At 36.8% G+C, this 144179-nt stretch overlaps 1 pseudogene; it reads left to right on the top strand.

Annotated features, from left to right (window-relative positions):
• Positions 1-45668: 45668 nt before the first annotated feature.
• Positions 45669-96225, top strand: LOC121324062 (annotated as a pseudogene).
• Positions 96226-144179: the final 47954 nt, after the last annotated feature.

Below are 144179 nucleotides of genomic sequence, written 5' to 3'. Positions count from 1 at the left end.
TACGATTATACTGTAAATTCAACTGGCACAGATGCTAAGCAAAACTCCCTCCATAACTAAGCATATCCTCAAACACACATCTTTTATTCAAGAGAATGTTTTATTTTTAAAATATCACTGGCTTCAAATTTACATGATTTCAAAGGAGACTGTACGTCTCCATTGTAAGTGAATCATACTCTAATCCATCTGTCAGGTGTATTATTAACTGAATTATGTAGACTTTTACATAAAATATATATATATATATATATATATATATATATATATGGACTATATATATATATATATATATATATATATATATATATATATATATATATATATATATATATAATGGCTCTCAAAAGTATTCACCTCTCTTGGACTTTTCCTCATTTTATTGTGTTACAACATGGAATCAAAATGGATTTAATTAGAAGTTTTTGCCACTGATCAACACAAAAAAGTTTATAATGTCAAAGTGAAAAATAAAATCTACAAATTGTTCTAAATTAATTACAAATATAAAACAGAAAGTAATTAATTGCATAAGTATTCACCCCTTTTGCGATGACGCAACCAATTGTCTTTAATTAGTTGAATGGGGTCCACCTGTGTGCAATTAAGGAGTTTCACATGATTTCAGGTTAAATACACCTGTATCTGGGAGGCCCCACAGTTGGTTAGTACATTTCCTAACAAAAACTACATCATGAAGACAAAGGAACATTCAAAGCAAATCCGGAATAAGGTTCTTCAAAAGCACCAATCAGGGGTAGGATATAAGAAAATTTCCAAGGTATTGAATATCCCCCGGAACACAATAAAGTCCATTATCAAGAAATTGAGAGAATATGTGAATCTGTCTAGACTAGGCTGTCCTCAAAAACTAAGTACATGGGTGAGAAGGGCACTATTTATGGAGGCCAGCAAGAGGCCTATGGCAACTCTAAAGGAGTTACAGTCTTCCACGGCTGAGATGGGAGACACTGTGCATAAGGCAACAATAGCCTGGGTGCTTCACAAAACTGGTTTTATGGGAGAGTGGCAAAAAAAAAAGCCATTGTTGAAAAAAGCTCACATCAAATCTCAACTAGAGTTTGCCAGAAGGCATGTGGGAGACTCTGAGACCAAGTGGAAGAAGATTCTATGGTCTGATGAGACCAAAATAGAGCTTTTTGGCCTCAACACTAAGCGCTATGTTTGGCGCAAGCCTAACACCGCACATCATCCTGAGACCACCATCCCTACCGTGAAGCATGGTGGTGGCAGCATCATGTTATGGGGATGCTTCTCTGCGTCGGGGCCTGGAAAGCTCATGAAGATAGAGGGCAAAATGGATGCAGCAAAGTACAGAGAAATCCTGGAGGAAAACCTGCTGAAGTCTACAAGAAACCTGGAACTTGGGAGAAGATTCATTTTCCAGCAGGACAATGACCCCATACATACAGCCAAAGCCACACTGGAGTGGCTTTAAAACAAAAAGGTCAATGTCCTGGAGTGGCCCAGTCAAAGCCTGGACCTCAATCCAATTGAGAATAGGTGGAAAGAGTTGAAAATTGCTGTTTACCAAAGGTCCCCATCCAACTTGACTGAGCTTGAGCGATTTTGCAAAGAAGAATGGGCAAAAATTGTAGTGTTCAGATGTGCAAAGCTGGTAGAGACTTACCCAAATAGACTCATAGCTGTAATTGCTACCAAAGGTGACTCGACCAAATGTTGACTCAAGGGGCTGAAAACTTATACAATCAATTATTTTCTGTTTTGTATTTGTAATTAATTTAGAAAAATTTGTAGATTTTATTTTTCCCTTTGACATTATGGACTTTTTCTGTGTTGATCAGTGGCAAAAACTCCTACTTAATTCCATTATGATTCCATGTTGTAACACAATAAAATGTGGAAAAGTCCAATGGGGGTGAATACTTTTGAGAGCCAGTGTGTGTGTGTGTGTGTGTGTGTGTGTGTGTGTGTGTGTGTGTGTGTGTATACAGTGGCTTGCAAAAGTATTCAGACCCCTGACCAATTCTCTCATATTACTGAATTACAAATGGTACATTGAAATTTCGTTCTGTTTGATATTTTATTTTTAAACACTAAAACTCAGAATCAATTATTGTAAGGTGACATTGGTTTTATGTTGGGAAATATTTTTAAGAAAAATAAAAAACGGAAATATCTTGTTTGCATAAGTATTCAACCCCTGTGCTGTGGAAGCTCCCAGTTTGCACCGATGAAAGAAATTGCCCAAACGAGGACACAATTACCTTACCATTGGCCTCCACCTGTGAACCATTAAAATTTCTGTCACATTTTCTGGATAAAAACCCCACTGTAGAAGGATCATTGGTAAGGCTGTGAATCTGAAGGAAAATAAAAACCAAAGAGCATGCTACAGAAGTTAGAGATAAAGTAATACAAATGCATAGATTAGGGAAAGGGTACAAAATAATATCCAAGTGTTTGGATATCCCAGTGAGCACAGTTGGATCAATAATCAGGAAGTGGAAGCTGCATCACACCACCCAGGCACTGCCAAGAAAAGGCCGTCCCTCAAAACTCAGCGCTCAAACAAGAAGGAGACTTGTGAGAAGCCACAGAGAGGCCAACAATCACTTTGAAGGAGCTACAGAGTTCAGTGGCTGGGAGTGGAGTAATGGTGCACCAGTCAACCATATCAAGAGCTCTGCATAACACTGGCCTGTATGGGAGGGTGGCAAGAAAGAAGCTGTTACTCAAAAAGTAACATCTGAAAGCATGTCTGGAGTTTGCCAGAAAGTATGAGAGTGACCCAGCTGCGATGTGGGAAAAGGTTTTGTGGTCAGATGAGACCAAGAGAGAGCTTTTTGGCCAAAACTCAAAGCGCTATGTGTGGCGCAAACCTAACACTGCCCATGCCTCAAGACACACCATCCCTACAGTGAAGTATGGTGGTGGCAGCATCATGCTGTGGGGATGCTTCTCATCAGCAGGGACTGGGCATCTTGTTACAATTGAAGGAAGAATGGATGGAGCAAAATACAGGAAAATACTGCAAGAGAATCTGCTTCAGTCTGCTAAAAAACTGAAGCTTGGGAGGAAATTCACCTTTCAGCAGGACAATGATCCCAAGCACAAGGCCAAAGCAACACTGGAATGGCTCAAGAACAAAAAGGTGAATGTCCTACAGTGGCCCAGTCAAAGTCCTGATCTCAATCCCATTGAGAATCTGTGGCACTATTTGAAAATTGCGGTCCACAAGCGTCGTCCAACCAACCTGAACAACCTGGAGCAAATCTGCCAAGAAGAATGGGCCAAAATCACTCCGACACTGTGTGCAAAGCTGGTACATACTTACCCCAAAAGACTTAAAGCTGTTATTGCAGCGAAAGGTGGCTCTACCAAATATTAATATGTGGGGGTTGAATACTTATGCAAGCAAGATATTTCAGTTTTTTATTTTTCTTAAAAATATTTCCCAACATAAAACCAATGTCACCTTACAATAATTGATTTTGAGTTTAAGTGTTTTAAAATAAAATATCGAACAGAACGAAATTTCAATGTACCATTTGTAATTCAGTAATATGAGAGAATTGGTCAGGGGTCTGAATACTTTTGCAAGCCACAGTGTGTGTATATATATATATATATAATATTATATATATATATATATATATATATATATATATATATATATATACACACACACACACACACACACACACACACACACACACACACACACACACACACACACACACACACACACACAAAAAACACCGAACTGAATTAAAACCTGCTTTATGATTTGCAGCATCTTGCAAGAACTTGCAGTACCTAAAGATGTGCAGGGCTATAAATCTGTATGACGTTATCCATGAAACAGAATCTTAAACCTAACAGGAAGCCAGGTGTTATACATAATGCTATAAAAAGACACAAACATGTATCTGTCTTACTGTCTGTTTCTCTCTCTACCTCTCCATGCTTTAATCTAAATCTAGGCTTGTACAACCGCTATTGTTGCAAATTGTTTGGAGAAAAAAAAAAGTCTGTCTGCATGTTCCTTTATCAGGTTTTTATTCATGTTGTCCCTGAAAGAATTGTTTCAAGTAAAACCAAACCAGACCCAAAACTATATGTTCCTTTTGATTAAAATAGGCTCCAGAGCCTGTGCTCAGCCAGACAAGCTTGAAAGAGTTGCTTCAAGAAGGAGCTTGGAAAGCTTGGCTCTGACTTTAAAACAAGGATGGAAAGATTATAAAAACACTTTGAAGAGAAAGATCGTCTGTTGAAAACTAATGCCATGATTCTGTGAATTGGCTTTAACCTGACCTGATCCTTTACAGGTTGTACAGGTATAGTGTATGCTGCTGCTATTGAGGCAAGCAGATGTATTCAATGCTCACCTTCGCTGAATTTGACTAACATATAAGAAATTATCAGTATGCCTTGTAGTTGAGCTTCATATGGCATATGGTTCCGACAGTCTTCATTTGTAAAGATGTATGTGGCGATAAAGAAATACATATTCAAATATGGTTCTTCCATATGGGAATTTACAAGAAGCATTCTTATGAATGTATTCTGTTTCTAGATCTTAACTGGTTACCTTTCATTATAAAACAAATGTACTTTAGGCTTGTCTATAACTATTAGGATCAGGCAGTTCACATTTCAGATGAAAACATGACACAAACCCAGGTAGAATTAAATTAAATAAATCAATGGCAATGAACTTCTACATTGAGTGATTTAAAAGCCTTTTGGAAGGACATTTTCCTTTCACTTGGGGAGCTGACATTTTTACTGTCGTACTGCCAGGTGGTGCCATAATCTTACACAAAGCATGTTGTGAAACAAATACATACCACTGATTTTTTGTGTGTACATCTGACCTTTCTTTATCCTTTGCTTACAGAATAAGCGGAGGCTTGATGATACAGTGGTTAAAGAAACAGGCTTGATGCTAGGAGATTCTTGGTTCAAATCCCAGCTCAGCCACTGCCCCACTATGTGTGACCTTGAGCAAGTCACTTAACCTTCTTGTGGTCTGTCCTTTGGGTGAGATGTAAGACCAAGGTCCTATTGTAAGTGCCTCTGCAGAAGCAATTGTTGATGCATAGTTCAACCCCTAGTCTCTGTAAGTCACTTTGGATAAAAGCATCTGCTAATTGACTAAATAATAATAATAAAGTAGCAGGGCTCTGGAAAATATAGGAAAAGTATGTACCCACATGTTGCTACAACTGTTTAAATAGCATACCTGTAATTTTTCTTTTTATTGTTAACATCCTGTCAACTTTTTACACTCACAATTTTAAAGTCTGTTTCAACAGTCTTTTCAAGATGGCTGCTGGGGGAGTGAAGAGGGTGTGGTTTCAACTGAGAGACTGCTGTGATTGGATACAAACTGAGAGGCTGCGAGCTTACAGTGATTGGGGGTGGAGTATTGAAGCATGGAATAAGTGAGAGAGTAGACAGAACATCTAACAAATAATATATAATTATACAAATACTAGTTAATTTTTACCTCAGAATCTTTGAGCCCATTATCTACTGCTTTGTCTCTTGTGATATGCATTTGCTTGTTGAGTACAATCAGAGGTTAAGCCTTAACATGGACTGCAATCCCACTATTCACTGCTGAGATGATGTGTTTTTTACAGACAAGAGCAAAGTAAAAATCCAGAAGTGAAATCAAAATAATGTTTTTATCAACCAGATACAAGACAGGTAAGACAGACACTCACAGGTAAAATATGAATGATTTTAGCTATATTCTATATTAAACCACACTGTCATATTGTTATTGATTGGTATTGAAATATGTTTAGACAAGGGTAAATGATGGTACACTTTGTTTTGTGTTCTGTAATTGACACATCCTAAGCTTTTTTCCACATGCCTAACAACTAAAAACATTTAACGGGAATTACACAGTAAATCTGAATATCCGCACAGCTCTAATAGGAACCTTTACGGTCCCACATAGTCCCTCATGTGCAGCTTAGCAGGTAATTGTAAGACTAAGGTGGTGGGATCTTAGCCTGCAAGGAAGTGAGTTTATAGCAGGATGGCAGTGATTTATTTTATTCACTTGCCTTGAAGTGATACAATTTTAAAATGAAAAAAGATAGCACACCAACAATATACCTGTGAGGATTTTGTTAGGTTAATGAGAGCTATCTCATCATACCATTCATCCGTCTACTTGTGAAAGTTCCATCCTGATTAGCATGGTTGATTCTGACGCAGAAACGTCCCCTAGGGAGCCATGCTAAAAAGGGTTACAATTGAAATGTGTTTTTGCTTTTTGCCAATGTTCCATGTACTATTGTTGTGAAGCAACATTCAATATTCTTCCTCACTCTCTCCCCAGCACATGATTAGTTACAATGGCATTACTTTATTATGGTTAAAAATAATTGATCATTTGTCGATATGTTATGCTCTTCCTGTTACTCTGATTGGCCCTCAGTTTTGTGTTTTGTATGGGGAAAATTATTTTTAAAATCTGGATTTTTAATTACAGACAAGGATTTGAAGAAAAGGTGGGGGGTGTATAAAATAATGATTAAGACAGGCAATATTCTTAAATGACTCACCAGATTGAGAGCAGTATTGGCAGAAAATTTAGCATTGCAGGTTTTTTTTTTTTGGCCTTCTGGGAATTTAGCCTAAACCACTCTGTCTGAATTTTTATGAGGACTGTGAAACATTATGTGTGAGAATTTATTTATTTATCCCTCACAGTCCAACCTTAACCTAGTGGAGTTCTTTGGCGGCACAAACACTGCTGCAACACTGGCTAACCTGTAAGAAGGAATGAAAGATTATGTGACCAAAGTTGGGGACTTCTTTCTACACCAGACAGTGGTCCAGCTGGACTCTGTTATGGTACTGAAATATGAATTTGCAAGGCAGGGTGATATTTAATCTCCCTGAAATCCTGTTATACCCTAGTATTTGATTTATTTGTATTGACTTTTACTTTACTTGTATACATTATGTATAACATATATAAAGAAAACTAAATATATGTGAAAACAGGTGGAGGTAAACATTTAAAGACCCATTTTAGTCAACTTACTAATTTTAGTGGGGCCCTCATTGAATTCAGCTATTTATTTAATTTGTTTTTCAATAGGTTTTTCTAGAAACCACATAATATGGTTTCAAAGTAAGTTTCAACTCAGTTAGGATCATGTCCCATACTATGCTTGCCAGCAGTTCCACTTACTAATGTGCATCATAATTACATGCACAAATCAAGCTAGAATTAAAATGAAATGTTTGTTCTATTAACCAGCATTCTTCAATTGGCGGGATTTGGCCTGAGAGAGCCTTCTGTCTGGCCTGTCGGATGTCAGCTGCAGTGCTGCCGACTGGGTGGTTTTTCTGCGAAATATGGCTGTTTTTAATTACGCTTTGTGAGAAAATCACTTTAATTTATGTGGTTTTAATGTGAAACAATTAAATAGGCTTTTAAATCGTCCAGGCCTTTACTTTCTCATTAAACACAGAAAGAAGAACGCTAAAACGTGAGCACATTTTAATAAATGACTAGTCTGTATTAATGTTGATACAATTATGAATGTTGATTGTAATAAAGTGTGTCTTGCATTTATTCTTTTTTAAATTATAGATTAATCGCTTATTAAAATGTTGCACCCTCATTTGCATGCAGTTTCTTTGTTCTGCACGCACCAAAACACGTACATTAAACCAATTTTACTACTCAATGGCTAACAGGGTAAAATCAAGTTCTTAAAGGGGAAGAAAACATTGGGGAAAAACAACAATCCTAAATAAAAATATATTATTCAAGTTATATTTACTAACCCCTGAAAAGGAAATATTTAATATATTAGAAAGCTACTTGTTCACAATTAATACAAAAAATGACCACATAAAACTAGCGTTTCTATTGGCAAATCACACTGCCATTCCCACTGTGGATCATCAAAGACATTGTAAATGATACAAACAGCACCGATCTCAAAGACATTCCGCTGCACAGGACTTCGTGCACAGCAGTGATAAATTCAGTCCTGGAGCCATGCTTTTTAATTTTTTATTTTTTTATGATTCCTTTTGGGAAGAAGTAGGCAGGTTTTTGTAAAAGTAGTTAATTACAAAAGCTAGTTGCAGATACACACGTTTGAAAGATATTTGTGTTCCCTAACAAGCAATATTTTTTGACAACGTGCCATAATACAGGAACAAATGATTACTGCACTTCAATAAACTTTAGTTTAGCCACACACTCGGTATGCACATTCATTCCCATTCGTGTCAGTACACTCCCTAACTTAGTGAATATTATTTTTTTGACAGTTTACTATTACTACTTTTGAACTTTTTCACATAATGACTCCTCTCCTGTAACTTCTATCTTTCCTGAAGGTTGCTGTTTAAATGCTTGCTGTTCACCCTGGTCCACTTCTGACAATGAAAATTATTTGAATGTACTTTATGCATGCCCTCACAAAGTGGGGTGTAGCCCACTCAATTTTTTGTTCTGCCCCCCCCTTCCACCTCATCATGGAAAGTCTGGCACCGCTGTCATGACAAATTTTCCATGCCACTGTCACTGACTGACATGCTTTCATTACTTAACTTGCATGTTGTTGCACAGTCATTTTTCAAAAACAACGACGATGCTAGTGTCAGTTTTAGACAAAAGGAATTTAGATGTCCATTTTAATTTAATAGTTTTAACAAAATCAACATTTTCTAGCATGCAGTTTTAATAGCATCACAGTGATAAATATTTGCTTTGTATTATTCAATGGCAATCATAAATCGTATCATTGTAAGTGGGTACCCCACCATAGACACTACCCAAAAAAGTCAAACCACAACATGTTACTGGATTACCCAGTGCAGCCGAAGCCAAAGCTAGCATCTGTAACACAATTGCAGTAGGCGTCTTGTGCTGGCATGGGCCCTGCAACCACAAAAAGCTGCTCTTGCCTCAGCTGGCTTGGTGGTTTGGCAGTGATTGACCATCAGATCTTCTTTCCCCTCAGGTGCCATGGCAAAGCTACCGGCACACCCATGCAAGATGCCTCCTTAACCACAGAGAGTTCTGGCAGCACTACCGTACATTATTAATACATCCTTGATTTAATTACATGTAAAGCACTATATGAGTAAGGCTTTATGTTTCTGCAAAGCTGTAACTTCTTTATGTGGGAGTGATTCATCAAATAGGATTTTTTGATAATGAGCTGGTGCATATAAAAGTGTTTTATGCTTTCCAAGAGAAGGATTATATATATATATATATATATATATATATATATATATATATATATATCGGTGTAAGGTGGCACGGGGGAGGGTCAGATTCCTCCCTGCCTAAAAAAATGTGAAAATGCACGTTTTGTTTGAATTAATTGCTTTTGTTTAATTTGTTTGTTTGTGTTTATTGTTTTATTGTTAATTATCCCATGCACCTGGCTATCATTGTAAATTAGAGCCAGGTGCAGGGTATTTAAGAAAAACAGCCAGTGTGGTTAATGCTGTTGCTCCTGTGGAGTAAAGAGCCCAACTGGAAGTCGTAAGGTCTGTGGAAAACCTAAGTTGGGTTTTATATAAATTTGTAGTAGTGTTTTGTTGTGTTATATGTCAGGTAAACAGCTTAGCTGTCCTGTGTATTAGTCAGGGACCTGCATATGTTTAGTTAGTGCTCAGTGAGAGCTAGGTGTCTGTTTGTTTGATTTATTTTTTAATAAAAGTGCATGAAAGTGCTTTAAAAATCAAAGTTTTATTTTTGGGTCACATTCTTAAAGGGGCATGAACCCAATCTATGGCCAATCTGTTTACTATAATATATCTTGAAATCCGTTGTGCATAAGTAGGTTGTACTGAATGGTACCAACACTTTCAGTGCTGCAGAAGAAGCAGTGCTGTATTCATCAGAGCACTCACACCATTTCACTGAACTAGGTTCTGAGGGAACTAGCATTTCACTGACCTAGGTTCTGAGGGAGCTAGCATTTCACTGACCTAGGTTCTGAGGGAGCTAGCATTTCACTGACCTAGGTTCTGAGGGAGCTAGCATTTCACTGACCTAGGTTCTGAGGGAGCTAGCATTTCACTGACCTAGGTTCTGAGGGAGCTAACATTTCACTGACATAGGTTCTGAGGGAGCTGTCTGATGAAATGTCAATGAGCTCTTCTAACAGCTTTGATGGGACAAGAATTTAACCCATTGAGGCCTGTATTTAATTTACAAGGGTGTCCTGTCAACAAACATATACCATAAAACAACATGATAGCATGTGTGGTACTGTCTTAATCATTTTAGGAGTCATAAGCAAAAGACATTCAACCGAACATGTAGGGATCCTTAATCGGGATCAAAACATTTACATGAAGATCATTTTTAAAACACTTAAAAGAGAAACTATCAAACGTACTCCTTATATCATGGTTAAAAGTTTTTGGAAGCCAACAGGCAAAGGACATTTTACCCAAACATGTGCCAACCCATAGAATGACCAGGTTGGCAGAATCACAGGAACGCTAACTATAGTTGGTATCAAACCTATTAACCAGAGCAGTTAAACAACAAGGCAACAATCCTTTAAGAAACTTAAACACAAAACAGTACCAATGATAAAGCCTTTGGTCTGTAAGTGAAAGCCAGCCTTAATGATGATTCAAGGTGGGTCATTCTAATACAAATCTGCAGCATGAGTTGCAAAATACATCTAGTTTATGTAAAGACTGAGTAGAAGTGAACTGGTAAATGTAATCAAGAACAGGGAGAATAGTCGTAGTCTCCAATTTTGATTTGCTAGACTGAGAAAAGATATTTTCTATTTCTAAAAAGGCAGCCTAACTTAGATCTTATGTCTTAGGTCAATAGTCAAAGATGGATTTTTATACTGCTTCCGTTGTAAGTTCAGGAAAGTAAGTATTACATTTGTTGAGTAGACCAGACAGATGCGCTTGCCAGCTGCGGTTTGATTAAATCAAAGTCAATGTTTTGTTCCTCAATTTAGAATGTAAGAGCTCAAGTAGTCCCTCCACAGATACAAATTTTCCAGAATTAGTAGTAGTAGAAGTAGTTTCCTTTTGAATGCGTCAATTATTTCACGCTGGGCAATAAAATGAGTGATCCCACCTTGCATAGTTTTATTCAGCTTATTTATTTCACACACCTTGTCCTGCACACGATCGACATGGGGGACGCAGTGTCGAGAAATATGCAACCCCGCCGGGTGCTGCTGGCTCACCAGCCTAAGGAGAATAAAATCTTGTGGGAAATACTGGAGGTGGGACTAGTGGAGCCTTCCTAGAGACCATGGACAGCCCCTGTAGTCATGGTGCTTAAGAAGAACGGAGAGTGGGGATTCTGCGTTTACTACCGCAGTTGTACAGGATGGCTCGGAAGGATTTATACCCTCTTCCCTGCATAGATGAGTCCCTGGACCTGGTGGCCAGGTCATCATGGTTGTCCTCTCTGGACTTAAGAAGTTGCTACTGGCAGGTAGCTCTCACTCCTGAAGCCCGGCCCAAAGACAGCCTTTTTGACTGGACAGGGCCTGTGGCAGTTCTGGGTGATGTTTGGACTCTGCAATGCTCCGACAATGTTTGAGTGGTTGATGGAGTGAGCCCCAGCCAGTGTCCCCCAACAGTGCTCTCTGGTCTACCTGGATGACCTGATGGTGCATGGCCCCAGTTTCGAAGAAGCCCTCACATCCCTCCAACAGGTGCTGCAATGCCTGGAGGCAGCGGGACTGAAGCTCAACCCGGATAAGTGTTACTTCATGAGGATGAAGATCACCTTCCTCGGACACCGGGTTGGGGGTGAAGGCATCTGCATGGAGCCTGACAAGATCAACGCCATGAGGGACTGGCCCACTCCCGCCAACCAGCGGGGCTAGTGAGGGCGTTTCTGGGGTTGGCCTCATATTACTGTCGACTCATGACCAACTTGCATACAAGGCAACCCCCTGAACCACCTCCTGAGTCCTGAGTCATGGAGAGTTGTGCAGCCGGCTGGGGATCCTCAAGACCAGGACCACTCCACTCCACCCCCAAAGTGATGGGTTGGTGTACTTTTTCACCGAGCAAGGTTACCCGCAGTTAGGTTGGGGCCCTGACCCCTCCCTTTTAGAACGTTCTATGGAACCCTGAGCTTGGGAATTCTCCCTACACCTGCCAGCCTGGGACCATCAAGGCTGGGACTTTCCGGCCTGGGACTTTCCAGCCAGGTGAGGCATCTAGCTCTGGATTGGCTGGAGCGAGCACTGCCTCCCTCCAGCTCCCCTATAAAAGGCAGTGGGAGCTGGATACCAGGGACGAATTGAAAAGAAGCAGCAGCTGTGAACATGAGTAGAATATGACTTGTTAAAGAAATAAAAATTAATTTAGCCCTTCTGAACTTGCCTTGTGTTTTACTTCTTGATATCGCTATAATAATATAATAAATAATAATAATAATAATAATATAATAATAATAATAATAATAATAATAATAATAAACAACTACCCGACTCTGTCCATTTAAAAAAATTTAAAAATCTGCAATCAACTTTTTTTTTTGTTTTCATTCGACTTCTCATTGTATTATATTTACCAGAACTGATCCTGGTGACAGTGTTACATTGGTTTTTGTTCTATTCACCCCAAGGTTTTTTCTATTTTTTTATTAGCATTTTAATGTTATAATACTCACACTGAGTTTCTTTGTTAACCAACTTTTTTTTTTTTTTTTTTAAATGTTCGTTCTTGTGCAGTTATAGCCTACTATACATCACTGTGCCAGTCGGGTATGAGGATGCTGACACTGCATGGTGCTGACACAAGCCAGGGCACAGTATGGATTTTTACAAGAATCATGGAAACAATGTGGCATGCTTTCATTACAGTGAAGGAACAATGCAGCACAATGCTGCACATCCTGGAAATGAGGTAACTGCCAAGTGTGTGTTTTCTTTCAAACTTGCAGATTATTATTATTATTATTATTATTATTATTATTATTATTATTATTATTATTATTATTATTATTACTACTACTAGAGATTCAGCAACTTTGAGTGTTTTTAAATATAGCTAAAAAACATACTTTGGTATTTTTATGATTCCTTTCCCTTGTTTTTGTTTCTGCATGTTATTGTTCTTGTTGAATTTATCTTTGTTTGCTTTTAAGGACACTATATAAAATAAAGATTATTATTATTATTACTATGACTACTAGTCATAGTTGCATGTAATACATTCACTGATATTAAAACAAAACAGTATTTTATTTTTTTACTGCCCTGGCTGTCTTCGGCTGCCTTTTCACATGTTACCACCTTGTTTCCGCACCTTCAAAAGGTCACAAATACCGGCTAGGGTTTGGTCAACAGCTGTTCTCATGTTGCTTTCGATGGTCACTCCTACTCCTGTGAAAATTCTCTTCGCCCCCTTCATGGATTGGAAATGACTAGTTTTGGTTTCGGGATAAAGAAGATGCAATATCGAAACTGGTCATATTATCGCATAAACACTCTTTCACAAGAGCAATCAGGGATTGATTTGGTCTGGCCCTAAAATCAGGTCAACAGGTACTTTTGGTTTTCGCATTACAAAAGCATTTCTTGACACCACACCCCATCAAACTAAAACGTCACAAATACATCATTCATATTATGTCCAAAATACACATAGGTGCTTGTGGCAGTGTGCCCCGCCCCTGTGCGTATTTTTGTGTTTCGTGTTGTCTGTTATATGTGGATATATTGTAGTGGTGCACGGGATATAAATAGGTCTGTGTAGCACGAGTGATTTAAAATATATAGTTGTATTTAGGCATGGGGATTGCACAAATTAATTCACATGCTGGGATTCATGTGACTGATTAATTAATAATTGAATCCTGGCATAACAGTATATACAGATGCAAGAGCCACTCACTTGGGGTTGTGTGTTCAGAGTGGAGATTGGAAATTAAAATAACAGATAACTGCTATACATATTGGCTTTCAACCAGTACAATGCATGTTTGTCTGTTTGTCCAGCCTGTTTTGTCTGTCTATGTTTGTTTGGCCATTGTGCCCTTTATTCTGAGTTTTGTTTTGTTCAACCTTTTTATTTTCTGTTTATTCATTATAAAAGCACTGCAGCACATTCATTACACCAATCTGCTGTGGATGTCCATTCCTTTCACCCCCAGTACTGTGTGTTGTTCCAGGTCTGACGTCACCACTACAGCCAACCTGTTCACAGTGCTGTATTTACAAGTTATGTTTAGAATTTAATAAACACTTTAGATTAATGGGCTATTAGATTCAATAATGCATTTCTGCATGAGTGTATAAAACAGTCTAACCAAAGATGCTGGAGACAATCCCAATGAATCTATATAAGACAAGCACATCATGTAGGCTACACGACTCCAAGTGGGGAGCAAACTGCAGTCTCTTTTTCAGTTTTATACAGGACATCAGCTGTATAATAATAATAATAGACATTTTAATAGAATACAATGGCACAATTCATAACTAGTCTTCTAGTTATAGATCACAAATGTAAAATTTCATTCTGGGCCACCACAATTTAAAATATCATCCACTCAGGATTCAGCACAGCTTGTTAATAGTGATCCCATGAACAATACTACCATTCAATTAAGTTCATGAACTGTGCATCCACATTGTCATCAGTGGGGCTGTTTACAGCATCATGGACCTTTTACAAGCTGATAAAAGCGGTTTCATTTTGTTTTTCATTTTTAATAATGTTTTGTCAAACAGGACGTGAATCTATGAAGTCTTCAAATTATTTTGAAATAGTTTAACTAAAATCAACACAGATCTTGTACAGGATGCATATCCTGTCTGTATACTTTGGTTTTATTGGACTACAGAGGTTATAAAAGACAGTTTAAACAAGCAAAAGCCCCTTGTTTGGTGAGGTTGTTTTTTGTTTCTGAGCAGATAGATCTATTAAAATATTCAAAGATGATTTGAAAATGGCCAGTTTGGGAAAAAAAAAAAACTTTTTTCATTTGAAAGTGTTACATCACACCTTTGGTGTTTACAACAAGCAAGTCATCGCCAAGTGCCATAAAGGGTCCGTTTGACTTTCATTCATGTCGCTTCTTTTGTTTTGGCCTCAGTAATGCGCGGTGAGGCTGAAATGAGAGACTACCTTCTTGAAGCCTGGAGGAAGGGCTACCCTCAGCCATGAATTCCCTGAGGTTTCCCCCCACCATCAAAACATCAAAAAAGTAAAATAAAACTTCAAACAATTGCTGGGTCTCAAATAATCGCCTGTCTCAATATGCGCTGAGTCTGCTGACAAGTATTGTAAATAAACGCTGGGTCTTCAATGTCATTGCTATTGAAGCTGAGGAAGATGAGGAGGCGCTTGAGCATAATAACTGCTAATAAGTGACAGCTATGAAAGTGACTCTCAGGATTAATAACTAATAATAATAGAAAACTCAATTTAAGGTAGGCCTACATGTAATGCATATTTGTTTAATGCAGTTATTACGTTATTAAAAGTTTTGAGCATGTTGAAAGGCCAGATACAATCCTTTTGGTGTATTTTAATGTGTTTTGTTGTATTAACGATGTACAAGTTTGAGATTTAACAGTAAATAGTTTTTGATAATAATACTTATTGCTTTTATTGTTCATTTAAAAAAAACATTTTAGAAGTTTGTATTATTATTAATAATAATAATAATAATAATAATAATAATAATAATAATAATAATAATAAATAATAAATAATGTATTAATAAATTAATATTGTATACTAGCAAATATTGTAAATAAATGCCAGAGGTGTTTAACTGAAGTTTTATGGTAATGTGAGTTGGGGGGGCGGGGGGTTTTCCTTACCTGAGTGCTGAGTGGTTTGTATTTAGTTCTGCAGGGTGCGTGGTCAGGCTGGAGAGGCTGGGCTCTTTTCTCAGAGCAATCTGAGAAAGCTCGGGGTGGGCGGACTGTGTCTCACAGTGTCACTGTGTCTGCTTCACTTTCATTCATCTTTTTCCATATTTTTTTGGGGAGGCAGTGCGCCACTGCGGCTTGTTGTGTTAATCATCAATTATTATTTTATACATTGATGGTTTGGCGGCCTCATCTTTTGGGGAGAGGTGGCTCTGAGTGTCATTTCCTATCTGCAGCTCTAGGACGCATGATATAATTCGTGTTTTCCTAGTCGGCCTCGTGTAGGTAGCTGTCGAGTACCCATGGTCTCCGGCCAAATTCATCATTCATCATTAAAACATCTGTTCAATTGCAAATCATTAAATCATCACACTGCGGATTCTCCATTCTGAATTATATAATTCAACTCCAGTTAGGGCATCCTGGAATGTCATTTTTTTCAAAATGTGGAATAACACTGGTGCCTTGCTGGGCCTGTGCATAACAAAGCAGCTTGGCACATCTGACTGTTCAAATCTGTAATACGTTAGTTTCATTTGCACTTTGAAGAATAGCATCCCCTCAAAATGATAACTAATTACTTTGATACAATTTGCAGCCAGAATAAAAGAAAGGAGAAAACTAGAAACCCTTTACACCAGATATGCAGGGGGATTTCAAAGCAGGCATATGTGATAAAGCGATAATAGTCTCTGGTTTCACAGGATACAAGTCCCAATATGACAGAGTGAAGGCTGTACTGTTCATAGAAGGTAATATAGCCAGTCACATTCCAGATTAAATTAAACAGGATCTGTTTCTGAAATTTAGGTCCTGTTCAAATTAAATGCATCAACTGTCTGTGAAAAGGGAGTGTCCTCATATCTGAAAGAGTTCTACCTGTCTAGTAGCTTAACAAGGAACAATGCTCTTACCATATGAAATAACATTGTATTTGTGCTCAAATAAAATGTTAGTCTTAGTGTGTCCTCTTTTAGACCAGGTGTGGTCATTCGTGACCCAAATCTGCATTGCTCAAAGTAGTACAAGATTCCCCCCTCCCTCCCTTATACATGAGGTGAGCTTCCATATGGAGGCGGATTTCCATCTGCTGACTTCTTTTACGAGATGCAGCAGAAGGTGTTTCTAATGAGACTTGATTGCCAGCACCACCTGCCACTAATTTGGAGCACCCTTCAAGGTATAATCATTGGTTAGTTTTACTGGCGTACAAGAGAATCTGAACCTGGGGAATTCATTAAAGAGTATGGAATCTGTGACAAATGCTGTTATCTGTCTATGGATTGTAGTGTGTGGCGTTCGAATGTTCATGTTGATTGTAGTGTGGTGTTCAGAAGTAAAAAAAAAAAAAAAGTTTTCGGACAAAGATAGTTAAAATGTTTGACAATTCCGACATCTCTTTTTGTTTTGACTGGCAGTGTTTACTGAAAGGATACTCTCATTAAATGTCTGCCTAGTAATGTCACATTTGAAAGTATTGTATTAAAGCACCACGTGTAAGCATAGGCAAGATATATACATGATAATGGAAAGTATAAGTAAATACATTAGTATATACATTTACAAATGCAACTTAAATACCAAACACTTGCTATTTTTTATGTTTACCATCATTCAGTTCAGTTTCTCTAATATTATTTATTTTTTCTCCATTTGCAACTGGTTGTCATATTACTTATAGGCATGGGGGGTGGGATGGGGTTGTCAATGTTTTTGTTTTTTCTTTTTTCCTGGATATGAGAAATCATATTATATTGTAACTTTTCAACTCTGACACCACTTGCTTCATGCAACCAGTTACACCTTTGGTTCATGGAATCATAGGCTTAGGAAGCAGTGATGATTTTGTCTAGATATTCATACATATTGGATAAGCCTAGGGCAAGAGTGAGAAGGGATAAGGGATCTAATTCTGTAACAAATGTAGACTTCCATCAGAACAGCCCAGATCACAGGAACTTTCAACACTGGATAATTCACAGTGGTTATCATTCAGACACTGTGCCAATGGGCTATGTGATCCAACACACTATTAAGGGCATTGTGTATTTTTTTGACAAGTCACTGTTCAATTGTGTCCATTAAATTATGCACTATAAGAGCATTCCCAGTTTCAATGTGCTTGAAGTGTGTCAATTAACAAAAATGCATAACAGCTCCCTAAAAGCTGTCAGAGCATTTTCTAAATCTGCTCTAGTTGACGTTCTTCTGTTTCAGAATAATTCAAAGGGATTTTGTATGGAACTTTTACGTTTTACAGTTGGGGGGGGGGGGGGGGGGGGGGGTAGTACAGAAATTGCACTGGAGCAAAAGGTTGGAGTAATTATTGCCATAAGTCTTATAACTTACATTCTATAGTAATGAAATGAACCAAACGGCATCCTGTGATGTGAACATGATAAAACATATATTAAATAATTTCCAGCAGCCTACATTCTGTAATTTGTTTTGTCATCAGCAGACAGGAGGGGAGTGTACAGATACAAAGCAGATCTGCCATGTGAACTCGTGTAAGAGTCAGCTTGATTTACACTGCCCTCTATTGACCAATGTAAGTACTGCAGATGCTTCTCAGCAAAACATCTGTTACAAAGACCTCTGGGAATTATCATTTTTACCTGGTCAAGGACAAAAATTACATATGACTTGATCCACTAGATGTTCTGTGAAGGTAGTGGGAAGTCTTCTAATTGTAAACTAAACTACAGGATAAATTATGTAAATAATACACTATGATTCAGATTGCATATAAAAAAAAAAAAAAACTAGATAAATTATCAATATTATTTTCAAAATAATAAGCAAACTAAAATTAAATGGGAAACTTGGAAGTCTCATTCAGATCATATTTACCTTACCTGAATTCTCCTCCCCTGTTTAACTCGTCATATTGGGCCATATTCATAATGCATATTTATCTTTTAGATGCATGTAAACATTTTTGCTGCGCTTAAATCCTGTGGTTATTTTTAATCACTTATTCATAAAGCATGTTTGCATCTCTGCACGCACAAAATGTTAGAATACAATAGAATTTATTCACGGGACAGGAGCAAAGGCTAAGTAGACGGTAGCCTGGGAATTAAAATAGGAGAGAAGTGCTTGTACCTAGAAAATAGGACAGGGTTTCCTCTCAGCTGCCCTCATGGAGGTTTTATTGTATTATTTCTTTCTTAGCAGAGGCCCTTATTCAGGGCGATTTACAATTGTTACAATACTACAGTACAAAGTATGACATTACAAAATATCACATTGTAAAGTATCACATTTCAGAATATCACATTACAGATAAGAGCAGTTGCAAAGTACAATAAAATCAGTAGCAAAAGATCAAAATCAAATATGAGCAAAAAATAGAGAATACAGTAAATAATTACATGTAAGAGCGAGTTTGACTAAGAGTAGTTAACTTATAATAAAACTATTTGCTTATATGAATAAAATGCAGTATGAGCAGATAGGAAGTATGATGAATGGATGAGAATGATTTCAAACAAAATCAATTACAAAAAACTTGAGTACAGTTACCTATAAGAGTAAAGTCAAATACAAAACACAGGAAGTAGTTATAATTAAGAGCAGTAGTTTTTTTCCACAGAACGCGGACAAAAAGAAAAAAAAAACATGTTCCCCACATCACTAATGCAAAGAAGAAGAAATCGACAAGAAACAGAGGTTAGAGATTTTTTTTTTATGGGGAAATCAAGACTAATCTCCCTGGTCATGGAGAGAATCAACCTCTGGCAGAATACTAGCAATATTCTCTAGGGCCAAATAGATATCAGGGAGAGAAGAATGAATGTAAGACCACTGCAATGGTAACCATTTTTGTGTGCTGGTTAACTAACTGGCCACAGAGAGTGATGTACCTATATAGAATAAATTGTGGATATAGAATTGGGGTGCAGAGCAGCTTTAGAATTGAGAGAGGAAATATGACTAGGGGATCAGAGGGGTTAAGGAGTTGCTTCAGGAAAGATAACGAGACAAAGGGGAATAAGGGCAAAGAGGAGAGTTAAGTTTACAGATCTGCATGAATTGACCTTGGTAGAGCTCATCCGTTTTGGAGATGCATAGGAAGTGGGGATAATGTGAGTCAAGATGAGAGAGATTGCAGGAAGAAATGCCCAGGGAGGGAAAATTGGACGCAAAGGGATTCCATGACTTGATCATCAAAAGGGGAGAAACAACCTCAGCTGAAGATTGTGATAAGGTGGAAGAGAATATCAACAGAAATGGGGAGATGGGAGGGAGAAGAAGGGAGACTCTTTGTCATCCCCCGAAGGAGAAGGCTAACAGAGGAGATGGACGAGAAATATAGAATAGCAATAGTGGTATTAACTGTTAGCTAGGTCAGTTTTGAGAGTTTCCACGGAGAGGTGTAGATTACTTTTTGTACATACAGGGAAAAATAGAATTAAATCGTGGGTGAAGGGGAGATTTGATTTTGCTTTCAGAAGGTCATGAAGGCAGACCAGCTGGTTGCAGCGGCCATGTAATCTTGAGCAGAAGCGAGAAAATTGCAAAGGGATGACTTTAGTTGAATATCAGACTGCTGAACTGAGGAACAGGCAGGGAGAAATGATAAGCTGAGGGCACAAGCCGTCTGACCCTCGAGACCTGAAATGTTCCTAGTGGCATCACCAATTGGGTTGATTCAGAATTATGGGAATAGAAACAATAAGGAGGGCTGATTGTCATTAAGGAGGCTGTGTGGTCGGTCTGGGGGTTAAAGAAAAGGGCTTGTAAATAAGATGTCCCGGTTGAAATCCCGGCTCAGTCACTAACCTTGAGCAAATCACTTAACCTCTTGGTGCTCCATCTTTTGGGTGAGACGTTGTATGTGACTCTGCAGCTGATGCAGTCCACATACCCTAGTCACTAAATCACCTTGGATTAAGGCATCTGCTAAGTAAGCTAATAATAATAGATGCAAGCGAGCAGATATAACGGCACTGTTTGACTGAGCAGAAGGAAGAATCAGAATTATTGCATGTAAGTTGAATTTCATTACATTTACATTCAACACTGTTTTTACATTTTACTCTTGCATTTCAGCAGTGTCAATCAAACTGAACTGAGTGGGAATTTACCCTTTATACTACTGGCTAATCCACCACTACAGATGCAATCAATTACACTTGACTGCAAGCATAGCCTACTTGTATCTGCATTGCAAAAACATAGCTAACCAGTGCCTGTCTCACATTTACACACAATCAGCTTATGTGTCTTAAAATTATGTTGAAATCATTTTTTTTGAACACTAGTTGAAGCCCTTTTAGCCAGACATGCTTAACAAGTCTAAATTTAAATGCTTGGTATTTTCTATCTTGGAATTTGATCACTTTTTAAGAGTCCTGGGCACTAAATGTGCATAACACATTCTGTACCTCAAACCAGTAGCAGTCACTGGCTGAATAAGATTCACTTTTTAGTTTCCTGCAACTGTGAAATGTAAAAATAATGGTTTGTCACATAGGGTATATTGTCTAAATTTCTGAGAAGGGAATTAAATGAAAGTGAACGAGTCGGTTTGGTCACAGTTCAACTATCACAGAGATTCCAGGAACAAAAGATGTGTTTCCTACTCAATCTTCCTGATTTTTCTGCACTGCAACATGATTTTGGGTGCAGTCAGAACATTCAAAAAGCTATAACAAGAACAGGCAAGCACAGATTTCACATATTTTGTTTGCAAAACTGTAACTTTAAATTTATTTTTCCATAAAATGTTACTGCCCATAATTTCATGTCCAAAAAGATAAAACATGTTTTCAGGCCAATGTTTACAGGATTAAAGTGTTGATATTTGACATTGTAATTATCTGCAGCCCGCAAAGCGAGGAGTGGATACTAAAACGATGCTCCCCGTCGGTCTATCCGTATGTCGGTCCATGCTTCTGTCTTTCACACTCCAAAACTCACAAAGTAAGTAAGGAAGGAAGTTATGGAGGTCATTGTCACACAAATAGACTAAAGCATATACAAGGATTGTGGAAAACCTTATACATACAGTATATTGGATAGGAACAGGAGCGTCATTTGCTATGGGGCAGTTGCCCCTCCCAGACCTTGGTTTGCCCCCCTACCCCCCAAGACTTTTCATGGGTCTATATGCTCCATCATGTTCTCCACTGCTGTAGTGTCTTCCCCAAGACACTGTAGGATATAATATAATAACATACAACATTATCAAAGTTTTCTTCACAAACAAATGAAATACATTTTTCAAACATCATTCTTTTCTAATCTAACCCAGATCCTAGAAGTCGCGATGGTTGCTATGAGATGTAATTGTTTGTGTTTAAGTCTCAAGGTGTCAGCTGACATTCATTGATTTTTGATAGATAGTTCATCATTGTCCAGTGACTATATTGACATCACAGGATTACATTGCAGTTATTATTTCTATAATAATTGAATATTATTGCTATCATGACGAGTCAAAGGAAAATTTCAGATTGCCACAGCAGGTGGAAAATGGAAGAAACGACAGCTAGACAGCAAGGAGGGATTCACATACAGAAGAAACTATTAATATTGCTTATGCCCAGGTAATATTGAGAGGAATGATAATTCCTCGCTCCAAGTTATCAGCGAATCACGAGAACTGCTAGAATCTCTATACAGCAAGGATAGTTTGCATGTTTTCAGGGTATTGGCATAGCAAAAGTAAATCAGCCAAAAGCACAATTTCACTTTTAATTTGTAGTTCCTAACACTCTTAGGTGAAATGTAGAAAAAAAGTCAATACCTGTGTGATAGTCAGCGAATTAATTCTCTTCAACAGTCTTCCTCCCAACCTGTAAGGGCGCGGTATAACAGGAACAGTGTGCCCCGGACTGGATGGTTTGGCAGTTTATTCCAGGGTCAGTTTGAAGTCACCCATTCAGGAAGGGGGCGGTCACAATGTGAGAAGTCATTGTCCTTATGCAGTACGCAATGTGTCAGTCATGGATTGGAGGATACGTGATTGAACTAGCTATTGAAGGGGACGTGACTAAAGGTATTTCAGGTGATGTGTCGATGCAATATGTTCCTTTGTTTTGTTTCCAAGCGAACGGACCGAAAAAGTATAACCGTGAGTGCTGTATTTTGTTGTTTGTCTAATCTGTTTATTTATAATTATTAGCTGACTAAACACCCAGGAGCTGTCACTGTCAAGCCAGCATTAACCCCGGATTACAACTACTGCACCAGTCACTATTCACTGTTTATTCATCACCAGCACGGGAGCACCGCAAAGGATGTGGAGCCGCGCCGGGACATTGCCTTAGTATATTATTATTTTGGGACTGAAACCCAGTATTATTTCTCTAAGCAAACTACACATTGGTGTGTAGCTGCCAGTGCTATTATTGAACGGTGCCAAACTGTGAATCAGAAAATAAAAGAACTCCTTGCACCGTTAATTCTGTTTGTGTTATTATTAGAGCATTGCATCACCTCTACACCTGTGCACTACTAACCACTTTGACACAACCTGTCATACAGTAAGATAAATAAGCACCAAAGTAAGGTAAAAATGTCCTCCTTTTTCTCCCAACATATATATATTTTTTGCAGACCCCAGACACTTTTTATCCACGCATATGTATATTACAGGACATCCAAGTTTAATGACAATTAACTTGTTTTGTCAATATGGAAATATACTAGGGAACACAATTATTATGACGTCTATATCATTTACATGAAATGATTTATTTCTGTTTTAAAAAGAAACATTTGCCTGCAAAAAAAAAAAAAAAAAATCTTTATATAAATAAGAAAAAAGCTGGTATACATGGAGTTTGACCCATAATCTTCAGCTTGTAAGCGCTTTGTGTTACTGTCAGTGCTACACAATTAATTGAGACAAAAGGTTTTTTGAAAATTGAAGTCAGCCAGCTGAAAATTCTTGGGACTAATATTTTTGAGTCTTCATTCATCTTTATCATTGTCATTATCGTCATTCTCGGTTTCTGATCTTGAGCTCTGAAAACTGTTGGTTTCCTGTCATTATGGTCCCTATTGGCTCAATGAAGTACAGTTTACTCTCGATGCTGGTTGATGAGAGTAACACTATTTGTAGTCCCCACTGGACATGCTTTCATATATTTTTACTTTCAAATTAAAAGATATATTGTAATGACCCGGACAAGTTCTTTGTTGTAGGACTTGTTGTCTGTTCAGTTTGTCTTGTCTGTCTTTTATATGTTACATGTATTGTAAGGGGAACTAAATAAAGGTCAACATCCCAAGCATGTCTCTCAATTACTCATACTTTATTAATTAAAACAAGGTAAAGACAGGTATGCTGACTTGTTTCGACATATTGTCTTCATAAGAGTGTATTAAAAGCAGGATTCATTAGAGCTATTAAATGCACCCGGTATTCACTGTCATTTAACACCATTATCCGATTACTAGAAATAGTAATCTAGCAATAAATACACACACACACACACACACACACACACACACACACGCATACACACACACACACACACACATATATATATATATATATATAGATATAATAAACATTGTTGTTGATTCAACATCATGCAATTGTCATGTTACACTAATCCTCCTGGAAGATCTATTGTTGCAGGTAAAGGTTCAATTATTGAACCACTATGTTAACGTATAGACTTATATTTACAACCCTTTGTCTGTAAACTCCCTTCATTTGTTTCTGATACATGTGATGTTCTTAACCGTATTAATGAAGTCAGGGTGGTCCCTGATAATATTCTTGTGTCACTTGATGTCACTAGTTTATACAACATCCCACATACACGAGGCATTGATGCTCTAACTTTCTATTTACATTCCAGACCCACTGAGATTATTCCACCTTCTCAATTAATTATAGATGCACTTGATTTGTGCTTAAATTGTAATTATTTTGTGTTTGAAGGTCAATTATGTCAATTATTTTTTTTCCCAGATAAAGGGTACAGCAATGGGTGCAGCATTTGCTCCCAATTATGCCAGTTTGTATATATGATTTTGGGAGGACAAATTCACCTACAATAATGATTACATACTTTTTCAATTTATCTCTCTATGGTTTATGTACATGGATGATGTCTTATTAATATGGTCAGGATCAAAGACTCAACTTGATCATTGTGTAGATTATATTAATTCTGCAAATAGTAATTTAAAATTGAAATATACTGTATATCTGAACAAGATAGAATACATTTTTTAGACTTAGAAATATTTAAGGTAAGAACAGTACCTTACAAACTACTATATTCAATAAACCAACGGATCGGAATTCGTTACTGGCAACAGAGCTAAAGATTGTGATTGAGAGATACTTCTAAAAAAACTGTAAAAGTGATCTAAATACGTGTTTTACCTCTGAATTTAATTATTTGTCTAACAATATAAAGGGAATAATTTTCAACCAGATGGTCATTTTAAATGTGGCCATTGTGTCCATTGCTCAAATACTGTAAATACTAAAACTATCAATCACCCATGATAGGGTAAAACGATACAAATTCAAGGTTTCATTACCTGTAATACCACAAGAGTAATTTATATGTTAACTTGTCCATGCAGACTGGTTTACGCAGGTCAAATAAAAAGAGCCTTAGAAATAAGGGTCTCTGAACATAAATCAGCAATTACGAATCAAAATAAAGAATAAGCAATAGCCAAACACTCATTATCACACTCATAATCATTTCCACACTCGTTACGATTTGTGGGGGTGGACTCAAACAATCAACAAACCTATCTGCTCAGTATTTAAAAAGCAAATAAAAATATGTATGTTCCCAATTAGCTATTGGTGTAAAACTTAGACTATTTTCATTGTGCATCTGTGTGTGTGTGTGTATATATATATATATATATATATATATATATATATATATATATATATATATATATATATATATATATATATACATATCATCTTCATCATCTTCAGCCTTTTTTCAATCCACTGCTGGATGAAGGCCTCCCCAAGACTCTTCTACAATAGCCTGTCTGCTGCATCCCTCATCCATGTTGCTCCACTATGACCAACACACACTGCCAACTTGAACATGTTGCTAATTATAGCCTACTGTACCTGCTGCTCATGTGCATTTGAAAAAAACAAAACAAAACATTATTAATTAGATTAATCTACTTGTTTCAGACTCGGTACAATAACATACTTGTATAGTAGAATACAATTTTATTCAGTATGTATACAATGGATGTTCATAGTAACGACTCATACTGCCAACCTATTGACTGGTTATTAAAGTATTGTTTTTGCAGGGACTGGGTTGCACTTGATCGTACCTTGAGGAATGATGCATGATGAGTAACTGCCAGGTGTGGAAAGACATGGTTAAGGCTGTGGTTCTGTTCTACACTGTTCTGTTCTGTGACACACCAACAGTACTGCACTAGGCTTGTGATAATAAAAAGAAAGACGTAGCTCTTCGTACTTGTGAGTGTCATCATCATCGGTGCTTTGTGCAATTACCAGCATAACTCTGGACTAAATCTTCATCCTTTGATAACATTCTTATCAATGCTATGTGGTCAATAAGATCCTTGCAGACTTCTATAATCCCATTTTACCGTTTAATCTTCCTTTATTTTTTTTTAAGTCCCATTCCTAGGCTATCGTTCTGTGACATGTCTCCAGTCCATCTGTTTTCTGATCCCCAGGCAAACTGCATTGCTTAACGCTGCTTACTCTCTTTGATTTTCTCCCCAGTATCCATGACTCCTTTGATTTCAGATTCATTAATGAGCCCTCTTTCTCTTTGAGTAGTCGCTTAAAGTGAGGGGTGTGGGAAAAAAAAGTGAAAGAGTGTGAATGAGCACATAATGCTGTTATCTCAGTGACCTCCAACCCTCTGGTGTATATTTCCACAGGCACTTTGCAGTATTCATGTTTGGCCTTTTAGTTTAAGCTATGTTAATATAACCTTGTTATCTTATATTAAGGTTTTATTAATTAATGCCAAACTCAGATTTAAATATGAATTCAGGGAATTGGAGACTTTTTCATAAAATGTAACATTTTCAAATAAATAGAAATGAAGTTGTCCTGATAAAGTAGCATGGCATTACAAGGGATAGCTAATGGCTATTGGTTCATAATAATATTGTTCTATCATTGTAGTGCCAATTTTTTAAAGGCTTTGCCATCATTTTGGCATATTTTACCAGCGCTTAGAAATTCATTACACACACACACACACACACACACACACACACACACACACACACACACACACACACACAAAGTGTGACAGCTGTTTTGCCACAGGGTGCTGCTAATAGGCATTGGGCTTTTTTTTTTTTTTTGATCTGTAGATACTCATGTAAATAAAAAAAATGCAGTATTATCTGGCCTGTTCTAGTTATCTGTATTGTTAATACATAGGAAGCATTTGGGAAATACATAGAAACAGATCGACAGGAGGTGTCCGAATGGGAGAAAATCCCAGTATGTTCATTGGTAAAAAGAACAAAGCCAGATGGTACAAACTGGCATCTTTAGGAATCATGTAACATAAGGCAATAGGCACTGTGCAAAAGCATTAGGGGCCAGCACTTGGTGTGTTCTCCTCAGAGACATTTCTTCCACCTCTTTGAACAACAGTAGCTTCTTACTAACACTGAGTGATTTTTCTTCAACCATTTGAGGTGCTACTTTTCCTCAACTCTGAACATATGCTTTTATAGACTATGAACATAAGTAATAATCTGTCCAGTTGAAATATAATATAGCAGTCTGTTGATGTCTGAGGTTTATACTGGATTTTCTAGTATGTATTAATATGTATTAATATTGTTGTTTTCACATTAATAAAATCTCCATTTGCAACTTGACCTTACCAGAATTTTTTTATTTAAAATATATAGTAAACGCAACTCAATCTCATGCACAGGAGCATTTTGGCATTCTCTTTATTTTGCAGACTGAACCTAGATTCCTTGCCAGAGTTCTTTGCAGTCTGTGTACACAATGTCTTGTAATGTGGCACTTTAAAGTACAAGCAGAAATAAAGGCTGCTTTTATACTAAAAATGTAAATTGGATTGCTTACAGAACTATGTGTTTTCAAGCTATGTGTATACTGTATATATGTACCAATGTTTTCTACCATCTAAATCTGCTGTACCACTTTTCATTTTGTTTAGTACAATGTCCTTACTGTATATGTTGTTATCTGTGTTGAATGAAAAGCAAGTTACACTAAATGATAAAATGTACATCTTCATTTGTATACTTACTGTGTTTTTACTGTGTAATTAGATGCAAATAAGAGACAAAGTATTAGCTCATTTTTCTTTTTAATAATAATTACTGTTTTCATTTTGATCACTGTCAACATCTTCATGGTCACCAAGTGAAAGATCAGCATTATTAACAACTTATTGATACCACGGTATAAAAAGGTGTTGGGAAAAGACATATGTGGCTAGTGTAACAGAATGTTATTACTTGGATACTGTACTGTACAAAAAAACATCATTTGTTAATCTTATGTTATGATGTGTTGGCCTACATTCCTTAACACACAGATCTTTTTTTTTTTTTTTTTTTTTTGAAGCAGGAATAAAAAAGGATTTGCTAACAAAACAAAGGAAAGAGCAGCTATATTATTGTTCTGAGTAGCTTCTTGCAAATGTTATTCTGTTGAAATGTATTCCAAACTTAACATTTTAGGTAAAGCAAATGTCTCTTATAAGCTTTAACATAATTTTTGGGATGTCACAACAAATTACAGTAAATCCTGCCTTGCATTTTTTTGTGATGGCTTAAAATGTTTTTTTTTTTTGTTATGATGGAATAAAAGTCACTATTCATGCTATCTGTTAAAGAATCAGAGGAAAACTGAAGGGGATAGCGAGAGGGAAAACTGCTGGAAGCTGAACCAGTCCCCAGCTGCATCAACATGACAGGGAGAGGAGAAAAGAATGGCTTTTCTGATGAAAAACAAAACAAAAAAGTATTTATATTCCTGTAAATACCAGCTGCAACAACTAAAAAGATATAGAGAAAGTCTAATTGTGTCACTTGTGAGGCAAAAACAAGTCTCTTCTGGGGGCAGGGGCAGTGTAGAGAGACCTGCTCTTTAACCTTTGCAAGGGCACAAGTGGAACAAGTTTAAAGGGCCAAGGACCAACTGCCGTCTAAGCCCCATCGGGTGGGAAATGAACTTGAGACAGGGGCTGCTTAAATTGCAGGGGCTGCCAATTAGCAGCCGTTGCTGAGGTGACAGCACGAGGATTAGCTGGAATGCTAGGGAAGCATATCACTCTTTCAAGACCCACTGGATGAAGCAGAAGGGATGCCTTTCTCTCTCTCCCTCTCGCTCTCCCCCCTCTTTATTATTCACCAGGCTTGACGCAGGGATTAGACAGACGGGTTGCCTAGCGACAGCACAGAGGAGGTCCCTGGCACACCTGCACCAAATGAGACACCCAACCCGAACTTGTCAAGTCCTGGAGGCATTCTGCTGTGGGAAAAAAAAAGACATAATGCTCGCTCAGTCTGCCAGTGAAGCTGGCTGTAAAAGTGCTGTTTGTCCTCTTTGACTTAAAGGCAGCAGCTCTCCCTGTGAAAACAGACTTTTATGAGATCGGTAATTAGCGTTCACCTTCTAATATTCGATAGTAAAGTGTGTTCTGGGCCATGTAAAATCATCTCATTAGTGCAACATATTGTTCCTCCAGTTTATTTTCTTATCATTCTTTAATATGTCGTTCTGTATTAATCCTGTCTCAAGATCAGTATATAGTGGTGCTTGATGGGTAGGGCTATATTCAGCAAATTAAGAGCATCCTGACATTCTGGTAGCATTCTTGCACACACCCTTTAGACTAGTCAGCTTGTAATACCAGATTACCAAAGTACTGAGCAGCAGGAATTAAAAGGGTGAATAAACTCAGGATTATTGTATTGTTAAAGCTACGTTTAAATAGGGAAGGTTCTTCTAACTAAAACAATAACCTCGGACCCTGCTCGACAATCTGAAGATGTATATCAGCTAGGCACATTTGCTGCCACAATGGCTTACACAACTATGGATTATACAAATGCAGTTATTTGCAATGTACAGAAAGAGGCAGGAAGGCACATTCTGGTTTTAAATATCTGGCCTAATTTGTGTGAAAGAAAAACTTGCACAACAGATAAATGTGTATTTTTTTTTAGACATCATGCCATACATTCCAATTATGAAATTTAAATAAATAATGTGTATGTGAGCTTTGCTGATTCTGTAAAATGGTTGTGGATTTGATATTGTAAGCTTGTTTGTTCTTGAGCTATACTACACTATATAGCTCCAAAGGGATGCTAAATTCTCTTGTTGGCCTTGGACATTTCTATCAGACACACGTAGATTATAACATGTGGAGAACTACTCAGAGGAGACAACAGGTAAACAATGCTAAAAAAAAAAAAAAGACCAAGTTCTCCTTTACAACTGATCTGAATTGAGAATTTATACCATTCTGATTATTACATTTGCATTTATTATTATTATTATTATTATTATTAGTAGTAGCAGTATTATTATTAACACAATGCTATTATTTATGAGTTAACACAAGCTATAGTTGGTATTTTATCTCACTTATATTTGAGATTTTAAATTTTGCCATGGTATGGTTGATTTTATAGGATAATAAATTATATACAGTAAACCGCCGCATATCTGACTGCAATGGGACCAGAGGGCGGATATTGGCAAATCGTTGGATGAATGAATCCTGTTTTAAATACCATTATACACAGCTGTAACAATTACTATATTCACACAATTATTATTTTGAGATTCAGGTTTTATTATGGAGCACCCCTAAATCCCTTGTTTAGAGAAATACAGGGTGTTAATGCTTGAGGGAGAGTAGTCGTCTGCCATGTGGATGCGTGCATTCGAGTGACAGACAGGAGATCGAGACGGAGGTTGAAGTTAATATGCCTCACAGGCTAACAAGATTTATTGACATATCAAGTCAACACACTGAATAGCTCAGGTGACACTACCAGGGCAATGGTAGCGCACAGAGCACATACAGCACAGTGTACGAAAACTTTGGTGGACCTACAATCTCTGAGCTGATCTTCTCTATTCAATAATAAACTGCTGAAGTTGCTGAAGAGATTGATCATGGCGGATGAATGGTTAGGGCAGCTATGTGACGGGGGGATACACGCTGGATTAGTCTACAAAATATAATTTAAATGCCAGTTTACATTAACTAGCTTTTGTTCTATTGTGTGTTCCAATACCTGTCATTAATTTTTCAAAAGTGAATCATAATGTATTCATGTTTAGTTTTGTTTATTAAATGTGACACTAGGGCTACCAGCAACGATAGCCCTAGTGTCACATTTAATAAACAAAACTAAACTAAACAAAGCTAAAAAATAACACACAAGTCGAGCACTAGTCCCACTAAAAGGAACGTCCCGCTCCAGGAACCTACTACACTACGCAGATCCTTTCTATCTGTTTGGGATCAATATCCTATAAACGGACCTACTTCTGGGCTTCTGGAGTCCCGGCATCCTCATGGTGACTCTGGCCTCTTCAAATGCCATCGGCTGGGCAATACCTTCATGATCATCGTCTTGCAGGGGAAGGGTTTCATGTAGCAGTGTAGTAGTTCTCTCCTCCTCGATGTCATCACAGCAAGCTTTTGCTCAGCGCCTATCTGTATATTGCCTTTGAGCTCCATGCAGCCTACCTGGGCATGCCCCCTCCCCCAGCCAATCTGGACCTCCCGATCAGCTCAGCGCCGGGCGAGCCTAACGGCTCGATTGGTTGCCAAAGAACCCGTATCCTGTTCCATGACCCAGCTTCACACATCCACTCAAGAACCAGCGACAGGGCTCTCCCTGTCACAATCCATAATAGACCCGTTTCACGAAGCTTTACCTTATGAGTTATTAAAAAGCAGTTTTTAAAAGTCTATTTTAATTTATTAACGTGAATATGTTTCTCTATAATCGTTTCAGAAATAGAAAGCTTTAATCACCTTTGTGATAGATCCCCAACATATCAGGGGGACAATACAATTGAAAGATTTTTATTTTTGTAACATAGCTACATTTAATTATCTTCTTTGGATTGCAGTACCTGCTTTGTGCAAATTCACCAACTTTTTTATGTCTATACTCAATGATGACTACTCATGATAAACCCAGACTCCTCCACTAATACGTCACAGTAAACAAACTTTGAGTAACTGTCGAGCAGGTTATGAACAGAAGTCATACAGTCATGCAAACTGCACCAGCGTAAAGTTAATCTGACCAAAATTGGGAATATTTATTCTATTCTATTCTATTCATACGGGCTGAACAAAAAGGGTTCAACGCTGTGTAAAAAATAGCATTATACGGCTTCTTAGTGATGAGACAAAAGGAGGTCCTGAAGGCAAGCACTCTGCTTTGGAATGTCTTGGCACACCTCCAGCTCGCTAATGAAGTAGTCAGGACTAGTCAGCACGTCACAGCGGGCCGGGGAAACAGTGCTGGCTCACGCACATTGATGTTCTGAAAGATCCAGGCTCTGCTGCCACTCCTGTTTTCCAAGAGCATGAGGTGAAAGTCAGCCTTTAACAGGGGCGTTCATGAATGCAGCCTGCTGATGCTGTGAAGATTTCACACAGATTATCTAGCTATTTATTCAGATGGCTCACCACAGTACAGGGACTCAGCCGCCTCTCACATGGTGAGTTTCGGTGGGCTTCTGCTGCTAGTGACACCTGTGTCCCAGTTGTGGGACTGATAAGCTAACCCTGGTCCCCGTTCATTTTCTTTTTCTCTTTTCCTATGCTGACATACTTTTCTTTACAGAAGTGTACTATTGCACATTTCCATGGTTATTATGAAACTTACCACAATTTCAATTTTTACTTAGCTGTGCTTTTTCCATGGCATACTATGGGATTTCTGCTTTTTTCAGAATCAACATCAGACATATTGCCTATGTACATAATACTAAAAATAGAGAGGTGTGCTGCAAATAACCTGACCTTTATCACTGATGAATTAACAAAGAAAATATTTATTTGACCTCACATAACTGCCTACATATATAGTACAGTATTACAAACACACACACAATTATAATAATTCTAGTTATGGTAACAAGAGGTACCACTTATTGTCTGTGTCTGTTCAACATACAACTATATGTTTAAAATGTTCAGAAATGTAAATAAGTGTGGCAGGACTGATGTACCCTGTAAGAAACAAGTGTGTGCTCAGGGTCATATGATGGGCTTGTCACTGGGGTTGTCTTCATTAATGGTCTGCTGCAGAGATGCTGAGAACAGAAACAGGATTGCAGCAACATAGCTCCGCAGTACCAACAACATCTGCGAAAATACCTCTTCATATAAATCAGTTTGGAACAACACATCGGATTTGAAGAAAGTGTGGTCACTGCTTCTCTTGTATTTTATTTTCATTTGATATTATATTGAAAAATATTTTTCTTGATTATATGTGTTGTTATTTATTTATTTTTGCATCCATTCTATTTATTAAAAGGTGTTTCATAATGCTACTATTTGGCCAAAGTGTCTCTAATACAATTGCCTATTCGCACCTCTTTGTATGATGCCTATTTGCACATTTCTTGTCTGTCTTTCAACCTGTTTTAATAAAAGCCAGTTTGGCAGTTTATAGGATATCTTTGTCTCTGAACCACTAAATTCTTGGAATCTTTTTTATCAGATACTGTACCTATTAGCAGTGATCATGCTACTACACGCATCACATTTACCTAAATCCGTTACCATATAATACCATCATTTTACCAAATCCAAAGCAAAGGAAAGACTAGAGAAACTGTTGACTTATTGCTTTACCTACCAGTAGTACTTTGCAACTATTGAATAAAAAAACAACGATACAGAGAGGTGACTTGTTAAGGAAGGTTCAGTGTTAAAAAGGTTTTTCTGCTTCACAATTTTCAGTTTGATGAATTCCATATTCTTTAACTCAGGAGTTACTCGGATGAGGTTTGTTAACTGTTTTTAAGGAACATTTTTTTGAATATAGCCCGATATTACAGTACAAGGGTCATTAGTATCTCAATTACGGAGATGTTCTTTCATTTAAATTACCGCTAGCTTGCTAAATACACAGAAATTCTTAATCTTAAACCCATAACCCTAGCCCTACCCTAAAGCCAACTTGCATATCCATCTGCAAGACTGTGAAAGCCTATTCCTCTATCAATAAACAAAGTGTAAAATAAAAAACAACAAAACATTAATTTTATTCAAAAATATGTATATAAAAAAAAACAGTTGCAAAATCAAGACAAACAATGGAGGTTAGCTGCTAATAATCCATTAGAACGCAAGAGAAAAATAACAATAACACAATTCTATAAGTGAAAAAGTATAGAATATGTAAACACAAAGCAACAATAGAGGCTTTCTCCTTCATGCATGTGTACATAATATTCTTATTAGTATTGAAAGATTTACAAAGAAGAAAAAGGGGCAAGAACAGAACAAGTTTATAAACAAACGCTAAAAAAAATAACCAGGGTTATACTTGTCAGCATTCGGTGTAATGTATTGACATCTCAGCCCATTGAATTCATTGGAATGACAAACCACAAACCATGCAGTTAAAAGAAGAATATCTTACCATTCAACTAAAGATCAATCATTGTAGTGGCTAGGTAAGTACATGTCTGATGTCAGTATTATTAACTCATCAGCGGCTAGGAGGAGATCTATTACAGATCCCAGCACTAAACATCTAACAAACTGGATAACTTGCTCTCCACAATGCCAGTGGAAGATCAGAGGGGTCTCCAAATAAACACATGTGAACATACGCTTACCGATTTACAAACAAACCACAATGTAGAACTCTTGATTTACTCATCAACTGCTTTTATTGTAGGCAATTACTTTATAATGTACCTATAATTTAAAACATTTCCAGAACTCATGTATGCTCACAATACAAGCATATTTATATGACCATAGTGCTACAGAAGCTTTTTGACTTAGGTCTTGGCAGCCTCGTTGCACAAGTTGCACAAGCTGAGGCTAAGAACTCTCCCACTGATCCTCCACAAATAGTAGTAGCTCAGCTGTCTAACCACTGAGCTACTTTACTTAATTTGTTTGCTTACAACATTTGTGAGCAGCAACATCGGGGTAATTCAGTGATTTAGAAACATTCATCAAATGATCTCAGGTTCAGCTACCATATGGATTTCACCTTTCCTCCCAGCGTACCTGTTCTCATGATGATTTGACCTGCCTTTTGTGGTACTTTGGCAAGGTAATCATTTTAAAGATATTCTTTGAAAAAAAGGTGATGTTACTTAAAATTTGGGGTAAATTAAATAATACATTTTCTTTGGTAGAAGAAAGAATACATATTTTAGAACTTATTGCATAGGAATGTACCGTACAGTATATGCTTATCTATTTTTATGCACCTTGCACTAATATAGATGGCTTTTTCTACATTGTGTAACTTTTGTTACAAAAATGTAAAGAAACATATGCAGGATGGTCTCCTTTCAGACAACAGTAATACACGAAAGGCTGGAGTAAACACTGGAAATATGACCCAGAACGTCTAACAGGTCCATAATGACAGATATCAGAAACCACATTAGTTTAGGGCTGTATCTGGACAAAATGAGAATACCAACTGTTGCAACAGGCAACAGTAACAAAAGAACAAATGAAAAGAAGGATATACTGTACTCATGCGTGTAAGGTTTCATTTACCGACAAGAGCAGCTTGGGGATATATTATTAAACAAATACACTGCGCCTGTGGTGAGGGAGCGCCTAGCAAGTTCCCACAGAGTCTTGGATTCCTTTGTGTTCTTCAAAATTGTCAGATCATGCATATAATATAATTTTTAGAAAGTAAAGAAAGATTACAGATGGACTATTATATGGCTGATTTCACAGACCCAGATTAGCACTAATCTTGGTTTACCTTACTTAAATTGACATTGGGGAGTCCAGGACTAGTACTAATCAGGGTCTGTGAAACCAGCCAGTTGTCTTACTGACCACTTTAACTTTCCAGGAACATTCTACATTCAATGCATTGCAGGTTTTGAACAGTTGTTAGCCTTCCTAAAGCAGAATATTTAAGTTCTTTCAGAATGAGTGCAAATTTTTTTTTTACAGGTAACTGTACAGACACTGAGGTCGATTCTCTAGAAACAGTGATCAGTTTAAACACTGCTACAATTTAGATATTTAAAATAGGGCCCTTTGTGTAACAAGGTTATATAAAGCAGGATATCTAACATGTGCATGCAAGTCTCTGCTATTTAGATCAATCAAACAGACTCTGCTGTTCACAACGATAACAATTATACCATGTTAGAATATTGGCAGGTATACACCATATTCCATTATTTCTATGTTTTTTCTCTATATTACCAGTACAAATAATAGATTGAAAGTGGATGCTTATTTGATGCTATTTACTGAAAGGAGACTAGCCATAATCCCCTTCATGTCTGTTGGATGCAGTTTTAGATAATAAGTCTATTCAGTAACAAAAATTGTGTTAAAATAACGTTAAGGTTGCAGTTCAAAATCACAAAAGTCAGGAAATGAGACGTTAAGGCACACAACCTTAACTCGCCCCTATTATGCGTCACATGATGTAATACATGACATCTGTAATGAAATCGTCAATTACATAAATGTTGGCATATCTAATCACAAGACAAATGCTCTACCAAGACTACCCAGAAGAACATTACACTTGGAAACAATTTGTCTGTGCTGGACTGTAGCTATCATGCTTCATAAGAAAATCACTCTGCCAACATAGACACAATCATAGACAGAACAAGACACTTTCATTGTGCTCACTGTCACTCAGGTCACTTTGCAGTACTGTCTATAGATGTGATATAGGTGTTCAATCCATCAATCAATCAATCTTTATTTTAAATAGCGCATTTCATAGTGGTTCACCACCACAAATTTCTTTACAAGATGCAATAACAACAAGATAATCCATAATACTTCAAATAGAGAAATGCATAACACATGATATACAGTTAAAAAAATTAAAATAAATTAAAATAAATGCATGATACATTAAAGACAGTCGAAAATGGTTAATACATAAATAGTACATTAAATACAGTGGTAAGTGCATAATACATGATAGTAACATAATATGTGAAATAGTATCAGCAACACAGCAGCGAATAGCAGATGTCAGGCTTAAAGAGCATGGAAAAGGGAACAGGTGGGTCTTGAGAGTTAAAGTGAGCGACGGTGGGAGCATCACGCACCAATTACTGCATAATTACTGCTGTACTGCATAATTACAAATACTGAACTGCAATATGGCATTGCAACGTTTATCCAAGACCATTGGTTTCCAAAATGCATTTCAATATGTATCTCACTCAGTAAAAGGATAGTTTTTTTTTTTTTTTTTCTAGAACAGTGCCATGGAGAATGAGGACCAAACTGTGCTGTTTTGTGTCGTTACTGTCCTAAGTTCAGCTGACTGCACAATATTCTTGGTGGAGTATTTGTCATGTGATTGGTCATTGCTGATGTCATTTCTGATGTCATGTATGTCATCATCTGATGTGACGCATAAGCATAATAGGGGCGAATTAAGGTTGTGTGCCTTAGCGTCCTATTTCCCGACTATTGTAATTTTCAACTGCAACCTTAATGTTATTTTAACAAAGTTTTTGTTACTGAATTTATATATATATATATATATATATATATATATATATATATATATATATATATATATATATATATTTTTTTTTTTTTACCTGAATCTACTACAGTATCAATCTCTAAAGTCCTACACCTGTGGAAGGAAATATATTGTACAGCAACCCATGAACTGGAGACACACAAAAAAAGGCAACCAGCCTGGAAACAGGACTGTTAGAAGAGATCTAAGTAAAACACTGCATCCCAACACATTTTTTGGTTTTTCACCCATGGTCAGGGACATAAAAATGTGAGATCCCTATGCACATGACTTTATTATACACTACAGCAATCCAGTAATGGGACCAGCTTTGTTTTTGTATGTGTGAAAGTGTGGTTTGCAGTACGCAGGTGGTCCAGACAAGTGATAATAGTTATCCTCTATTAGTGAAATATATGTAATACTCCATACAGCATACCACGTATACAGTATCATGAACATGAGACATAAATGTAGCCTATAAAAATTAAAATTGAGTGCAAATGTTAAACTTATTTAAGCATTTGAACCCGAAGGAGCGTTATTAGAATATGGATCCATTAAAAAAGAAAAAAAGAAATAGTTTTTATCCTGATTTTATGAAGAACTAGTTTGTGTTGCTAAGCGTTTACCTCAGTATTCCATGAGTACGCCTGGCTTTTGTGGTTACATGGGTGAGTGTTTTGGGGTTTTTGTAAGCCTAATGTAATGTAAACAATCTTTTTTGGCCTATTTGAAATGTTTCGCCATTATTTACAGCTGCTCTGGTCTCTCAGCCTAACTACATGTAGGTTTTAAATACCCATTCACCTTCTATCACTGACTGACATGGTTTTATTTACCTACTCTGTACAGTACAATATGATGCTTTGTTATGCTTGTGAAAAGCTTGAAATGTCAGCTACGATCAGCTGTTCAATGTGCATTCTGGGAGCTGTAGTTCAAACTGGAGAGCATTCCTAAGTGATTGTATTGTTACAGGTCCGGTCAGAACTACACAAAAACGGTTACCAAATCGTACAATTGCACATGCGTAGCATTCGTTTTTAAAAGTACTTTTTTTGTATTAAAATACACATTTTCAAAGCTCCCCACCCATAAAAGACACTAAAGACTACTTAGATGCAGTAATTTCAAATTTCAGTAGTAACTGTGCAGTAGTTTTTTTTTTTTTTTTTTACCTACAGGTGAATAATAAAAAACTCTCTCCTGGCATCCAAACTTACATGAAAAACCACTAATTTGTGAAGTGGTGTAACTCAAAAATGACTGGACAGAATAACACAAAACTCTGAAAAGCACCATGTGTGTAAATATATGGTGCACATAAACTACAAGGAAAGATAAAATAAAATGTATATACAATACCATTGCAGAATGTGATTCTATCAGACACTCACAAGTCTTGTATTAAAATGAATTACTGATAACAGTAATGGTGGTAATGTCACTATAATTTTATAATAATTATATAATTATATATATATATATATATATATATATATATATATATATATATATATATATATATATATATATATATATATATATTACTTGCTGGGGATGTCCATTGAAATAAAAATTTTAATGAACTATCAGGCATTATTTTATAACAATTGTTGCCATGGTAACCTACAGTAAACTTAGACAATAATTGCCCATTGTGTCTGTAAGACATTAATGAGTTTGAGTGATAAATTTAATTGTATGTTTTTTGTAACAAAGGATATTTATTTATCCATATTTTTGTTTTGTTTTTTGTTAACCAAAATATCCGTCCTACTTATGGGATGTGGTCGGTTGATTTGTTGAGATATGTTACCTTAACAATAATGTAGTGTTTGTATACTTTAATGGAGGGAAATCCTGGAAGCGCTTGTTTGTTTGGCCAGTGATATATTTTAGGATTTGCTATTGCAAGAAAGCTTATTCTGCTTATTTTGAAAATAAAATAAAATACAACTGGATGTGCTGTAAAATGTTTTTCTGTCACTGATTTAAAATGACCAGACTTTGTTTTAACACTGATTGGTCATTACATTTTTTATTAAGTATTTTTAGTAAGCATTTTAGTACAGCATCTTATAATGTTAAAATTATTAACCCAATTCACCTGTTGCTATTTAATTTGCTCATTTTTGATTTTCTTTTCAAAAAGCATAGCTATCACAATTTACAAAATAATAAAAAAAATGTTTCAAACTATCTTCTTTAGCTTTCTGTTTCTTCTTTAGCTTTCTTGAGATGTGAAACGTTTATTTTTAAATGTAGAACAGTGACAATGGAGTACAACAAAGGTCATTATTGCTAAGAGTGAAATATAATGTGTACTTTATAACAGGACTTATACAATCAGAACATTTTCTGAATAAATTCTGCACAGGCATTCATTGGTTTACTCACCGAAGATAAACCAAGTACTTTCTAAGGCAATATTGTTCAGAAAATGAATGTCATTTTGTTGCTTATTTAGTTTTTCTATGGATGGTTAATTTCAAATGACTCAGTCTCCACTCAGAGACCAAGACCCTACATATCATAACAGCTTTGCTCTGAGGAGCTTGTTAACTCTGCAATTTGTTTTATTTGGCTTTCAATACATTCAAATTACATAATTCTAACTTTAAGAAAATGTCACAGGAATACAAAAATATGTATTTGAAAATAGGAAAATTATACACAGTTAATGTAGTAGGCAAAAGATGACTGCAGGGTGTTTATGCACCTGCTATCGCAGCTGTTTGGGGGTTTGATGTGCATCGTTATGGAAGAGTAGAGAAAGATTTCTCCCAGGATAGCTGTGTCCAGTATGGGAAATGGGTGGCACTGCTCACACATGTGTATTAGAACTCATGGAAAACACAAACTTTGAGATACATATTTTATGTGGCTTCTAAGCTGTTCAGGTTTAATGTGATGATAAAATAAAATGTATTTTAATACTTGTTTGTTCCATGACTGTTTTGCCACTGTGCCGTTTTGTTTTGGAGTTCAGTGTTTGTTCCTGTTTTGTGCAAACCTTTTATTTTTGATAAATAAAGAAACGAGCGCATTTGCATCACAATTTCTATTACCAATAATAATGGCAAATGTCAGACAAAGAATAAAACACTAAGGATAAATGATAAACTATAAAATAAAATAAAGCAGTACTATAATGCTTATTATTAACGTCAACTTATTTCTTTTTTCACCTGTAATTTTAAATCAGCAAATCAGTTTTTTTTTTTTTTGTTTGTTTTGTTTTCATGTTACATTAGGATGGGAAACCAGTGAATATACACATTCACACTGAATACATCACTTATTTTCATAACAACTGCTTGTAACCCTTAGTACAGAGCCATTGCATTGCCATTATATTAAATGGATCACAACTGCAAAATAGTTATGGGCTCTTGCACTCTTGCATTCCCTCCGATCCAACATAGTTTCTGTAAAGTATGTTTGTGCATCTTAATACTTTACTGTTAAATATTAAAATCAATACATTAAAAATAAACCCAAAATTGAAAGCGATACATTTTAGAGATGAAGGACAAACAGTATAACTGTTGTATTACACATTTTGCTCAGTTTTCATTTTAAGTCAGCTAATAAATGGACATACTGAAATAAACAAAATTGTATGGAATGCAAATTATAATCTACTAGTAGGTGTAAATGTATATTGCCAAGATAAGTATGTTACTACATTGTGAGAATCACTAATGCTGCACCTGGTTTAAGGTAGTGATGAATTCAGGGCCAGGACCCCAGGGTCAAAGCCGAGTTCAAGGCAGACAGCCTCTAAGTAGAGCTAAACATCAAGAACTTTAATAAGACAAAATTAACATTTGGTTCAGAATTTAGTGCTCTTTACAACAGGAATCCAGAAATCAGTGAAACAGAGGATGTCTGCAAGATTTCCATTACATGAGAGTAGATGTTAAAACTTCATGCTGATTTGAACTTGGCTCTCGCCAAGTTAAGCACCAACTAAGAAGTAGCTTTACAGTAATGTGATCCATCTGCGTCTCCATCCATTTGCGTTTCCTTCCATCTGATGATGTAGATATCCTTCTGCCTGGTGTTGACGGCTGAAATGATGTGTATAATTATTATAAATACAATAAATTATTACCCTATGTGCCTCTACCTCTTCTATTAATATAGCAACCTCCTGTGCCATGAAGCGTGGTTTATGTATTCTCTCAACGACAGACCTACCACTTGCTGTTCTGGCTTGCGCTGGTTGTTCTTGCTCTGTACTGCTGCTGCTCAACATGCTCACCACTTCTACATTCAAAATCGCCGTGACGCAAGCGCATTCTGTCTCGGTGCCTGGCTCTGATTGGATAGCAGATTCCCCAGCCTACTCAGCATTGATTATCTGGGTGCTGTCAGTGCACTACTAAACACGCTTGCTCTGGGTTTTTAATTATATCAGAATCAAAGAAAATCATTGGAGAAGCCACCACTGCAGGGCAGACATGATTGACTTTAACCACTGTGTTTGCAATTGCACTAATTTCATCAGAATAGGGCCCTACAAGTTATTTTTTTCCCCAATAATTTAAGCTCCACATTTGTGCTCACAATCTAAGCCTGTATTTTTTAATTCTGGCATGCTTGCAGTTTTCTGGAAATATAGCGATAAAGTTGTGGGTCTGGGAGTAGCTTACCATCTAATTTTAACACTGAGAGAGTAAAATTTATTTTCAGGGGGTAAAATGCAACATTACCCTGAAGCCATGAGTAATCTCAATAAATACTGTACAATTTTTAATGATAATGGGGTAGGCATTAAAAAAGAGCCTTCCATTTTAATTGCAATGTTACTTTGAACTACTCTACAACCACACATATGTTCTGCAAGGTTCTTTATCAGCTCAGCCCATTTTTTTCAAGGTATCACACTGACTGCAAATTAATTATGTTACTTATATTTTAACGTGAAATTCTTAAACTCAGTGAACATGTTAAAACTTCAATATAAAACCATACAGAAATGCATTAGTAAGTTATAAAACAGTTTGTTTATTATTATAGGCACCTTTTTTTAGTAGTTGTCTCTGATGATGGTTCCAGTTGGATTTATAGCTGGACTGGGGTGTTTACACTTCAACTGGTGTAGCTTGCTGGCAAATTTTTCATATTCTTACTCTGATTGGCTGCAAAGATAACAGGACTAGCCAAAGATTGGATATTTGTTGGGTTGAGTTTTCTTGTGTACAGTTTCCTAGTAACTGAAGACATTGTATTCTGGGAGATGTAGTTGTTAGTAGAAATTTTAGGGGAGGCAGACAAGCTGTGCAGCAAAATTGCTATGCATATTTTTATGCATCCAATTTAAATTTAGTGAGTATTTCTGATTTTTTTTATGTGTAAAAACAGCAGGTACACAGCTTGTCTGGACCACTGGCTACAGGTGTTGTGATCTGTATGTGATGAAAACTCGCAAATGGCAACATGGCACACCCTTTCTGTTAGAAAAGATTTAAACAAAGGCTGGGACCAAGCCAAAACTGACAACCCACTAATCGCACTTAACAAAACTGTATATAATAGTGTTTTCTTTTTATGAGTAGAAGAAATAAGAAATAATACTTACCAAAAAATAAATTAATAAATAACGCTATTAAATACAGTTTTGTTAAGTGCGATTAACGGGTTGTCAAAGTTTAGATTGGGTCCCAGCCAAAGTAGTTGTTGTTCGCTGCTAAATAATGAAATGGCTGCCAGAATTAAATGCAGCACTGCTGTCACTATAGAGGACAAATATGTTTTCATTGGTTTTATCTTGTTAAGTAAAGAGTTTGAAGGAAAATGGTAGGTGGGGGCAATCAGAATTGAACACTATAGAGCTAAGTTTGTAGAGAGGTCTGCCATCTTACAATATGACATACAATATGTATCCTTTCAACTAGATACAACTTAATACCTGTATCTGAGTACTGTGTACATGAAAAACGTGGTTCTTTTAAGTTAAATGCAAGGATTCTGCATCTTCTGAAATTACTCTTGATAAGTTGATGAGTTTGGCTAACACCCAAGTTAATACTTATTTTGCAAAACATGGATCTCCATCAGGCTTGGTACCAAAACTATGTGAATATAATTGGTGCTGGCACAGCTATTCAGACAGATTTGGAACAATAATTCCATATGGAGTCCACCTGCAGATCAATCCCATTTGCAGAGTGTTGGGTAGACAATTGAAACTGATTGATCTTTTGTTACCATAGAAACAACGGAAGTTGGAAGAAACTCTGGCAGTTGCAGGCTTTACATCTGCAGAGGATTCTGCAATGTTGCCAAAATAATGAATCACCAAAAAGCATCAAAGTGGCTAATATTTCAAAGAAAGAGAAACAGACGGTTCCCCATGTGATGTAGGTACATTTAGTCTTCTGAAAAATAGGCGAAAAAAGCAATTTAACATTCTGATGCCAGTTAAGTACTCTTGTCTTAAACTTTTTCTTCTGCAAAGAAATATCCAAGTGCTAAGTTAATCACATCCCCCTGTGGCCTCTACTGACATATATTCACTTCCCATTAACCTCCTGAAGATCATTCTATATGGTTTGGAACAATTGTGTCTTGACAAATGACCCTTTAGAAAATCTGATAAAAATCTGCCTAAAGCGACCTCACTGTTTTTTTTTTTTTTTTTTTTTATAGATGTAACTCCATATGAAAAATTACATTGATGCTGCCAAATATTTTATTTGAACTTTAAATGACGGATGATTTTTACTCAGTGGAGCCACAGTGCATTTGGCAGTAATACACAGTAGTGTAATGTTTTTTTTGTTGTTTTGTTTTTTTTTAATTTGTTCATATGAGACATTACATTTCAAGGTTTTACTGCTAATACTTCAGAATTTCAATTCAAGTCAATTTACAAAGTTCTTTAAATAGCTTTAAGAATTTCTATTGATTTTCATTTTCTAAAGAAATCTAGATAAATGGCATGTCATTGATAGCTGTACAAACAACAAGATAGCTTTATATACTCGCTTCATACTACAGGAGGTTTGTGCAGGGTTTTGCCACCATTGCTGCCCCCCTGAACAGCCTCCTGAAGAAGGGCAAGCCCTTTGTAAGGATCACCGAGTACCAGCAGACATTCAATGCATTGAAGAGAGCCCTGTGTCAGTCCCCCCGACATCCAACTCTCTTTCCTGCTGGACACCGACGCCAGTGATGAGGGGGTCAGAGCCATCCTGTTGCAGGCTGGACTCAATGGTGAGAGGGTGGTCGCCTACTACCGCTCAACCTTTTACAAAGCAGAGCGCAAGTACTGTGTCACTAGACGGGAGCTGGTGGTGGTGGTGGAGTTGATTAGCCACTTTTGCATTACCTCTGTGACATCCCTTCACTATCCGGACTGACCATTCTGCCATGCAGTGGTTGATGACCTTCTGACAGGACAAGTCACCTGCTGGATTGAGCAGCTCCAGGCTTTCCAGTAGACAGTGAAGCATTGTCCAGGCGACAGGCATGGCAATGCAGATGCCTTGTCCCACCGGCCCTGCGCCAGGGGGGGCTACACCCACTGCCACAAACGAGCAGAGGGAGGCGAAGCTGACCAACCGGGGAGAGGTGCAGTGTCGGGTAGTGGTGCTGGCCATTCAAGATGGGGTCTTGCAGCGCCGAGCAATTGGAGAGGCAAGGTGGAAGGTCGTCATCCCTTTGCCGAGAGCTGCTCAACTTCCATCATGGGGCCCCAGGAGCTGGACACTTTGGGGTCACAGAAATGCTGAGACGGCTCCGCCAATCCTTCTACTGGGGGCAGTAGGGGAGCCCAGGGCCGGTCATCCCCCTCCCTCCAGTAGTACCAGATCAGTGGGCCTATGGAAAGGGACGCCATGGACGTACTAGGCCCCTTTCGCCACTTGGAGAGGGGGAACCGATTCATCCTGGTGGCCCTTGATTACAAAGTGACCAGAGGTGTACGCCCTACCTGACCAAGAGACGGAGACAGTGGCTGAAGCCCTGCTGGAGGGGTTCTTCAGTTCGGTTGGGGTCCCACAGGAGCTTCATTCTGACCAGGGGCGGAATTTAGAATCCTAGGACTTCTCATAGATGTGCCAGTGCCTGGGGATCTCGAAGACTAGGACCCCACCTTATGTGGGACATGAGTTATGCACCTCAGTGGAGACGATGTACGGTCGGCCACACGACACCCCCAGAGTGCCCCAGGGTCCAGAGAATGCCACTGGATTGGATCATGTGAGATCCTGGAGTGGGTTGGAGAGGTGGTTTACTAGGTCCAGCTGCCACCTTGATGTCGGAACCAGCGGCCCCTGCCGGCCATACCCAGTCACTTTGTCTATCTTTACCTCCTCCTCATAGCCCCCTGGCCGGGAGCCCTCATTGGTAGCGACCCGGTCAGTTCAGGTCAGCAGGACATTAGTTTTGTCTTGTTTGTTTATCTGATTTGTATGGTCCTGTTTTATCTGTATTGTTCAGGGGAGGGACCATACCACTAGTTTCTGTAGTGTGGGTGTGTGTGTATATAAGCTGCTGTTTGATGTGGACCATGTCATCTAGAGCCCTTGCTGCCCCCCTGCCCCCATGAAAGTAGTGGTCCGCTATCTTCTCTCTGTGTGATGTGACTGGAGCCAGTGCCTGTGTGTGGAATAGAGCAAGCGAGAAAGTGAATGAGATTTTAGGATAGAGACAGGAGGAAGGATTTACTGTTTTTGGGTGTGGTCCTGACACAAACACGGATCCTGTTTACTTAATAAAGTAGTTTTGTTATCCCCTGAAATCGGTATATATATATATATATATATATATATATATATATATATATATATATATACATACACACACACACACACACACACACACACACACACACACACACACACACACACACACGTTTGTGGATAAGGAAAAATGTTGTAAAATAGATGTCTACAATTATTTATATCAGCAATTCTTTTGCAAAACTCCAAAAATGCTAAATCTAGATACTTTTTTATATCATTTTTTTTTTTTTTTTTTTTTTTTAAGTTTTGAACCAGGGATGTTCCACAAATCACCACCACTTCCATCCAGCAATAGGAGGAATTAGACCCAGATTTCCAGGAATTAGAAGTGTGGCCAATGGATTCATCCACAAGTTACCCAGGCTCTGGAACAGGTCTAACTGAAAGTTCAGGTTTGTCAAACTGAAAATAGCAAAGATTTTGCTATTTGTTTTAGTCCTGATCTCAATATCAGACAGAGGCATCATCCCATCATTGGATGAATGCTGGTAGTTGGTTACAGATCAGTATTTTATGCACAGTACAGCAGACCTTGCACTATATACACCAGAAGCTCTTGAATTGTCCAAAACTTCTGTTTCTATTAAAAACTACCTCTAGCCTAATAATTTTTTTAAATTCAGCCTGAATTTGTATAAGTCCCCTGAGGTGGTAAATAGTGAAATATTGTGGTTTTCAAATGAGCATGCCTTGTAGGTTTCATAATGCAATGGCCATCATCCAATGGCTGACTACCAGCAGTTGAGCTGCTATTTGCTGTTTGCTCTGCTGTGCAGCACCTGGAAGACCTGGGGCCAATTAATTATTGAACTGAAACTCAGACTCTCAGTTGCATAAAAGATTCAAATATCATTATAACGCTTCAAGGCTTTAATTACTAGGACAAGATCCCAGGCATCATTGTTTTAACCATACAGTTCTTTTCAGTATAATTGTAATACTTATTTTATAAATGCTTGTATTTGTCTATCTGTCATTTACAGCTTTTGTGTCTGAAAAATAGTGTTCTTAATAAAACAGCAAGGATGCTGTAAATGTCTGCTCATATATTGTCAATGTATCAATTCATTATTTGTAGCATTCGTTTTATGTCCGGTTCTAAAATTAAATCCATTATCTACCAAATATCTCACGCTGTCTTAGAAGATGAACTGCTTTGAAGGTACATTACTTGAATCAGGATGAAACAAAAAAGCTAGTATGAATATTAATTGCTAAAGCCCAGTAGCTGTCTTACTCAAGCAACCCATATTGCCTGTGTGATCAGTAGGAAGTTATAATTGTCCCTCCCCTGCCATACTCACAGTCTCTTTCCAAAGTGCTTGGTAGGTATTCAAGTAAGGCTGGCTTCTAACTAGGCACCTATTAGTAGGGCCTGGATAATTTCACATTATATTTTATAAAAAAAAAAAAAAAAAAAAAAAAAAAAAAAACTTTAAGGGATCCACTTAAACTGATCGAAATACAAATTAGGTTATTAGCACTTTACCAATTAGCTAATGAGTAATTATGGCCATAGAAATCAAGGTGATTAAATGATAAGCGTGCATTCAGTTTTTTGTCTGTGACAGATTGTTTACCATACATTAGTACCCACCTGGTTACAGTATATACACTGATGGCACGACGCACCAAGATGTCTGTAAGATATGTCGTACTGCACACCCTGCTGTGGGTTATTGTTTATCTGCTGTTATTTACACCACTATATCACAAACATTGCAACATTTGATGTGCAAATTGGTTTCTATTATATGGGTTTTTGTCCGATAGTATTGCAACTTGTACCAAGAAGACAGTGTGGACAATGGTTAAAGAAATGGGCTTCTAACCAGGTCCCCGCTTCAAATCCCAGTTCACTCACTGTGTGACCCTGAGCAAGTCACTTGTGCTCTGTCATTCGGGTGAGATGGTGTTGTAAGTGACTCTGCAGCTGATGCATAGTTCAAAGGCATCTGCTAAATAAAAAGTTAAAATAAATCATAAAAGTATGTTCTGGAAAGTGCCAGTAATTTTCTCTACAATAATGTTTCCCCAGAAATGATAGTTAACATGTTTAGGGCAGCTTTTATCAGTTAAGGAAATGGATAATACACTAAAACGGAAGTGTTAAAAGGGGATCCACAGTAATTGTACAATACCACTCAATGGAGATTTAACCTCCACTTTATTCAACCAGATAATTTGGCCTTGACCAAAAACTTTTTAATAAATCAAATAATAATACTAATGACAAACATTTAAACATAACAACTATCCAAAGATGCTTAAATGAAATACCATAATGCAATTCAGTAGAACTGAGTGGTTTATGAAATAGGTAACTATTTTCTGACTTGACATCAGATATATAAAATCCCAGACAGGGTTTTCAGCACACAGATTCATTTAAATGTATAGATGTATAAATGTATACATGTATAGATGGCATAGGCTGCGCTGCCAAAGAATGAGCACACCCCTGTGGTCACCAATAGAATCTTGTTGTGACACCTCCTGCAGCTACAACAGCTTGGACACACTTGGGCTCGAGTTTAAAATATGTTGGAAGGTCCCTTGGGTACTGGGAACCATTAATCTTACAAAGCCATAAAGATAATCTGCAGTGTTGCAGGTTGGGGTTGTCTTGCTTGGAGACGACAGTCAAGTTTATCCCATAGGGCCTCATTTGGACAAAGATCATACAATTTGGCAGGCCAAGGCTAGATGGCAGTCTTACCTGATGCAATTCTGCCTAAGGGGGATGGGTATTACCAAGATGACAGTGACCCTATCCATTGATCTAGAGAGGATTGGAACTGAATTTTGAAGAGCACAGTTGAGAATTCATACTGCCTTTCACTTGCCCAATTCCTAGAACAGGTGTGGCTTAATGTTTCAGTGCAACTTAATTCAGACAAATGTGCATTATATGTTGAAATGGCTGCCTCCGCTTTCCTCAGTGATTCCTGTTATGTAGAGATGAATCCTGCCAGGCTCTCCTGTTTTGTTCTGCTTTTTTTTTTGTCTGTTCTTTCTTTGCTAACAGTCTACTACACAGAATTATTTTTTGAAGTGACATGGTTTACATGCAAAAATAGAAATAAACCTCATCTTTTCGTCACGCTATTTTGGTAGTGCCTTTTGGGTAATTTGGGTTTACATGTAGTTTTCTTTTAGAGACACAAATTGTTCTTCCAAATGATAATAAATATTAAATGTTAATAATAAATGTTTTTGGCATATTAAATGTTTTCGTCTGTGTTCCAATTTGGTGACTACTAATATTGTGTAGCTTTCATAAACTGGGTTTACAAGAAGCTTTTTAGTTTGCGTTGAAGAACCACAAATGCAGCCTGCCTCATTTGGCCACCAAAAAACCAAATTTGTTTTGTTTTTAAACAAAACAAAAACCCAGACAAAATATATCCCAACACCACCACCCCCCCCCCCCCCCCCCTCCAACCCCCACCCCCAAACAATAAATAAAAATACATCAGACCATGAGATAAAGCTTTGCACTATCCACACATTATTTGCTATACACATACATATATAATATATACAAGGTTTCCTACAATAGAATAGCTTCAGCAATTTTAATCTATATAATAGTCTACGAACAGAGCTAATATACAGCACTTTACTTTAGGTTAGCGTTATATAAAAATATCCAGTCAAAATGTTTAGTACAGTATATTTTTCACAATACAATACTGGTAGTAAATCTACAATAGGCTACCCTACTCGCCCACATTCCCCACATAATAATAATAATAATAATAATAATAATAATAATAATAATAATAATAATAATAATAATAATAATAATAATGCCTGAATCCAGATTCCATGGGGACAGTGCAAGGTTTTGTTATATTTTTTGTTATATATATTCTATACGAGTTTAACAAATTCCTCAGTAGATGCTAATCCATCTAAGAATTTTTGTAACTTTCTTGAACTTTGTTCTTTTAACACCATATCTGTCATTTTGAAAGAATATGTTGAATCAACCAAACTTTTTAATTCATGTTTTCATTCTTCTGAAATGAATCTTGTTCTATGAATTAGGTTTAAGAGATTTTACTTAAACTCTGTACACGGTCGCTAAAGCCTGATGCTAAGGTCAGTAGCCCGCAGCAATAATATAGGAGACCATTGATAGGCATTCCCAGCTATGCTAATTTAATACATTTTGGTGTCAGATAAAAATAAAAAAAAATACTGAATAAAGAGGTCTCGAAACCCCCCGTACTGTATTTTGTTTCTATTTAGTCAAAGAAGCTGGCCAGGGTTACTTTTTTCAGATCCCAGTTGTTAATAAAGATTTCCTTGATACTGCCATTAGTTATGCAAAAAAAAATTGCTGCTTTTTATTGTAAGGAGGCAGTTTTCCCACCATTTTAAGTAGTACCATGAAGGCTGATCGGTTCGGTCTCACCTCCTTGAGGGCGGCTCACCGGAAGCCAAGGGGAAACCCTGTACTCCTTCCTAAGTCACAAATAACTTCTCTCCTATTCTCAATTGCTGAGGTTCTTCCTCCGCAGTCCTTCAATCCTTGCTCCTGTCTCTACTTTATTCATGACGTGTGAGGTTATTTTTCAGTGTCTCTTAAATACATTTTTTTCAATGGCATGTCTGAGTAGAACGTTTAGTGGCAAGGTTCTAAAGAGTTTATTAAGCAGAACAAGGATCCTGGAATATTTGATGACAATAACAAAAGACTTTATCCTTTTTATCTTGAATAAAATTGCAGATACATACCATTGCTTATTTAATGTATGTCTATAAATGCTCTTGAGGAGCCATATATCTTTTTCAATAACCCTTCTAGCCTACTTCCTGGAATCCGTTCTGGAATCTGCAAAATAAACACCAGCCTCAGGCTATGGTTAACCCCTTACACAGTGGTTAAGCTAGCCGTACTGTTTTGTAGTTACACTAACTTTACTATTTAGCAGGTTTCACATAGAAACAGAATTAATCCTAGATACCAATGTCTACTCACCTAGTAAAATAATAACTACACAAATGAATGAATAATAACCATGATAACTAAGTATTGCTGTAGTATTATTTTCAATTATCTTTAAACTAAATGTGAAATCTGGATTCATGCACAGCCCTAACAGCACTCACACCCTTCTAAAATTATGATACAAATGAAGGTTATCCAGGAAAAACGTGATGGTCCACAGTCTCATTTTCTGTAGATTACCTTCTGCTCTTTATTAAAAAACAAATACAACTTTCTGAAAACTGAATTGTTTGGTTATCCTGTTCTTCTACCACATCTTTTTTTTTTTTTAAACCAATATTGAGCAAAATGAGGGTGAAGTGAAATTGTGAGTTATTCTTTTTCCAGGACACCCCTCAATTTCAACAGATAAGCAAATGTTGCAAGTTGCAGGTTTTTTAATTTTTTTTTTTTACAGTGGTACCAATAAGTATTACTGCCCTCTATATTCAAGTCAATTTTATCTTTTGAATCCATTTCTGTTGAATAGATTGGTGAAAAGAATACTGTCTTCAAGTACGGAGCAGCTGATACATTTCTGTTGAGAAAAAAGGCAAAAGATATTCTACAGATGTGTGCAGAAATTGTACATATGGTCTAAAGCTGTAATACACCTACAGTCATATGAAATTTGAAAAAAGAATAATGTTCTTACTTATGATATAGGACTTTTCTTTAGGACTCGTAATGTGAAAATATGTACAGTATTGTAGTGAAAACTAAGGAAGCACTTAATCAACTCAAAAAATCATGCAGGCAGTGAAATGACTGAGTATCTGAAATCACACGTGTTAATATTAGCAGTCAACACTGTAGTCTTATAATTCACTAAAAGGCTCATCCACTTTTAGGTGAGACAGGCAAATGTTTTTCTCTCACAACAAAGTCCAACAGCCCCCTCTAGTGTAGGTAAATGATTTTTTCAGTTTTGTCAATTTTTCCCCCCTAAAATACTGTACGAGATACTTCATGTTTGTTTACTTATTTGTAGACTTTGTCTCCAAAAGCTACACTGAGAAATTAAAAAACATCCAGTTAAGTAACTGAAGTTCCAATTAATACATAAATCTTGTAATCAAACTGATAAAATTGTTACTTTATCAGCTGTGTAATAATGAAACATACGCTCTGTATCCTGGTTTTGGCCAGTGTAGTTAGGCTTTTCCATTATTTATACTGTGTAAATATACAGTGCTCCCTCTTTATAAGGCGGCCCTTTATACTGTGGAGCAGGTTATAAGGCGGTACGGCTCCCAATTGCCACATAATGCCATTACACTAACACTAGTATTCTATTTATATATATATATATATAATGAAAAAAATTGTTGAATTTCAGTAGTGTATCTCAGTGACTCTGTATGGGTTTATGTGTCTGTTTAAATGTACTGTATTAATAAACCGTGAATATTTTTCCAGTACATCTATAACTAAAGCACTTTTAGCCAAGAATATACAGGCTTTTATTTTCATATGTTGTCGTAAAAGATATTCATTCAACTTGTCTGGTTGTCTTAAAAGATATTCAGTACTAAGCACTATTAAAAGGGTTTGGATAAAATGGTATAGATTTCTGTGAAAATAATAAATCAAAAGACACCAGTATGGTTTCTCCTTAAAAGATGCAATTATGTCAAAAGAACAACCTTTTTTAGTCAAAAGAATAAATGACAGGTAATGCAACTGAAGGTCAGAGTTTGTCAATATCAATGTTTATTTATGCCTTTACAACCTATACATTACTAGAAATGGAAAAATCCTGTGACAACTGTTTACATTACATTTGATAGAAGATCTTGTAAGCTCCCATTCTTAAAACAAAACTGACTGGTGTTTGACTGATTTAGAAACAAAGGGTATGATTTAGTAAGCTTTTAATCCAGCATATAATTTGGATATTTTTTTCTGAAAGGAATGTTTTAAAACTATTAAGAAACAGTTTAATAGAACCTCAATGACCAACTTTTGTATGGAGATAATGTGAATTGGGTTGTTGACTGCCTATCACTACCATATATACAGCATACATAACGCACACACTATATATATATATATATATATATATATATATATATATATATATATATATATATATATGTATACCTGTATAAAGAGAGGGAGTCTGACTGTGTATCGCAAGACAAAAAGTTAATATAATAATCAAGCATTAAGTGTTAAAATCTATAGTATTTATGTTTGGTTCGTCATCATTTTTAGATTCAAATAGTACGTCAGAAACATTCCTCAAAATGACAGAAATTAAGGCAACAAGATTCTTTTGCAGTGACATTACCATACACACCTGAAGAGACCCAGATGCGATACCTCTGCATTGTACAACTGCTGTTTGACATCAATAAAGCATTACATACAGTACACTGAAAAAAATGCTTTCTTAACTGAAATAATGCATTTCATCAACATGCAAGTGGTGCGTGAAGCACACTAAAAATGTTAGATTTTAATTCAACACATTAGCTAGAAAGCAAACATATAAAAGGCAACATGGTTTATATTTGAGCAGGATAGCGCCGTCTTCTTCATGTTGTAATTTTGAAGGGTTAGAGCTGGCGCTGGCTGAATTCCATTGGTGCGGAACATGAAAAAAAAGTGAGTCAAATGCCTCTAGCAAATCAACTGACATTCCCTTTAAGAAAACAACAGCCCTAACGATTGCCTTGATGAAAAACAAAGTTGCTCTTTATTGCCATGGCACCATTTGTTACGGAGACAGTATTATGTACATATACAGTTACAATACCTGTAAGATGTATTGGACCTTGCTGTGCTGTTCCCTGTCTTCCCAGATCACCCCTGAGTTGTCATCTCATGCCCTTTTGTGCCCATCTCATGCTCTGTCATTCCAGCATCTTGCGCAGGATATTTATTGTTACTGTATTAATAGAAAACTTATAAACACATTTGAATTATTAACATATCTGAAATAACACAGTTTTCAAACACACATTATTTACAGATTACTCCCATCCCCTTCCCCAGTCCATAATCAGGTCCATTCCCACATTGTCTTGTAAATCAGCTGCCCCAACGCTATATTGCCCCCTCAAACACTTCCCGACCAGGGCAGGACTGACCAGGTTCCAAAAGCACAGGGGCAGTTGAATCCAACGACGGGGTATCCCCGATTGCAAGAATTGGTTGGTCAGAGACGAGAACAGGGGTTGATGATGCAGGTGGAGACGTATGGTGGTGCAGTCTCCTATGTGGTCATGGTCAATTAAACGAAGGAGGGGAATCAGGCAGTAACTCACCTGGTCTGCGGTCACTTTGATAAGGAGATAATCGATCATGGTGAAGGACTATGTAGCGACCAGAAGGGTGTAGCCTCATCCTGTAAATCAACAATTTTGCAAGGTCACAGCTAGGGGCTGTCCAGCTTCAGGCAGTGTCCTTTACTCCTCTTGGACCCATATACCCAGACAAGCTCTCCGGCTTGAAAATGCCTCCCCTTCTCCCGCACATTGCAGTTACGCTTCTGAAGGACTCTTACAGCTTGGAAACGGCCTCTGGAGAACTGATGGGCCTTGTCCAGTTGGTCTTGTAGGCAGCGGGCATATTCAAGTCTGGGGGGAGTTGCATTAAAATAATAAATCTATGAGATGTGTTCATCCTGATGAACAAAAAATATTAGGCAGAGAGCATTATATACCCTCCCCCCACCCCACCCCCTCCGATCAATGCTGGGAGTGAGGTGGTGGTGGTTGGGGAGGTGGTAATTTGAAAGCATTGCAGAACTGAGTTTGTGAAGTAGGTTTATATACCTTATAGACTGATTGGAACTTGCTTTTAGATTGATCAATGAATGTGCTAGGCATTTGTATTAATGATACTATAAAGTTCTTGCCTGAAAACCTTGCAAACTTAATATTAACTACTCAAACTCAAACTGTACAATCTCATTTTATTTCTGACTAATAATAATGTGTATTATTGCATAATTATATTGCATAAACATAATACAATACAAAAAAAGCATACACATAAAACTACTTTTGTCAATTATATGTTAAGGTAATGTTATATATTACTGTGCATCATGCAAAAAGAATCTGAAAATTACACAGGACACTTCAAAAGCAAAATTCGATATTTGAAGTTTAGAGCCTAAGGCTCTTGTTCTGATTACTAACACTAAATATAAAGAAATAAAAAAAACAAAACACATATATATATATATATATATATATATATATATATATATATATATATATATATATATATATATATATATAGTGCATACACATTTCAAAATTTTCACTTTTTGTTGCCTTATAGCCTGGAATTTATATAAATAGTTTTTTTTTTTCATTTATTTACACATCCTACACCACAACTTCCAAGTGAAAAAAATATTCTAGAAATTTGTCAAGCCAAGTACAAGGTTGTCCTGGAAGAAAACTTGCTTCCTTCTGCTCTGACAATGTTCCCCAACTCTGAGGATTGGTTTTTCCAGTAGGACAATGCTCCACGCCACACAGCCAGGTCAATCAAGGTGTGGATGGAGGACCACCAGATCAAGACCCTGTCATGGCCAGCCCAATCTCCAGACCTGAACCCCATTGAAAACCTCTGGAATGTGATCAAGAGGAAGATGGATGGTCACAAGCCATCAAACAAAGCCAAGCTGCTTGAATTTTTGCGCCAGGAGTGGCATAAAGTCACCCAACATCAATGTGAAAGACTGGTGGAGAGCATGCCAAGACGCATGAAAGCTGTGCTTGAAAATCAGAGTTATTCCACCAAATATTGATTTCTGAACTCTTCCTAAGTTAAAACATTAGTATTGTGTTGTCTAAAAATGAATCTGAACTTATTTTCTTTGCATTATTCGAGGTCTGACAACATTGCATCTTTTTTGTTATTTTGACCAGTTGTCATTTTCTGCAAATAAATGCTCTAAATGACAATATTTTTATTTGGAATTTGGGAGAAATGTTGTCAGTAGTTTATAGAATAAAACAAAAATGTTAATTTTACCCAAATACATACCTATAAATAGTAAAACCAGAGAAACTGATAATTTTGCAGTGATCTCTTAATTTTTTCCAGAGCTATATATATATATATATATATATATATATATATATATATATATATATAATATATATATATATATATATAACAGTATTAAAATAGGTCAAATGAATACAGAACAGAATGCATTGTATAGATGACATTTACATTTAACAAAAATAATGTTATTTTGATTCTTGCATGTATAGACGTTATCCTTTGGGCACCCTCTGCTGCAACAAACCACAACTCAGCTCCCACTATTTATTTGAACAATGTCACATGACTCTCAATATATGCTAGAGAGCTCGCTAAGAAGACGCAACACATATTTAAATTAGTGTATTCCGGCTCTTTTCATTAACATATTTTCTCTTAATACATACAACAAAATGTATACTTTGCAAATTGTTGTAACAAAAATGCATACTGTGGTTGTCTGTGACTGGTCTATCTTAGTACATCTACCCCTAAATGTTACAGTACCACATTGTCTTAACCACTGGTCAATCAATGCTACATATAAAATGACTGCTTACTAATAAATGACTGCTTCCTAACACAATTTGTCAAGGCACCGACTAGAGGGGAGGCATGCCTTGATTTAGTCTTTTCAAATAACGAAGACAGAATAACTAAAACAGAGGTCAGAGAACCACTAGCAAACTCAGACCACAACATGGTCTCATTTGAAGTGTTTTTTAAAACCCCAAAAGTAAAGACTAAAGCTAAGGTTTACAATTTTAGAAAAGCAAACTATGAAGGTATGAAACAGAGACTAACAGAAGTAGATTGGAGTAAAATAGAGAAAACACCCACAGAAGAAGGATGGTTGTTCTTCAAAAATGTAGATCTAGAGGCGCAAAACAATTACTTAGACAAATCTAAATGTAAAACTAAATTGCCAAAATGGTTTAATAGATCAATTAAAAAAAATATTCAGCGAAAAAAGGCACTTTACAGAGCATTAAAAAAGGACCAAAAAGAAAGTACGCAGAAAGAGTACACAGAACTGCAAACGCAAGTCAAAAAGGAAGTTAGAAAGGCCAAGAGAGAAATAGAAATAAACATTGCTAAGGGAGCTAAAACCAATTCCAAAATGTTTTTCCAATATTACAACAGCAAGAGAACATTCAAAGAGGAGATTAAATGTTTAAGAGATACAAATGGCAAAATCGTAGATGAAGAAAAAAAATAGCAAATATATTAAATGATTACTTTTCACAAGTTTTTACAAAGGAAGATACTGACAACATGCCCCACATGTCATCCAGTTCCTATCCAGTTTTAAATAACTTTAGCATAACTGAGGCAGAAGTGTTAAAGGGACTAGGAGCTCTTAAAATAAACAAATCCCCTGTGCCGGATGAGATCCTCCCAGTAGTACTCAAAGAAATGAAAGAAGTAATTTACAAACCGCTAACCAAGATCATGCAGCAGTCTCTTGACACAGGGGTGGTACCGACAGACTGGAAAATTGCAAACGTAATACCGATCCACAAAAAGGGAAACAAAACTGAACCAGGTAACTACAGAAAAGTAAGCCTGACTTCTATTATATGCAAACTTATGGAAACTATAATAAGATCCAAAATGGAAAATTACCTTTATGGTAACAGGGTCCTGGGAGACAGTCAACATGGTTTTAGGAAAGGGAGATCGTGTCTAACTAACTTGCTTGATTTTTTTGAGGATGCAACATCGATAATGGATAATTGCAAAGCATATGACATGGTTTATTTAGATTTCCAGAAAGCTTTTGACAAAGTCCAGCACAAAAGATTAATTCTCAAACTGAACGCAGTTGGGATTCAAGGAAACACATGTACATGGATTAGGGAGTGGTTAACATGTAGAAAACAGAAAGTACTGATTAGAGGAAAAACCTCAGAATGGAGTGTGGTAACCAGTGGTGTACCACAGGGATCAGTATTAGGTCCTCTGCTATTCCTAATCTACATTAATGATTTAGATTCTGGTATAGTAAGCAAACTTGTTAAATTTGCAGACGACACAAAAGTAGGAGGAGTGGCAAACACTGTTGCAGCAGCAAAGGTCATTCAAAATGATCTAGACAAGATTCAGAACTGGGCAGACACATGGCAAATGACATTTAATAGAGAAAAGTGTAAGGTACTGCACGCAGGAAATAAAAATGTGCATTATAAATATCATATGGGAGATACTGAAATTGAAGAAGGAATCTATGAAAAAGACCTAGGACTCAGAAATGTCTTCATCTAGACAATGTGGGGAAGCTATAAAAAAGGCTAACAAGATGCTCGGATACATTGTGAAAAGTGTTGAATTTAAATCAAGGGAAGTAATGTTAAAACTGTACAATGCACTAGTAAGATCTCATCTTGAATATTGTGTGCAGTTCTGGTCACCTCGCTATAAAGAAGATATTGCTGCTCTAGAAAGAGTGCAAAGAAGAGCGACCAGAATTATTCCGGGCTTAAAAGGCATGTCATATGCAGACAGGCTAAAAGAATTGAATCTGTTCAGTCTTGAACAAAGAAGACTACGTGGCGACCTAATTCAAGCATTCAAAATTCTAAAAGGTATTGACAGTGTCGACCCAAGGGACTTTTTCAGCCTGAAAAAAGAAACAAGGGCCAGGGGTCACAAATGGAGATTAGGCAAAGGGGCATTCAGAACAGAAAATAGGAGACACTTTTTTACACAGAGAATTGTGAGGGTCTGGAATCAACTCCCCAGTAATGTTGTTGAAGCAGACACCCTGGGATCCTTCAAGAAGCTGCTTGATGAGATTTTGGGATCAATAAGCTACTAACAACCAAACGAGCAAGATGGGCCGAATGGCCTCCTCTCATTTGTAAACTTTCTTATGTCCTTATGTTCTTATATATTTTTTCACATATCCAAAGTATTCCTTCCGAGATGCCATTCGCTGTACATTACTCCTTCATGGATGTTTGTTCTTTTTGTTCAGAAAATCTCATTACATTTACATTTTTGCTTACTGTACAACAGTATGGATATCTCCCATTTCAAGTGACACAACTCCTGATCTTATTACCAGCAATGCATTAAATCAATCATATCTGCAGATACCCAGGGTGCACTGCAGGCACTGGACCGTCTTCAGACCAAATTAAAGTAATGTGGCGACGCACTGAATGAGGATAAGCTGAGTTTGTTAATGACAGTGCTGCACAGCCTGCTCTTTCATCAGATTCTCAACCTGCAGAGCTCTGTCCAGCAACTTAAAGACCAGGTAGGATTAAAAAGCGTATTTATCACATACGATTTAAAACTGTGGCGTGGCATGCCAATCTACAGGATGGATGTAATTCATTCTAGATAATCTCAAATAGAGCCTCATATACTCCATTCACACTTATTGAGTCGGCCTTGGGCCGCCTCTGAACCGCCTCTGAACCGCCTCTGAACCGCCTCAAAATTTCCGTTCACAGTTGAGGTTTTTGGGGGCCTAAGTGCATTCACATGTGTGGCTGAAAAGGATGCCTAAATTGTGGCAGAGTGCTTGTCGGGAATGTAAACAGTGACGTAAACATCGCATCCCCTGAAGTCAACATAAGAGATTCAGCTGGGAAATTTGCAGTATGCAAATATGGCAATCTTATTTTTTGCAACACTGTTGGTACTGTACTTATTGCACAAGATACGATAAAGACGTGTGTTGACAGTGCAGTCGGTTACTGTGGAAAGAAACGATTGTGTTGGATCATGCATAAATGCATCAAACAAGGACGTCACAATACAGATTATTATATTAATGGTGACTGAATATGCAACGTCGTATGCATTATTTATCAATATTGAGATTTACAATCTTAGCTACAATCTGAAATGTATATACACACACACACAGAGCGCGAGAGAGTGCAAGTTTTAGCATTTTAATGAAAGCTGTACAATTAAGAAATACTTACCATTCATGACTGACCCAGCATCATCATCATCAAAAGTGTTGGTGTATTCAGTGCATTCCCCATTGCTATTTAACGGGCTGGAGATTGCCGTAGGTCCATAAAATCCAAGGTCCGTGGTGGGTTTATTTCTGGCCTGCTGCTCAGTATTTCTGAGAGTTCTCGGACAAACTTGCAGGTTTTCACCAAAGAGATAACACGGACATAAAGGAGATAGCTGCTTCTGCATCCAGCGCTCAAAGAATATCACGGCCATTTGCAAAGATTTTTGAGATGTTATAGTAATAAAATAATGACTTGGATCTCATTATTGAGTTTGGTGATAAAACGAGTGATCAGGAGAGTATCTACGTCTATAAAGAGGTATGCGAGAAATACAGCGAACAAGGGGTGGGGCTTGGCTGGAGATGCAGGACTGTCCTTTTGCGATTCAATACATTTTAAACCTGTTTCACTCTGGAAAAGAATATATTTAAAACAGCACGTGTGAAAATAATTTGGACCTGACGAGCCTGACAAGCATTGAATAAATGGACCTCTAAGTGTTCATTTCTGCATCGTCCCAGGTGCTACCCCTTAAAACTGATATTGTTTTGATCTACTACGCTCACCGCACTGACGCGTTAAGGTCGGTCCAGGGCCTGCGTTGGGTTCACACATGCAGATAGGCCGGCCCTGAGGCGGCATTGGTACTTTAGGCCGTATCAAAAAGCTGGTCTAAATTTCACCCGGCCCAGCGCCTCCTTTTCATTTTTCGAGCGTTCACTCATGAGATAAGGCGGCCCTGGGCTGGCCTAAACCGCTAATGTGAATGGGGTGTTAGATAATTCAGTTTCTTCCTTTTAAGTAGCAATCACTGTACAACCACTAGCCCCCCTTTTCTTGCTTCTGTTTTATTTCTTAATTTGGAAAATGCATAAATGTTGCTTCCTGTCTACTTGCAATCAGACGATGAGACCAACAGGAAATACTAATATGCAGCGGTTTCATCTAGTATATGCATGCCCTAAAGATTATCAGCAGTAACAATGTTAATAAAACTTAAGAGGCTATTTGATTTTGGTTAGTACTTATTTTAACATAGCTGAACTACAAAGATTGACCACCAGTTAGCACAAAGCTCCAATGTAAAATCTTACCAAAATAAAAAATAAACATAACAGCTACAGAATGAAGTAAGTTTAACCACACAACTATTTTAGTGACCCCCTCTTTATTACAGAAGTGTACAGAAGTGTTTCAAAACACCCTTAATAAAATATGGTAATTTAATTTAAATTACAGTACAATACCAACTAGTAAACATATAGTAAACAAGCTTTTCATCCACCATTTTTAATCCTTTCTGGTATCTTGCTGCACAGACTGCGAGCAGTCTTAAGAGTTTATGACCAAGATTGCTGAGAGCACAACCAGCTGTGCAGTTAGTTTGGGAACATTCTTAAAGCAGGTCAGCAGTGATCTCTGTGCTCTCTATTCCTTTTAAGCTACCTGTTATTCAACCTCGTTTTAAAAAGAACACATCATTTAATATGTAATTCAACTGGAATTACAGCTATCAGATGCTGTGTGTTCTACAAAAAATATTGTTAAATATTGTTATAGACCTTCATCTGAAGAAGAGATCTTTGAGGTCTTGAAAGCTCATGAATAATTATTATTTAGTTAGTCCAATAAAAGGTATCACATCTCCTTCTCTTTGTCTAAAGTGGTTACAGATTGTCAGTTTTAATTTAAAATTAATCTGCTTTTAAATGCTGCGATACAGTGAAATTTTAAAGAAGATACTTGCTGTTTTGCATGTTGGTTTGACATTGTGAATTTAGAATGAGACTGATACATTATATAAGGAAACAAAAATAAAACGTTAAAGATGGGGTTTGTATTTTATTTACAGTAGTCTGCTTAGGAAGCATTCTGTTTACAGTACATGGGCCAATTCACCAAATTCAAATTGTCATGGCAACATGCTTCAGAAGGTTGGGAAGTCTGTGTGCAGTGGAGCAGAAATAATTCACTAATGCGCAACGCAGAAGCACTTTCTGTAATCCGCTTAAACCCAAGCTGACTAATACAACTTTTGCAGGTGACAAACCTTAAGTACTATATTTCACTCTTTATCTGCTTGACATTGCTGTCTTCTCTTATCACCACAGTTGTAGTGTGAAGCCTTATAAAAAGTAAATAAATGGATTTGCCATGCAAACTAAGCTCCGGGACCACATGCGCTTTGTAAGGTAAGTGTCATAAAAGTGTCATTGATTTTTATGCTGGTACTTTTTTAAATGTTGGTGACCTGGGATTGATCCTAAAGAATGCTTGTTTATTTGAAGGAACCCATCTCAGGCTTTTAATATTAGGTTGAGAGATTAGCCAGCCATAAGCACCAAAAGAACACAATTAAGTTATTTGGCTAATGAGTTGCCTTGAGGAATGTAGCACTTAAGTTTTTTTTTTTTTTTTTTTTTCTCTAGTTGGGCCAGTATTTACCTTTACATCATTTTTTTTTCTGTATAGAATATGACTTGTAGTTCATAGGAACACAATTACAAAACAGACTCTATTCAAACCTGTTTGTCATATTTAGATTTTTGAATGAAAAACTGAGATTCGGGAGAAGGGACAAACCTCAAAACACATCGCTAACCTGATAATCAGGAAGTTTAGCAAGTTTAACAAAACAAATTCTTATGCATTTCTTCAATGGGGAAAAAAATAAAAAATAAAAAAAATTGTTTAGGATCCTGTCCTAACTCGCTGAAATTTTCATAAATACATTTCACTGAAAAGCTGGTGTCACTCATTCCATGTGTAAAGAATTCTTTTTTTTTTTCACCTACACATTTTTTATTTAACATCATGTAATCAAATAAACTATAAAATTATACCTTGAAAGTCTACCGTAAGCCGTAGTCATGGTACAGTATTTCATGTTAGATTTCAGAAAGTCACAGCTCTGTCAGCTTTTCATTAAGTACAGTAGAGAGTCAATTATCTGAACTAATTGGGACCGATACTAGTTTGCTTAATCGATTTGTATGGATAATCGAGCAGGCATTAATAACAATTACTGTACCTTTAAGAATATATAGAATAACATTAACACACATGCACTTAGTACACAAGGTCACGCAAATTGTGAATATGAGAATAAGTTTGAAATGGATGTAAAAACACTTTTGGTTTGGCACTTCCTGCATTTCCTTTAAAAAATACAGTATGCCTTGCATTGAAAGTGCAAATCTGTGAGTATCTGTAAGTTGTTTGGTTGTGTACACAAATCATTTACATTTAGCTATGTAAGTCAGCGAATGAGATAGCTGAGCGAGCAATCGTGTAAATCGGTGACAGTGAGTGAGCTGTTTTTTAGAAAGACAGAAGAGCAAATGCATTGGAGAACAAAAGACTTACAGAGGCTTTCTTTACAACATGCTGTTTGTTTCAGAATCATGGAAAAATCTATTAAAGCCTGGTTCATAAAACACATCTGTTGCAGATGGATGCAATACATCAGGCTCAGACAGTTAAGCTGTGCATCTTCAGTATTTTCTGTAGGGGACACATCGTATCACAGCTCTTTTGACTGCGCAAAGTGGTTGCAGTTATTGTTAATACTGTAGCGAACCTCAGTTTCCTCAGGCAGGCGCATCACACAGGGCAATCCACGCACAGGTGGAGGGCGGGCGCGAACCTGGGACCTCTTGCACTCCAGCATAGCACCGATACCGATGTACAAAAGAGATGGCTTCTTTGCAAGGAGCGTATATCGGGCTTATGTATATGTATGTGATTACGTCACCTACCAGCCCTGCTGCTGTCTTCCCCCCCCCCCGTGCACGCTACACTCTCCCCTGCCAGCCTCAAGTCCGCCCCCGACTTGCTCACCAGGTTATAGTCCGGCGAGTGTGTCCTAGGGTACCTGAGTCTACTTCTGACACCAATGTAGCGAAATAGGTTAACTCGGGCACCCCGGCACACACTCGTCAGACTGTAGCCTGGTGACCAAGTCTGGGGCGATAGTGAATACTGTTTCAACTAATTTATCTTACGACTCATTAATTAAAAATAAACTTGGAGGTATAAAATGAAACTGACCAACAGGTATTGCAGATCACCGTAGCTGAAAACCGGCGATATGTGTGTATGTGTGTATATATATATATATATATATATATATTTCATTCAGGCAAAACAGCCTGCTGTGTGTACTACCCTGGCTTTGATTTAGAAACCCTACCGTCCAGATGGATGACCGCTGCTGAGGAAGCATTTAACACCACACCTGGGCAAATACTACAGGTAGTGGACACTTGAAAGGGGCAGTGTGGCAAAGTGGTAATTAGTAGCAGGTGTATAGCAGGTGCAGTAATCCCAAGAACAAACAGACAACAAAGTGCAGATGAAATGGTTTTCTTAATTGTTATTAATCCAAAGGTCTGATGATCAACCAGCAAATAATAATGAGCTGGCGATACACAACAATGTGTATTGCACAGTAGTGAAAAGGGTTGCAGTCCTGTAAACAATAAACTCAGTACTAAACACACATAATTTGACACACACACGATGAGTGAGTGCTCTCAGTGCTTGTGGTGAAGTACAATATAATACATGCTATATTTGTGAACAAGTGGTGATAACAATGTTTACCGTGACTAGTGCAGTATTGATCCGGTTTTGTGCTGGCCCGTGGCGACAGCTCCGGGTTCGTTACTAACAACAAGAAATACAAACACTCACAAAATACTCTTACAACGCTTTCTCTGCGTCTCACACGGTCCTTCCAGTTTCTCAATATAAACCAAGTGAAGGAAAAGATTTATGATTCTCCGTCCCCTTTATGTTATCATGCATGACTTTGGTAAGCGATTGCAGCTGTCTCTATTGCTTACAGCTGCTACCTCGTTTAGGTTCGTACAACGGAGTCTCGCCTTCTTCCGGGTTGACAGACTTCCCGACCCAGGAAATGAACTGTCAGGCCAGCCCGTCCAAAGACTTCCCATTCCAATTCTGCTTATTATAAGCGGACTCAGCAACTATGAAGGTTACCTCAGCTGCCAGTTTCAATTGGACAGGATTGATCTGAGGAGTCTCTTGCTGTCAGAGATTCTCTCCTTTCTTTTAAGTTGTGTTGGATTTGTTGTTATGTTAAATATTGATGATGCAAACAGTCAGTTCTGAGAGAGCATCAACAACTTGTTGGATGTTGTTGCACTGTTTTGGACGATTGAGCTGGCTTGTGACATCCAGTTCACCAACTATATTTATTAACGTGGAGGGCAGACACTCGTTGTCTTTGGACAGCTGGGATTTAAAAAAAGGATGGGAGTTAATTTAGTTAGACATTTAAGCAGCAAGGGTATTCTCAAACAGCTGGATTAATACTATAACAAGGGTATAACGCAGTTCATCGTAAGTGGTTTTATACAGAACTGTAAACCCACAAGAGATATACAACATGACAGATCAGACACAGCAAAAATCAATAACAAAAAAAAAAAAAAAAAACGCCTGCATTATCATTAAGGTGAACTACACCACTGCTAACCATAAAATCACCCATCAGCCATTGCTTTCTGCCATCTTGGAATCCACAGTAACAACTGATCTGCTCCCTTGCAATATTTATAGTTAAGAATAAACATGCTTATTAACATTTACATGTGAAATGTGGGTTTCCATGCGAAACTGGGCTTGGATTTTCCTACGTGTTTTGACATTTACACTAGTAAATGAGATTTACCCTATCCCAGTCTTTATCCATTTTTTTTTTTTTGTGGCCACAAACCTAATTTAACCAAGTAATTCTCCCAAACGTGCACGTGCATCACCATTTCACATGTAAATTGACCTGCATGGAAACACCATGATTGTAGCTTTACTGATGATATATAGTTAGTAACCTATTCTGTCACATTAAGCATACACAAATTACAAAGCTTTACAAATCATTAAATTAATGCAATTCAGTAAAATTTTAACACCTACAGTTAAGTTAATAAAATACTGTAATTAAACGTAAGGGGCCTAAAATATAGCAAACTTTGAAAATCATCAAAGAATACAACTTTGACACATTACGGAACTTTTCGAATCATAAACTTCAAAAATGCAGTAAAATGTTTCTATACTTGGATACTTGCTGTTAAGGCATTGTAATAACGTGCAATTGAAATGAGTAAAATAAAAGTTCTTGTTTGCTCAATAAAATAGACATGATCTTCAGGCCTTACTGACGAAGAAAAATCGAGAATAAGGTGGCTGTTTTAATTTGCTTCACTGCAACAATTTAAAGCACACAGTGCTCCATCTAAGGTTTTTGTGGTCTTAATAATTCTGTAATTTTCATTTGCCTCAGTCTGCTGGTCCTTTTTTTGGCGGCTAAATCTTGTAGCCGTTTTAGCAGCAGAAGCTTTGTGTGTAGTACACCACACGTAATTGATCACGTGATTACAGGTGCGTTCAGTTGATTAGACAGTATGGTTGATCAAAGATCAGATAATTGACTTGAGTATATATATATATATATATATAATATATATATATTATAATATATTATATATATATTTTGCCCGGTACCAGTTATGATAAAAGTTGTTAAGCGGTATGATATTGTGAGTATCAGAATTTGAGGGTATAGAGAGGTATCTGCCAATCTGTCTATAACTTTTTCTGTTTTAACATGTGACATATAAAAGACTGTTGTGAAATGTTTAACTTTTGAACAGATCAGATATTATTTTGGCGGAATGGTTAAGACACTTGTATATACAGTATACCCTCACTATAACGCCCTTCATTATAACAAACCTTCAACTATAATGACCCCCCCCCCCCCCCCCCCAAATAAAAAAAAAGATAATATTGTAACGAATATGAGGTCTTTGAAGTCCTCGAACTCTTATAGTAGGAGGAGCAGCTGGTGATTGGCCATGGAGTGGGGCAAGGCGGGACTAACTGGAGCTAAAGACCAGTGACAGGGTGAGTGTTTGTTTTGTGAGAAGCAGAGAGAGAAGCGAGTAAACAAAGACAGGATTGTTCCACCCTGAGATTCCTTTTAAAAATGAATTTGTTTTAGCGGTGTAGATCGTGGCCCACAGTGACCTGTTAATTGTTAGTTAACAGTTGGCAGATTGTCTTTGTTTATTTATTAGTATCATAAATATCTAGTCTGACATTGAATCAACTGAAGGCTCATGCTTATAGTATTAAGGATTGTTGTTACAATATACACACACTGTCAACATCCCGGTGTGTACGCACGAGATGCCACCTCACTGTGAAGTCTACACTTTTTTTCTTAATAAGAAGCTCACTGTGTAACTGCCTCCAAAACCAAAATCATTTTATGTTGCAACAAAGCTAGAAACTATATTAATCTTTTGAAAAAAGTAGTAACGCAGGCATGTAATGAATATAGGTTGTCAAAAAGCAAAACTGATTAAAGAAAAAAAATACCTGAGGATCTGAAACTTTTCATGTCAAAATTTTCATGTCTGGTTGATTTGGAATAAAAGATGAGTTTGGTATTCTTGCATGTTGGATTACGATTTGGTGCACTTTGAAACGATTCATGTCAATTTGATTTTGAATAAAAGTTTAGCTTCAATTCGGGATTTTTGCTTTTTGTACTGCGTTTTAATTATTTAAAAAACTGGATAAAGCAAAGGCAGAAAACTGCATACATGAGATAAACAGGTACATGTAATTCTACTTATTCACAATCTCATCTCATTAACTTACTCCAACAGTGTATCGTTCATTTTGATTGTCCTTATGCTATAACAAACCGTCGATATAACGAACAAAAGGCTTGGACCCCAACAGGTTTGTTATAGTGAGGGTGTATATTATACAGTGGCTCTCAAAAGTATTCAACCCCCTTGGACTTTTCCACTTGTTATTTTGTTACAACATGGAATCAAAATGAATTTAATTAGGAGTTTTTGCCACTGATCAACACAAAAAATGTCCATAATGTGTGAGGGAAAAATAAAATCTACAAATTGTTCTAAATTAATGACAAATACAAAACAGAAAATAATTGATTGCATAAGTATTCACCCCCTATATTTGGTACAGGTACATTTGCCAGCAATTACAGCCATGAGTCTATTTGGATAAGTATCTACCAGCTTTGCACATCTGAACACTGCAATTTTTGCCCATTCTTCGTTGCAAATTTGCTCAAGCTCAGTCAAGTTGGATGGGGACCTTTGGTGAATAGCAATTTTCAACCCTTTCCACATATTCTCAACTGGATTGAGGTCTAGGCTTTGACTGGGCCACTCCAGGACATTGACCTTTTTGTTTTTAAGCCACTCCAGTGTGGCTTTGGCTGTGTTTGGGGTCATTGTCCTGCTGGAAGATAAACCTTCACCCAAGTCCCAGGTCTCTTGCAGACTTCAGCAGGTTTTCCTCCAGGATTTTTCTGTACTTTGCTGTATCCATTTTGCCCTTTATTTTCACAAGCTTTCCAGGCCCTGATGCAGAGAAGCATCCCCATAGCATGATGCTGCCACCACCATGCTTTACTGTAGGGATGGTGGTCTCAGGATGATGTGCGATGTTAGGCTTGAGCCAAACATAACGTTTCGCGTTGAGCTCTATTTTGGTCTCATCAGATCATAGAATATTCTTCAACTTGGTCTCAGAGTCTCCCACATGCCTTCTGGCAAACTCTAGCCGAGATTTGATGTGAGTTTGTTTTTCAACAATGGCTTTCTTTTTGCCACTCTCCCATAAAGGTCAGTTTTCGGAAGCACCCAGGCTATTGTTGCCTTATGCACAGTGTCAGTTACAAGACTGTAACTCCTTTACAGTTGCCATAGGTAGCCTCCCTGACTAGTGCCCTTTTCGCCCAGATACTCAGTTTTTGAGGACGGCCTGTTCTAGACAGACTCACAGTTGTGCCATATTCTCTCCATTTCTTAAGAATGGACTTTATTGTGCACCGGGGGATATTCAATGCCTTGGAAATGTTCTTATATCCTACCCCTGATTGGTGCTTTTGAAGAACCTTATTCCGGATTTGCTTTGAATGTTCCTTCGCCTTCATGATGTACTTTTTGTTAGGAAATGTACTAACCAACTGTGGGACCTCCCAGAGACAGGTGTATTTAACCTGAAATCATGTGAAACACCTTAATTACACACAGGTGGACTCCATTCAACTAAGACAAAGTCCAAGGGGGGGTGAATACTTTGAGAGCCACTGTGTGTGTGTGTGTGTGTGTATTATATATATATATATATATATATATATATATATATATATATATATATATATATATACACACACACACACACACACACACACACACAGTATCAGTGAAACGTTTGAGTACACTTGCTGGAAACTAGGTTTTTTTCAGAATTGACAATGTTTACGTTTATGTAAATACTTGAAAATGAAAACACATGCTACAATATACAAAACAAAACATCAAGAGTATCAAAGCAATGTTGAAGAAAATTGAAAATTGTCTCTAAATCTTCGATTTCTCAAAATAGCCACCCTTTGCCTTACAAACACGAGGCATTTGGTTAATAAGTTACAGCAGGAAATCACCCGACATGTCTTCCCAGCTCTTCTGCAGCAATTCCCAGAGATGTATGGCACTTGTACATAGCTTTGCTTTGACTCTTCTGTCCAGTTTGTCCCATACAAGTTCTATGGGTTTGAGGTCTGGAGACTGGGCAGGCCAGGTCATTAGATTGAGTTGTCTTTCACTTTCCTTCTTCGCCAGATAGTCATTGCACAACTTTGCACAATTTTCGGGTCATTATCTTGCTGAAGAGTGAAGGACTGCCCAACTAGCCATAATCCTGATGGAATGGCATGCCTCTGAAGTATGCTATGATAGCCATGCTGGTTGAGCTTGCCATGGACTTAAAGATCACCAACTCTGTCACCAGCAAAGCAACACCAGACCATGACACTGCCTCCTCTATGTTTGACAGTGCGAATCACACATGCAGAACTCATGCACTCACCCTCTCTGCGTCTTACAAATACTCAGCAGTTGGACCCAAATATTTCAAATTTTGACTCATCGGTCCATAAGACCGACTTCCACTCCTCAAACGTCCAGTTTCTGTGTTTTTTGGCCCAGGCAAGTCTCTTCCTCTTATTCTGCACTCTTAACAATGGTTTCTTTGCAGTAATTCTTCCAGTTAGGCCAACTTCGCACAATGTCCTCTCAACAGTTGATGTTGAAACATCTGTACTTCTAGTAGCATTTAGCTGAGCTTGTATTTCAGGGGCAGTTAATCGTCGGTTTCACAGACTTGTGAACTTGTTCTCTGATTCTGAGGTCACCCTTGGCCTGCCTGATCTTATTCGGTCGTCATGAGTGCCAATTTCTTCAAATCGTTTGCTGGTCTTGGCCACAGCAGTTACAGAAACCTTCAAAGTTCTTGTGATTTGTCTTAAAGATTGACCTTCATTTCTTAAAGTAATTAGTCTTTTTTCTCTGTTTAACTGAGCGAATTTTGTCATTTTCTGCTCCCTTACATTCAGGAATGACAAACTTGTGCCTATGCTACCTGTATAGTTTACAGTTTAAACATACAGCACATGATCTTGGACTACCTTACCTAATTGGGGTCTGTGAAACCAGCCGCAAATGTTAAAGAATTTAGTTTGGTTACATTTTACAAGTCAGCAATCATAGATGTGGATGTCAACTGTCTAATCCCTTATAAACATTTACCATCGTAAAAGCATAGTAAAGAAGAATGTGTTCATTTTTCCTAGTCCCTTGAACAACCGTACAATATAATGAGACTAATACACTGTAAATAGCACACTGTTGATCCTGTCGCTTAGTTAAGAACTCTTTTTGACCCGAGAAACACTGGATAATGTTCTATAAAGTGGTGTGGGATTCCTGAATTACTAAGATATGATATCATATTGTTTTCCTCTTTCTAATCGCCTGCTGGTTATATATACCCTTGGCAGGGGAGATAGGCAGACATATGTTTTGCATCTATCAGTCCAATTGTGATACAGTTTGCTAAGGACCTTCTTTGGCTATAATAATAATTAAAAAAAAAAAAAAAATGTGTTCCTCAGGTTTTATTTTTTAGTGTCAGTTTAAACATACAGCACATGATCTTGGACTACCTTAACTAACTGGGGTCTGTGAAACCAGCCGCAAATGTTAAATAACTTAAATGGTAAAAGCACCTGCACTCATAGGTGTGTTTACCATAGTAAAAGCATAGTAAAGGGTAATAAAGCATATTGAATGCATGATAAAGTACAGGTACGCATGGTAAAGCCCAGAGAACTAAGGCAATGCATTTTCTGTATTTTTTTGTAAGTAGAACTGCTTGCTTAGTCTTTTGTAAACATCATTGTTTACTACTTTTTAAAGAGATAGAGCAGACATGTATAATGTAAAGATGGCTTTCTCGTATTCCCGTTATCCCTACAGGGCAAAAATCTGGAGTACATTGAGCTGGTAAAGCCATACAGTGGAAGTCTGGGCTTCAGTGTGGTTGGTCTGAAGAGCGAAAACAAAGGAGAACTGGGGATCTTTGTGCAGGAAATTCAGGAGGGCAGTGCAGCACATCGGTAAAAAATTAAAAACTAAAATTGTATAGACACTGGGTTTTGAGGTTTTTTGTAAGCTAAATAAAGTGTGATTCTATTAGCTGTTTTACTTTTTGTCTGTGGCATTATTTTTACAGTGCCGGAAAGCTGAAAGAGGCAGATCAAATCTTAGACATCAATAGACAAGCACTTAATCAGACCATCACTCATCAGCAAGCAGTCAGCATCCTCCAGAAAGACTCTGAGAAGGTCCAGCTAGTCATAGTGAGGGGTCCCATCCCTCAGCTCGTCAGTCCTATGGTCTCCCGAACACCATCTGCAGCAAACACAGTCTCTGCTCACTCCAGCACTGTAAGTTCTCAAAAGTGATTTGTTTAATCATGCCTAACTGTTCTTTCATTGGAGAACATGTATCTAGCAACACATAAGCAATATAGTTGTCAATACATACAGTACTTTTAGGCCTGGATTCACACAGTTCATCCGCAAGTTTCGTGTTCCAGTAAAGGCTATTAATGACAGCTTCTTTCCGTCTAATTCATAAAGCCAGATATATATGCTCTTTTAGTGACTTTAAAGTTGAGAGCCCTAATATGTCCCCCTCCAGATTAGCATACATACTGGCTGATTCATAAAGGTGTAATGTGCCACTAATTTGCTGCAATGTGCTCTTAAAGTACTGTCTCCTAACTTATGCTAGTGGCACAAAATGCAATAAGAGAGAACATTGTTTTTTATTTATGCTTTAATGGCCCTTTCCAACCAGCAGATGGCAGCACAAGTATGCCTAACACTAAATGAGGAGAATGTAGGTGCAGTAGAACCTCATTTATCCACACCGCATTCATCCACGACTTCAATTATCCACGGCTCCCTGATGAGTTGTATCTTCTTGGCTATTAATGGGGAGCCAGCCACTAACCTCACTAATGCACAGGCCCGTGCTATGTTGAGAAGACACTCTCTTATTGGGCCTGACATAAGGTAAGGAGTTGGGAAACATGAGGGAGAATTCAATTAACGTTTTATCTGGGGGAAAAGTGCGATCAACAGAGCAAATAAACAAAAGATGAACAATTGTTAATGCTATCTTAATCAAAAAAATATTACAATAAATAAACAAGAATCTTGGATACTGAAACCCACTGATAAAGAATGATGTACTGATATGTGTGAATTTATTATTATATAGTGCGTATACAATGGTGTTGAAACCTGAGTTTTGGCAGCTTTCAACATTGATTTAATTTCTCATTAATATTTCTTGGCCAACTGTCTTGTGATATTTGTTTACTGAATGAGTGATAATGTATGTCAGCTACTATATGTACGGCCCACTACATTTACAAGAAGAGGAATGCACACTAATATTTAGCTCAGTAGTCTGACCTGTGAATTGCCTTCCTTAGTTTGAGCTCTTCAAACTAGCAGCAGAATGTGCACTAAGTAGTCTGAAATCCATGCACCTCAGTGATGCTATAAACTTACTTATCTGCCATTACTGGGCCAACAGTGTGCCTCACACATTTTATTTTCCTAATTTTGTGGTCCTACCATATATTCTTTTGGGTTAACAGACTCTTGCATCTGTGCATGGCACATACAAATAGCTGTGGATGCAGACAGTTATGGGCATTGAATTAATCACTATCTAACTTTTATTGTCTTATCAAAATACTTATTTAGGATAACATACAGTAGTGTTCAAATGTTTACCCAACAGTTCTCTGATTGGTGTCCATCCATCCATCAACAGTCCAAAGCACCTTTGACCATTGTACCATAGTCCAATTTCTGTGTTCTTGTGTGTATTTTAGCCTTTTAGTCTTGTTCCCCTTTCTTACTGAAACACATCCTTTAAGTCCTGATTTCAAGAGTGACCTTCGTACTGTTGATTTGATGGACAACGACACCAGTGCCTTCTGCCAGTTCTGTTGTCAATTCAACGCTTGTCTTCTTTCTATTCCTTAAGGACTTTATCTTCAAGTATTGTGCATCCTTGTTAGGCAGCTTTTTGGGTCTTCCAGTCCTGGGTTTGTCAATTACAGATTATGTTTCTCTGTACTTGTTGATTATGCTTCGGATACCACACCTTGAAAATCAAGTGATGTGAGCTATTTCATTCAATGTTTTTCCTTCTTTATGCAAGTCAAGGTTGTTATAATAGTAGAAAACACTAGTGGAGGCTTTGATGTATTATGAGCTTCATGAATTTACTAAAAGTAGAAAAATGCCACATGTTTAAGACTTTTACACAGCAGCTTGTGTGTGTGTGTGTGCGTGTGTGTGTGTGTGTGTGTGTATATATATATATATATATATATATATATATATATATATATATATATATATATATATATTGTAATAAGGTGTGTGTAATGGTGTTGGAAAATAGGTATGTCAGCTTGAGAATGAAGAGGGTGCTGTTCCCGGAGACCGCTTGATCATAACTATTGGAAAATAACGGTTATGTTCAGAATGGCCACTAGGGGGATGTGGGCCAGTTCTCTCCCCCAAATGCTTAACTAGCTGATTAATAGGAGCAACTGGGAACAAGCTGGGTCCAATTAGCTAATCATGCAAGAGATATAAGCTGCCTCTTTTTCTGTGCTGGGTGATTGCAAGTGGAGAGAGTCTGGAAGACAAAAGGCAAGTGAAAAAACCTATTTCTGGGGAAAAAGGGACAAGACCTTAGCAAAGAAAATAACCCTGTGGTTGTTTACTATTTGGATCACTGGTTTGTTTGTTGGATAAGCGGCTTAGCCGTTCCAGCCGTAGTTAGGGAAGTTTGTGTTCAGTTAGAGCTCTGTGCAGAGATAGGCTTTTTCTTTTGTGTCCTGTGATGCGACGTTTTTGTGTTTTGTTTGAAATCTGAAACTAATAAACGGTCCTGTTGAAGACTACCTTCAACCCCCCCAGTGTTGTCCTTGATTTCAGTCACTGTGTTACAAATATATATATAATATATTAAAAATCCTTCATTATATATATATATATATATATATATATATATATATTATAATATTATTATGGGACAAAGACCTATATCACGAAAAAAACCATATATATATATTAGTGCTGGGACAAATATCCGAATATTTGAACAAATATTTTTTGATATGTATTCGGATACAAAATTCAGATGTATTTGCTAGAAATTACAAAAATTCCTTGCACTTATTTACCAACTCGCTAGAAGTTGCGTGACAGTTTAAACAATGACAAATTAAAAAGATCTCTGTGTTAAATGTGAGATTAAAATAATACACAGGATCCACATATCAGCTCTTGAGCTTCTATTTAAAAGTTCTAGACAGCTAAAGTAAACAAGCAAAGATTATGCACATGCACGCATAGAGATCAATATGGAAGGCCATTTTATTCAAAGTGTTGTGCTGCTTTATAGCGAGTCAGAAATTCATGGGACAGGAAAAAGGCAAGCATGTTATTCTGAAATGCCTTGTTTAAACAATGCCCAACTTGCTGGAAATGTGTAGTTATTTTTGCATAGATCTTATATTTGTATATTTTTTTCTTGCGACTTTCTGTTATGTGGAATGTAATAAGAGAACCAAAACGGTGAGTTTTTTGCCATTTCCATGTTTGTTTTATTTGAAGTGTTTAAAGTTGCATTTCAGTTTTTGTTTGCTTGTTCAGCTACAAAAAGGAAAGAAAAGAAAGAAATATGCTCATTAAATGTTTAATAGTCTCATAAATCATATGAATGGGTGAACTACCACTTTTTAGAAAACAGGTTTTCCAGACCACAATCAGCACCTAAACAAACACAGATTGAGCAGCATCTTCAGAATCTGTTCTGGAGCTGTTTGCTCAATTTGCCCAAAGACCGAAATAACCTTTAATTTAGTTATTTGATCATTTGTAAATGCTCAAGTCAGGAAATAGTTATTTTTATCAGCGATTGATCGAATCCTGATTCTGAATGTATATATACAGTGCTGTGAAAAAGTACTTATTTTATTTATTAAAGAAACTTATGCACACCCAATGCCCCCGTGTGAAAAAGTAATCGCCCCCTTAGACTCAGTAACTGGTTACGCCACTTTTAGCAGCAATAACTGCAACCAAACGCTTCCTGTAGTTATTGATCAGTCTCTCAAGCACTGTAGAGGAATTATGGCCCACTCTTTCATGCAGGTCTGCTTCAACTCAATGTCATTTGTGGGTTTTCGAGCATAAACTGCTCGTTTCAGGTCCTGCCGCAATATCTCAATGGGGTTTAGGTCTGGACTTTGACTAGGCCATTCCAAAGCTTTCAATTTCTTGTTCTACAACCATTCTGATGTAGACTTGCATGTGTGTTTCGGATCATTGTTTTGCTGTATGACCCAGCTGCACTTCAGCTTCAGCTCACCGATGGATGGCCTGATGTTCTCCTGTAGCATTCTCTGATACAGAGCAGAATTCATGGTTCCTTCAATGGTGGCAAGTAACCCATGTTCTGATTTATCAAAGCATCCACAAATCATGACACTACCACCACCATGCTTGACTGTTGGTATGAGGTTCTTACTGTGGAATGCAGTGTTTTGTTGTTGCCAGACATAACTGGGCCCACGTTGGCCAAAAAGTTCCACTTTTGACTCATATGTCCATAGAATATTGTTCCAGAACTCTTGAGGATCATCCACGTCTTTTCCACAAAGTTGAAATGAGCATTCATGTTCCTCTTAGTGAGCGGTGGTTTCCGCCTTGCTACTCTGCCATGAATCCCATTTTTGCCCAATGTCTTTCTGATGGTGGAGTCATTAACACTGACTTTAGCAGAGGCAAGAGAGGCCTGCAGATCCCTGGATGTTGTTCTAGGGTTCTTTGTGACTTCCTGGACGATTTTACGCCTTGCTCTTGGAGAGATTTTGGCAGGATGGCCACTCCTGGGAAGATTCACTACTGTCCCAAACTTTCTCCATTTGGACAATATGGCTCTGACTGTGGTTTTGTGGAGCCCCAGAGCCTTAGAAGTGGGTTTGTAACCTTTTCCAGACTGATAGGCATCAACAACTTTTTTCCGGAGGTCTTCGGGAATTTCTTTCGATCGTGGCATGATGTGCTTCTAGAACCTGTGTGCTGACAACTTCACTCTGATGGTAAGGGCCAAAGTTAGTCAGATTTATATTGGACAGGGCTGGCCCAAATCAGTTGATTGTATTCAAACAGCTGACCCTAATTATCCCTTTAATTGGGTTAAGTTGGGTTAAATGTGCAAAAATGCAGAAAATCAGATGGGGGTAAATACTTTTTCACCGTACTGTATATATTATTTTTTAAAGGCTGTTTTAATGAATATAACAAAAAGTTTATTGTTCTTAAAACTGTTCTAGGCTATTGTTAAAAAAAAAAAAAAAAAAGCCTAGTCTAGTTTTGTTCTGATAAAAAAAAAAAAAAAAAAAAAAAAAACCCTCTTTATCCAAACTGCTCCGGGAACGGGAATATATAAGGTGGTGTTTATGCCCACCAGAATTGATACTGATGAAACAAACCTGTTTCTCTGAAAATAATTATTTGAGGAAGACCTCTATATCATGCAGCTGACAGAGATATTTAGTAAGGTCTTTACAACAAGCATTTTTGTGAAAAAAAAAATAAAATGAATATGTTTCACTTTTTTTTTTATCCTTGAGAAACATAAGGGCAATGTTTGGTTTCTGCTGATGAACGCTGCATCTCACTCTCAGTACGAAACATGTCTGTTTCAAAACGCCAGTAGAAAAGTTGCTGCGTCATATGCTTTTCACATTCTAGGTCTTCTTGCATACCTGCTGATGACCAGTCGCTCTTTTATGTGTGAGTATTGGTAGTTGAAAAACAGTGTTGTTGTTGGGTTTGACTACTTTGTCATATGTGTCCATATATACACAAAGGCATGTGTAATTAATGGTGTCTTAGACTGGAGAGGCTTTATCCAGATAACAAAACAAATGTACACATGAATGACCATTGCATGTACCAACCTTTACATTATAACAAGAAAATATTATTTTGAAATACATAAGAAATTAAATTAGTGCTTTACATAAAATGGATACATCCCCTACAACACTAACCAAAACTCCTGTCATTTTCAATTAACAAGATTTCTGTGTTTCTTTGTGTGAAGGTGATGGTTTTTGTGGTAGTAAAATGAATAAATCTTGCACTCACCACTGCATTTTTAATGTACTTAATACATATGGGTGTTATATGGTGAAGCATGTTGTTCGTTAACTACAGTGTTGATTTATTCTGTGAGTTAATAACTGCACACACAATAATATTAAATTGAGGTTGTGGAGTATTTTTTTTTTAATTTTTCAGCCATTAGATCTGTCATGATCATCTGATTCAATGAACAACATTTTAGTCTGACCTTTCTCTTGAGCTTCTCATTTTCTTTCAACTGCTGGTATTCCTTTAGTCAGCAGTGAAAAAAAAAATATATCACCATGTTTGTACATTGTGTATAATTAGAAACTGCATGGCTCACGGCCTGCTGCCTTTGGGACTATGATTTATAATGAATTCCATAACTGTATGACCCCACTCTGACCTTTCCCATGAGGCTATTCCATCAACAAGTTCATGAGATATTGCAAGCCAAAAAGAAACATACATTACTTTGTATCCCCTTTGTTCTCCCAGTATTCTCAGTCACACTTCTTGTAAAGCGTTACATAAAAAATGCTTTTAGGAATTTGAATGATTTAAGTGTCCACTTTCCTTTCTTGATTTTGCTCTTCCTCGCTTTCTTACTAAGTTTTATACAATGTGTGATTATCTTCTGTCAGCTCTGCTTTCTCTCACAAACACTACAGAACCTGACCCAAAACTGACCATAGAACCTTTTAATTCTTATGTTACTGTCATCTGGAGTGTAGGAGAAAAACACATCACTAATAAACTCAAAATATTAGATTAGGCTTTACAAGTTATTTCAGAATATATATATATTTATTAGTGCCTTGCAAAAGTATTCAGACCCCTAACCAATTCTCTCATATTACTGAATTACTTTGAAATTTCATTCTGTTCAATATTTTTTTTTAAAACACTTAAACTCAAAATTGGTTTTATGAAGGTGACATTGGTTTTATGTTGGGGAATATGTTTAAGAAAAATAAAAAAACTGAAATATCTTGCTTGCATAAGTATTCAACCCCCACACATTAATATTTGGCAGAGCCACCTTTCGCTGCAATAACAGCTTTAAGTCTTTTGGGATAAGCATGTACCAGCTTTGCACACAGTGTCGGAGTAATTTTGGCCCATTCTTCTTGGCAGATTTGCTCCAGGTTGTTCAGGTTGGTTGGACAACGCTTGTGGACCGCAATTTTCAAATTGTGCCACAGATTCTCAATGGGATTGAGATCAGGACTTTGACTGGGCCACTGTAGGACATTCACCTTTTTGTTCTTGAGCCACTCCAATGTTGCTTTGACCTTGCGCTTGGGATAATTGTCCTGCTGAAAGGTGAATTTCCTCCCAAGTTTCAGTTTTTTAGAGAACTGAAGCAGATTCTCTTGCAGTATTTTCCTGTATTTTGCTCCATCCATTCTTCCTTCAATTGTAACAAGATGCCCAGTCCCTGCTGATGAGAAGCATCCCCACAGCATGATGCTGCCACAACCATACTTCACTGTAGGGATGGTGTGTCTTGAGGCATGGGCAGTGTTAGGTTTGCGCCACACATAGCGCTTTGAGTTTTGGCCAAAAAGCTCTCTCTTGGTCTCATCTGACCACAAAACCTGTTCCCACATCGCAGCTGGGTCACTCTCATGCTTTCTGGCAAACTCCAGACGTGCTTTCAGATGGTACTTTTTCAGTAATGGCTTCTTATGCAGTGTTATGCAGAGCTCTTGATATGGTTGACTGGTGCACCATTACTCCACTCCCAGCCACTGAACTCTGTAGCTCCTTCAAAGTGATTGTTGGCCTCTCTGTGGCTTCTCTCACAAGTCTCCTTCTTGTTTGAGTGCTGAGTTTTGAGGGATGGCCTTTTCTTGGCAGTGCCTGGGTGGTGTGATGCAATTTCCACTTCCTGATTATTGATCCAACTGTGCTCACTGGGATATCAAAACACTTGGATATTATTTGGTACCCTTTTCCTAATCTATGCATTTGTATTACTTTATCTCTAACTTCTGTAGAATGCTCTGTGGTCTTCATTTTCCTTCAGATTCACAGCCTTACCAATGATTCTTCAACAGTGGGTTTTTTATCCAGAAAATGTGACAGCAACTTTAATGGATCACAGGTGGAGGCCAATGGTAAGGTAATTGTGTCCTCATTGGGGCAATTTCTTTCATCGGTGCAAACTGGGAGCTTCCACAGCACAGGGGTTGAATACTTATGCAAGCAAGATATTTCAGTTTTTTTTATTTTTCATAAATATTTATCAACATTTACCAATATCAAACAGAACAAAATTTCAATGTACCATTTGTAATTTGGTAATATGAGAGAACTGGTCAGGGGTCTGAATACTTTTGTAAGCCTGTGTGTGTGTGTGTGTGTGTGTGTGTGTATATATATATATATATATATATATATATATATATATAACCGATATATGTTATTATATATAGAAGTCATGCTTTTCGTAAAGCATATTCGTAATAAGAAGAAACTTGTTGAGGCTGTATTTTCTTTTTTTTTTTTTTTTTGTAGTGGAGAGATTCTTGAACTTCCAGACCGAGAGGATGACGAAGGAGAAGAAAGTGAACTACAGAATGCCGTTTACAAAAACTGGAACCTGCTAAGAAGGTAATGAATCATTCCCTCTAGTCATTCTATCTATTATTATTCATTCATATTATTATTTTCTCTTTTTGTGCTTTACGAATTAAAAATAATTTGTAATGGATGTATTAACCCAGAACAAACAAAAGCTTATCATGGTCTGCTTGTGAAAGGATAAAAGAATAGTGTAAGAGGCAGTAAGGATGGAGTGACTTTTGGACTGATGTTGGCTCATTTGCCAGTTTAATGAAAATCAAACTATTTTAGTATAGTTATTCAAAAAGTGTTACCCCTTGGTGTTTTGAACTTCTCATTGAAATGTGTCCAGGATCGTGATCTTTCAGTCTGTCTTCCTGGGGAATGACTGTCAACTTAAGCCTGGTATTTTCGAGTTAATTGGTGTTTGGTCAATGCAAGACCAAAAGCTGCAAAATGTTTACCAGACTCCACCCTGAATCACCAGGATGTAGACTCTGATCTTCTTTTTTCTGCATTTGGTTCATGAAAAAGCACCACAGTAGAAGTATCCAACAACAATGCATGTACTCCATCTCTTGGCAGGTGTTTAAAAGCTCTGTAATCAGAGTATTGTGCAACATTCAGTATATTATTTATCTCGCACATCCTGTTTCCTGATCAGCAGCAAAGTCTATGAAGATAGTCGAACAAGTGCTTTTGACATAATATCAGCGGATGATGTAGGGCTTATTACTTTCCAGGGGAATACGCTGTATAAAATAACTTGAGCAAATCAACCACATTGATAAAATACAATACAGGTTTTTTCAAATGTTAAAAGCATTTTCCTGGAAATTTACCAAAACTTACAGGAATAAACAATTATTTTCTATTTGAAACAGTGTTGCCACTAAAAAAAAAAAAAAAAAAAAAAAAAAACTTCCCTATCATGACATGCGACTATTTATGGAATTAATTGAATATGAAAATTTAAATAAAGATTACGCAGGGATACAAATTCTATCATGACATAAATTTCATATTTCAGTTATACAATTATTTTCAGATTTCAAATAATGTACGCAGGTAAATGGGGGCCTCTGGTTTACATATTTACTTGTTCATGTACTCTAGCTTATATTTTGTAAAGTAGATCCTACACTTCTTGAATTACAGTTTATTTTCAATGAATTGTAAACTTGTAAATCTCACCCCAGAGTGGAGCTGTACCGCGAGCCAGGTAAATCCTTGGGCATCAATATCATTGGGGGCAGAGGGATGGGGAGCCGGCTCAGTAACAGAGAAGTGATGAGAGGAATCTTTGTCAAGCATATTATGGAGGACAGTCCTGCAGGATGAAATGGAATATTGAAAACAGGGGACATGGTAGCTGAGGTATGTGTTCAACCCTGTATTTAACTTGTGTATTATAGTTTTGTGAATTAAGCGAAGAGAACATTCTATATTTAATCAAGATTTACACAAAGCCTCTGTCCTGGAGGTGAAGCAAATAACATATTACCTACATACATTTCTGTAATTATTGAATTATTTTCAGTGAAAACCGTTGTTGCTGGTGCATCATTTTTTCTACATGATCCTGACTATTACATGCATATTCTTTTAGACACAGTGGATTTTGGACATTACTTAAAGCAGAAATTTAAAAAAAGCTTTGAGTGTGTGACACGTGGCACTGTTGCCCCAGATGTTATCAGCAGGAAAGGGACAAGGAAGCTGCAGTTTAAGCACTAGCGTGCACATTTAATAAACAAAACAACAAACAAACGAGATCAAACAAACCGGCATGAGGACCAAATACAGGTTAAAATAAAACACTAACCAGCTGTAGGCTGTGCCATCGCCTTCACTACGCATATTCAAAATAATACAACACTAATGCAGTCCCTCCACCAGATGAAGGATTTTTCCTTCCTTTTGTACATTTGGCCACTCCCCAATTAGCACTCAGTTACCTAATTGGGGAATGGCCACAATTATGATTGCTGGCAGGGGCAGAGTTAACCCCATCCCTGCCAACCTTATATTCTCACACACATATACTATTTACAGCAGCAGGGCTTCTGCCCTGCCAACGAGTGTTTATCTTTATTTGAATAAAAATGGGGGAACCCTACACACCCTGCAAAGACAAAAGTTGTTGATAATTAACAAAACATTTCTTGACATATATCAAATAAAAACATGTCTCAGTGGCATCTCACCTAGAAGTGGACTGAAACAAACTCTTGAGGTGCAGCGTTGTAATGTTTATACGTGTTATAAGTAACTTGAACTGTGCAACTACTTAAGAACTGAAAACAAGTGAAACGGTCTAATTAAGCAAATTATCAGTTCAATTAAGGGTCTAGATAAGTAACTGAGAGCTCAGTTGGAATGAAAACCAGCAGACACAGAGGGTCCCCCCAGGGCCAGGATTGGTAAACCCTGCTCTAATACAACCATCACTAATTTTGTTTTAAAATGTAGTCACAATGCAATTCTATCAAGAGCACCTGAATTGCAATAACTATGCATTCAATCTCTAGCTTTAACTACTCATGTGTAACACCTGGCGACTGCTGCAGGATTTAAATTAACATAAAGTTGATTGATTCTGTTTAGAGAAGATCACACAACGCTATGGAACTCTGGCTTGGGAGCTACACATGATAGAGCTAGAAAAAGGGGAAAACCGGTCTAGGCATAAGCCTTGCAGGAAACAAAGACAGATCCAGAATGAGTGTCTTTGTAGTGGGAATTGACGCATGTGGAGCCATTGAAAAAGATGGCAGGATCATTGTTGGAGATGAATTGTTGGAGGTCAGAGCATTGAAAAGAACAGAAACAATTACATGTCTTCAATGTGAATAGTGGTCAGGAGGGCTTAACATTTTTAACGAAGCATGTTTTGTTTTCATTCTCTTTCTCATCACACGTAGTGGTATTTCTGTTCATATTCAAGTAATACCTTTATGGCATGAATTTTCAGCAATGGTATTCTTTTGATAGCTTCAATTTAAACTTGTTTTCATGTTTATGGATAAATGGACAGATTTTTATAGGCCCGCACTCATCAGAATGTCTCCTCTATTATCAAAAGTGCACCGTCAAAAGTCAAAATTATTTTCATCAGGTGAGTGCACGGCACTCAGCATTTCAAAATGTGCAGCTTATGTACTTTTAACAGATGGTTTTGTTTAGAATTTGATCTTAAAATTATGCAGTCTTGCATATTGTGACAGGACACTGGCATCTTATTTCCTGTGAGCAAGCGAGTTGATGGATAATATTGGATGAGTTTCAACCGTTTTTTAAAAGCAAAATGTGTTTATTGCATCACTGTAATGTCACTGTGTTGGCTTCTAAAGTAAATTATGCTTGGTGTCCAAATAGGAATGCATATGCACTCAAGCTGAAGGCTTCAGGACCTGTGAAAGAATCAGTGCCCGGCAACTCAAAATCCCACACAGAGGTAAAGAGAATTTCGGCACTGTCAATTGCAGTGGGTATGGGTGGGTTCATCATCAGCAAGGAGATTCATGGAAAGCTTGTCACTCACAAGACATTTTATTTTATTGTGAAATAAAACCTGAAATAGTCCTTAGGAAGTCTTGACCTGCCTATTCATTTGCATTCAGAAAAGACATTTTCTCATTTGGGTGAGGATAATTAGCAAGTAGCCCTCGGCTATTGCAGATTCCTTTTTGCTCTAAGGACTTGTGATTTTTATGTAGGAAAATAATGCTAATTAAAATGACACTGATATGCTAGACCTTTGGAGCAGATATTAGGACTAGGACAGCATCCAGATACAATATTCAATGATGGGTATCTTCAGTTTCTGTGTACCTACTATATAGCCTGTCCCTGTGAACTGAATACATTATTAGTTTTTCTGCTGTATCAACCAGTGATGATCGTAAAAAAAAGTGATGTACAACTTTTTGTTTTTCTTTACTAAACATTTATATATGAACCATAAAGGGTACTGCCTTTTCTGGTAATAACTTTGTTTCTCACTGTTGTATACTGCCACTGTGCAGAAGTAAGTGCAGTTAGACCTTAAGCTTTAGGCAAAGGAGATTAAGAGGTTTCGACTTCATCAAAGAACAGCTGATTTGCTATTTAAAAAAAAAAAAAAAAAAACATTCTGCCGGTTCTTAATAGCCTTTTTCGTACATGTATTTTTTTCTGGACATACTAATCCTTTTTTGTATGTTTATTTAGCTGGGAGTTGAGATAATGCAGTATCACTATCAGTAGTAGATGCTGAATTGTTTAAATCCATCCAACATGTCATACCCCCCCCAAGGCAAGTATTAAGAGATTCACTGTAATGGAATGTGTATTTCAGTGAAGCACTGTAGTGTAAATTTAAGTGCCATAGTGCCGTCTTTCATGTTTTCCATGTGAATATGTAGGTTCAGTGAGGTGTTGTACTCTCAACACTGACAATATTCCTGGCTCTACCTTGAATAAAGGTACATATTTCAAAATTCAATAGCCAAAGTTTTTTTTTTTTTTTTTTTTTTCAAAGTAATCCAAAGTCATAATTAATTTAAAGCATGTTACAATGCAACTCACACTTTTTCTTTACGTCAAAAAAACAGGATCAAGGGAGCTTAGGAATCGCTATCAGTGAGGAAGATACTAATAATGGTGTGGGGATAAAGACTTTAACAGAGCATGGTGCAGCAGCAAAAGTAAGCTATTCATTTCAAGTTGAATTAAATCCACATTCAGGCTGTAATACGAAGTCTGTTTTAATCACTCTCCATTCTCCTCCATTCTCTAAAGGATGGAAAGATCAAAGTAGGAGACATCCTCTTTTTTAGAAACGTCGATCTGCTAATTTGACAACGATCCGGTAGGAAAGGTTTTTTATTGTTGAACAACAACTTGTTGTCCTAAAATATTTTCTAGGAAATCTCTTTTACACTATAATGTTAGTGGAAGTGCAGTGACATCATCTACAGTGGGTACAACAGAATCGGACACACTCAGAAGTAGGTTTTACTAGGGTAGAACTCTTAACATGACCAGAGTTTGGATCACCTCTATGCATTGTAAAATATACTAATTAAATATGCACGCACGCACGCACCTTGGTAAACTTGATCAAGGATTAATCGAAGAAACAGATCTTTACTCAAAACTTACTGAAATGCATCAGTACGTACATATGTCATCATCACATCCTATCAATACTAAAAGAGCCGTTCCTGATGGACTGGGTCTAAGGATAAAAATAATCTGTTCTAATGAAAATTATTTATCTATTATCTAAATTATTACCTAGCATTTCAAAAATTGTTTGGAAGCATTTACGAATACTTCATGATACAGAAAAAAAAAAAAAAAAAAACACCATAATTTCCAAAAGCACCAGTAGTGGCTTTTAGAAGGAATGCAAATTTTTCTGAAATTTTAGGCCTCAGTAAACTGATCATAAACACATAAAAAGACATTAAAACCTGTAAGAGCATATGTAAAGTATGCAAATGTATTTGTAAAGTGAAAAGTAAAATCGCAAGCAGAGAAAATAGATGTTCAGTCATAAGAAACTTGTCATGCAAAACTAGCAACCTTGTTTTTGGGATATTTTGCCAAAAATGTAACAAAATTAAATATGTAGGAGACATGTACAACATTATACAAAATAATACAGAATCACCTATCAAAATATTTAAAGAGTAAAAGAACCAATAGTTCACAAAAAAATGAACATAACATGAATGACCTACAATTCGTAGTTTTAGAAGAAATCAAATTAGATCTTGTACAATACAGAAGAAGAAAAGTGAATGGATTGATAAATAGACTCAATACCATGATGCCTGAAGGTTTAAATAGAAAGTAACAGTAGATTGTGACATCATTAACAGTGTAATAAATTACATCACACATGCATAGAATTTTATTAATTTTATACCATTACACATAAATGAATGGTGGAAAAACGATTGCTTTCCACAAGTAGCCTGCTTGGCCAGAACTAAGAAGCATGTTAAACATCCCAGCAACGCAAGTCCCCAGCAAGAAGGTTTTCAGTAGGGCTGGGAAGATTGTAAACAAGCTCTGTTCTTTGAAAGCAAAGCATGTGGATGATGTCCTGTTTCTCGGTGGACTAAGATACAGGACTGTTTTTGTAAATAAGTTAGTTGTTGTTGAAAGTGAACTATCTGTTGCTTAGATTTGCTTGTTTAATTATTCAATGAATTATTTTCATGATTTTACCACCACTTGGCACTAATCAAGATGAAAATAAGATAACAGAAGATTTTTTTGAGGAGTTATACATAATCTGATGACATTTAATTGAAGTAATACATTTAGTAGCTCTAAATGTATTACTTCAGTTAGTTTTGGTGACTTTATTTAAAGACATTGATGATTCAGCTGTATAGAAAAATGATGCATTGATTGTAAAAAAGGAGGATGGTCCCGGCCTTAACTCTCATGTCATAGTTATCGCTCATGCTTTATTTGCCATTCTGTTGTTGAATAATACTAGAATGAGGGACTTCCATAGAGAACAAGGGGAGAACAGTGTTTGGTTGTTGAATGATTTGTGGTAAAGGCTGATTGTTAAACATTATCCTTAAAAATAGTTGGCAACGTCAGTAAAAAATAAATACGCTAAAAAAGTAAGAGTTGTTGTTCTAGCTTGTGAATTTTAAAAGTGTGGTCTTTTTCAGATGCAAGCAGATCTTCTACACTTGCCACCTGACCCATTATCCCAGGATGTGAAACCACCATTGACATTTCTAAGGGGCGAACAGGCCTTGGATTGAGCATTGTAGGAGGAGCTGACACACTACTGGTATAATTAGTTGTTTGTATAATTGTTTTTATAAGAAAACTGAAAATGTTTGTTATTTTTTTTTTATATCACGATACCTACAGAATTTTAACGTTGTTATTACACAGATTGTTTCAACCAGAACAAAAATTGAGTAAGGGAATAAGCAATCCTGAATGGTTGCTTATTTTGTCCTCTAGGGAGCAGAAAGTCCTCTGGCATTAATCAACATAAGGGTAATTCCTCTCTAATCGGTTTGCCAAATGAAATTGCAAATCCAGCGTTCAGCAACAAGGTGGAATGTGCTTGACCACAAATTGGAAGTAATAAAAACTAATAAAACTAATACATGTAGGGCTTCTGATTTTCGGTTTTAACAGATAAAAAACAATAAAACACCCCCGATACCAAAAAAAAATAAAAAAATGAAATCAGTGTATAGCCAATAAACACGGGAAAAACAGTGGAGGTGGTTACTCAATTTTGCTTAGTTACACTTTCTTATTAAAAAAAAAAAAAAAAAAAAAAAAAACGAATCCAAAAAAATATATAAATAAAATACCTTTATCAGTGCAGCTGGGCAATGTCTGACAATGTCTGACAATGTATCTGTCATTGATTCACTCTGAATACTTTAAACCCACCCAACTACTGAGTGGCAGCCATTCCTACATTTCTATTGGAGACTCTGCTTGCAAGATTTAAAATGAGATTACAATTAGGAGTGGAGGCTTATTCACAGGATTTAAAGCTGCACTACAGTAACATATAGAGGACTTAAAACAGAATTGCAAATTGTAGCTGAAATAAGCACCAAAAAATATAATTATTAAAAACCAAAAAACAGAAGCCCTAGGTATATTGTAACATTGTGAAGTACAATGTACCTATATGAGTTAGTAATAGATTTTATGGCATCCCTATATTTCTAAATATCAGTTATTGAAATAGCCTATATTGGATTTAGTTTTAACATTTGTTTTGCAGGGAGCAATCATTATTCATGAAGTGTATGAAGAAGGAACAGCATCCTCTGGGCTGGGGACCAGGTATTAAAGGTACATAATAATATATGTGTATTCTTAAAAAGTAGATAAGTTATATTGCCATACAATTTCAAGCACCTACAGAAAATCTCATTGAATTGTACTGCATATTGCATATAAGGCTCAATCAACGAAGATTTTGCATGTAATACTGAATATAAATAGGGTTTTTGATGTTTATTTTGTTGTGAACAAAATTGTGTATATTTCACTTACCTTTTTGAGTAAAGTATTTGTTTTGAGCAGACCAGGTTCTAGAAACAGGTTTTAATGATGTTTCAATGAAGAGCCTGAGTCACAATATAAGTTACTGTAAAGGGTGAATGATGTATTACGATATCTATTGCTCTCCTTAATACTGCAAACAAAATGACAAAATGGAATTATAGAGCACTGTTAACAAATTTCCCTTTTAATATTAGCATTTAAAATGTGTAGCAAAGTACCAAACATGGTCCTGGTAAGAATTTGAGTGATACTTGCTGAGTATGCTTCACTGTGTGATGAACATGAATAGAATTTTTTTTCTTCTCTGTCTGCAGGTTGATGGAATTGATTTAAGAAGTGCCACTCATGATAAAGCAATACATGTCCTGCGTCAAACCACACAGAAAGTGCATCTGATGGTATACAGAGATGAGTCTAGTACAAAGAAGATGAAATGTGGGATGAGTTCTCTGTGAAGCTGCAGTAGAAACCAGGTGAAGGTTTAGGCCTGAGCATTGTTGGAAGGAGGTATGCAAGCCATGGAAAAGGTTGAGTTACTGTGCTCACTCTTGCTTTCACAATTTGACTGCTCTGTGACTTCTGCAGAGGGTCCAGTTGAGGGGTCACTTGGTTGGCAAACCACAGGCATGTTGGAGGTTCAGGTTCACATCCCAAACCAAACAGTCAAGAAGAAATCCCTGGAAAACTAAGCTGCTGTTTGACTTAAGTTCATTAGTTGTAGATTGTTTATCTTTTGGTTCTATAAGGTCAAGGGTTTAAGACCCTCTCACCTCATTCAGCTTTGGATCACTGCTCATCTATGGAAAGATTTTAAATGTTGATTCCAGTAAGAAGATAGGAACTGCACATGTATTTTTCACAGTCCTATATTCTCCCAGAATTACTTGTGGGAGTAATTCATACAAAAGTAGATTCTGCAAAGTAATTAGGAATTAATTGTTTCTCTTTAAGTGATAAAATTCAAGATTGAGTTCATTTATTTATTTATTTAACGGGAATGACACCAGTGTCTTTGTGTCAGATATTGTGAAAGCAGGAATCGCCCAAACAGATAGTAGACTAATGCAGGGAGACCAATGAATGGGGAAGATGTTCGAACCACAACACAAGAAGCTGTTGCTGCATTGCTAAAGGTGTGAAAACACACACTTGATATCTTCTGTGCAGTTTACTGTCTACAGTACTTTTACTGATTTGTTATGTTTTTCTAGATGAAAAACATGAATTTTGTAGATACTATACAGTTATTCAGGACTAATTTCAACAGCATGTAAAAACATACATTATTATGTTGTAAGTGTTATTTATGTATTTCTAACAAATTGCATTAGTTATAAATCCTACCTTAACTGTGAGTCCAGTTGTGGATTTTCCTTCAGCTTCAGTGCTGTGTTGGAACAATAAAGCTGGAAGTTGGAAGGTTTAAAGCAGGACCATTCCATTCAGATAGACTATCATCACACAGCAGTCAGGTATGTGCCTGTATCTCACCATTGCATATCAAGCAATGTACTTCCGATGGCTGCCACAAAACACTAAACAAGTACCTTAGACAAAACAAAACACAGCTGAAAACTGGAATATTAGTGACATTGTAATATGGAGAGGTTTTTTTTAAACCATGAAGCGGATCAGAAAGGCTCAAAAGTAATGAGGCAAACTACTCTGAAAGCATTTTATTATTGTTTTTCTTTATATGTGTATATTACATAGAACTAGTATTTTATAAACTTTTTATTAATAATAAAAACTTTATACAGAGCAGTTATGTGGTATGTTGTACATTTTCCATTGCCATTGTGGGGAAAAAAACAAACATTCACCTCATCAGAATGAGACTTGGCAGGTGAAGACACCAAAGCATTATTTAATTTTAAGACTGTAACCACTTATCATAAAGGGCCCTATATCTGACTTCTATAGAATTTGTGTATTATATTAACTGCTCAAGTTAACAAGGGTGTCATTTGTCTCAAAAAAGGGTTTGTTGAGTTTAAACAGTATCAGCTACATTTCTTGGTATCGAATGTTTTTTCCAAAGCAGCAATGGAAAGTGGTCTACTGACTTCATCATCAGCCTCTATTTTCAGTTAATACTAATAGACCTAAACCAAATGTCTTATGTTGATCTACTTTGGAACATACAGGTTAGTGACACTGGCAGCTATGCAATGACTTCGTTTAGCATGCCTGGATCTCTCATGGCTGATTTTGATAACAGAAGAAAAAGCCACACTTGTAAGTAAAGTTTGTCTAATTGTAGTTTCATTGCATCTATGGGACCAGGTAAGAAAAAAATGCACCTACTATAGACACCATATAAACAACTGATTAGCTTTAGATAACTTAAAATTTCTGATTAAAAGTCAAATAACAATATTTTTATATAGCACCTTTTAGGTGGTGGATCACCATCACAAAACACTTTACAGAGGTAGGCTGTGAACTGAGCATTATATGTAGTCACTTACAATACGACATTGATTTAACATCTTATCTGCAGGAAGGAGCACAAGGACTTGCTCAGGGTCGCACAGGGAGTCAGTCAGTGGCAGAGGTGGGATTTGAACTAGTGATTTTCTGGTTACAAGCCCTGGACTTTAACCACAGGACCTCACTGCCTCCTTAATCACATAACACTGCAACAATTCTAGGAACATGTCATTGTTGTAGTTTGTGTATATAAAGTTCAATAGTATACCAGTATGTGTATTAATGTATACTTACAGTATGTAATTTATTTATTTATTTTTGCTATTTTTGTAGCATCTGAGCTGGAAGTCCAGAGAACTGTAGAGTTTACAAAAGTATGTTTTTTGTGTTAAAATAAATACAGTAGATTAATTGGTGTAAAATATAGATGGGTATTTAAGTAAGTTATCCCCTTTACGGTCCATTTATTCAGCGCTTGTCAGGCACGTCAGGACCAATTTATTTTCACACGCACACAACAAGCTGTTTAATTTTTTTTTTTCCCCAGAGCAAAACAGTTTAAAAGGCACTGAATCAAAAAAAGGACACTCAGTCCTGTAAGCCCCACCCCTTGTTCGCTGTATTTTTCACATACCTCTTCATAGGCGTGCATACTGATAAATCCTCTCCTGATCACTCGTTTTATCACCAAACTCCTCAATAATGTGATCCAAGTCATTATTTTATTATTATAACATCTCAAGCTCTGCAAATGTGTGTTCTATTCTTTGTGCGCTGGATGCGGAAGCAGCTACCTCCTTTGTTTGTGCCCATGTTATCTTTGTGGTGCATGGGGCTATCAGATATGCCCTTTTTTTTGGCTTCATTCTCAGCCATTGAAAGGTTGTCTCGGCTTTTTCCGGAGAAAAAATAACTAGAGACCTGTGCTTTACGTCTTTTTGTTGATTGGAAGGGAAAAATTGTAAGGACCGCAAACGGTTGATGAATGAGTGGTCTATTTTTTTTTTTTTTTTTTTTTATGTAGTGGTTGCCAAAATGTTGTAGTCGCCAATAGTTTTTATCATTTTCTCCCCAATATGGAATGACACCCCCCCTCTATAAATCACCTCTGGGGAAAACCCCAGCTGGATATAGCATTAAATAGATCCAGCATAGTTTAAATCATTAAAATAGGCCCCTGTAATTGAGTTTGTATTGGTTGTTTTAACAGAGGGCCACGGACTCTCTGGGAATCAACATTGCAGAGGGAGAAGGAAGCTCCCTTGGTGACGTCCCGATGTTCATTGCCATGATGCAGCCGACTGGGTTCACGGCACAGACTCAAACTCAAAGTAAGCTGGGAAGGGAACAAATACAATATGTTCAGTTTACATTTGTGTTTCCGACTCCAGCTAAGGACACCATTAATTTGCATGGAGCAAAGAGCTTCCCCAGTTCCATTGTTTGCTAGAAGAAAAGATTCTGAGCTGTCTGTGGTGTGTCTTTTCTATCGTTAGCTATTGAGCTGTTGGGGTATGTATAAAACAGTTATACCAGATTATACCAAGAATGTTGTGATGAAAAAAAAATGCCAGTATGATCTGTGCTTATTTGGTTTAAGTACATTTTATTATATATTGTAATAAAACAAACAGCCAAACAAAAGCAAAATTGCATTTAAACTTTAGGTACTGTAAAAGGTGAATAATAAAGCAGCTTCTTTCTTGAGACTCGTGACTTAAGATAAAATCTTAAAGAAGAAAGCCTAGTGGTGTCCAACTGATTTAAACACATGGTTTTGTGTGTTTTGCTCTGTAGGTTGGAGATAGGATTGTTAGCATTTGTGGAACGTCAACTGAAAATATGAGTCATTCCCAGGCTGTGACCTTATTGAAAAATTACTTGGTACGATCGAGTTACAGGTAAGGTGCTATTTTGTTTTTGGAGATTTAGTTTAGACCTTGAATAAACCCTATATACTGAATTAATAACAAGCAGAGGTAATGCAGTATGTCTTATTTAGCTGTTTCTTCAAGTGGTTGTTGGGGGAGAAGTGAGCATAATAACAGATCGACCACAGGATTAGACAGGGGCCAGCTTTTCAGTCTCAGGGCTGACTGCAAGCAGCATCTTCCACGAAGACGTAGGGTAGGTTTGCAGACTGTGCATTAAACAGTGAGGAAGGTTAAGAGTTTGTAAGGTTTCGTTTGCAATCTCTGACATGGCAGTTATCATATACTGTCCAGAAAAAAGATCAAACTCTTACTTAAATGGCCTCCATTTCTATAAAAAAAGAAAAGGGTAATCTAACCTGTATTTCATGGAATTGTGAACATAACTAAAGCTTTTTATTGAAAGACACAACCTTATTATATTATATTATGCAAAAGTAAGATGAAAACATATCAAATATTAATATATGGTGGATTATAATGATTGATAACATTCTTTTTTTTTATATACAACTATAACAAAAAGGTTCTTGAACATACATATTTGGAACCAAGTAGTCATGAAGACAGGAATGCAAATCATACTGATATTATTATTTTGACTATGACAACCATATCATAGATAAGACCTGTATGATGCTACAATGCAGCATCTTCTAATGTATGTGTAACACTTTAAATTTCAAATTGTAAATAATTATTTATGTTTGTGTTTGAACCAGAAGTACAAAAAGAAAGAAAACATTTTTTTTAATGTTTAGTGGAGACATCTGTAGAGAACCAATTATCAAATTGTGACAAAACTTGGTTATTCTTTACTACTAAGGTTTTGAGTATATTAGAATTTGGGGATATATGGTGAAACCTGTCTGTCTGGCCGTTTGTCTTTACATGTGTCACATACTGTACATGTTTTCATATATGGTGGATATAGATCATGGTGATTTACTTTTTCACGGTGTTGATAACAAATTCACTGCAGAGAAATGTATCTATGTTACTAATAAAACTTATTCAATGTCATCCTACTTTTCCCTGATATCACTAGCTTAAGTTTTGATTTAAAAAATATTGTAGTCATGATTTTATTGAGCATTCAATCTTGTTTTAGGCCTCCCCAATACAAGACAGTTACACTAAACAGAGGGCCTGATGGACTGGGATTCAACATTTTTGGAGGGTTTGGAAGCCTGCATGGAGAATTGCCCATTTATGTGAAGACTGTTTGTAAACGTAGAAGCTGGTAATGTATTCACTATGCTGACGTGTCAATATTGCAGTTTAAATATTAAAGTAGATTAGTAGTAGTAGTAATAAAACCTTTTTTGGGTTTATTGTAATGCTCTAAACTGGTGCTGTTCCAGAAATGCCTGATGTTTTGTGGTCCTCATTCAATTGTATTTTTATTGTATTTACTGATAGCAATAAGTAGGGCAATACATCTCGCTCGTGGGGAAAAAAAACAGGCCTAATACGGAGTGAAAGGAGGGTGATATTTAAAAACAGGACTAATACTCAGTTAAAGGAGGGTGGTGGTACTTGGATCCACCACTGTTTAGATCATTAAAATTGACCCATCTGGCTTTTCAGATATTGTTTTTACTAAGCTATGCTTTCAGTTTACCTTATCTTAAGTGCTTAATGTTTGTTTTGCGACAAGTAAAATCTGTGTCAAAATACTCTTAACCTGCGATAACACAAAATGGGACAGTGGATAAACAAACATCACAAAGCATCCATTGACATCAAAGCAACATCAGCCTCTTGCCAAGCCAAATAATTGATTTGGGTGGAGGCAAGCCCAGGGCAGAAATGGCACTTACCTCACTTTTTTATTTTTTTAAATTAAATAATAAACATTTAAAACAAGAAAAGAACAAACATTTGATATATAAAAGCCATAACTAGAGAGGCATTGAGATGTTGGAACACTGGTATCACTTGGTAAATCCTAGTTTAACAGAAAAATGCAATACTTTGTAAATACAAATACATAACATACTAAAAAATGTATCTGTATTTAAATCACTTCAATATATTTCAACATAATTAATCAACATCAGAAACCAGGTAGCCTACTGGATAGCACATACTCTGAGTATTCTAGCTTAAGCAGGCTGCCTGCCTGTGTAGACTAGGCACACTGCATCCTTTTATTGAAAAAAAGCTTTATCTATTTGCAACGTGTATCTTTGTTTTATTAAATAGTTACTTTTATGCAATTAAACTGTTATGTCGCCACACACAGGCACACTTGTAATTCACTGTTTACAATTGTAAATAGCTGAAATATTTAGAGGTAAAGTGGTGCTTACTAGATGCAATTTGTGTTTCAGGGAGCTGCCTCTGAAGATGGTCGTTTAAAACTTGGTGATCAAATAATAGCTGTGAATGGACAAAGCCTGGAAGGGGTTATCCACGAAGAAGCAGTTGGTATTCTAGAGGTCAATGGTTAGAATGTTTTGGGTTTTTTTTTAAGTTGAGACTTCAGATGTCACCCAGTGGCCTATAGTCGACAGCTGGTTAAAAAAAAAAAAAAATTAGATAATAAAACCCCTTTACTTGGGGCAATCAGTACCTTTCACAGACACGTAAAGCCTCAATACAATACTAATAAGTCTATTGTCCTATACAGGTCTTTTGACTACAGTTTGGGCAGGTTTTGCAGTGAAGAAGAATTGTACTTGTAGGTTGCATGAGTTTTGATTACTGTAAAGAAAGAGAATGATAATGTGGGTAGAACTATAGGCACTGATTAATGTGGTTAAGTTTGAGAGTAAAGACTTAAACAGTTGGAAATATTTGAAAACAATCTGTGGAATGACGAAGATAGAAAACCATGCAGCCGAGAAAGTCAACTGAAAAGGAGTAAAGATTGGGTATTAATCTTAGTAATAAGGCAAATTAAGTAAAAACAGAAAGTGTGATGTAAATCAGACTCAAAACTGTGTGTCTGCAGTGATAATGTTAAAATACTGTACTGTACATTTTACAAAATAGACCGTTCTGGTGCTGCACTTATTTGCAAGGGTTTATCCTGTCACATTCTCCGTCCACTGCTCTGATCCTAAAGTAAAATTATAAGTAAAATTATAACTACAACTACATTGGTTGTGTACAGATATTTTATTAGCGCATTTTGTTTGAGTGTGTCAAGAACTGCAACGCTGCTGGGTTTTTCACGCTCAACAGTTTCCTGTGTGTATCAAGGATGGTCCACCACCCAAAGAACATCTAGCCATCGGCAGGCCAGTGGTCGAAAACGGCTCACTGATTAAAGAGGCCAAAGGAGGTTGACACGAATTGTGCAGAGCAACAGACAGTTAGTCAACTGACAGTCTGTTGGTAGAGGAGGTTAGGGAGTTCAATTGCATGGCATCCACTGTTCCCAATCCAGACAGCCTTGGGAGTAATATACGTAGATGTCTTGCACATTGCTGGTATTCTGCGTCTCTGCCGTTTGTCAGTTTTGCATAGCATTCGGTGAAAATTAGGTGTTCCAAAGGGAAATGAGAAGCTTTACACAAAAAGGCACCATGTCCACGTTTATTTCATGAGAAACAGACGTCTTGAGAAAAGTCAAACATCATGTAACATGGCCTTATGTCTACTGACCAACCACTTTAAGGACTGTTGAATGAATGTACAAACTTGCTCATCCAGCTATTAAGCAGGCAGTGTAGTCCAGTGGTTAAATTTCAGGGTTTGTAACCAGAAGGTCACCCGTTCAAATTCCACCTCTGCCACTGACCCACTTGTGACCCTGAGCAAGTCACTTAACCTCCTTATGCTCCATCCTGCGGATGAGATGTTAAATCAGTGTCTTATTGTAAATGACTCTGCATATAATGCACAGTTCACAGCCTACCTCTGTAAAGCGCTTTGTGATGGTGGTCCACTGTGAAAGGTGCCTGTGACAGGACGAGGTCTGTGCTGGCTGTCAGACACATGCATGATTCTGTAGGAAGAGGGCAGCAGCCCCGTAGGACCCACCTGTCAATCATGGCAGTGACACAGACAGGCCTGGAGAGGGTGTGTTGTCTCACCCTCTCTCTAAGTGGTTGGGAGGCGGGTCTTGGTGTGTCGGTTGTCCTATAACGACACCATGAGCTCTGTTTGAAAACTTGGTTGGCAAACCATATCAAGAATGCTGGTGGCGGGAGAGATAGAAAGATGGTTAATTCTAAATAATTCCTAATTACGTCCCAGAGTGGGACGTGTACAGTTAGCGGGGGAAACCTGGGCAACCCCACACAGTCTAGTGAGGGAATCCCAGAGTGTAGACTGGAGACCGGGCAGTACGGCTAGCGATGGTTGGGGAAAACTGTCTAAGGAACCACCTTTTCTTTTGTAGTTTCATTACTGTGTTTTATTTTCTTCTTTTTCTTTGTGCATTTCGGTTTTGATTATTATTTTGGGCACCTGTGAGTGCGTCACTGTGAACCTACCTGTTACCATCGTTGGTATCAGGTTGGGCTGTGCAGCAGTGCCCTTGTGTGGGAAAAATAAAGCAGTGCACCTGAGTGTGTTTCAAAAATAACTTTATCTCCCGTGTCAGTGAATTCCCCCACCCTTCCACAGCACTATATAAAGATATTATTATATTAGATTTGTATTCTAAAAGAAAACTGAAGGTTTGTTCAGAGTTCAGACATCAATTGCATGGAAACCCGCATTTCACATGTAAATGTAAAGTTTGTAGTATTAGAACAGCTAAAATTAGACAAAGCGACATACAGAAGAATAAAAGAAAGTAAATGGATAACAGAAAATAATCAAATAAACAAAATTAATTCAAAAGTTGTGCATGCTGATGCACTGGGGAGACTGAATCAAGGCTCAAATCAAGGCTGATCCTCAGAGCTAGCATTGCATGATAATATAAATATAAGTTTATATAAAATAATGTTAATTAGAATTAATATAGATTTAAAGATATAAGTAAAAATTATGTCACAATATATAGAACACCATTACATCACGTAAGAATAAATCATGGATTTGAATATAAACAATAACAAGTAGTGGTCATGCCGTCAAACACCTATAAATACCTCCAATGTTTTGATTCAAACACAGGCTCCCTTGAGAAAGATATGTACAACATATCGAAACGTTGGGCAGCTGGCTCTTTGAGCTAATATATATATATATATATATATATATATATATATATATATATATATATATATATATATATATATATATATATATATATATATATATATAATCATATATGTCTCCATCGGTTTCGGTTTTCAGCCATATGATCTGCAATACCTGTTGGTCAGTTCCACTTTATACCTCCGAGTTTATTTTTAATTAATATCATAAGATAAATTAATTGAAACAGTATTCACTACTAACGACATGACACCAACTAATCACATTTGAAAAACAATTTGGGTAAGAGCAGAAAACACATTATTAACCAACCAGGTATTTTGCTTTATTACAACAGCTTAGATTCACTTGTGTACCAGTTCTCTGCGCATGGAAACCACATTTTCACAAAATGACATTAGTAATCTTCAAAAACAGCACCTGTACTTTACGCATAGCTAATTTACACATCAACCCCCACCTTTCCCACTAATTTACATGACGTCGGGTGAAAAGCCTGGTTTACTCGAGTAAAATAAACTGAGCGAATAGAAACCCAAAAAAGCATTTTACACAAGACATTTCTCTTGTGTAAATGTCTTGAGTTAAAAGGAAAACTTGCATGCAAACCCTATGATAGATGATTGCTTTTCACAAGTTTTACAAAGGAGGATACGGACAACATGCCCCACAAGCTGCTTGATGAGATTTTGGGATCAATCGGCTACTAACAACCGAACGATCAAGATGAGCCGAATGGCCTCTCGTTTGTAACCTTTTTTATGTTCTTCTTATGTTGTTACATGACTAGATTGCTAAATGGTACTGGAGTCATCAACTGTTGGTTTAATGCCCCCTTCAAAGAACATTTCTCCAAAATGCTATTTATCCAATTAATACTTATCTTATGTATGGCATACGTTGTAGGGTTACAGGGTTATCTGCTAATTGTCCTATCATTATTTTCTTATATTACTATTTTTTGAATATTTGTGGATATCCTTGGTAATATTTCTTGTATGCCACGGTCTGTACTATTCTAAAGTATGTTTCCAAGGTAACAGTTCCAGCATGGTTTTTCATATGTCCCCTTCTGTGTGCTCTTCTTCATCAAAAACAGTCTTTGTTGACTTCAATTGACAGCGTGTTTAGAATCCTGGAAAACCTCAGCAGAAAGTACTGTACACAAGTGACTTGTCACTCAGTCTCCTAACTAGCCATGTGTAATGGACTACAGTGCGTCATACAACACTGCCTACACATATCTCCTGTAGTCTACGAAAGCAAAAATCTAACATTTTTAACATGGGCACAAAACATGACAACAACCTTCTTCAAAAGTGACTTGTTCTGTACTTCCAATCACTAGGTCTAAATTTAACAGTCTTGAAAGAAGCACATGCATAGAAAACATTTATTTATTTTTAAGAATAATTCTATCTGGTACAGTACCATACTACTCTAGGGTAAAGAAAGCATTCAGTTTGCATGGATTCATTCCAGGTAGTCTGTTACACTATTACAGCTGTCACATATTGTGAAAATGAGGAAATTCAGATTTTGCAATACAATTTGGAGATGGTGGGTAATTATTCACAATAAGAAAGAGCAGAAAGCAGATGAAAAGTGGGAAACAATAATAGTGTGTGTGTGGGTGTGGGTGGGTGTTTTGAATTAATGGCATGTGCAAACTGATATTCCTGGCCATGTGAAACAGATTTTTAATTTTGAACTTAGTGATGTTTATGCTATGGCATTTATCCATACAATGAACTGTCAGTTTAGAGCTGCAGAAAATGTGAATACAGACAGGTTAATTGACTGGATGATGTAAACAGACACTCCAGATTCTGTTTTTGTTAAAATCATGGAATCATATGACTTGTTCAAACCTATGTCTTACAGACATTTTGCTAGGTATGCTATTGAAATGAATAGGGCTGTTTTGTTAGAAGATTGTTTATATAGGGTTACTCGGACACATTTTAATTTAATTAGCTGATTTTTGGTAAGCGTGGGCTTTTTCCTTCAGCTGGACAGTGTAGTCAAATTAAATGTATGTCTCTTACAGTGATCTTCAAAACATTTACTTTTCGGTTATTTTATTGTAAACTCGTGACGGATTTTTACCTTTGTGTTTTGTTTGCAACTTTTTATTCAACTGTAACTGGATTTGTTGTACCTTCAGTACAGCTTTTAACAATAACCTCTCAGGAAACGGTATCTTTTTTTATAGTTTTTTACGCATTCATAATCTAGGATATTTAAGTATGTTTTATATTTATGAACACCAATAAAAAGTTAAATTGAACAAAAAACAAACAAGCAAGCAAACAAAGGAATAAATGTCAGTACAAGAGCCTGTTAAGACTCAATTGGGTGACATTATTTCCAGATCCTCTCCTGCCAAGCTTCGGAATAGCTTGATAGATTACAGTAACTGATGCATGAAACCCAGTCTTGATGTAAAAGGAGACAGTTCTGTTGCAAACCAGCCCATCTAATTAAACAAGTCTGATGCATAGACTGTTAAGGAGCTGTTACTTTTACAAAAAGATGCACACTGCCTGCACTGCTATCCTTTGTTGCATTGTTTCCCCAATAGCCACAATCCCCAAAGTACCTTTGTACTGTAAGACAACATTTTTGTTAAAAATTATAGCCTTGGGTACCCTTTGATGCTATATTAATGGAATCCCTGTATGATGTGATTATATATATATATATGTTTTTCATTCATTAAGAATTTAGGTTTTGTAAGGTTGTTTGACACAACATTAATGGAATATGCTAGAGAAAGAGGCTGCAGAACAAGCAGCTTAAATACAGCAATTTTAGAAATAAACTTTCCCAATGCACCCTTTTTCTGAAAACTCAATTTGAGCTGTTCCAAAATCATACAAGACCCTTTGGTTACAAAACAAGTGTTTTGCTTAAAATAATAAGACCACAAGATGGCGGTAGAAATACTTTTTTCATCCAACAATGCATCTTTCCTTGTGGATACTGTGTTGTTCGATTCAAGGCCAGAACAGAAGATCAAGTCATGGAGCCTTTTAGGCCAATGTATATGTCAGGAAACAAGAAGCAAATGACATATGTAAACCCACACCATACACCCAAAGTAAAGCTCATTCAGACAGGGATAGTACTATAATGCACTATACACTATAATAATATACACTTCCATTGAGTTAATCTGCTGGAGAAAAAATATGATAGAATCAATGTGTTAAACACTTCCAGTAAACTTTTTTTTTTTATTTTATAATATATCATGTGTGCCTGAAAACAATCATATGATCTAAGTAAAACCACCAGGATCAGCAGGAACAGCAGCAAGAGCACATGATTATGAAAACTTTACCATCCAAGTGAATGAAGCTAGGAAGAACAGTTTTCAACCATTTAGCCCACAGGCTTTGGAAAATGTAAATACCATATGCTTGGTAGTCGGGCTTAAGGTAATGGAAAAATGAAGGAGTTCTTTAACAGAACTTTCTAGTGGAAATTAAATACCTAATAAATACTGAGGGCATGTTATATCTGCATTGATATCATGAGAACTTGGTGAGGTTAAAGTTTTTCATTTCAGTTAGCTGGCTAGGGGGTAGGACAGAAAAGTTGACAAGTAAGATGTATGGTCAAGGGCAGGGCAGGCCAATCTGCATTCCAGAAGGAGATCCTAATAAGTGTTTCCCTTCTAATAAAGAAAGCATTGTTAGCTATCACCTGTCACTGCAGACGCTTTGTTATTTGTAAGAAGAGACATGATGCACTGAAAGCCAGTTGCTCCTTAGTCATCAGTTTGATATTAATTTAATTCACTTATGACAGAGGCAGTTATAAAACATATCTTTAAGGAAGTGGTTTGCGTAGCTGTTACCCAGTCAGCAAACTAGGCTGGACCAAAGTTGGTTTATAGTTGGCTTGGTTAGCAGGTGGTTGCCGTTGGCAAGCTCACCAAGTGCCAATGTTGGTTGAACATTATGCAAATTTATAAAACCAATGGTCTTCTGGGGTGGCAGACAGGGAGTATGAGGGGTTTATCTGTAAGGAGACAACATGTGTCAAAGTGTATTCAAACTAGGTTTGGGTTTTTCAGTACAATATTAAAATTAATAACTGAGCTACACGTAAATATGTAAAGCATGTAAATACATGCACACACATGGTTAATTAAACCACATTTTATGTATTTTATATTTACTATAAAGGCTTTAATCACATGCAAATCAATGTAATGTATAGGATCCAGAAATGATAAAACTAATAAATGTATAAGCATTACAATTAAATACCAATAAAAAAAAAATAAATAATTTAAAAAACCCTGCACAAATAACTTTTAGTTTCTCTTTTATTAAATAAACAACAAAAGATTTAAAACAAACACAAAACAAAAGTGCACATGGGCCAAACAAACAAATAGTAAACAGATAGTATACTGGTTGCGAAACCAGCACACATAGCAATTTTTTGGTTCTTTTCTACACAGACTTACATCTCTCCTCTGACACTCCACCTTGAGTGCAGACAGCTGCAGGCTTTTATATTCTGGCCAAGGGGTTAACTAGCTATTAATTAATGATCTTATTACCCCTCGGCCAAGTCTGCATGAGATTAATAAGGATATGTGACTGTCAGCTAGTTAAATAATCAGTAGCTGATCAGTCAACCACATCCTCACAAAGTTCTAAAATTAAAAACAATAAACAAGGGTACTGGGAGTGCGGGAGCACCACCTCTGCTTTGCATGGCTTCCATCATATACAGGGGTTGCAGTTTTGTTCAATGGCTTTTCGCCGTCACATTTATACATATAAATCATAGCAAAGTGGCGGGACACTCCGCCACACAGCCCTAGTTGAACATTCCAGGCCAGAGAACAGTCATGTTTAAATGCAGACTCACCGACAACTATGGGGTCTTAAGCACCTCTGAATGTTAACATCTGCTACAATGCACATAATTTGCTTGCAACCAGGAAATTGTTTGCATATTCAGTTTGTGCTCACCTGAAACAAGGTTATAGGACAGAGAGAATGACTGTCAGACGGTTATGACTTTGCACAGGCTACAGTAATTTAGTTATCTGAGCCACAGCTAGACTTCAGCAGCAGGAAAAACATTCAACAGCATGTTTTATTGTTTTTCATACATTTGATTACCTATAAAACCGACTTGTAACTGTGAAGAATCAAGGGAAACAAATATTCATTGACAATTAATTACATCAATGTGGGGGAAATTAATTAATGTCATTGTACATTCTTTTAGTGTAACACATTCAGATCTACAATGCTTAAGTCTTCTAACAAACCAGCTATGCTGAAAATAAGTTATATACGACTTTTATTATATATATATATATCTATATATATATATATATATATTATTATATATATATATATAGGGCTTCTGATTTTCAGTTTTAACTGATAAAACCCAATCAAGCACCCTGATAAAAAAAAAAAATGAAATCGGTGGATAGCCAATAAACACCGGGAAACACCGGAACAACAGTGGAAATGGCTAATCATTTTCCCATTAAAAAATAAAACCTACTACAAAAATAATAACAAATACAGTGCTGATGGGCAATGTCCTGTCTTCCTAGCTTGCAACTATAATTGATTTGTTCTGAATACTTTAAACCTGCCCCAACTACTGAGTGACAGCACATTCCTACATTTCTATTGGAGACTCCGCTTGCGTGATTTAAAACGAGATTACAATCAAGAATGGAGGCTTGTTAGCAGGATTAAAAGCTATAGTCAGTATTCTTTCTCATTAAAATACATTCTAAAACCTTAAGTTTCCTTCTCATTTGAAATAGCCTAATAATAACGTACACATATTATAAAAATTACTGCACTACAATCCAGGAGTCTGTAATGATTGACAGCACATAATTGTAATTGTAATACAATTGTATTACAAATTCATAACACACCACAAGAAATGGACAAACTGTTTCAGAACAGCAGGTCCTGAAGTAAAGCACTGAGGTTTTACAGACTACCACCTTCAACTTTACCACTACACTGGAAAACTAAAAGAATGCTTGAAACTAGAATACAGGATGAGAAAACCACCCTTTATAGTGGACTGCCACAAACTAATAATGCTTGTACCAAACAAGAGAAGGATACAAAGAAACAAGTAATCTTAGGCGACAGTGTGGTCCAGTGGTTAAAATCCAGGGTTTATAACCAGGTCACTCGTTCAAATCCCACCCCTGCCACTGACTGACTCACTGTGTGATCCTAAGCAAGTCACTTAATCTTTTTTTTTTTTTTTTAAATGTTTATAAGCCTTCTTTTCGGTTATACTGTATATCTTTGAATACTGGCTGCAAACTTAATGTAATTAATCATAATTGCCTTAACAAAACATTCTTGAAAAATGTCCTTATGAAGTTTTGTATTTAATCTTAGGTATTGTATTATAAAAATATTTCCTGGAATCTATTTCTGTTCTTCATATTATTAGTAATGTTCTTATCCTAGACATGTTTCATCTGGTTTAATCCATCCACCTGTAATTATATGTAAAGCTTTAGCTTCTATAGTTTTTATTAACCTGAAAAACCTCAGGCATTCAGCACAAGAATGAAGCATACACATGAAAAAAAAAAACGATCTAGGTAAAAGATGGTTATTCAATAGCTCTGTCACAACACCTGACACCATTGCCCATCTACTGTGCAAGCAGTCTCTGTGGAACTCTCATTTAGAAAGGAAATACAGTGGTCAACATAATTCCACTCCCCAAAAGGACAAAAGTGGCTCATTGCCTTGTCTTTCATCTCAAGGCCTGACTTTTGTCCATATTACAGAAACACCATATACAGTATGACACAAGTTACAGTTTTTACTCAGAAGAGGCCCAGGATCAAATGGAAAGGTGTGCTGTTCAGATCAAGATCAAGGTTTGTCAGCAGAAGACTTCAAACATATTTTAAATAACTTCATAACCATGACTATGATGCTACATATAAATATATTAACACAAAGGAGCTACTTTTATAATGACTAGTTTGAGTTGATTTTAGTTGAGTATATCATGGTACACTACATACAAAATATATTTGTATTGTATCTCACAAAATACAATGAGCCCTGTTGCAGACATCTATTTAAATGGCCTGTAATTTGTTGAGCCCAGTAATATCCAGAACTATTAAACACTCAATGATAAGATAGGTAGGAGTTTTCAATGTCTTCTCATATAGTAACTTGTGCAGTTTATATGCTGAACTATAGTAGTTTTAAAAACAACTTGTCCTATTATTGTTATTATCAAAACACTGAAAAAAGCACCCAAACTATGGCTATCTCTCTCTGCTGCTCCCCACAAACAAACATTTCTTTGTTTGTATAGTGTGTGGCCAAGGATTGACTGATAATCAATAAGTGAATTACCACCTGGTTATATTCCACACTTTTCTAATTATCATGTGGCTGGCCAGTCAGCCAGTCAGTCAAGAGCATGATGCTTGTAGGGATAGTTCAGAGCACCAGCTCTTTAATACCCATCTCACCAGTCATGGTGTTTGAAGAGGCTGGAGATACTTATTTGAGGCAAAGGAGCAACACATTCTTGAGGTTAGCATTCTTCTGTAATACGATCTTTACCCAAAGAGCTGGTACCAATTAAACACTAATTACACACTATAATAATAATAATAATAATAATAATAATAATAATAATAAATAATAATAATAATAAAACAGCATTTATTTACAAATGTTAGAGAATAAGAAAATTAAAAACAATTTTAAAACAAAAAATTAACAAAAAACAAATATAAAATGGAAAAGTATATCTAAATAAGTAAATACATTTGAGATAAGTTGGAGTTAAGTAAAGAATACTTATTTTTTTAAGTGCTTATTAAGAAACTAACACAATGGTTAGTACTGTACGTAATGTAGTCCCGTCTCATAATGCTATCATTAGAGAGAGGAGTAGCAGTTATGAATCTGGGGGGCTGCTACATTTCCTCCTGGATCATATTAGTGATTGAGGGGTTGTTGATTGCCTGGGAGACGTACTTTTCACCCAGGATCAACTCTCCCTAGTTCACGGTTAGGAGTCCAGCAGTGTGATGCAGGTACTCTGTACTGGTATATCTGGGTTGCTCGGATAGCTAGGTTTTGAATAATTAGCAATTTTCTCTTCTGATAGCTGCCGACATTCAGCCACGTTGGTGCAGCATATCTAAACAGTGGTCTAATATAGCTCTTGAAGACTTTCAGTACTGTGTTTGGCGAGGCACTGTTCTTTCTCCCACTAAGTACTTTCAAATTCTTAAGTCTTTTCCTGGCCCGGGTTTCAATGTCATCTATGTGTTTTGTCCAAGTCATATTCTGTTGGAACGTCACCCCTAAAAAACATGGCAGTTGGCTCTAGTTTCAAATCCTTACCATATAGCTATAATTTAACTAGTTATTACAATATATGATGTTTTTTCTTTCTGAAGAGCACACATTGAGTTTTTAGTGGGTTTAATTTGACTCTCCGAAGGTTGGCCCAGTCTTCCAGTGCATTTATACAGACCTGAAATTGTTTTACTGCAATTTGTGGTCTTTTGTCCAGTAGCAGAAGTCATCAGCAAACTGGGAAACCTGTCCCTCCCATGCCCCTGGATAATAAATATCACTGATGTAAAGAAGAAACAGCAATGGACTGAGCACTCCAGCTTCAGGAGTGAAGTCATGTGAGAAGGATGACCCAACTCACACTTTGATGGACTGGCTTTTCAAGAAGCTATGGATAATTCTAATGATCTGGTTTGGGAGCTTGAGATTGGAGTCTGCCAAGAGATAACACATTCCCTCATGCCATACCTTGTCAAAGGCCTTTTCAATGTCAAAAAAAAAAAAAAAAAAACTGCCAGAGTGTACTCTTGTTATTGAAACCCCTTAAAATGTCCTCGGAAAGCCTCAGATGGTGGGGCAGATGGTGGCCATCTTGTCTCCAGGCTGTTCGTCCATTATAGAGCCAAGGTGGCTGCCAGCCACAAAAAAAAAAACATATTTCTTACTGTGCCTGGCCTCTGCCCTGACACCTGCCTGTCAAAGCACGAGACAATTTCTACTGCCATGTACAGTAGGCTGCAACGGTGATAACATGCAGTTAAGGTGCATGGATTAAATGAATTATCAACAGGAACATGCCATACCAAGGGTAATATGCCAAAAAAGGTGTAACAATGTTTTTCTAAGCTTATCATTCACACGTATTATCTGTTAAATCACCTGCTTACGCCCACCATGCCTTTATAGCAATAACAAGCTCTGTGGACAATGAAAAGAATCACAATTTTCTTGTTTCTACAGCTGAATAAAAACACAATTTAAAAGCATATTTTGTAGACAGAAAGGTGGTCCCGCATTCAAATCCATTCAGCAGAAAAGAAAAGATTAGATCAAAGGTGCGGCTCTTGGCTAGCGGCAGAGGAGCGGGACAGGTTTTTAATCTAGGGATATTAGGGTTCTTATGTACTGTTAAACACCAGTTGTGCTGCTTAAGTGAACAGAAAGTGTTCTTGTTTGACTATTTATAAAAACAAGATAAAAATAATTGAAAAAGTAGTTTACTTACTTCACTCATGAGGATGGCACCAACTCATCCCTTCAGGGGTCGTTGATATTTTGCCAATGTGGAGAGTAAATGCATACATTCATATAGTGTACTTTTTTCATTTGCATCACACAATTGCAGAACATCTTGGCCCAATCTCACTTTTACAAGCAGCCTGATATGAAACAGAAAAAGGGCTATGAGCTAAGACTTACATAAAAAGTAGGTAATTGTGAATTTCCTGAATTTAATTGATCTAAACACATATGTTATGTATGATCCACCACATCCCACTTCACATATTTTCTTTGGACAGATTTTGGAGAACACTTAAAAGATGAACATGTTAATATGATAAAATGCTTTTTTTATTCTTTTTTTGAGGGATTGCATGTTAATTACAGGAAGCTCAAAAGTTAATTTCAGCAAAATATATGGCTTGTAGTTCTGGAGGGTGACTGGCTTAAAGGAAGCATGTCAATCATAATGTTGAATCTGTGTGTGTATGTGAAAGACAGGGGTGACATTCTCAACAAAAAACTACAGGTACTCATGCACATTAAAAAATTGAGACAATGAATAAATACTTTTAAAATGTATACACATCGGTACACAAAATATTTATGAATACAATTAAGCCTTAAATAACTGATCAAATATAACCAAAGAAGCTGAAAATACTGAAAGTTTTGTACCCTCTGCATGTATCACTCAGTCATGTACTGTAACATAATACGTACAGTGCAGTGAAAAAGTATTTGCCCCCTGTCTGATTTTTTTTAACACTGAATGTTATCAGATCTTCAAACAAAATCTAATATTAGATAAAAGGGACCCTGAGTGAGCAAATAACTCAACATTTTGATACTTATTTCATTTGTTTTTTAAAGAAAGTCATGCAACACCCAATGCCCCCATGTGAAAAAGTAATCGCCCCACTCAATAACTGACTACGCCACATTTAGCAGCAATAACTGCAATCAAACCCTTCTTGTAGTTATTCATCAGTCTCTCACAGCACCGTGGAGGAATTTTGGCCCACTCCTTCATGCAGAACTACTTCAACTCAATGACATTTGTGGGTTTTTGAGCATAAACTGCTTGTTTCAGGTCCTGCCACAACATCTCAATGGGGATTAAGTCTGGACATGACAAGGCCATTCCAAAAATTTCTTGTTCTTCAACCATTCTGATGTAGACTTGCTTGTGTGTTTCGGATCATTGTCTTGCTGCATGAGCCAGCTGCGCTTCAGCTCACAGATGGATGGCCTGACATTCTCCTGTAGAATTCTCTGACAAAGAGCAGAATTCATTGTTCCTTCAATGATGGCAAGTCGTCCAGGTCCTGATGCAGCAAAGCATCCCCAAATAATGACACTACCATGACCATGCTTGACATCAGTTGTGCTGCTTAAGTGAACAGAATAATTGTTCTTGTTTGACTATTTATAGAAAAAGAAAAAAAAAATTGAAAAAGTAGTTTACTTACTTCACTCATGAGGATGGAAACAATTCATTCCCTTCAAGGGTCGTTAACATTTTGCCAATATTATCTTTAGTGGAGAGTAAATGTATACGTTCATGTAGTGTATGAGGTTCTTATTGTGGAATGCAGTGTTTGGTTTTCGTCAGACATAACGGGGCCCATGTTGGCCAAAAAGTTCCACTTTTGACGCATCTGCCATAGAACATTGTTCCAGAACTATTGAGGATCATCTAGGTGATTTTTGGCAAACTTGAGATCAGCATTCATGTTCTTCTTAGTGAGCAGTGGTTTCCGCCTTGCTACTCTGCCATGAATCCCATTTTTGCCCAGTGTCTTTCTGATGGTGGAGTCATGAACACTGACCTTAGCAGAGGCAAGAGAGGCCTGCAGATCCCTGGATGTTGTTCTAGGGTTCTTTGTGACTTACTGAATGATTTTACGCCTTGCTCTTGGAGAGATTTTGGCAGGACGGCCACTCCTGGGAAGATTCACTACTGTCACAAACTCTCTCCATTTGGACAATATGGCTCTGACTATTGTTTGGTGGAGCCCCAGAGTCTTAGAAATGGCTTTGTAACCCTTTCCAGACTGATAGGCATCAACAATTTTTTTTTCCGGAGGTCTTCAGGAACTTCTTTTGATCGTGGCATGATGTGCCTCTAGAACCTGTTTGCCGACAACTTCACTCTGATGGCAAGGGCCAAAGTTAGTCAGATTTATATTGGGCAGGGCTGACTCAAATCAGTCCTGATTGTTAACCAAAGTATTCAAGCAGCTGACCCTAATTATCCCTTTAATTGGGTTGAGTTAACTAGGGGGGCAACAACTTTTTCACACCTGAAGATTGCATGTTTGATTACCTTACACACCAAACAAATGAAAGAAGCACCAAACTTTGGTGTCCTATTTTCTCTCAGACTCCCTCTATATACTACTACAACCCACAAATTTTGTATGTATCGGGCACTACATCCCCATACTTTCAGTACCGGGACGCTAGTGAAAATGGAAATGTAACTTAAATAAACTTTTAAGTAAGGGGGTGTTGTACAAAGAAAAAACACCTCACTGTTTGGTTTTCATTTATTACAGTTAGGGTCCCATCTGGCCCCACAATTCTGAAACACTAAGGCCCTGTCCATACTACATAACCAATCTCGAGAACCGTACTCAAAATGTTTTAATTACTGGTAATCCAGCTCAAAGCGTCTGCACTAAAGTACCTTCTCATATTTAGTCAGGCTTAATGCATACAAACACTATTAAAATAGTTTGGTTACAGTTCCTAGCTATGCAACGGACTGTGGGACTTAATGACATTATCTCACCATGCACTGTATTTTTTTAATACAACCCGGCAAATATGGAGCCCCTAGCCATGGAAGTCATAGCACTTCTTAGCATGAACATTATGGCTTTGTTTCTTAAAAATACAAGGTACATTTTATCATAATATGAACTCTGAAGTTCTCCTTGACTGTTTTCATTGCAACAGATATCAATGTATGTTGATTTTGGCATCTGATCACGTCATCATTTTACAACAAGCCTAAGAAATTGTAAACGGTACAGCAGTATTGATAGTCATTCTCATCTACAAAAAAATGTAGTTTGGTATTTCAGCAGCCACACTTCTGACAAACCATACTACCTGATGCGATCTAATTTAGAACCAAACTCGAAACCACCCCTTTTGGTGGTCTCAAGTACGGTTCTCGAGTACGGTATTAAAAACATGAGTAGTGTAGCCGCTAACCATATTTAGCACTTTTAAGCCGGTTTAAAGGCAACTAATACAGTTTAAAGGCATAGTGTGGACGGGGCCTAAATCAGAAATGAATCTATTTTAAATCAACAAGTGGGTGTGAATTGGTCTGATTGATGGAAATGATTTTCACAGGAAGTAATTCCCATCCCCGGACAGGTGTGTGCTTTTGGTAACTAGTAAACAAAACAAATAAATTACTTTAGTGACAGTTTACACAATTCACACTCACTTTACACATTCAATAAAATCAATTAATTTGCCATGTGACTTGAAAAACCTGACTTGTCTTATACTGTCCCAGAACTATGGGGCCAGTTGGCAAGCCGAATTACAGTCCTCATAACAGAAAATACTAGGATCACAACAAAACACAACTTTAACCACTATAGTTAACATTTAACCTTCTGGTTGGGCCAGTTTTTGGCATGTGTGAAGCACGCCTGCATCTGTATCACTGACTCCCCAAATCTGAAGCAGAACTGTGTTGATCCTGTTTTTTTAATGTTAATCCCTACTGTCCCACACATCACTTGTCTTTTATTTTAGAAACTTTTGCGGAAATTCTGGCAAGGAAGTCTGTGCAAGTCAAAACGTGCTGTGATAATTATTTATAATATTTATCAACTATGTAATGTATGGTGGACACTGACAGTGTTGCGCAAATACACTTAAGGTGGATAAAACACTGCCCAAAAAAACACACCAACATTACTTTCTACTCGCCCACATTATCTAGCTTGGTAGTGAAGTCACGATTTATAACTAGTGTAACATGAATGCTATGCCCAGTGCTTTGTTATTTATTTATTTTTTTTCAAACAGTTGTGTTTTTTTTTAATTTGTAGTAGCAGTATTTTTTTATAACCTTACTTACAAAACAACTAAGTTATAAACAAAGAAGTTTGCCTGGGCTACTTTTAACAGATCCCAGTTGTTCGTACCAAGCATTGCTGAAGTCTTTTGAACATATGGTACAGCTTCCGAACTTGTTGCTATGAAAAAAACTAAAAATTTGTAGTTTTAAGGTAATTTGCACAGATGTTCAGCCATGTTTTGGCCCAGCATTTCCTACAGTGTCCCTAAAAGTACCTTTCTGTATATTGTGGTAGCACAAAATAAAACAGAACAGCATTTCACTTTTTTATTTTTGGTAAATATGTGTTGTTATTATCACTAAACATTCAGGTTTAGCCGGGACAGTCCCTCTTTGAGAAAGGATGTTCCAGCATCTCAAAGCATTTGCCAAAATATTGATTTTGTCCCAGTTTCAAATTTTCATCCCAGGCGCTGGCTGGGCTGATTTACCTATTTTCCCGGTGGAGGAATATTGTTTTTGCTGCTCTGTCTGCCTTGTGCATACAATGTGCTTCTACCAGCAAAAGCAATGCAAATTACAATGTCTAAATGTAAGTATATGCTTTGTGAAGCCTAAACAGACAATCAGAGATGAAGCAATGTGCACCGATAAAGAACAGAACAGGAGCAGGAATGAAATAATAATAATATTTTTTTGCAAAATTAAGTATATGATTAAAAGAGGGCACATAAAATAACTGCGATCAATCTGTCTGGCGGACATACGAGGGCATGTGTAAAGACAGCGGTGATGATTTGCCTTTCTACAAAGATGTTCATAAACACGTTGGACACAGGGGCAACTTTGTCCAGCCTTTGGATTCCAAGACATCTCTTCTCAAGTACACAGGGGAGAAGTCCGATTTCATCATCTCCAAAACTCTCACAAAAACCCTTGAACAGCCTATGTTCCCAGCCGGAGAAGAATCTACTGACAATGACGCCACATTCTCCCTACAACCCATCAGTATATTCCAGGAGACAGTGCATGTCACTTTGCATGTGAGGCAAGACCTGCTAGACATCCCGGGTCATTCTGCTGCATGGCGAGGTATTGATCAAAAACATGTTGAAAGGGTGATCCCTGACAGTTTATATCTGTTCCTGCGTTTGCTGTTTGGGGGCACAGCTATTCTGGAGGAAGATCTTGAAGGCGATGATGATGTAAAGAGGAAAGTGTTTAGCATTGCTCAGGACATTGTATACGCTGTGTCTGACAGATGTAAGCCGACTCCAAAACATAGGAAACATGGGCACTGTTCTTCATCAGGCCACCAGATCTGAGGCACTCCTAATTATGTTTCATGTGGCAAATGATACTATTGGTATTGATGCTGTTCAGAGAATTGACACTACAGTAGCCCAGAACATCCTTGAGAAGTTTGAAAAGAATGGCTACATGCACAGCCTAGACAACATTATCAATGGGCATATGATTCACTGTTCATGTGACAACATTGATGTGCTGGAGGCAAATTTGGATGGGAAGAACACTCCACTCAGATGGTGGTATGGCAAAGAGACCCAGAAAAGGACACTGTGGTGAAGTGTATGGCCTATGTTTGAAGAATTTTTGAAAATAAATGGCCATGAAGATAACCTGAGGATCTTGTGATGCGAGTAGGCCTGTTTTTTTCCTGCAAAGACGTGAAGCCAGTCTAGAGAACATTTACCATACTGTGAACAATCTGAACAGTGCTCTGGCTGACAGGAATATTTGGGTTCTTCTTAACACATTCAACGAGCAGTTCAAGGATAACCCAAACTTCATGTTGTGGATTACATTCTGGAAGAATAAAAATGTGATACTGCATTTTTTATACGAAATGTGACATGAATAGTGCACTTGGGCAGATGATTGTGAAACAATATTTCGATAGTGAAAGATTTCACTTGTTGAAAGGTTTGTTTGCCCCTTGGATGCAGACCCAGACACAAGAGTGAGGTGTTGTAAAGCACTTTCATACATTGTTTTTATTAATTACAGAAATAAAAGAAAAATAATCAAAACAAAAACCTAACTCACACATGGAGTGTTATATCACAAGTATATATCTCACTTTACTTACGTTCTGAGTGTCACAATGCAATAGGCATATAGGCGCGCAGTGTCTTTTGGGAACAGCAGTTTATCTGACAAGTGCTGAAAGGTGTTTCCAATTAGCAGAAATGCAGACCAAAACTACAACTCCCATGATCTACGCATGCTGGCTTTGTATTTAAATTTCTATCAGGTTTTTAAATTTGTCCTACCATTATGAAAGATTTCTTTTTTTTCGGTCGCTTTTAAAAATATCCTTCAGAAAATTGTATACAAAACTGAATTATGCAACTTCCATTATTCAGCACTTAACTCATAATCAAGCACACAGCAGTGCTTCAGCAGGGGGCAGGAGGGTATGAGTAGCTCCACCAATTAAAACCAGGGCTCAGACTACATCAACTGTCATTGCTAGTACAGTACTGTGGTTATAGAGAGGAGTTTATAACAGAGGCTTGTCTCCTCCAATTTGTCCCATCCCTAATATGTACATATATTGCTGTTTTTGTAAACATCTGAACGCTCATTAATACAAACCATTGCTATATTCCCCTGCCTTTTGGATGAATGGGCTTTTACTGTGTGTTACTCTTAGTTAATTTTTAACTGTTGTTGAAATTATACAGTGTGTTCAGGCACTACACCATTTCTGACTCGAGCACTGCATGTATGGAAAATAAGAACAAAAATCACATAATCAATATTATGTCTTTACCTAATCTTTGCCATAGATTTACTTGTGTACATAGTTTTGCTCCCTAGCACATATGTCTGAAAACATTGTCTATATCAATGTGCTGCAAAGATGAGTTAGTGAATTAGGTGAAATTAATGTCAGTCTCTCACAACCCCTGCAAGCTCCAGCTCCCACGCATGCCCCCTGTACAGTGTCCGTATTAGGACAAAAAGGAGACATTATGTTCTCCCTCCTCTGTAACTCCCTCCTCCCTCCACTGTAAAGCCCTCCTCTGTAACTTCCTTCTCTGTAACTCCCTCCTCTGTAACTCCCTCCTCCCTCCTCTGTAAATCCCTCCTCTGTAACTCCCTCCTCTCTCCTCTGAAACTCCCTCCTCCATCCTCTAAAACTTTCTCCTCCCTCCTCTAAAACTCCCTCCTTAGAGCTGAAGCAGTAAGGACTGGTTTTTTACTTAAACGTGATAAAAAAAAACAAAACAAAAAAAAAACAATAAAAGAAATTCTAATTGAACCTACTCATTTTATGTGTATTTCAAGTAGCCACCCTAGGTCTGAGGGCACAGTCACAATGAACATTATGTCCTCAATAAGTCTGTTAGTTCCTATATGCTACCACTGTACATAGAAATAAAATATGTCAAGGACTGGCACAGATTGGCATGACTGAAGGTCACTTTCCCTGTTCAGAAATCACAGAGTGAAACTGACTTTAAGCCATGTACAAAATACAGTTCTGCTCTAGTGGTTCCAAAATGATCTTGACATCTCACTGAACATTATGGAACATGTTGCATATTACAAGTTTGTACTAAGTGAATATTGTGTTGAACAGTACATTATTGTAGTCATTATTGCAAAGTATAAGAGACCTTGAAGTTGTGTAACTTTAATGGGTTGTTTTCTACTTTTCAAAATAAAAACAGTGTTAATGACACTTTGGAGTAAATGGATTTGTGACTTTGCTGCATTATCTTTTTCCTGAATGTCTTGACAAGTATAATCTTGATTCTGTATTTGTTACAATATATCAATATAATTCAATTACTTAAGCACTCTTTTCAGGGTTCACTTAGTGTTCAAATTCGTTTCATCTTCGATTTGTTATCCACATAAGGAAACAAAAACAAACTTTATTACTTGGGTCTGGTGTGAAAATACTGATGTGTTGCAGTTGTCTCCATAAAAGGACTGGGAGATACAAAATGTCAGAATATTATAAACACTGTGATAAAACAATCTTGTGTACTAATGCACATGTAGGGTGTTCTGACTCAGGCAGATGATACAGCTTTACTGGAAATTTAGATTTTCTACCATCATTTTAACTAAATTATAGTTTTCCTAGTGCAAGTGCCTTTCTTCCTGTAGCAAATTTGGTAATCTATACAAAGAAAATTAATTCATTCAAAACATAATTTCCTTTTTTGCAACAGACTGGATCAGACTGCAAATACAAATAATGCAAATACATTGCCTCTTACTCTTTTAAGGTCTTTTAACACTTGCACCACACACAAAAACATACATTCTCCCAGTGTCACATTTATGCAATGCTATGGAAATGTAATGCTGTAAAAAGGTTTTATCACTCATGTTATAGGTGGAAATATACACTCATAACACATTTACATTTGGAAATAAGGTTTCAGTTAGATGTTAAAAGCAGCCAAAATGCAGATTAAATGAAATGTTTACAAGGATTTAAAAACAAATCAGAAAATCATCACACATAAAGAAATGTTAATCCTTACGGTTGCACTGCACAAATACCCTTTTATGCAGTAGCACCCCATTATTGATTGTTCCTAGTATTTAAATTTGAGTTAATGAAATTATAAGGAATACACTCACCATTTTTTTTTTTCATGTTGCAAATATTCTGGTAGCATATCTATTTTATAATCATTTTTTCCCTCATATAAATCTTTTGTCCTGTACTTTTTCACCTGCAATGCATGTAAAGGCTGTTCATTATAATTAAAATTCAACTTCTCAAATATTCAATTAGTTCTTTTTTTTAGTATTATTTGAAAATGCAGCATGCTCACAGCCCAGCATGCAGTATATGGTATAACATGGTCTGGTGGTCTAATGCACAGTGATCAAGTCCCTGACACATCTGGATATATGGGTTAAAATCACAGAGGGGTTTTATTGGCTTTTGGCCTTGACTTTTTATGTTATTTTTTTGTTACCACTAGAAAACAGTAATCTAAAAGACAGATAAACCCATCAGCTCTTGAATAGGCTACTAACCTAGTGTTCTGCTCAAAGAAAGGCTTGAAAAAAAGCATGATTGAATAGGGATGAATCCTAATTTAAATATCCATGCTCTACCTTCAATCAGAATATTCACAGGAAGCTGACTTACATATCTAATAAAAGTTCATTTTGATGCAAAACCCATGCTTATTCAGACAAAAAAAAAAAGATAAAAAATGATGCAAAACTGAGTAGAAAATGTTGAGCTAATGAGACCCTTAGGGCCCTATTTAGCAACATTTGCAAACCCCTAAGGCAATAGCAAAACACTTTTGCGGACAGTTAGAGCACGAAAATCAGGCTCACGAGTGGGTCCAAATTAAATGGTCGACTATAAATACTGTAAATACTGCTGAAACTATCAGGGAAGCAGGTAAAGAAAAGAGAGAAAAGTAGAGAAATAAAAGAAATATGGAGTGGCATAGGATTTCTACGTTGCTAGACAAAGACAGAGGAGGAGGAGGAGGAGACAGCCCCAAATATTTAGATGTATTTTCTGAGTCTGCCTCACACACAATATATGCAGCAATTTTGCCTCAACACACAAACAGTCGCTGACATCTGCCAGCTGCTTCAGGCTGACCTGGAAGGAGACACTGGCTCGTTCCAACATACCGTGGGTTACTGTAAAGCCATAAATATTTGGCGAATCACACCCATTAAACCTATTTTGCTCCTATGTTGGCTACCTATGCAATATATGAAGTATGTATTGTTAGTGAAATTTGATTTCGCGCCAAAAATGCAGAAAATGCATAATAAAAGGCTTGCAAATATTTATGGATTTACAGTATACTGCAGACATGAGCCAGTTGGCTGTGCAGTGCGAGATGTACCTGCAGCTTTAATAAAGTGGGCAGGAGAATTCATCCATTTCTCTGTCTCTCACGAGCTGCAACACAATATAAAAGCTAAGTTTTCTTGGGAGGTCTGTGTTTCCTGGTGTCCTGGGAGCCATCGATTGCACACATGTGCAGCTATGCACACCAACACAGAATAAATCGTAAGGGAACGTATTCTGTAAACGTGCAAGAAGTGTTTGATGCCAAAAACTACATCACAAATGTGTATGCAGTCTTGGCTCTACTCATGACTCATTTATCCTCGCTAATTTGCAGAATGCGGCTGCGTTTCAGTGGCATGACAGTCTGGGAGGCTGGTTGACAGGGGACAAAGGGTATCCACTGAAGTGGTGGCTACTGACTGCTGCTCAACCCCACGACCCCTGCCGAACAGAGGTATAACTGTACCTACCTTTAAATGTGCTTGTACTGTAATTGAGCAAACATTTGGAATCCTCAAAATGCAATTCCGTAGTTTGGATGTCTCTGGGTGAACACTACAGTACATTCCTCCAAAGGTTAGCAATTTCACCTGGCTGGTTGTGTTTTACATAACATACCTCTCTGTAATGGATGTGATGTTGAACTTACAGAGGAAAGATTACAGGGTTTGAGGGAAGCAGATGCTGAAAGTGCCAGGCAGGTCAGACAAAGGCTTATGTGACTTTTTATCAGTATTCACTCTCCACCTCCAGGCTGCTAAAAAAAAAAGTTCATAGCCTTCCTTGAGGAGCTTGGGCTGCTCGAATTTGTTTCCTCCTTTCTTCTTTTTTGGGGGGTTTCAAAATGCCCTCCAGATGCACAGGGTGCACTTAAAGGGAATGTGGAATCCTTATTGGTTGTAATCTTACTCCCTCCACTGTGCTTTTATTGGCTGGCTGCATAATTCGCTATTTGATATGTGTTAGACCACGCATGAGACCCAACTTCTAAATCACGTTTTCAAGCGTTATCGCAGCGGTTTGCTAACGCTGCCATTTTTGCCCTAGGGAAAGCGGCTGGGCTCATGTTTACTAAATAGGGCCCTAAGTCTTATTTCTGTTTCCTTTCAGGTGGTTTTCTGCTATTAAAACTCTTTTTTTAATTTATAAGTAAAAAAAAAACAAAGTTAAAAACAGTAAGACCAATTCATAAAAGGAACTGTTAAAAACACAGATTAAAAACAAGCATGTTACAAAAGTGTGCAGCATTGTATGTACAGTTATACTTGGCAGGGAATGGAATTCTCTACGGGAAGACAAGATCACTAGTAATAACGCCATATAATAAAAAAAATGCTGTATCAACTAAATAAACTCCTACAACTATGTTTTCCCAAGCTCCCGCCTAGATTAAAGGCAAAATTAGCTTCAACCTAAATCTGATCAAGTCTTAATTCCAAGTTAATTGACAAAATACTAAACACGCAACAGTGACTGTTTGGTTTTCAGCATAAATTCAAATATCATACAAATTTTGCTTGACTATAAATTAGCACACCTTTGGCTTTTTTTCTTGTGGTTGCTTTGGTGAGCAGCACAATGTGCTGGTCAGATAGGGTTCTATCTAATGACAGTTTAATAATGACTGGTCTTTAGTTACATGGATAGTAATGCTCCCACTGGATGAATGTTTTTAAGTATAGATTATAGCCTGAAATGCACTGTAGAGCAAAATAATGAGCACTAAGGGGAGGTGAGGTGAATGAATGTGCGCAACCACGGAAGTTTCATGAATCTGTCTGACCTCTTTGTACTATGCTGAAAACTGGATGACCTCCTAATATTTCTTGTGAGAATTTTTTTTTCTATATTAATGGTGAATCATTTTATTTTTTATTTTGCTTGGTGTTCATTATAAAAACCATTGCAGAATTTGCACCACATACAATCAGTAGTATAGGGGAGTAAATCAGCATGGCAATCTATTGCACAAATGTTTGTTGAATGTAAAATGTATTTAAGTAAAAAAAAAAAAAAATGAAGTGATAAATTTACATATTTTATTATTATTTTAAAGTCTCAGTATTTGGTTCTCTGAATAATTCTTCTTTCCCCCAATTCCAGAATATGGTTGACACAACCCTTGTAGTTCCTGAACACTCCCTTAAGGTGTGAACCAGTTTATACTTTCACATCTACAAAGCATAAGCCTTGGATAATTATGGTATCCTCTGATGCTATTTCAACCTTCCTGCATGATTTACGATGCAGTTGCCTGCAGAGGTAATGTTACCTGCACACACAAGTGCACCATTGATGAAGTAAGATGTCAATAACCGGTTTAACCAATTATGACACACAAATATGCCGTCTTGATAGAAACAACTAAATCCTAAATTCGTCCCAAACTGATGCCAGTTATCCTTTTGCCCTACCTTCCAATTAAACAAGACCAAATCAAAATAACATTAGAAATGTGAAATGATTTTTAAGTTGTCACTGTATACAACACATATAGTACTTCGACTCAGGCCTGCTTTTTATATGCCACACTCACACAGCGCTCTTTTAGCTTCATGGCCCCAACTCTCTGTAACTCTGTCCCAGCTTTAGTGCGTGCAGCACCCACAGTCACTCGCTTCAAATCAACTCTCAAGACTCACTTATTCTCTTTTTTTAATGCTCTCTAAACCTGATATCTGTTATTAGTTGCTGTCAAAATTGCTATTTCAGGTTTTGACTCCATCTTATTCATTTAATTCTGCTTGACACACGCATCCACAATGTTTGTAATTCACATCCTAGCCTTTTATTTAATGTATTATGCCTATATTTATGTATTTGCATTGTTTTGTACTGCTGTATTTAATGTACTATGCCCTGTATGCAATGTATTATGCATTGTTCCTCATTATCTTTTAAAGCACTTTGTGATGTTGGTCCACAATGAAAGGCACTATATGAAATAAATATTGATATTGATTGACTGGTTGATAGGTGGCAGTATCGTTTGAACTACAAACACGCAGCTCTGTCCTGAATTTCAGCAGCACAGCACTGGATTGGAATATAAACAAAGAATTTTTAAAAACTAGTCCCGGTAAACATGTTATCCCACTCATGTTATCCCACTCATGTTATCCACTCATGTTATCCCACTCCTGTTACCCCACTCATGTTATCCCACTCATGTTATCCCACTGAAGTGAAATAACAAAAATATATCCCACGCTAGATATACCAACTCTTGTGGCATAAGTATAGTTACACTGTAGTTATCATTTACTCAGGTTTACAACAAGCTAGTAGCACCCAATTCTGTGATTGTGAGAACGGAACTCATCAACATTTATAAAATGGTTTGGAAATGTTTTGCATTCTGATTGGCTGCTGGCATTCCAAAGTCATATGGTTAAAGTAATACGACCATAATATAGACTTCATTTCATTCTGTGCATTAAGAACAAAGTGTGTTTGGGTCAACACCTTTTTAAAGTGAAATTAGACACAATTGCAGCTGGTGGTTAAGAGCTACAGGCCACATAGATATTAATCATTTTTCAAAGTTATTCATGATATGTATGAAAGTAAAAGGAATCGTACAAACTTAAAATGTCAATCAATTTCCTTCTATGTCATTTCTTTAAAATCATGAAATTTTGATTTGGTTGGCTGCATTGAGAACGCCTTCAAATCCTCGTTAGTACTAAATGCAACCCATCAGCGGTTTCTAAAATTTCACACTGCTGACAGAAACAAGTACACAATATGCATATGCAATGCCTCTGGAAGCAACTTGTTACAGACGCTTTCGTCCAAGCTTCTCTGGATTGAACCGGCGGCCCAAATGTTTCTTCATCCATACTGCAATCTGGCTCACGTGTGTCTCAATCAACACAAATATGGCTAAACAGAATAAAGAGAAATGTTCTCTGTGGAAGTGAACGACCGGGACACGGGTAGCGCCAGTGTGCTTATGAGTGGCTCACAGCAAGTAAGCAAGCCTGAGCCTAATGAAAGTGTGTGCCTCACAACACACCTGAGGCATGAGTTGTATCAGTACAGAACACGCCTACTCGTGTGTTACTGCTTATGTATTAAACATGTATTTAAAGTAGGGGTGGGCATCGATATGAAAATTGTATATCGATATCATATATGTATTTCTATATAGATAATATCGAAGTCTTCCAAAAAACAAAAAAAAATAAGACAATTGCAATATGAATCATATATACATTAACAGATATTTACATAAGAAAATAAATAACTTACTTTAGCATAGATTTGCTTCACAATATAAATGGAGAAAAAACAAGGTCTTGTTATATTGTGTTACTATTCCATGCCATCAGCCACATCAAAACCGAAATAACTATACTTCACTGCACAGGCTAACCAATCTGGAAGTAATTTAATCTTCTCTGCCTATATAAATGCAAGACACATCTGAAAGTATTAAGTACGGTGCCATGCTTAATGTTGCACTGTTTTGAGATGTGTTTTGATGTTTAAAAGTACTTCTCATTTATAATACTGAAAGTTCACATTTAAAAAATGCATTAATAACAGTGTAAGTAATTCAGGGGTAAAATGCAATGAATCACACTGACGCATGTGCATAGCTCACAATAATCCCAACAGTGCTTAATTCAGCATGCAAATAGCATCTGGTACCTTGCGAGCATGGTAAAAAAAAAAAAAAATACGTATACTAAATGATTTAAGTCGATTTTCCTGTTTATTATGTTTGTTTGTTTGTGTTACATTTGATTTTAGGTGTGTATCCTTTTAAAAAAGACGATCCTTTTTCTTTATTAGTTGATGCGCGCCCTTTTTGAAAACAGGACGTAGTTTCCAGTAGGGATTGGCTGGTGAGAGGAAACAGGTGAAGAATTGAGAGTAGAGCACACGAGAGCGGGTACAGGTTGTGGATTTGTTGTTTCTCTTGATTTATAGCTATTGAATGTTTGAACTACACTTGTTAATCGGTTTCTTGGAAAAAGAAAAATGCCAATCAATGGAATAAAATGGTTAAATAATACTTTAGAGTGTGGTGCTTGCCTAGGAGACTGACAGTGACTAGTATGTATAAGGTTTGTTGTATCTTAATATAAAATAAACTTTATTATACTGCGTTTGTATTTGTAGCAGTATTAGCAATAATTAAGCAAGCTTATATGATTTTTTTTTTTATCCCACGATATTGCAATATGGAAATTATTATCGATATTGAACGATATCGATATCATATCAAAATGTCACTACTACGATCATATCATTTTTGTTTTAAGTCCAATAATATAACACACAAGTGTAGACAGAGAATAGCTATTTCACCTGTATTTGAAGTCTATCAAAAATACTTTATAAATAAAACATCAGTAAATAAATACAAGTTATAATTAAGTCAACCTCTTTTTTCTGATGTTGCTATTGAAAACTGCTGAGATCTCTGTTTAGATAATTAAACAATATACTGCACAGGACAATATATAAATAAAAAATAACACTAGGGATATACGCATGAGTTGATGAGTGGGATAGGATTGGTAGTTCCAGTGGTGCTAGGTATGGGATGTTGTTAGAGTGGGCGGGAGTTTAGGAGGTAGAAATACTGGTGCTGAGGCGGTGTGCAGAATATTGACATGAAAAGTAAGTATAAGGAAATATGTTCTAGTTTTGTTGGGTTTGTTGCCTTAAATTCATAACCGCTTCACTTGGATTAACAGGACTATCAGGTGCTACACTGCTGTTAGAAAGTGAGGGTCCACAACTAGAAACAGTTGATTTATGTTGTATTATTGTGGCAAAGTGGCTAGTGGAGGGAAACAGGTGTAGCGGTGATGCGATGCAGGAGTGACAGGCAGACAACAGTTTCCAGTGAAAAGGTGCTTTTATTTATAATCCAGGTCTGGTGACCATAAAATAATAAATCCCCGGCGATACACAACAATGTGTAAAGTGCGGAGATAACAAACAGGGCACAGTCCAGAACAAAAATGAACCCACGGTCACCAGTCCTGGGTGAGTGCAGACGTGAGGGTGCGTGGTGAATACACAGATACGGTGGTGTGCAGGGGTACTCCGGACAGTGCTGACCCTTTGCGACAGCTCCGGAGTAGTGCTCTAACTGTCTACAGTGAAACAAACACAGACAGTTAATAAACAAACATAACACGTATATCACAAAAACACTGTGAGTTCCACTCTCGCTCCTTCTTCCTCCAAACGTTCTACCCAAACGAAGGAAAAGATCAGCATTACCCTGGCCCCTATATGTAATCCTGCATGATATCTAGGTAAACGGTTGCAGCTGCCTCTCATTTACCTTTCAAATCAATACGGTCTTACAACAGAGTCTTGCTTCGTTCCAGGTTGACCCACTTCCCTGCCCGGAAACGAACCGTCAGGCCAGCCCTTCCAGATACTTCTCCTCTCGTTCTTTAGCGCCCTCACAGGTCGGGAGGAAGATTTATCACCAGAACTCATATTTCCGTCACAATTATACATGTATATCCTTACTAATTTACATTCAGAATGCACTTTAGTTCAAATACTTACAGTAGAGCTCAGCACAAATAATAAATAAATAAATATATATATATATATATATATATATATATATATATATATATATATATATATATATATATATATATATATATTGCATACATCAGACTTTCCTCTGGAAAAACGTTTGAATGTGGAGAGTAGAATAACAACTAATTAAAAACGTTGACAGTGAGTTTGCCTAGCACCGCCAAGTACCAAACCAATTCATCATGCTAAGAAAAAATGAATTTTGGAATTGAGTAAAATAATATCTCACTGTATAATATTACCTCTTAGTTGCCAAATAATTATTGAATGGTTAGTCGGGAAAACACGAACAGCAAAATAAAGACTAATTATGAGATTTCGGGTGATATGTTGTCTTTGGAAAGATCTTGTTAGATTTCGTTGGCAAACACTTATCGAATTGTTGTCAATGAAAGCTGATAGGATTGTATATAGGAGGAAAGGTACTATACAAGCATAGCTTAACAGCAAAGTACTCTCCTTACTTTGCAAAAACAGTGGACCAAAGCCAGGAATGAGCTGTGATTATTCTAATATCTGATGAGTCATTGAGTGGTAGAAAGAGTTTAATAGATTCCAAACTTAATACATTAAAAAAATTAAAATAAACAGGCCTCCGTCTTTGCAAATGTAAAAATCTTGTTGGGTCACTTGAATGTAATATTGATCTCTGAATCATGTAGTCTTGAGTTTTCGTAGTTTTGTAAGTAAGGCTTATATGGTAGGCTTAAACTTTAGGTTGATGTTTCATGTGCCAAATGAGTCAACTCCTTCCGAGCATTATTTATGGTACCTTGTCAAAGTAAGAACCCATGAAAAAATTATAAATAGAGAAGGCAAAGAATGAGAATGGTGCATAAAAATTGGGAAAGAATACATCAATCTCTGTATCCAATCATTTCAATACTAGTAGTCTTACTTCCCAAGTAATACATTTTGAAATAGTGACACATTATATAGGGAACAAAGCACAATACAGAAACTTCAAAGGTGGTGATGGGAGCAGGGTGGTCATAACTTCAGTTTGCCATTATGATGTGATAGGTTTACTGCATTTGTCACAACAGCACTTTCCACTTTTGAAGGTCAAGAGAAGGGCTTTATAAAAAGTGTCATGGCTATATTGAGAAGCTAAAATGACCCGTAACACATTAGGATTAGATTTCAAATAATTTAATAAAATTAACTCTCTTGTCAGTCAGATGGCCTAAACATATACACTTTATAAACCTTATGTTAATATTAATGACACATTTTGAGTTGGCCAGATAGAACCAACAGTTATTATCCTTGTCGATTGGTATTGTTAAAAATAATTTAGTTACGGTCTATTTTACAGTAGCTTTACAGTAGTTGTATAAATGAAATTCGGCAGCCAAGTAAAAATCTACAATAATGTGTTGTGGGATATCTCTACAGTTATGGCCAAATGTTTTGCATCACCTAGAAATTTAGGATTGAGACATCGTTTAAAATAAAAAAATAAAAGTAAAAAAATACATAAAGAAAAACATAATGTAATCAAATAACTGTAAAATGATATCACAAAAGTCTAACGGAAGCCATTATAATAGTACAGTATTTCATGTTAGATTTCAAAAGCTGTGTGTAAATCAATATGTTAGCGTAACATTATTCAGCAGGTTTCATTCAACTTTAAAAGTAATTAATTCTATAGTGTGATGCAAAACTTTTGGCCATAGCAGTACATGCTAATGTAGTGAGAGACACTTGTGGAACATTAGAAGTCAGTGCCTATAGAGTTAATAATACACAATGAATGCTCTGTGGTACTGTTCAAATGCAATTCACATGGTGAAATTTCCCTCTCAGAAGAAAGAAGCTAGCAGTACAGGTGTTGAGATAGATCACATTCACAGATTATACGATGCATGCATGTCTGACTGATGAGGGAACTACTGCAGGTCGGACTACTGACAAACAAAGACTCAGCTTTCTCACACCATACCTGAACTTTAGCACATTCTCCAGTCTCACAACAGACACCCACTTCCTAGATTCTTCTGTTAACCCATTCCATGTGTTAGCAACTTCAGGGGCAGGGGCAAACTTATCATCCTTAACCACTTCAATTCCAGATGTAAAAATGAAACCCCTTCTCAGGTACCAGATTTTGAAAATAATAATAATAATTTCAAACCCGTAATTGCCATAAAATGTTAACATATAAAGAATAAAACACAAATAAATGACCTAAACTTTGTTTTTCATTAACCCTTTATGTTCCTATGTGCAAAGTGCCCGCCCCTGTATATATTTTGTGTTGTATGTTGTGTGTTAAAGTTGGTGTATAGTCATTGGTACACAGGATATAAACGGGTTTGTGTAACACAAGTGTTTTAAATGTATATTTGATTTTAGGCACAAGGATTGCACAGCACTTCATGTGCAAGTAAAAAGTAATAATATGTGAGCACAGGGAATTGCACTTTATTAGTTCACATGCAGTTGTACCGCGACTCCAATTGAATGATTGATTAGTAATCAAGTCTCGGTACAGCTGCATAAAAGCAGCATGTTTTCACTCACTCAGGGTTGTGTGTTCGGTGAGTGGAGAATGGAATTGGAGACGGAGGTAATAATAAAATAATAAAGTAAAGTAAATCATAAATTCAGCTCACCGTGTTTGTCTGTGTAGTTCGTTTTTGTTTGTCTCTTTATTTTGGCTGCCAGGACCTGTGAAAAAGACTTAGGAGTTTTTGTTGACTCAGAAATGTCTTCATCTAGACAATGTGGGGAAGCTATAAAAAAGGCTAACAAGATGCTTGCATACATTGTGAAAAGTGTTGAATTTAAATCAAGGGAAGTAATGTTAAAACTGTACAATGCACTAGTAAGACCTCATCTTGAATATTGTGTGCAGTTCTGGTCACCTCGCTATAAAAAAGATATTGCTGCTCTAGAAAGAGTGCAAAGAAGAGCGACCAGAATTATTCCGGGCTTAAAAGGCATGTCATATGCAGACAGGTTAAAGAATTGAATCTGTTCAGTCTTGAACAAAGAAGACTACGTGGTGACCTAATTCAAGCATTCAAAATTCTAAAAGGTATTGACAGTGTCGACCCAAGGGACTTTTTCAGCCTGAAAAAAGAAACAAGGACCAGGGGTCACAAATGGAGTTTAGACAAAGGGGCATTCAGAACAGAAAATAGGAGGCACTTTTTTACACCGAGAATTGTGAGGGTCTGGAATCAACTCCCCAGTAATGTTGTTGTAGCTGACACCCTGGGATCCTTCAAGAAGCTGCTTGATGAGATTTTGGGATCAATAAGCTACTAACAACCAAACGAGCAAGATGGGCCGAATGGTCTCCTCTCGTTTGTAAACTTTCTTATGTTCTTATGTTCTTATGACCGTGTCCTGTTTTTGTCCTGTTTTATTTTATAATAATAAACCGTCTGGCAGCGCATCAGTATTGTGTGTTTCTTCTGGTCTGACGTCCCCACTACAGCTGTCGTTGTCACAGTACTACATACCCATTTTACATAATGAATAACCAGGGACACAGAGGGAGTATGGATACCAAGTGCTGTTCATTCTTCCTTTGCAGGATCCTGCATCGTGATGCTAGAGATGGGGGGTTGAGCCTGAAGGGAGTTAAATCTGTCTTAGAGATGTTGAGCATAATTAGGAAATGAAAATCTGGAACTAAGGAGATGTCATTGGAACTGATGCTGAAAGAAGGGAAGCTGGACAGGGATGGGACTATATTCGGAGCATCTGAGGAATCCAAAGAAAGTTGAGCACATGACTTCCATGAGGATATCGTCGAAGGGGTTGAAACAGCCTTTTCGCAAGTTTGACATAAGCAACATGGGAAGTCGAGATGGGGAAGTAGGAGGGGAGCCCTTAGATATGCTGCTTAGCGTTAGGTGGATTGCTGGAATGGCCAGAAGAATCAGAGAACACTGACATGATGGTAATGGAACTGGACTAAGGAGATGTACTGGATTCCAGAGATGTAAGACTTGACTTTAGAAGCAGAGTGGTGTAGAATGTCTCTTTGTGGATGATAAAGAAACTCATTGTGAGATCTGAGCAACTTTTAGTTGCATGAAGTGCCTCCTTGGGATTGCAGGAGGTTGTTGCACAAGTGCATTTTGATATGACATTAATGTTTGTCTTTAAATGTTAAGGCAATTTAGATGGAGCCAAAGATGAGGCTGCTTTCGGGAGTGATGTAGAATCCATACTCTGAGGCCACTGCAAAACCCATTGATTTGATCAGGAGCGGTCTATGAGTGTATTGCCCTGTTACAAGGTAGGAGGCTGCTTTGCCTGAAATGCTGATAAATCAAAGGACATGGTTTCCATACCTGACTGAATAGATTTGATTATTGTGATCAATAATTCACGTGATTGGAATGTTTATCCTAAATACTCTGATGGTGTATCATGATTGTATTTGGATAGAAGAGAGTAGAATGAGCTGTGACTTCGCAGAGTCCGCAGGCGTTGGTCCACAAACTGCTGAAAATGCATTTAAAAGAGGTCTAAAATCAAGTGAAAGACCGATCGACAAGATGGTTATCTGCTGATAAGATGGTGGAGGCTTTACCGTATAATAAAGTATTGATCCAGCTCTTGGCAGGTGTGGAACTTAATGTCTTGTGACGTGAGTGTAATATCTATACCTTCAATTATTTATTTCTGATGTTAGGAGAGAGAGAGTGACGCCTGATAGAAGGGGCTGCTGAAATCACAGGCAGATCGTCAGCACAGTCAAGTGAGGCATGACCTGCTGAGCGTCGTCTAACTGACTATCTATGAAGACATTTAGACTATTCTTTATATATTTATTATTAATTTAAGTGTGTGTGTGTGTGTATATATATATATATATATATATATATATATATATATATATATATTATATATATATATATATATATATGTATGTATATATTAGGACAGATTACATTCGAATTCCCAAAAATCCATTCAATTGTTTCCACGAGACTGCACGTGGCCACGTCAACTAAATTTTAACAATATGAATTCGAAGCTCAGCACTTTTGACCATTACCAATGGTGTCGTTGAATTGTGAGTCGGCTTATCAGGCGACTTACTCCCATGGTACCATTGGTACCGTACATTCCGTGGTACTTTAAAGTCAAGAAAGTTGGAGTTTATGCGATCGGAAATTTTCTTTTTCCCAGCAGTGGTTTGTTTTGAAAGTGTTGTAATGCGAGTAGGCTTCACGTAATATATTACAAAGCACGAAACTAAAATAAGAACAAAGCTGGGGTTCCCGCGTTGAACTGGGAATTGAAACCAAATTAATGCCCTTACCCATTATGGTTTTTTTGTCTCGGCTGCTGAACGTAAGTAGCAGTAAATTACTAAACCAGGAACCCGCAAGGGGAAAAGATGCAAGTCAGATCTACTGTGGAGGCGGACGTTGAGGGAGCAGAGGCTGCAATGGTGTTTTCAAAGGGGACGAGAGAGCAACAGAATTGTGCGATTCTGTTATCGAATGACCAGGAGGGGAAGGACACCACTGCTGCTTTAACACTGAACTGTTACAGATGAGAAAATACCTTTACAAAAATAGCTTTCAGAATCTTGTTGATCTTGTTGACTAATCTTTAAAGAAAAGTCAGGGAGGGGTGCCTGCTTGTAGTTGTTTGCAGGCAGAGGAAAATGTTCTGCAAACAAAGCTTCTCAATATATGTTAAGGGTAAAGCGGTACAGCAACCTGTAGATAAAGGGTTAGAAAGATAATTCAAACATCTTATACTTAACTAGAATTAACAGTATTATACCCTGACATGAACATCCTTACTTCTGCCATTTTCACTGCTACCCTGCCCATCGCATCTCCATATCTATGTGAAAAGCCTAACCTGGATGCAGTTGAGTTATGGGTGATATGGCATTTCTTGACTTCAGTGGCTTCAAGCTGCACCATTGAAGTTCATTTTTAATTTTTTTGTAAAGACATCCATGACTTTTATAGATGCAAGCTGAAACCTTAACTGTTTTGTTTTTTAAATGCATTTTAAATAGTGTTGGAAAGAAGCATTAACTAGCAAGTTACTACAGTAAGTTGTTTCCAGCTGGTTTTGTAGGAGTACAGTTGTTTTATTCCCTTGTCTTTTCACTGCCTCCAAAATAGGATCAGTGATATAAGACAAGCATTCTGTTGTGAGTGATCATCAGCCTATTGTAAGATTCCCAGACTCCCATTCTCTTTGTACAGCACCCACACCCTTAAATATGTGCAAATGATCTGCTGAGTAGCTGCAATGCAGCAAGACAATTATTAAAACCTAGAAGAGCAATGGTACGTAAACATACAATGCATTGACTACTTCAGCATATTTAACAGTTTCTTCTGATCTAGCAGGCCCAAGGGCAAAAACAACTGATGGCAAATTCCAGTATACTGTATCTATCTATTAATGCCATAGATTTGTAGGTAGTTTTTGATAACTGTATTTGAGTCAAACTTGTTTACTAACATTCTAAAATGAAGAAAGACACTGTTATAAAAGTTATTAAATTATAGGTCTGAGGTGTTCATTTGTATTACATTATTAGGTGCAATCTTCCTTTCTGAAAAAAAAAAAGTGCAAATGATGATTTGGAGTAAAAACCTTTGAGATTCTAGCCCAATGTATTGTGTGTGTGTGTGTGTGTGTGTGTGTGTGTGTGTATATATATATATATATATATATATATATATATATATATATATATATATATATATATATACACACTACAGTGTCAACTATATGCTCAATGACAATATCCCTGTAGACCTTTATAATGAAAATCAATTTTCTACATTATTTTAAAAACAGAATTAGCAACTTTAATCCTTGACTTTTAAAGTATATTTTAAGTTAGTTACACAGTCAATGAGTTTAAAAAAGATATAACCTATACAAATCCAATTGTTTTACTTGATTGTAATACACTAAATTAGCTATTATATAATATGAAATATATCCTTGGGAATGCTGTTTCAAAACCTTGGTAACATGTTCATGAGATTAAAAAGAAATATTATTGCCTACTCTAAGTAAATACTTACCCTTATGAAATGATGCAAAGCTTTGAAAAATTAAGTTACCAAGGCCCATGTTTAATTTAGGACTTTACATAAATCATTGTTTATATGAAACAAAGTGTTATAAACTGTCATCTTTTATACTTGTAGTACATAACTGCTGCATTAAAGCCCCACAATCTCTAGCTATTGTGGAACAAAAAGAACAAAAAAACTTAAATTTTTTGAACATATGGTTGCCAGTAGGGTCAGAGAGATTGCAAACAGCCAGATGGAAGTCAGATTAAAATACTGTCGAACATGACAAGCCAGGCCACTGTTTTAAAGTGCATTGGAATGCCCAGTGGATTTATGGCTGGACTGGCATCTCTACTGTTTTTGTTATCTTCCCTGAGGGAAATGTTGTATCTGTTGTGCAGTCCCTCCATAATTGGCCTTTTATTTACACTGAATTCAGCCAAACATCAATTATTAACTCCTTTAAGCTTCATCAGTGATGTATAAATGGCAAGTAAAAAAAACAAGACCTCTAACAGGAGCAGGACATCCTGACATTCTCTTGTTGCACACACTAAGATGTTCCAAAGTTAAATCAGGAACAAGTAGGAGAATGTCCTCGCGCTGCAAGCTACTTATCACTGGACAAAAGGGACTAGCCTGGGAAGTCTCTAGTACCAGTAAGGGTCCATATATTGTACTTTTAATACAATTATAGTCACATAAATTGCTTCCGCACCATATCTGCTTTATATAAGTCAGTACTTAATATTTGCATTTTTAGCCAACATCTCTTGAGAAAAAATGGATAATCATTTACAAAAAACACCTTTCCATTAACCCCAGATGAACAAAATTTAGCTGACAAAAACGTAACCAGTGGGTATAAAAAGTAAGCCTGTTCCTTTTGCTACACACACACACACACACAAACTGTTGTATTCCTATACTTGTGCAGACTTCTCATTGTCTCTGACTATATTTTTATTTACTATTTCTAACTGCAGTCAGACAAAACTCCACACAGGGTGAAAGTTGACAACAAACTAAATATTTTGGCACTTTTAGTTTTTTTTTTTAAAGGCATATCTAGTTCTTAAAAAGGTGTTTTACAAAGTGGGGATGTCCCCACAACGTCAATATTTCAGGAGTTATTATCTTTGTGGGGACATTTTCTCAAATTTTGTCCCCACATTGACAGTAATACCTGCCCACACACACACACACACACACATTCTCATGTTCTGCTATAGATGATTAATTGACCAGTTACTATCAATTAATCACAAAGGAGAGCATTTTCCTTGGGTCTGGAGATAAATGAGATTTATTACAGTTATTCACTACACATTTCTGTTGCCATAAACTAATTGGATAGACTCCTTTAGACTAAGGTGATGGGTTTGAATTTCAGAAGATTGACCTTAATCTAAAGTGGTGCCTCTGGAAGATGTACCATAAGCTACTTGCTTGACAGTTTAGACAAATCTTCCAGTCATACCAACTTGCATTAGGACCCTATAAGCTGAAAGGACCCCTTTGCGTTTGTGAGTGTTGTGCTTTTCAAAGTATCATCTTTGGGATAAGAAATCAAACCAAGATTGTGTCCACTATTTCACAGACACTGATTAATCTGGGGCTACCTCATATTAACAGGTAAAGTAGTCCAAGATCATTACTCAACGTACCCAATTATAATTATGGTTTTGTTATTGTTCTTTTTGAAAGAAATCCAAATAAACCCATGAGTTTATTCACCAATAGTGTTAGCAACAATTTCTTTTCTTTTATTTAATTTTTTTTATTATACCTTACACAATAAAAGTACAGCTATGGCTTTCTGCAACAACTATAAACAGAAAGGCAGGCAGGAATTTTCAAAGGAATATATCACTCCAGTAGGAGTAGGAGTTTACAGGAGCACAGCAAAGTAAATCACAGCTGAGAGCACACAGCACAAACAATATTAACCTTTCCAGGCAGCCCTGATGATGAAACTTTATGTACCTCTGCATCTGTTTTAATGATTATAGTGTTACAGCCCGTAAAATAATTAAATCTATTGCCTACGTCGAAATTAAATCCTCCACTGTTCCAATGATGGCCAAAAGTTTTGCATCACCTAGAATTTAAGAATTTATACATAATTAAACAAAAAGTATATGAACATAATTCAGATCTTTTATTTAACACATGTAATCAAATAAACTACACAATTATATCGCAAAAGTCTACTGGAACCCATAATAGTAGTACAGTATTTCATATTAGATTTTGAAACGTCATATTTAAATTTGTTGTCAGGTTTTCATTAACTATATGGAAAACTACAAAGAAGTATGTAATTCAATATGTTACCGTAACATTATTCAGCCGGTTTCATTGGACTTTATGAAGCAGAACTAGTTAATGCTTGTGCTTATTGCTGTACAGTAGTTATTACAAGCCATTAATTTGACATCTATAGACATATTGATATTTCAACGTAGCATGTTGTCAATGAGTCATACACACATACACATTTATCAAATGGACAGTCTATTGCTTATAAGGGTTGTTTGGCATTGATAATAAAGAGTGGTGTTATGAGTCTAGCGACTCACGCAATAGCAGAGTTTAACCCAATAGGTGTTAGTCAGGGGTGGGGAACAGCAACCCAACTCGCTTGTTTTATTATTCCCAAAATAACCTGCATAAAAATCGGGTTTGTTTAGTATTTATTGCAAAATATTGCTTCTAGCATGTCCCCTGGAATATTTGCACGCTAAACTTTTACAAACGAGACTGGATCTGTGCAACATACAAACTCCATATTGTGGTCTTAAACGCAAACCATTCGACTGAACACCAAAATGCAGTAAGAGCATTCCCCTCAACTGTAACCTGTCTTTCCTAGTCTGTAGGGAGGGTTGACATACTACAGTGTACTCTATGTGTAATAGCTGCATTACAAAATCACTGAGGAAAAAAAGTTGTTTAAAAATCTGAACTGGACAAATTTTGCTTTGGTCAATGATGCTATGTGTAAGCCATTTGTGATTTTTCTTTTATTATATATATATATATATATATATAACCCTTTTTTTCCCCCCCCCCCTTCCCATTTTTTTCCCCCCCTTTTTTCCCGCTCCCTCTTCCCGAAGTGAGACCCCCCCCCCCTGTCCGAGGGTTCTTTATATATATATATAGATATATATATATATATTATATATATTACAATGTCACATATCTGACCCCCTGTGGACTTAGGTATAGGCAGATATGTGAAAAAGTCGGATTTGCCAAAATCTATAGAAAAAGCATTTACACATCCATAAATATGTTAGTGAACAATAAAACAACATGCAAACTGCTTTAAACATGGGGACATTTTTTGCTTTAAAAGTAAGCAAACGTCAACCTTCGAACGTCAGGCTACAATATACACTGTTGCTATGCGGTTTGCTATAAGCCATCTCCACGCGAAACTTTAAAAAAAAAAAAAAAAAATACAAAACAAATGGTAAATGTACAGTAACCTGCAACTGATGGCTTCTTTCTTAACTCTAGGAGCTTTTGGTATGATTCCTTTAGTGATTTTTAACATTTTTTTGGTCAAATGAATACTTACTGAATACTTAATGAATACTAATGAATGAATACTTTTGAATTAGCATTTTTTGGAGTTTTGCGAAAAAAATTGCTGAAATAAATAACGGTAGACATCTATTTCTTGTAACATTTTTTTCCTCATCCACAAAAGCAAAAGTTCTGGTAAACAAGATTTTTCTTAAAATTCTTTGTTTTCATGAAATTTTTAGAAATTATACATTTTCATTGGAGTATGTAAACTTATATATATATATATATATTAATATATATTATATATATATATATATATATATATATATATATATATATATATATATATATATATATACAAAAAATTAGTATAGGGACAAATTTAAGTACGGGGGTAAAAGTTTTCCTTCGTACAATTTCGTTTTTTCTTCGTCCATGTTAAATTTTACCAGACAAACCCGACCCCACATTGTTGAAAGTGTTTCCCGGAACAAAACAAGTTGTTTATTTATTCTAAAAAAGTGACAAACTGACAAGAACAGTCCAAACCTGATCTCTGACAATGTATTTCGAACTGTAGACTTTGGCCTTTAAAGAAAATAAATATTTTTCAGATCCAGTTGTACAAACACCATGGTTATTCAGATTAATAATGTTCCCTTTTCTGATTTTAAGAGGCCATGAAGCAATATAAACAGTAAAAGGTTTTATCCAGAACACCCTATTATCTGACAAAGCGCATTCCCCACACTCCTGCCTGTAAGGAGCCAGTTGCTCTTGGAGGCATATCAGTAACAGGTTATTAAGCAGCTTTTCTCTGCTGCACAATGGCAGATTGTTAAGCTAGCCAAAACAGAAACATCCTGGGTGTCAGCACAGACAGGTGTCAAATCCCACTGTGGCAGAAACAAGTGTTTAAGTAATCAGAGACCTCCCGGCAGAAAACAACACAGCTAAAGAGAGAGGAGAAAAAAAAAAAAACATGTAGGTTGAAGCAGTCTGCCATTCAGATTCAAGGCAACTCAAGTGTTTACACAAGATGACCCTTCCAGACCAGCCATCCAAACTCACAGCTGAGTGCCTTTCAAAGCAAGAGTAGAGGTCATGAACTCAAAAGTCAGTGATGCACAGTAAGGGGAAATAACAGCTGATACACACAAGGATTATTCCAGACTTTGCTAATGAAGATGTTTCAAATTTAATGAAAGGAACAGGAAATTTAAAGTCAGTACCATATATATATATATATATATATATATATGATAATATAATATATATATATATATATATATATATATATATATATATATGTATAACAAATGACGGGTTTATGACTGAAATCACAACATTGTTCTTATTCAGAAGAATACAGTTATACGAGGATTGGATAATAAAGGCTTTAGCTTGTTGTGTTCAATTTTAATTATAACTATAGCCACTTTAAAAAAGAACTATTATTTATAATGCCAAAAAACATTGTTTTAGCAATTGTTCTTTGTTTTGTTATTTGTCATTTTCCAAAAGCCATATTGTATATAGCCATATTGTATTATAAGAATATGGCAATTTAGTTAAATTGAAAACATTTCCTAATTTATTAATTAAAAGTTTTAGTTAGCAAAAATGTTGGAATGCCATTTATTAAGGTGTAAATTGTGTTCAACATTCCCCAATACAGTCAATATTTGCTTTACTGTAGGATATTTGCAATTCAATCAAACATCATCAATTCTGAGTTTTATTGAGTGCATAAAATATGAGTATAATTTTCCACAATGGTAATGTTTTCCCAGCTTAAAATTGGGCCCATGTACAACTATTTGAACTGTCTATAAACAACATTGATCTGACCTAACCTTAACTACTGTACTGTTGTATTTGTATTTCTCAGGCCTCTGTCAACCGTCTCCCAGCAAGGTCATAACTCAACCGTCAAGCATGGTGAGGTGCGTCAATGGATGATGAGTCTGAGAGAAGGCGATAAGATACAGTGAAAAAAGGTATTAAGTATGTAAGTGTACTGCAGATCAAGTGCTCAATTCAGTCAAAGATTCTTATCTTTGGTGTTTGATTTTTCTGAGTTACAAATATCTACTTTTCATTTAAGGCTTACTAGCCCTATGATTACATTGTAATTATGGCTGCAATATATCCTTATGCAGCTTTTAAAAAACACAAAATAATATCATGGAATAACATATTTAAAAAAAAAAAAAAAGTTATCTTTATCGCTGTTTTTGTTTATTGGGTGCTTTTGTACCTTCTTAGATGTCTAACTAATAGCCTCCTCCTGTTTTCATATTTTGTCCAAACAAAGTCAGTAAGATGTTGTATGGCTAATCAAAACTTTTGTTACATTCTTTAACAGAAATCACAGTAAAGTCTGATGGTACAAAAAATAAGAAAAAAACTTTTTTCGCAGACTGTCCAGTAATAAATCCCAACAGTGGCCAGCGCTGGTTTTAACCGGTTGTGTAGATTTTTGTGGGCCATGTCGGTTTAGATGGTTTGATACGAGGCGGGGAGAGGGGGTGCCATTTAGATAAGGATCTGTTTTATAACGGAGCACTGACAAAGAACAACAAAAACAAAGTCACCAACAGCAAACCTACATCATTATAGCACACAACTGAGCACTGCAAGATAATCACAAACTTAAAACTTACATAAGGGTATAAAAAGTGCCAAAGATCAACAACATTTGCAAAGCAGGAACATTTCTAAATTAAGCAGGGATTTTATCATTCCATTTTTTTTTTTTTAGTAAGCATTAAGTTTAAAGCCCTAGAAGGTGTTTCGAATTGTGTGAAGTAGTTTTCTATAAAATTTAAAAGCAGATTTGCATATTTCAGAAGCTGACTACCCTGTGAACTCATTGCTAAAACATCCTACAGGTATTTCCTGTAAAATCTTATCTGTACAACAAAACCTTGTATTGTTGTATTGTTTGATGATCACAAGGACAAAGTGACAAGCAGGTTTCAAAGGGGGGGGGGGGGGGGGGGGGGGGGGGGGGGGGTGTCCATAAATCTCAAAGTATAGAGGAATGTAAACAAACCGGGAAAGGGTCTGGTATGATAAAGTGTACTATAGTATAAGGTTGACTATGTGAAGAAACATGGGGATATAGTTAGAAATTAAAAACAAACAACCTGTGAGTGTACAAGAGGCCTTCAATTATATTAGGCCTTCTGTAGCTTGATTTTAGTTTTGTATTTTAGGTTTTTTTCTGCCTTTAAAAAAATAAAACCTAGAGTAAATATATTCCATGTTTTAGTAAATAAACAAGCAGTACTGTGGGACATGCGTTATAATTTACAGACTGCCCTTGTTGCTGCTTCTGTAACTGTGTTTTCTTTTTTTTTTTTTTTTTTTTATTTTAAAGATAAACACTCAAACTGTTTTGTGAATAGGCCAATGATTAATAAAGCACACCCAACATGAAGACGGAGGGACCGTAGTCTTATGGTCTAGCCCGAGATTCAATTCGCTATAAACAACTATGGTCAAAAGTTTTTCATCACCCTGTAGAATAAATTAATTTTCCTTCATAAAGTCAAATGAAACCTGCTGTACAATGTTACATTGAAATATTTAATTACATACAGCTTTGTAGTTTTCCATATACATCACGAAAAACTGACAAAAATATGGCATTTCCAAATCTAACATGAAATACTGTACTATTATTATGGCTGTGCTACTATTATTTTGCAATATCCTTTTGTAGTGTCTTTGACTACATGATGTTGAATAAAAGATCAAAATTATGTTTTTCACCTTTTGCTGCCTTATAGCCTGGAATTAAAATGCATTTATATATATATATATATATATATATATATATATATATATATATATATATATATATATATATATATATATATCCCCATTCTTATCCTTCAACACCCCCATTCTAGGCTACAATTATATCTATTTTACTATATATATATTAATATCTATATATCTATGTATAGGTATTATATATATATATATATATATCTATATATAATATATATATCACCCCCCAATAATAGGAAGTTGTGGGGGTTAAGATATCTACACATCTATATAGATATATATATCTATATAATATATATAATATATATATTCTATATATATATACCGGATATAAATTATATATATATATACACACATACACAGTGCCTTGCAAAAGTATTCAGACCCCTGACCAATTCTCTCATATTACTGAATTACAAATGGTACATTGAAATTTCATTCTGTTTGATATTTTTTTTTTAAAACACTTAAACTCAGAATCAATTATTGCAAGGTGACATTGGTTTTATGTTCGGAAATATTTTTAAGATAAATAAAAAAACTGAAATATCTTGCTTGCATAAGTATTCAACCCCCCACACATTAATATTTGGTAGAGCCACCTTTTGCTGCAATAACAGCTTTAAGTTTTTTGGGGTAACTATGTACCAGCTTTGCACACAGTGTCGGAGTAATTTTGACCCATTCTTCTTGGCAGATTTGCTCCAGGTTGTTCAGGTTGGTTGGACAACGCTTGTGGACCGCAATTTTCAAATAGTGCCACAGATTCTCAATGGGATTGAGATCAGGACTTTGACTGGGCCACTGTAGGACATTCACCTTTTTGTTCTTGAGCCACTCCAATGTTGCTTTGACCTTGCGCTTGGGATAATTGTCCTGTTGAAAGGTGAATTTCCTCCCAAGCTTCAGTTTTTTAGCGGACTGAAGCAGATTCTCTTGCAGTATTTTCCTGTATTTTGCTCCACCCATTCTTCCTTCAATTGCAACAAGATGCCCAATCCCTGCTGATGCGAAGCATCCCCACAGCATGATGCTGCCACCACCATACTTCACTGTAGGGATGGTGTGTCTAGAGGCATGGGCAGTGTTAGGTTTGTGCCACACATAGCGCTTTGAGTTTTGGCCAAAAAGCTCTATATTGGTCTTATCTGACCACAAAACCTTTTCCCACATCGCAGCTGGGTCACTCTCGTGCTTTCTGGCAAACTCCAGATGTGCTTTCAGATGCTACTTTTTGAGTAACAGCTTCTTTCTTGCCACCCTCCTATACAGGCCAGTGTTATGCAGAGCTCATGATATGGTTGACTGGTGCACCACTACTCCACTCCTAGCCACTGAACTCTGTAGCTCCTTCAAAGTGATTGTTGGTCTCTCTGTGGCTTCTCTCACAAGTCTCCTTCTTGTTTGAGCGCTGAGTTTTGAGGAACGGCCTTTTCTTGGCAGTGCCTGGGTGGTGTGATGCAGCTTCCACTTCCTGATTATTGATCCAACTGTGCTCACTGGGATATCCAAACACTTTGATATTATTTTGTACCCTTTCCCTAATCTATGCATTTGTATTAATTTATCTCTAACTTCTGTAGAATGCTCTGTGGTCTTCATTTTCCTACAGTTTCACAGCCTTACCATTGATCCTTCAACAGTGGGGTTTTAATCCAGAAAATGTGACAGCAACTTTAATGGTTTATAGGTGTAGGCCAAAGGTAAGGTAATTGTGTCCTCGTTAGGGCAATTTCTTTCATCGGTGCAAACTGGGAGCTTCCACAGCACAGGGGTTGAATACTTATGCAAGCAAGATATTTCAGTTTTTTATTTTTCTTAAAATTATTTCCCAACATAAAACCAATGTCACCTTACAATAATTGATTCTGTGTTTAAAAATAAAATATCAAACAGAACAAAATAGCAATGTACCATTTGTAATTCAGTAATATGAGAGAATTGGTCAGGGGTCTGAATACTTTTGCAAGCCACTGTGTGTGTATGTGTGTGTGTGTATATATATATATATATATATATATATATATATATATATATATATATATATATATATATATATATATATATATATATATATATATTTATCTACACATCTTACCCCACAACTTCCAAGTGAAAAAAACATTCTAGAAATTTGTAGAAAATTCATTAAAAATAAAAACTGAAATAGCTTGGTTGGATAAGTGTCCACCCCCCTTGTAATAGCTATCCGAAATTAGCTCAGGTGTAACCAGTCGCCTTCAAAATCACACACCAAGTTAAGTGGCCTTCACCTGTGTTAAACTGTAGTGAATCACATGATTTTAGGATACATTCAGCAGTTCCTGTAGGTTCCCTCTGCTGCGCACAGATCACGGGATGGGTATTAAAAAATATCAAAGGCCTTGAATATCCCTTGGCGCATGGTCAAGACGATTATTAAGAAGTGGAAGTAGTATGGCACCACCAAGACCCTATATAGATCAGGCAGTCCCTCTAAACTGGATGACAGAGCAAAAAGGAGACTGATCAGAGAGGCTACCAAGAGGCCAATGGCAACTTTGCAAGAGCTACAGGCTTTTATGGCCAAGACTGGTCAAAGTGTTCATGTGACAACAATATCCCAAGCACTCTACAAATGTGGCCTGCATGCTAGGGTGGCAAGAAGGAGGCCATTACACAAGAAAGCCCATCTAAAGAACACCATCCCTATTGTGAACCATGGTGGTGGCAGCATCATGTTATGGGGATGTTTCTCATCAGCAGGGATGTGGGCACTTGTTAGGATAGAAGGGAAAATGAATGGAGCAAAGTACAGAGAAGTTCTTGAGGAAAACCTGCCGCCCTCTGCAAGAAAGCTGAAACTGGGACGGAAGTTCACCTTTCAGCATGACAACGACCCAAAGCACACAACCAAAGCTACTCTGGAGTGGCTAAGGAACAAAAAGGTAAATGTCCTTGAGTGGCCCAGTCAGAGCTCTGACCTAAATCCAATAAAAAAATTGTGGCGTGACTTGAAGATTGCTGTGTGCAAAGTTGGTAGAGACCTATCCCAGCAGACTCACAGCTGTAATTGCTGCCAAAGGTGCTTCCACCAAGTATTAACTCAGGGCGGTGGAGACTTACCTAATTTTGATCTTTCAGTTGTGTATTTTTAACTTATGTTTTTTTCAATATAAACTTTTTTCCCCTTAACAGTGTGGAGTATGGTGTGTAAATAAGTGGAAAAAAATCCTAATTTAAATGCATGAAACTCTGAGGCACTGACACAACAAAATGTGAAAAAAGTTCAAGGGGGTGTAGACTTTCTATAGACACTGTGTATATATATATATAATTATTATTATTATTCTTATCTCAAAAAATTCTGGGTGATGCAACACTTTTGGCCATAGCTGTACAATCACTGTGCAAAGACATGACGTTAAATACCTGTATTTCCTTTGCCACATGCATATATTGTTTCTTACAGGAAATAATAATAAAAAAAAAAAATGCAATTGTATCACAATGTAAATATTAAATTATGGATTTATCTCAAAGCAAATATAGAACTGTATGGATGTATTACTAAATATGGCGTGCTGTTGAGCTGTGCTTTGTGCTTTTGAATCGGATTATGTAAAGTACATCCACTAATAGAATGTGACATGAATCACCAAAACAAATGCCGTGTTACTCAAAAAATGACGCAAAGTTGACATTTTGGGAACTAAAAGGAAACATTGAATTCAATTTAACTGGTGATTAGATTAGATTACTGTGTTTCTTTAACCTTGTCACATATTAGCAACGTTGTTTGTCAATTATACTAACAGTGCTGTTGGTGGCAACTTTCTCTTTATACAAGCCACGTTGTGAGCTGCTAAACCAAGCAGCATTAACCCACAGTGTATGCAGGTGATATCTAGAATAAACCCCTGAGCTTAACTTCAGACATGTTTTCAAAGTCCAGCTCACAGATCCCTGTGCTAAACCATTAATAATGAATATAGATGCAATCCAATATACATGCACTGTATTTGAATTTCTTTTTTTAGCTGGAAATTCAAAATTAGAGCTATATCAGTATGAAGAAAAAGTTGATGATCATGAGATATAACAATCACAGTATATGTGCAGAAAAGTATAAAATAAGAAATGGCAATGAATAGTTTAATGGTAATGAAATAAGTGATGGTTTAGACCTAGGTGTCATTAGGTACGCAAACTGGGTATTAGTGTCATGGTAAAGTATATTTACATGACTGATGTGTAGTATGAGAAATAACTTTTTTGTATTCTCAAGATAAATGTAAATGTATACAGACAGACAAAGACACTTCCATATATCCCCAAATCTGATAAAGTAGACATGGAAATACATTTCTACTGTACTCTCATCACCGAGCATTTCATCCTTTATGGGGGATAATAATTCAGCTCTCATACAATTTTATTAAAGCAAAATTGCACCATAATTCCTCTGCTACCATGCTTGTTATGTGTGTGGGGTCATCACTGAACAATACTGAGGCAGACACAGAGCATTGGGTGTTGACTCGCTGCATAGATGCACAGATTTAATTTACACAAGTGCTGACACTAGGGTACCACCAATGGTAGCCCTAGTGTCACATTTAATAAAGAAAACAAAACAAAGATAAAAATAAAAGTTTACCACACAAGGCGAACGCTAATCTCACTAAAAGAAACATCCCATTCCAGGAACCTACTACTCTATGCAAACTCTCTCTACACTAATTGGGATCAACCTCCCCTAAACTGACCTACTTCTGGGCTCCCGGAGTCCCGGAATCCTTACAGTGACTCCTGCCTCTTCAAGCAGCCTCGGCTGGGTAATGCCTTCAGCAGCACCATTTTGCAGCTGAAGGGTTGTGTAGTAGCTAATCCTGTGGAGCCTCCGCGCAACCACCCCAGGCATGCCCCCCAGCCAATCCAGACTGCCCGATCATCTCAGTGCTGGGCTATCCTAACTCCTCAATTGGTTGCCCAGCAATGCATCTTCTGTTCCGCGTCCCAGCTGCACGTTTTTGTGCAGGAACCAGTGACAGGCCTCTCCCTGTCACAATGCTTTACCATGCTTCCCAGCATTTTACCATGATTTCACTAGTACATTGTTACACTTTGTTATGCTTTAAAGTACAACAGTGAACTTCTATAAACACACAATCACATAACAATACTCTAATACTCTGGGGATAATCTATAACTTAATTGGAAAATATTTTACAGAAAAAACTAGGGTAGCTATGTATGAGAAGTGTCAGGCAAACATTTGCCAGAGACTTCTCATACACTGAAATTCATACCATAGGAATTAGAAACAGCTATCAAAACATTTAAATATTATTACACACTAAAACCTATGAAGTGGGACATTTCAGTTGAAGATGCATTACATCATTTTATCTGGAATGCATTGTGCATAAAAACAAATATCAACCTAAAACAACCAATGATGCAAATAAAACACAACAGAGGTACCATACAAAAGTACCTCATATAATGACATGACCACCATAGTATGAGATTTCAATTTGTTTACTGGTATTCCTGTATCCAAAAGTAGAAGAAATACATTGTTGGCCCCAAACAGAATGTATCATACTGCTTCAAAGCAAAAATAGTAGAATCTTGTAAAATG

The sequence above is a fragment of the Polyodon spathula genome, chromosome 1 (genome assembly GCF_017654505.1).
Source record: "Polyodon spathula isolate WHYD16114869_AA chromosome 1, ASM1765450v1, whole genome shotgun sequence".
NCBI lineage: Eukaryota > Metazoa > Chordata > Actinopteri > Acipenseriformes > Polyodontidae > Polyodon > Polyodon spathula.
The sequence above is the reverse complement of the archived record's forward strand: the minus strand, read 5'-3'. Positions and strand labels throughout refer to the sequence as shown.